Source organism: Dendrobates tinctorius, unplaced genomic scaffold (assembly GCF_039654945.1).
Source record: "Dendrobates tinctorius isolate UK_male_01 unplaced genomic scaffold, ASM3965494v1 ptg000171l, whole genome shotgun sequence".
In the NCBI taxonomy this organism is placed as follows: Eukaryota; Metazoa; Chordata; class Amphibia; order Anura; family Dendrobatidae; genus Dendrobates; species Dendrobates tinctorius.
In genome coordinates, this window is record NW_027361838.1 from 3,076,858 (window position 1) to 3,221,036 (window position 144,179).

At 43.3% G+C, this 144,179-nt stretch overlaps 3 protein-coding genes across 3 annotated transcripts; all 3 read left to right on the forward strand.

The window, feature by feature from the left end:
* The first annotated feature begins 5,900 nt into the window (after positions 1-5,900).
* On the forward strand, positions 5,901-32,795 carry LOC141053757 (histamine H3 receptor-like). The gene is made up of 6 exons (XM_073550804.1): positions 5,901-6,009; positions 6,387-6,484; positions 11,755-11,792; positions 12,053-12,297; positions 25,106-25,272; positions 32,079-32,795. Exons 1-6 carry the CDS (start codon positions 5,901-5,903, stop codon positions 32,793-32,795), a joined length of 1,374 nt encoding a protein of 457 aa, XP_073406905.1.
* Positions 32,796-47,820: 15,025 nt separating this feature from the next.
* On the forward strand, positions 47,821-72,825 carry LOC141053759 (histamine H3 receptor-like). The gene is made up of 3 exons (XM_073550805.1): positions 47,821-48,061; positions 68,805-68,971; positions 72,073-72,825. Exons 1-3 carry the CDS (start codon positions 47,821-47,823, stop codon positions 72,823-72,825), a joined length of 1,161 nt encoding a protein of 386 aa, XP_073406906.1.
* Positions 72,826-96,205: 23,380 nt separating this feature from the next.
* Positions 96,206-109,222, forward strand: LOC141053760 (histamine H3 receptor-like). The gene is made up of 3 exons (XM_073550806.1): positions 96,206-96,446; positions 98,563-98,729; positions 108,464-109,222. The coding sequence occupies exons 1-3, from the start codon at positions 96,206-96,208 to the stop codon at positions 109,220-109,222; spliced, it is 1,167 nt and encodes a 388-aa protein (XP_073406907.1).
* Positions 109,223-144,179: the final 34,957 nt, after the last annotated feature.

Sequence of the window (144,179 nt, forward strand, 5' to 3'; positions counted from 1 at the left end):
GGAGATTAGTTCAGAGATATATGGAGGAGACAGGTTATAGATGGCCTTGTAGGTCAGTATTAGTAATTTGAATTGGATACGCTGAGAGAATGGGAGCCAGTGAGGAGATTTGCAGAGGGGAGAAGCGGAGGAGTAGGGAGGAGAGAGATGAATTAGTTGGGCGGCAGAGTTAAGGATGGACTGGAGATGTGCGAGGGTGTTAGCAGAGAGGCCACAGAAAAGGATGTTGCAATAGTCAAGGCGGGAGATGATGAGGACATGTACAAGCATTTTAGTAGAATTAGGGTTGAGGAAGGGACGCATTCTGGAAATATTTTTGAGCTGTAGGCAACAGGAGGTGGAGAGAGCTTGGATGTGCTGTTTGAAGGACAGGGCTGAGTCAAGGGTTACTCCAAGGCAGAGGACCTCTGGTACGGGGGAAAGCATGATGCCGTTAATTGTTATAGATAGGTCGGGTAAGGAAGATCTGTGAGATCTGGAAAAGATGATCAGTTCAGATTTGTCCACATTGAGTTTGAGGAAGCGAGAGGAGAAGAAAGAGGATATGGCTGATAGACATTCCGGGACTCTGGACAGCAGAGAAGTGACGTCTGGGCCAGAGAGGTAGATCTGAGTGTCATCAGCATAAAGGTGGTACTGGAATCCATGGGACTTATGAGTTGCCCCAGGCCAAGTGTATAGATTGAGAAGAGTAGGGGTCCTAGAACAGAGCCTTGGGGGACTCCAACAGAGAGAGGGTGGGATGAGGAGGTAGTTTGGGAGTGGGAGACGCTGAATATGTGGTTGTGATATCAATTTAGGTGGTCTGCCATGTTTTGGTAGGGTTGCAGTTGTGCCACACTCCTTCCATTTTTGAATGATGGACTGATCAGATCTCCTTGAGATCTTCAGAGCTTGGGCTATTCTTTATAAACTATTTTTTACACAACTTTATCCCTGACCTGTCTGGCGTGTCCCTTTGTTTTCATGATGCTGTTTAATTCCCAATATGCTCAAACAAACCTTCACAGAACAGCTGTAGTTATACTAAGAATAAATTACCCACAGGTAGACTCGATTTACTTCTGATGTGACATCTGGAGGCAATTGGTCTTTCATGATTTTATTTAGAGGTATCAGACTACAGGTGGCTGAATACAAATGCATGTCACAATTTTTCAGATTTATGTTTTTAAAATAATTTAAAAAAGTATATAATTTCCTTTACATTTCACAAATACTTGCTACTTTGTGTTGGTACAGCACATAAAATCCCAATAGCATACAATTAAGTTTGTGAGTTTAAGAAGAAAAAATGTGGAAAAGTTCACAGGATATGAAAACGTTTTCAAGACACTACAAAATATTTATTATTGTATGCTCATAATTCTAATATAGAGTTCAGCAGCTCACTCACTAATGGGTTGGTGGGGGCCTTTTCCGACATCGGGCATAATAGTACGCCGATGTCGGACTACCTCCCTTTGATGTGGGCTCCGGCGGTGAGCCCACATCTTTCCCAGGACATGTCAGCTGTATTGAACAGCTGATATGTGCCTGTAATAGCCTCGAGTGTAATTGTGATCCACGCACAGCTATTAACCAGTTAAATGCCAATGTCAAACTCTGACAGCAGCATTTAACAAGCAATTCTGGCATTCACGTCGGAAATACACACACAGGTGACCCACGTCACGTGATCATGGGTCACTGGTGTGTTGGCATGACAACCGGAGGTCTCCCTAATGTGTCCCTGACCAATTACCTAGAGCCCTCGACTATTTAGGCCTGCCCTATCCACTGGAACATTGCCTGTGCAATGTCTCAACTCAGCTTCTTGCTGCTGAGGAAGCCAGGCCTTGTCCTATGTCTCAACTTCTCTGAGAGGCTTTACTCCTAGCTTTGTCTAGAATTCTCTGGCTGCCTGCCAGGAGGCAAATATCCTGGTCTCTGTTTTGTCCTAGCTTTGTCTCTGTACTTTGCCTAGTACTTCTCTGCCCACCCTCCAGGAGGCAGAATATCCTGGTTACTGTATCCTTTGGTCCCTGTACATTGTCTCATACTGTTTCCCTGTCTGAACTCTGTCCTACCTCTGTTTGTCAGTCTCCTTGTCTGTGCTTCCTTTCCCTGTTGTGTATTTCCCTGTGTCCTCCCTGTCTGTACTTCGCACTTTTGCAAGCTCTGCCTACTTTGCACTCTTGCAAGGTCTGCCTACTTTGCACTCTTGCAAGCTCCGCCTTCTTAGCACTCTTGCAAGCTCCGCCTGCTCTGCCTACTCCTGCAGCTCCGCCTACTCTGCACTCCTGCAGCTCTGTCTTCTCCACACTCCTGCGGCTCCGCCTACTCCGCACTCCTGCGGCTCAGTTCCTAACCTGTTCCAGATACTTCACTCATTCCTGCCTACTCCGGTACCTGCACCTGCTGTGTGAACAGGTCCCTACCTGTTCCTTCTCATACCATGCCAGCCTGCCCTGTGTCTCAAGCCATGCCCGCCTGTCCTGTGTCTCAAGCCGGGCTCGCCTGTCATTTGTCTCAAGCCGTGCCCACCTGTCCTGTGTCTCCAAGCCATGCCCACCTGTACTGTGTCTCCAAGCCGTGCTCACCTGTCCTGTGTCTCCAAGCCGTGCCCACCTGTCCTGTGTCTCCAAGCCGTGCCTGCTTGCCCTGTGTCTCCAAGCCGTGCCCGCTTGCCCTGTGTCTCCAAGCCGTGCCCTCTTGCCCTGTGTGTCCAAGCCGTGCCCGCTTGCCCTGTGTCTCCAAGCCATGCCCGCTTGCCCTGTGTCTCCAAGCCGTGCCCGCTTGCCCTGTGTCTCCAAGCCATGCCCGCTTGCCCTGTGTCTCTAAGCCTTGCCTGCTGGCCCTGTGTCTCAGCCTGCCTGTCAATCGCACCTGACCAGGTGTCCTGTCCCCAAATGTCACAGCCAGACACCACCCTGGAGTGGCACCTGGCAGCTGCCTGCAGCACAACCTGACCTCACCATTGGAAGCTCCAGAGAAGACCAAGGTAGCTGTCTTAGTCACGCCCCTTCCAGGGTAGTCTGGTCTGTGGGGCCACAACCCCCCGGCTTGAGCCAATTAGGCAAGGCGTGAGCGTGACACAATTTTTAAAATGAACTTTCATTCGTAGGAAAACCCCTTTAATGTGACCAGCTTCCTCTGCCTGTAGACACATCGTGCATCTGCCGCTGGGATCAGCCAAATGATTCACTGCACCTGCATGGAATTTGCGCGGGCACAGTGCGACGGTGTTTCGCTGGTGGTACAACCGAAGAAGCTGTGTGAGTGTGTGTGTGAGTGTGTGTGTCAGAGTGTGAGTGTTAGCGTGTGAGTCTGAGTGTATGGTGTGTGTGTGGTGTGACGGTGTTTCGCTGGTGGTACTGGGCAATAGGTTGGTACCAGCAGCAGTTTCCATATTGAGACACCTATTACTTGGGTGTCCCAATATTTCGGTCGGTGAACTTCCTCCGCTTGGAATTCTGGGATACGGTGACATCTGGACAGAACAGGAAATGAAAACATTACAAGGCAATCTATTCTATTATTTCTAAACACTCTTTTTCTGTGATTACTTTGTATCGTCGTTCATACTCCACCCACACACACAAATGATACACCATTTGAAAGGTAAACGTGCCCCCTTCAGCAAGAAAATAGCCAAACAAACCACACATCCACGATTTGATCACAAAATACAGTTTAAACATTAATTTTCATAAACCCGCAGTAAGGAAAAATGATCTGCAGGTGGCACCACAGTACCCCAAAGCACACTACCACAATGCTTCTTACAGACATCACAAACAAATCCAAACATTTGCCTTGGGGGCTTTCCAGCTTGCCGAACTGCTTGCCTAGCCTATTTTAGCCAAATTGGAGGATTGCACACTTCACTGCAGGTGAGGCACATATGCAAACACATTTGTGAACATGCACTGCCTATTGAATTGCACATTTGCTCCGTTCATACTCCACCCACACAAACAAATGATGCACCATTTGAAAGGTCAAAATACCTGCAGGTGGCAGCACACTACCCCAAAGCACAATACAACAAAGCTGCTTACAGACATCACAAACAAATCCAAACATTTGCCTTGGGGTATTTTCAGCTTGCTCAAGTGCTTGCCCAGCCTATTTCAGGCACATTGGTGGATTGCACACTTCACTGCAGGTGAGTCACATATGGAAACACATTTGTAAACATGCACTGCTTTTTCGCTGATTACTTCGCCCCACACACACAAATGATACACCATTTGAAAGGTAAACTTGCCCCCTTCAGCAAGAAAAGAGACAAACAAACCACACATTCACAATTTTATCACTAAATACAGTTTAAACATTATTTTTCATAAACCTGCAGAAAGACACAATGACCTGCAGGTGGCACCTCAACCAGAAGACATTTTTTGGCCTCTACTTATCAAACCAATTTATTGTATTACCAATCTACATATATAAATACCTGTCTGTATTCATCATCTCATGATATACATTTACATTTGATTAGCTTGCTTTTTCTGAAATTGCCTGCGCCTCCGAAGACCAATGTGCAAAAATTTTGCACGGGCCAACTAGTTATACAAATAGATATTACAGCACTTTGGGTTTTTTTGTATTTTTTGGGGGTCAGCAATATTTTTTCTGTGTCAGAATGCAGCATACTCTATGTATGCCATTTTTGTCTATGTACTTCTTCTGTACAGGACTTTAAAAAAATCCATTGCACAAAATAAAACCTTAAATGCTATTAAAAACACTGGAATTGCATGGTGGTTTCCATGACTTTATTTTTAATAAAGTAATTGTGGATGAAGTTGCCCTTACCTTGTCTACAAAAAACATAAAAATAATAAAAATATGTTATTAAAGCATGCATAGTAATTATGCATACATTGAAAATAATAATTTATCATTTAATAGCAAAAAACAACAGCTGTTGAAAAGCACTGTATTCCCAAATGTTGAACTTCATAAGTGAAATTATGACAAATTGTTTTGGGATTGACTTGTTCAGCTTCCAGTGACCCGGGAGAGGTGTTTTCATATAGTCTCTGTAGTATTAGATTCATATGTGCATTCGAGACATGAGACATGTTGTGCTGTGATGAATTGGTTGTATAAAAGTATCATAAAATATCGAATACACTCAGATTAGTGTGCATTCTTTTAACATCACATTTTTTTTTTAAAGTTTTCATTAAAGGGGATGTCTACTATTAGGACAACCCCTTCTTGAACTTAATGCTTGGACCCGATAAAATAAAAAAACTATACTCACCTCCCATGCCCGCGCCGTTCCAGCGGTGTGAGCACACGTGGTCCCGGAGTTCTGGTGTGGTTGTATGACACGTGGTATCCGACGCCTGATCAGCACTGGTGTCACTGTCTTCGCCTTTGTATGGATTGAACATGAAGAGGAAGTCAGGGATCAACACAAATCAAAGGCAATAGCACAACAGGCTGAACTTGCTGGATAGCACATGGAACAGTGAGCACCAGGACAGCAAGCAGACAAGAGGAGCAGGAAACACCCGTATCAGGAGTGACACATTCTCTGCATTCTGATGATCTGCATTACATTAACACACATACAAAAATTAAATTACTGCAGCTTTAATGGGATTTATCAAGTCTCCAGTAATTTTCTGAATAAATAAAGTATTAAAAAGATTAAAATTTGGATCTTCCTAGTAATCCTTCTAGCTTCATCTCTTCTCTTCCTAGTGCAAGGTGATGACTAACCCCATTGCCCAAAGAAGATATGCCATAAGGAATGAAGAACAGCCGTCTGCATCCGTGACCATCCAAACCGGGGACAAAAGGAAAAGAGAAGAAAGACACAAGGCACTAAAAGAACTGTGCAACTACCTGGATGAAGAGGAAGACGAGGAAGAAAAAGAGGGGAAAGCAAGAAGATAATGCTGGATTTAATGGAAAGGGAAGAAAGACACAAGACACTAAGAGAACTGTGCAACTACCTGGATGAAGAGGAAGACGAGAAGGCAGCAAATAAGATCAAATTATACTGTAGGATCCAACAAGAAAAAAATCTAAAACATGCTGCATCAAACCAACCCTGAAATGCTTATAAAAATAGAAAAGAAAAGAAATTGATTGATTTTTTTATTCAAATATCCATGTTGATAAATCCCTTCACCCCAAAGCATGTTTTCACCTTCCTGACAAGGCCAATTTTTGCACTTTCTTGATTAGACCTAACTTTTTATAGCCTTAAAAGGGAGGCGCCATCCACAGCGCACCAGCAGGGCATGGCAGTGGGCATCATACAGTCTGGTGAGAATCTTAAACTAAGAACCTCATGTTCAGTTTTGTAAATTTTTGCCTAGTGGCATTAGATCAGCGTATGATTTTTGAATGTGCAGTCCATGTCTTTTTTTCTACAGTTCAACATATAATTCAGAAGTTTATGGCCTCTAGGATCCTAGCCAACTTCCCTGGACGTATCCACAAGAGAAAAGCAGATGATAAATTGATACGAATAGTAACCAAGAGCCCAGAACAATTGCCAAAATGATTAGAGTTGAACTGCAAGAACAAGATACAGGAGTGTCAGATTGCACCATCCGTCAAAATATTGGCCAAAGTGGACTTCATGGGGATACGATTGAGTGGCAAACAACTATTGAAAGCAAATCATAAAAATAGACTGGAATTTGCCAAAATGTATTTTGACAAGACACATAGCTTCTCGGAGAATGCCCTTTGGACATATGAGACAAAACTGGAGTTGTTTTGCAAGTCATATCTCTATGGTGTCAGCTGCAAAAATGAAGTATACACCATGTGCAGAATTATTAGGCAAGTTGTATTTGAGAGGATTATTTTTATTAGTGAATAACAACTATGTTCTCAATCAACCGAAAAGATTCAAAGATATCAAAGCTTAATATTTTTTGAAGTTGGAGTGTTTTTTTTTAGATTTGGCTATCTTAGGAGGATATCTGTTTGTGCAGGTAACTATTACAGTGCATAATTATTAGGCAACTTAATAAAAACCAAATATATACCCATCTCACTTGTTTATTTTCACCAGATAAACCAATAGAGCAACACAAAATTTAGAAATAAACATTTCTGACATTCAAAAACAAAACAAAAAAAATCATTGGCCAATATAGCCACCTTTCTTTACGATGACACTCTAAAGCCTTCCATCCATAGATTCTGTCAGTTGCTTCATCTTTTTACGATCAACATTGCATGCCACAGCCACCACAGCCTCCCAGACACTGTTCGGAGAGGTGTAATGTTTTCACTCCTTGTAGATCTCACATTTTATGAGGGACCACAGGTTCTCTATGGGGTTCAGATCAGGTGAACAAGGGGGCCATGTCATTATTTTTTCTTCTTTTAGACCTTTTCTGGCCAGCCACGCTGTGGAGTATTTGGATGCATGTGATGGAGCATTGTCCTGCATGAAAATCATGTTTTTCTTGAATGATACCGACTTCTTCCTGTACCACTGCTTGAAGAAGGTGTTTCCAGAAACTGCCAGTTTCTGGGAGTTGAGCTTCACTCCATCCTCAACCCGAAAAGGTCCCGCAAGTTCATCTTTGATGATACCAGCCCATACCAGTACCCCACCTCCACCTTGCTGGCGTCTGAGTAGGAGTGGAGCTCTCTGCCCTTTACTGATCCAGCCTTGGGCCAATCCATCTGGCCAATCAAGAGTCGCTCTCATTTCATCAGTCCATAAAACCTTAGAAAAATCAGTCTTAAGATATTTCTTGGCCCAGTCTTGACATATATCTTATGTTTCTTGTTGAAAGGTGGTCGTTTTTCAGCCTTCCTTACCTTGGCCATGTCCCTGAGTATAGCACACCTTGAGCTTTTTGATACTCCAATAATGTTGCAGCTCTGAAATATGGCAAAACTGGTGACAAATGGCATCTTGGCAGCTTCACACTTGATTTTCCTCAATTCATGGGCAGTTATTTTGCGCCTTTTTTTTATCAACACGCTTCTTGCGACCCTGTTGCCTATTTGCCATGAAACGCTTGATTGTTCGGTGATCACGCTTCAAAAGTTTGGCAATTTTAAGACTACTGCATCCCTCTGCAAGACATCTCACAATTTTTGACTTTTCAGAGTCCGTCAAAACTTTCTTCGGACCCATTTTGCCAAAGGAAAGGAAGTTGCCTAATAATTAAGCACATCTTATATAGGGTGTTGATGTCATTAGACCACACCCCTCCTCATTACAGAGATGCAAATCACTTGATTTACATAATTGGCAGTTGGCTTTCAAGCCTATACAGCTTGGAGTAGGACAACATGTATACAAAGGATGATGTGATCAAAATACTCATTTGCCTAATAACTGTCGCGATCCAGGTTGGATCTGACAGATTAAATGCACAAAGTAACCTTTTTTTTTCCCTTGGCTGTGTGCCAAAGTGTAGTTTTGCCCCCGGTGGCCATTAGGGTAATTGCACTTTGGTTACCTTAGTTTGTGCACTTAATTATGTAACAGGTGTGATAGCTTTATAAGAGAGTATCAGGTGTGTTGATCACTGTTGGTGATAAAGTATTCATTTGTAAGCAAGCCTGGGTGAAGGATGGAGCTAAAGGAGAGTCACGGGCAGCTCAGTGAGATTCCTGGAGTGTCAGCTATGGTGTCTGCAAGGAATGCTGGCATGGTGTGGTGGAGTCGCAGCTATGGTGTTAGCAAGGAGTTCATGCATGGATTGGTGGAGTGGTAGCTATGGTGTAGAGCTGCACTCAAAATGCTGGACTTGGTTGCTGAGAGCTGGACTCAAGCATGCTGGACTTTTTGGCAGAAAAGCTGGATTCATTTGCGGGACTCTGTTTCTGGACAGCTGCATGCAGGTGTGGACTCTGTTTGCTCCAAGGCTACACTATGATGCTGAGAAGGTCCGTTTCTGGACAGTGCACCCAGATGTCGGACACGGTTGAGGAAAAGATGCACGCAGGTGGTGGGCTCTGTTGCTGGGAGCGTAAGCAGCAGAGCAAAGCTAAGTGGTGTTCCCGTTTTGTCATTTTTCCTTATGTGTGTTTAGTGCAGTGGTGGGATTAGTTTCCGCACCGACCAATTCCCTAGTGAGGGTTTAGGTGCAGGGCGAGCTAGGGATATCAGGTATCCAGATCGGCGCCCTGTGCGGAACAGGCCTAGGGAACGTTAGGAGTGTAGAGACACTGACTCAGGGGAGTGCAGGAGGTCTCCACTTCCCTGTTCCCTATCACAGGGCCACCATTGTTATTGTTACCCAGGTTTTCCCTATTCCCTTTGTCTTATTGTATTAGCTACCAGCCTGCGGGCCACGTCACATAGGACAGTTATATGTGCCGCGTCCTGTTGCATCAGTTACCAGCCTGCTGGCCGTGTCACTCAGGACGGGGCACGTGACAATAATTCTGCACCCAGTGCACAAAGAATATTGTACATAGTGTGAAACATGGAGGAGGCTCGATTATGTTTTGGGGCTGCTTTACAGCATCTGGCACAGAGTGTCTTGAATTTGTGCATGATACAATGAAATCTCAAGACTATCAAAGCATATGGAGAGAAATGTTCTGCCCAGAGTCGGAAAGCTTTGACTAAGTCACAGTTCATGGGTCCAACAGTATAATGACCCAAAACATACCTAAAACATACAAGAATGGTTAAGAGCTAAGCATTGTCTATGCTGAAGTGGCCTCCTATAAGCCCTGATCTAAATCCTATTGAACAACTGTGGAGGAAGCTGAAACATGTAGTCTGGAGAAGGCATCCTTCACACCTGACACACATGGAGCAGTTAGCTCACAAGGAGTGGGCCAAAATACCTCTGGACAGGTCCAGAAGTCTAATTGAGTGTTACAGAAATCATTTGATTGCAGTGATTGCCTCAAATGGTTGTGCAACAAAATGTTGAGAAGGGTACCATCATTTTTGTCCAGTCCATTTTCATTAGTTTGTTTTTTTAATGTTTCTTTTGAACCACAATTCAAGAACAACGACTGATTTTCATTAGTTGATGTTTAGTAAATTTAAATTGAAAATTACATTTGTCAGTTTCAAATTATTTCAGTAAGCATTGTAGGATGACTTACTTTAATAGAAGTGTACTAACAATTTTGCCCCCATTTGTATGTCTTTTAAGTTTACGCTATCTTTGGTGGCTAGTGGTTTAACAATTAATGTCTCAGTTGTCTAGCGGGTCAATAATGCTTCTGACATCCATAGAATAAGTAGAATCATAGAATCATAGAATCGTAGAGTTGGAAGGGACCTCCTGGGCCATCTGGTCCAACCCCCTGCTCAAAGCAGGATTCGCTAAATCATCCCAGTCAGATGTCTGTCCAGCCTCTGTTTGAAGACTTCCATTGAAGGAGAACTCACCACTTCTCGTGGCAGCCTGTTCCACTCATTGATCACTCTAACTGTCAAAAAGTTTTTTCTAATATCTAATCTGTGTCTCCTCCCATTCAGTTTCATCCCATTGCTTCTAGTCTTTCCTTGTGCAAATGAGAATAAAGTTGATCCTTCTACAATGTGACAGCCCTTTAGATATTTGTAGACAGCTATTAAGTCTCTCAGTCTTCTCTTTTGCAAACTAAACATTCCTAAATCCTGCAACCTTTCCTCATAAGACAGGGTTTGCAGACCGGTCACCATTCTGGTCGCTCTTTTCTGAACTTGCTCCAGTTTGTTGATGTCTTTTTTAAAATGTGGTGCCCAAAACTGGACACAATATTCCAGATGAGGTCTGACCAAAGAGAAGTAGAGGGAAATAATGACTTCACGTGATCTAGACTGTATGCTTCTGTTAATACATCCGAGAATTGCATTTGCCTTTTTTGCTGCTGCATCACACTGTTGACTCATATTCAGTCTGTGATCTATTAGTATACCCAAGTCTTTTTCACATGTGCTGTCACTTAGCCCTATTCCTGCCATTCTATATATGCTTTTTTCATTTTTATTGCCCAGATGTAGTACTTTGCATTTCTCCCTGTTAAAAACCATTCTGTTAGTTGCTGCCCACTTCTCCAGTTTATTTAAATCTTTTTGAATCCTCTCTCTCTCTTCTCTAGTATTAGCTATCCCTCCTAGCTTTGTGTCATCAGCAAATTTAATCAGTTTACCCTCAATTCCTTCATCTAAATCGTTGATAAAGATGTTGAACAATACAGGGCCCAGGACAGAGCCCTGTGGTACCCCACTTGAGACATTCTTCCAACTGGATGTGCAGCCATTTATGACCACTCTTTGGGTCCGATCACTAAGTCAGTTATGAATCCACCTAACAGTTGCCTTGTCCATTCCATACTTAGTCATTTTTTCAATAAGGATTGTATGAGAGACTTTGTCAAATGCTTTGCTGAAGTCAAGATATACTATATCTACAGCATTTCCTTGATCCATCCAATCAGTGATACCGTCATAGAAGGAAATTAAGTTAGTCTGACATGACTTATTAGACATGTCAGTAAATAATAGCCCTCTTGTCTTGGGATCAAAAACAGCCCTAATGGGTTAGTAATAATATCCCATGGGTGATATGTCAGAAGAACCTTGTTGACTGTATCCGGGGATTTGTCAGCCTTGATTGAAGACAAGTTCATGACAAGAAGTAATTTCACACAAAGGACAGTGAAAAATGATTTCTGTTTCTTTAATTATATAATTATATTAATGACGATAGAACGCACCAGGGAAATATATGGATATTCTTTGCGATGAATGTTAACATGCTCTGTTTATTTCATATTATAGTTATTTTTTTTACTGCCTCTTCATTCATATAGCACAGATATATCAACACTTTGAATATTAGAAGATACAGGTATTTATGTATTTTTACTTTTTCATTATTAAAATCATAATAATTATTCAGAATATAATGGCAATATGTGTATAGGGCCGCACCTCTAGTCTCCACCCATAATTATAGCCCTATATAAATGAACAATCTCTTATTTTCACAAGTGCTTATAATGCAGTCTCATTCTGGTATGGTTTGGAGCTTTCCTATCAGGATCCAGCTTCAGAGGAAACGCCGGCGGCTAATGTCAGTTAAACATTCAGTATGATCATTCATTTTAGAATGGAAGTTGTCTATTTGTCCATCGTTGCTAATAATATTAGTGCTAATGGTTCTTTGGAAACCGATAAGGAATCTGATTTCTCTGGAGGCACACTGGTCTTCTTATACATTTTCATACCTCTGATTACTTCCATGACAGTACTTGGTAATACTTTAGTCATTTTAGCCTTTATTATTGACAAAAGACTTAGAAACCAGAGTAACTTTTTCCTTCTCAATCTCGCTATCTGTGACTTTTTCATCGGTAAGTCTTTAGGCAAAATGTATTAGCATTAAAATCCTGCTTAGATTAGAGAATATCTTTTTTTGTTACATTTTTTCTTTTAACTGCAACTTGTTAAAAATAGAAAATGATTAATGACGACTTTGTTTACAAAGTTGTATTCATTAGCATAGCATTATTATGATAATATATTATCATAACGTAATATTATGTTCTGCTGCAGTATTATTGAATCTGTCTTTTCTCTGATTATGCTGTAATGTCCAATCCTTGCTCTATCATAGAGTTCCTGAGCGCCGATCTCTGGGAATATTTCTGCAATGGGGACTTTATACTCACAAAAGCCTGTCTATATACACAATATGTGCATTTATAAGGATCGTTAAAGTACATTAGTTGTCCAGAAATGTTATCAAACAGGATGCTAAATATTCAATTTTGACAAAGTTTGAGCATTATCACCTTTATTCTTTTGTCTTTCTATTACATTGGCAGATTTTCTGCCAAATTCATCAGAATAGGAGCTCAATATTTATTGAATTGCCAGAAATTCAAACATGCTTATTGTTTCGCTCTTTTGGTTTTTATTTTTTAAAACTTTTTTTTTAAGTAAATAGTTGCATGATCCTTTTAATAAGCTTAAAATGTAGCACATTAATGTTCAACTGTCTAAAGAAAATCTGGACAGATTTTGTAGTTCCCTAGGGTGGTGGATTCAAAAATATTGTGACATTTTGAAAAGTGTCTTATGATCAATTAGGTTAAAAGTTCTGGATAACCAAAAACAGGCACATAATGCCAAAACAAAAAAATCAGATAAAGCCAGGTAAAATTAACTTGAAAAATGCAAATTAAATAATGAATAAGGCACAAATAAAAAAGTAATTATTAGAATCATTTTACTCCAGAAAAAGGCACAAAAGCAAAGCTGAATAGTCCCCTGAATTTATTTAATTACATGAGATCCTGCAATTATATAAGCAAAAATTAAGTACTATTTGTGAGGGATATCTTTCATGTACAGTGCATGTTGTGACCAGTTATATGGAGCAGGCTGAGGAACTGAGTCCCTATTATACAAGCAGATAACGACTGTGTTACACCTCTGGCATCTGCTTGTAACAGCAGTGATCAGTCCTAAAACTCCGATCACTAGTGTTAACCTCTTAATGGGAAATTGTCAGTAGGTTTTAGGCCCTTGATTAGAGATGAGAGAACCTGAACTGCAAAGTTTGAGGTTTCGGGTCCAGAACTGAACTCCAAACGCGGACTTCTCCTGGAAGTCTGTTTTACAGTTTGGGGAAGAGAGAGGTTTTCCAGCGCCAATGTTTGAGTCCACAATGATTTCAATAGGTTCAAGTTCGGGTACAGTTCTGGTACCCAAACCGAACTTTGGACTAAAGTCCGGTCGGACCCGAAGACACCAAACTTCTATGGGTTCACTAATCTCTACCCATGATGATTACTTCCATACCTTTATATTACAAATCCTTGTCTCATGTCTTGCAAATTGCCTCTTCAGAGAGAGAAAGAGGACTTGAACTCTATAGCGCCACCTGTTGGAAGTAGCAATCCTACAAGTCACAATGGACCCTTTAAGGAGTCTTGCAATATGACTTAGGATTAAAGCCAAATCAGAATCTCAATTTGCAGACACGGTGTTTGTGGTTATTGGCCCTCGTCAGTGCAAAGTCTGAGAACTGATTTGGCTAGGTGAGAGGCTCTGGACTGGGGTCTAAGGGGTAAGGTTTCTCCTTATGGAGAGTGACATAGCAGCTCTGGCTTGTCAAAGTAAGGAGGCTTATTCACCGTGCAATGCTCCTCTGGGAAATTTTATATGCAAATTGCCTTTACAGTCTCATGGCACAAGTAATTTCTAATATCCGGGTATTCGTACCGAATAACGGATTCAATGCAAGTCAGTGGGAAAGCCTAATATTTTTCTGCTGGACTCAACAAACAGGTCTGGGGGCTTGAGAAAAAAGCTGAAATGGATGGGAAAGTGCTAAAACTAAATGGGAACAGCATGGAGAAGATGACTGCATTCCTTTCTGACTCAGAGGAAAATAAAGGAAAAGCCAGCAATTCATCTGCCACATACAGTAAAATCACAGAAGGAACCGACAGGATAGAATAGACAAATTACGTACAGTATATACACATAGCATAAAAATATAAATGTCGGTGACACACACATATCTATATATAGTTGTGCTCAGAAGTTTACATACCTCGGCAGAATTTTTGCTTTCTTGGCCTTTTTTCAGAGAATATGAATGATAACACCAAAATGTTTTCTCCACTCATGGTTAGTGGTTGGGTGAAGCCGTTTATTGTCAAACTACTGTGTTTTCTCATTTTAAATCATAATGACAACCCAAAACATCGAAATGACCCTGATCAAAAGTTTCCATACCGTGGTGATTTTGATCTGATAGCATGCACAGAAGTTGACACCACTGGGTTTGACTGGCTACTAAGGTAACATCCTCACCTGTGACCTCTTTGCTTGTAATCAGTGTGTGTGCATAAAATCTGAGTGAGTTTCTGGGATCCAGACAGACTCTTGCATCTTTCATCCAGCCACTGATGTTTCTGGATTGTGAGTCATGTGGAAGGCAAAAGAATTGTCAATGGATCTACGGGAAAAGGTAGTTCAACTGTATAAATCAGGAAAGGGATACAAAAAGATAGCCAAGGAATTGATAATGCTAGTAAGCAGCGTTCAAACTGTGATTAACAAATGGAAAATTGGGCTCTGTAAAATCACAACCACAGGCAGGTAGACCAACAAAAGTTTTGAGCACAACAGCCAGGAAAATTGTTTGGGATGCAAAGAAAAACCCACAAATAACATCAGCTGAAATACTGGACTCTATGAAAACTAGCGGAGTGGCTGTTTCAAGATGCACAATAAGGAGGCACTTGAAGAAAAATGGGCTGTATGGCCGAGTCGCCAGAGGAAAGCCATTACTGCGCAAATGCCACAAAGTATCTTGCCTTTGTAAGGCAGTGATCGGTGTCACAGGTAGGGAGTGCTGTGCGTTCCCCCAGGATGCACACAGAGGTATATTGAGGTCATGAGAGTGCATTGCAGTCACAGGCATAGCTGTGGTTGCAATGAAGCGCAGTTGGCGTGAAACGGCCGTTGTCCATAGTTCACACATCTCTCCCGAGCCTATGCTTTTTATCTGAAAATAAATTCACTTCTTCAGAACGGTGAATGCCATCCCTTTTGTTCTCTTTCATACAACATAAAGTGAGTATAGGTCTTGAACATGCTGGTTGTCCAAGGCAGATTTAGGGAAAACCTAACCTAACTCTCAGAGAGATATGCAGCCGTAATGAATGAATCCTGCTTACAGGATTCCTCATAAGAGGCCACAAAGAGGGCTGCGGTAGTCTTGACTCACTATGGGTAAGCAGATTCATTCATTACGGATGTACACTCACTGGCCACTTTATTAGGTACACCATGCTAGTAAGGGGTTGGACCCCCTTTTGCCTTCAGAACTGCCTCAATTCTTCGTGGCAGAGATTCAACAAGGTGCTGGAAGCATTCCTCAGAGATTTTGGACCATATTGACATGATGGCATCACACAGTTGGTGCAGATTTGTCGGCTGCACATCCCTGATGCGAATCTCCCGTTCCACCACATCCCAAAGATGCTCTATTGGATTGAGATCTGGTGACTGAGGAGGCCATTTGAGTACAGTAAACTCATTGTCATGTTCAAGAAACCAATCTGAGATGATTCGAGCTTTATGACATGGCGCATTATCCTGCTGAAAGTAGCCATCAGATGTTGGGTACATTGTGGTCATAAAGGGATGGACATGGTCAGCAACAATACTCAGGTAGGCTGTGGCGTTGCAACGATGCTCAATTGGTACCAAGGGGCCCAAAGAGTGCCCAGAAAAAATTCCCCACACCATGACACCACCACCACCAGCCTGAACCGTTGATACAAGGCAGGATGGATCCATGCTTTCATGTTGTTTACGCCAAATTCTGACCCTACCATCCGAATGTCGCAGCAGAAATCGAGACTCATCAGACCAGGCAACGTTTTTCCAATCTTTTACTGTCCAATTTCGATGAGCTTGTGCAAATTTTAGCCTCAGTTTCCTGTTCTTAGCTGAGAGGAGTGGTACCCAGTGTGGTCTTCTGCTGCTGTAGCCCATCTGCCTCAAAGTTCGACGCACTGTGCGTTCAGAGATGCTCTTCTGCCTACCTTGGTTGTAACGGGTGGCAATTTGAGTCACTGTTGCCTTTCTATCAGCTCGAACCAGTCTGCCCATTCTCCTCTGACCTCTGGCATCAACATGGCATTTCCGGCCACAGAACTGCCGCTCACTGGATTTTTTTTCTTTTTCGGACCATTCTCTGTAAACCCTAGAGATGGTTGTGCGTGAAAATCCCAGTAGATCAGCAGTTTCTGAAATTCTCAGACCAGCCCTTCTGGCACCAACAATCATGCCACGTTCAAAGGCACTCAAATCACCTTTCTTCCCCATACTGATGCTCGGTTTGAACTGCAGGAGATTGTCTTGACCATGTCTACATGCCTAAATGCACTGAGTTGCCGCCATGTGATTGGCTGATTAGAAATTAAGTCTTAACACACAGTTGGACAGGTGTACCTAATAAAGTGGCCAGTGAGTGTATATCTCTCTGGGAGTTAGGTTATATATTCCACCTTAACCCCTTTACCCCCAAGGGTGGTTTGCATGTTAATGGCGAGGCCAATTTTTACAATTCTGACCACTGTCCCTTTATGAGGTAATAACTCTGGAACACTTCCATGGATCCCGGTGATTCTGACATTGTTTTCTCGTGACATATTGTACTTCATGATAGTGGTAACATTTCTTTGATATTACTTGCGCTTATTTGTGAAAAAAATGGAAATTTGGTGAAAATTTTGAAAATTACGCAATTTTCCAACTTTGAATTTTCATGTCCTTAAAACAGAGAAATATGTCACACAAAATAGTAAATAAATAACATTTCCCATATGTCTACTTTACATCAGCACAATTTTGGAAACAATTTTTTTGTTAGGAAGTTATAAGGGCTAAAAGTTGACCAGCTAGTTCTCATTTTTACAAACCATTTTTTTTAGGGACCACATCACATTTGAAGTCACTTTAAGGGGTCTATATGATAGAAAATACTCAAAAGTGACACCATTCTAGAAACTACACCCCTCAAGGTGCTCAAAACCACATTCAATAAGTTTATTAACCCTACAGGTGCTTCACATGAATTTTTGGAATGTTTAAAAAAATGAACATTTAACTTTTTTCACAAAAAAAGGACTTCAGATCCAATTTGTTTTTTTTACCAAGGTTAACAGGAGAAATTGGACCCCAAAAGTTCTTGTAAAATTTGTCCTGAGTTTGCTGATACCCCATATATGCAGGTAAGGCACTTTCTGGGAACATGGCAGAGCTCGGAAGCGAATGAGCGCCGTTTGACTTTTCAATGCACAATTGGCTGGAATTGAGATCGGACGCCATGTCGTGTTTCGAGAGCCCCTGATGTGCCTAAACAGTGGAAACCCTCCACAATTGACACCGTTTTGGAATGTAGACCACCTAAGGAATTGATATAGATGTGTTGTGAGCACTTTGAACCTCCAAGTGCGCCACAGAAGTTTATAATGTAGAGCTGTAAAAATAAAAAAATCATATTTTTTTCACAAAAATGATCTTTTTGCCCCCAATTTTTTATTTTCCCAAGGGTAACAGGAGAAATGGGACCTGAAAAGTTGTTGTGTAATTTGTTCTGAGTATGCTGGGGGTAAACCACTGTTTGGACACATGGCAGAGCTCGGAAGGGAAGGAGCGCCATTTGACTTGGCTGGAATTGAGATCAGATGTCATATCGCGTTTGGAGAGCCCATGATGTGCCTAACAGTGGAAACCCCCCAATTCTAACTCCAACCCTAAACCCAACACACCCCTAACCCTAATCCCAACCCAAACCATAACCCTAACCAGAAACCTAACCCTAATCCCAACCCTAACACTAATCTCAACCCTAACCCTAATCCCAACCATAACCCTAATCCCAACCGTAACCTTAACTCTAACTTTAGCCCCAACCCTAACCCTAACTTTATCCCCAACCCTATCCCTAACTTTAGCCCCAACCCTAACTGTTGTGATGAGTCCCCGAAGGAGGAAAAAAATCAAAATACTAGCTAAGTCCAGAAAAAAACAGAGAGGTTGGCAGCTATCGGATTGCAGACCCCTGAACCTATCCACAACAACTAGCAGTAGCCGTGGGGGGTTTCTACGGTGCCCTCGACCCCTCGATCACAGCCGGAGAACTACATAGCCTAAAGACAGAAAGGGGAAAAACTAAACTGCCCCAGAGAAGACCCCAAAGCAATAGGCAGCCCCCAACATATAATGACGGTGAAGCAAGATGAAAACACTAACATAGATAGAAAGATAGGTTGAGCAAATGATGGGGCCCAAGCTAACTAAATAGGACAGGATAGGAAAGCTGCTGTCTGCCATCCGCAAAAACCCTATCCAAAATGTGCCAACCGACTGATAGGAAAAACAGGCCCTGAAGTCGCTAGGCTTCAAAAGACTATATCAGCACTCAGGTATATTCTGAAGACAGAGCAAAAGATCCAGAGACAATAATGGAATTCAGCTCACCCCCGGCCAGGGATGGCAGAACTCCCAAAAAACAAGGCAAAACAAAAACAAAACTGAAGTGTACAAAGCAGAGCAGAAAAACTTAGCTTTGAGATGCAGGAATCAGACTGGTCTCCAAGAATCCAGCAGGATCACCAGCAAGGCAGAAGGGCGTCGGCTGCCTTATATCCAGTCCTCAATTCCAGCCACCCAGTCATCATCTAGCTGCCCAGGTGTTTGGTAATCAGCCTCACTACCTTCCTTCACCAGAGGAGGGAGTTCATCAGCCCTCAATGGTGAAGGGAAAAATGAACTCACAACACCTAACCTAACGTTAGCCCTAGCCCCAACCCTAACCCTAATGGGAAAATGGAAATAAATACATTTTTTTAATTTCATTATTTTTCCCTAACTAAGGGGATGATAAAGGGGGGTTTGATTTACTATTTATAGCAGGGTTTTATGTTTGGCAGCTGTCACACCAAAAGACACTTTTTATTGCAAAAAAATAGTTCTTGCATCACCACATTTTGAGAGCTATAATTTTTCCATATTTTGGCCCACAGAGTCATGTGAGGTCTTGTTTTTTGCAGGACGAGTTGACATTTTTATTGGTACCATTTTCAAGCACATGACTTTTTTTTATTCTGATTTTTGTGAGGCAGAATGAACAAAAACCAGCAATTAATGAATTTCTTTTGGGGGGTGGCATTTACACCGTTCCGCGTGTGGTAAAATTGATAAAGCAGTTTTATTATTCGGGTCAGTATGATTACATCGATACCTCATTTTTATCTTTTTTTATGTTTTGCCGCTTTTATACAATAAAATCTATTTTATAGAAAAAAGTAATTATTTTTGCATCGCTTTATTCTGAGAGCTATAACTTTTTAATTTTTTTGCTGATAATGCTGTATGGCAGCTTTTTTTTTGCGGGACAACATGACATTTTCAGCGGTACCACATTTATATATATCCATCTTTTTGATCGCTTGTTATTCCACTTTTTGTTCGGCGGTATGATGATAAAGCATTGTTTTTTTGCCTTTTTTAAAATGGTTGTTCACTAAAGGAGTTAACTGATGGGACAGTTTTATAGGTCGGGTTGTTTTGGACGCGGCAATACTAAATATGTGTACTTTTATTGTTTAGCTTTTTTTATTCAAATATTTATTTATTGATGGAATAAATATTTATTTTTTATTATTATTTATTTTTTAAAATATTTTTACAATTATTTAATTTTTTTTCATTTTATTCTTATTGTTACACCTTGTCCCACTATGGGACACTCATTTTGTTCAGGCTGATCGCTTCTATAGCATGCAGATCTGCATGCTATAGAAGCTGTCAGCGCTGCAGCTTCTATGTACTAACCTCAGAGAATTCCTTACATGCACTGCGCATGACAGGAAGTCTCTCTGCTCTGGTAACCTGGATGTCATCATGACGACATCGGGTTACCATGGGAGCGATCAGGACCCCGCGTCATGCCGTGGGGTCTCCGATCTAAAGGCAGAGGGGCTGTCAGAGCTGACAGCTACTCTACCTGCTCCCGGAACGCTGCGATCATGTTTGATTGCAGTGTGCCGGGGTTAAAGTGCTGGGAGCTGTCCGTGACTGCTCCTGGCACTTAGTGCCAGGTGTCAGCTGTGAGAATCAGCTGACACACAGCCGCGATCAGCTGTGCTCCCCCCGTGAGCGCGGCTGATCGCGATGATGTACTATCCCGTACATGGGCATATGAGCCCAGGGCACATGGACATGATAGTACAACAGATGTCAGAATGGGGTTAATAGCGTTCACCAGTTTGTTGCTGCCTTTTCTCATATATTAGTGATTCCTTCTTTCCTGCCCCCTTCAGTCATACCTTGACTCCCCTCCCCTCCTTTGCCTACCTTCATGTCTTTTCCATAGTCTTCTTTATGTTTGCTATTTATTGCTTGTTTGTTACAGTTTTTATATGAAGATCAATAAAATTTAACCAATTTGTGTCATATTTTGGTGGACTTTAATTTACTCCGTTTTCTTCTAGCTTGCTACATTATTGGGAATGTTCCACTTAATCATTATATTTCTACTGCACTTTGGGAGAGTGGGACTTTGATTTGCTCTCGGCCTCATTACAATTACCGTATATACTTGAGTATAAGCCGACCCGAGTATAAGCCGACCCCCCTAATTTTGCCACAAAAAACTGGGAGAACTTATTGACTCGAGTATAAGCCTAGGGTGGGAAATGCTCCATAGATTATTCCCCCATATGGTGTCCCCATAAGAAGCTCCATAGATTGTTCCCCCATATGCTGCCCCCCATAAGAAGCTCCATAGATTGTTCCCCCATATGCTGCCCCCCATAAGAAGCTCCATAGATTGTTCCCCCATATGCTGACCCCAGAAGAAGCTCCAGATTATTCCCCCATATGCTGCCCCCATAAGAAGCTCCATAGATTGTTCCCCCATATGCTGCCCCCATAAGAAGCTCCAGATTATTCCCCCATATGCTGCCCACATAAGAAGCTCCATAGATTGTTCCCCCATATGCTGCCCCCATGCTGCTGCTGCTGCATGTAAAAATAAAAAAAAGACATACTCACCTCTCCGTCGCTGGGTGTCAGATATCAGGTGCCGGTGTCACTGCTGGCACCTGAGATACTCACGTGTCCTGCGTCCATGGCTGCTCACCGCTATCTGCCATGTCATCAGTCAGTGACATTCAGACTGCAGGGGGCACGGCGCGCACTAACCACGTCACCGCGCCCTCTGCTGTCTGAAGTCACTGAACGATGACAGACAGCAGCAAGCAGCCATGGACGCAGGACAGGTGAGTATTGCTATACTTACCCGACCTGACGCTGTGTCTTGAGCCCCCAGCTTCTCCGCGCTGTCTCTTCCTGCCTTCAGCGGTCATGTGGTACCGCTCATTAAAACTCATGAATATGCGCATATTCATGAATTTAAATGAGCGGCACCACGTGACCGCTGAAGGCAGGAAGAGAGAGCACAGGGACAAGCTGGGGGCTCAAGACACAGCGTCAGGATGGGTAAGTATGACCTGACACCCCCGCCCCCCCTCCCCCTCTGACCCCCTTTGTATATGACTCAAATATAAGACGAGAGGGGGACTTTCAGCCCAATTTTTTGGGCTGAAAATCTTGGCTTATATTCGAGTATATACGGTACATATATCGTGTTTTTTATTATTGTTTCAGTATATATATATATTTAGACTGATAGAACAAAAGCTGGCAATTCAGCAGCCACGTACTGTAAAATCACAGCAGGAGCCGACAGCATAGAATAGATGGATTACATACAGTATATACACATAGAATAGATAGATATATAAATGTCAGTGACATATACAATTAGTGCAGTGTGTGTTTGCAGCTTACTGTACATGTGTTTAATTATTAAAAGATTATTTTTCTGAAAAAAAATTGTGTGGGCTCCTGCGTAATTTTCTTAACTAGCAGAGGAAAGCCAACAGCTGGGGGAAAATGTTTATAGCTAGGGATGAGTGAGTAATGAAATTCTCGGACTCGCTGTACTCGTTACGAGTACCTCCTAATACTTGGGTACTCGAAACGAGTAGCGAGTCCAATGTAAGTCTATGGGAAATGCGAGTAATGGGCTGTGTGTGTGTGCTGGGCTGGGCGGGGACTGTGTGAAGACTGTGCTGGCCTGTGCTGGGCTGTGCAGATACTGTGTTGGGACTGTGCCGGGCTGTGCGGGACTGTACTGGGCTGTGCCGGGACTGTGCAGGGCTGTGCGGGACTGTGCTGGGCTGTGCAGGACTGTGCTGGGCTGTGTGGGGACTGTGCTGGGCTGTGTGGGGACTGTACAGGGACTGTTCTGGGCTGTGCGGGACTGTGCTGGCTGTGCGGGACTGTGCTGGCTGTGTGGGACTGTGACAAGCTGTGCAGGACTATGCCGGCTGTACGGGATTGTGCTGGCTATGTGGGGACTGTGCAGGGACTGTGCTGGGCTGTGCGGGATTGTGCTGGCTGTGCAGGACTGTGCTGGGCTGTGCGGGACTGTGCTGGGCTGTGCAGGGACTGTGCTGGGCTGTGCGGGGACTGTGTGGGCTGTGCCGAATATTGCGAGGCGTGTAGTGAAATACTCGCCAGGATTTGAGTACCACGAGTACCGCATTACTCGCCGAGTACCGAATCCTAACGAGCATACTCGCTCATCCCTATTTATAACCTGGGAAGGGGGTAATACCCATGGAACTTCCCAGGCTATTAACATCAGCTCACAGTTGTATACTTAGCATTAACTGGCTATTAAAATTGGAGATCCCACAAAAAAATGATGTATGGTCCCCTATAATTAATAACTAGCAAAGGCTAGGTAGACAGCTGCGGGGTGATCTAAATAGCCTGGGAAGGGGCCATGGATACTGGCCACCCCCCTGGCTAAAAACATCAGCTCTCAGTCACTCCAGAAAAGGTGCATCTATAAGATGTGCCAATTCCGGCACTTAGCCTTGCTCTTCCTATTCGCCCTGTATCGTTGGCAAGTGGAGTGATAGTTTGGGGGGTTGATGTCACCTTTGTATTGTCAGGTGACATCAAATCCAGAGGTTAGTAATGGAGAGGCATCAATAAGACACCCCCATTACTAAGTACCCCATATTCATATTGTATAAAAACACAGACACTCAGAAAAAAGTCCTTTAATTGAAAGAATGACGCAGACTCCTTTAATAAATCTTAGTTAAACCATACTTACAACATCGCCCATTCCACAGATGCCATTATCTCCTGCAAAAGAGTTAAAGTAACAAACAACAATATTCCTCACCGTTCCGCCTTTCCACTTTTGCTGCGCTGTCATGGACATGACAGAGCGACAGACACCTGGTGTTCGGGCAGCCAATCACAGTAATGCCACACCAAAGATGGCCAGCCCAGCATGTTCATTGGCTGCAAACAAAGCGTCAAACATGCTGAGCGGATCACTCAAATATGCCGAGCCGAATATCAAATTACTCGCCGAGTAATGAATATCCCGAATACCGTACTATTTGTGCAAGTAAGGCCGGTTTCACACTAGCGCATTTTCAGCGCTCGCACGGCCGGGGGTAGCTCCGCCCCCGATCCGGCTCTCTGCCCGGCGTGCCCGCCCCTTCCTTGTAGCGCCGCCTCCTAGCGGACAGCGGCGCCTGCGATCGGCGCACCCTATCTTTAGCATAGGGTGCGCCGATCGTGCGCAGGCCGTGCGCTAGTTGCGCTTTGACCTGCGCTGCGCACTTTTGACGGTGCGCCGTGCGCGCCAAAATCAAACTTTTCGGATTTTGGCGCGCACGGCGCACCGTCAAAAGTGCGCAGCGCAGGTCAAAGCGCAACTAGCGCACGGCCTGCGCACGATCGGCGCACCCTATGCTAAAGATAGGGTGCGCCGATCGCAGGCGCCGCTGTCCGCTAGGAGGCGGCGCTACAAGGAAGGGGCGGGCACGCCGGGCAGAGAGCCGGATCGGGGGCGGAGCTACCCCCGGCCGTGCGCGCGCTGAAAATGCGCTAGTGTGAAACCGGCCTAACAAATAGTGCCGAATATATTCACTCATCACTACTTATAATACATTGGTGATTTGTTATGCCAATGAGCTGACAAATGCAGGTGCTTTGTTTGTACTTACACATTCCTGATTGACAGGTCAATATTCATTATGTCTTGCTTCCATGGCCAATATCTTGCACAGGCTTTGTGCAGTAATATCCTGATGACATTGTAAGAGCTGGAATTATCCATCTGAGCATGGGCTTCCTCTGGAAATGATGATGTCAGGTGGGGAGGCAGGTTGCAGAAATTGACATCTTGTCCAGTCGGCGACATCCCTGGGGGCTGCGCATGCACAGATGGATATTCCAGCTCTCTTATCATAATTAGGACATTTACTGCACATGCGTAAAACTTTAAGGAACACATAGAAATTTACAATACTATTTTTTTTGCAATAGTTTGTTTCACGGTTAGAAATCAGTAATAATAATTCTGGTCTTGAAAAATGGTAAATGTGTACACAGAAATTATTAAAAGACAAAATGCAGTTTGGTAATTTTTTATTATTTCATATAGCATATAACAGTCATTGTAACATATTTGTTATTTGGAACAGATGTAATAATACTTAATATTGATCTTGTTTTTTTTTTGCTCACAAGGTGCTTTCTGTATTCCAGTGAGTGCTTCATACTTCCTGACTGATAAATGGACGCTTGGGAACGTTCTCTGCAAAGTCTGGTTGGTAGTTGACAACTTTATGTGCACGGCTTCAGTTTTCAATATTGTTCTCATCAGTTATGACCGATTCCTCTCCATCACTATGGCAGTATGTGTTCCCCATTATATTAGTATCACATTATACTACATTCCTTATTTTTTTTGTTTTTTATAGAATATGTTAGAACTCCATATCCGAAAGATTGTCTCACTTACTGCATATTAAATGGTTTCTGCCAACTTTACCCATTTGAATAACATATATCACAATACTGAAATGTTTGTTTTAGCTCATTTTGAGGCCAACTACGTGCTGCAGCACATACAGGACGTAAAAGGTTATTGTTAAAAAAAAAGTTTTTAAGTAAAACTGTATTGTAAACTTTTTTTTTTTTAAATAACAGTTTTATTGAACATTTTCAAGCATTTGACCATTATATTGAAAAGAAACCTAAAACATCGAGAGAAGGGAAGCATACAAAAAAGAGTTTGGTTCTTCTGTTTTTGCAAAATAAATTTTTAGTGAAAACTAATTCACCCTATGATGTCCATATCATTTAAGGGGGCTTGTATTAGGAACATTCTTTACTGATCTGATAATACAAGCTGCTATGCCACACTATAGGGGAATAAATGTTATATTTTATCAGCTAAACTGCAACATAAGAATATTGTACAGTATAGTATAATGTGTAAAATGTGTGCCAACCTAAAGTAAGTAATGCATATCGCACATGTGGGAATGTCCGAGCAATACCCCTAACTTTAGAGCACTGCCGGATATCTACTGTGATGGAAACTACAACACAGCTCCGATAACTAGAATAGAGCAGTATTATATTTCCTGTAACACTTGCGGAAAATATAAAAGAAAAGAGAAAGCACATCATGTGTATATCAACCAAGACCATGATGAGCGGATAAGACAGGGGCTCACCTTCGTTGGTTGTGCAACTAGGCACATCCCTGTAGCTTGCATATAAATCTATGGGGCTGCTGCTCCACCCGCTGAACTCCCACAGTGTCCGAAAATGTGTAGGAGAAAGGATTTCTTGTTGGGGTGATCTTGTCAGCACAGTCTGCCTGACATTGGACATCTGTGAGCAGCACTGACAAGATCACACCCAAAAAGAAATCCTTTCTCCTACGAGAGAAAAATGCCACATGGTCACTGGCTCTTTGTCCTCCAGACTGCTTGAGTTCCCAAAAGTTGGACCTTTACTGATTACCCCTAGCAATATGCCGTAACTTTGAAAGGAATCTGTCATCAGGTTTTTGTCACATAATCTGGGAGCTACATAATGTAGAGACAGAAGCTATAATTCCAGTGATGTGTCACTAACTGAGCTGCTTGCTGTAGTTTTGATAAAATCACTGTTGCTTATCACTAGAGGTCTAGTAAACTTGTTGCGTGTTGTCCTCATTATTCATGAGCTCTGTATAACCCCATACCCACCGCTGACTGATAGCTTCCTGCCTATGAAGAACTCCGCATTTAGAGAACTGTTAGATTTGCAGCAAATAAAACAGGGATTTTATCAAACCTTCAGGAAGCAGCCCAGTGTGTGATACATCACTGGAATCAGGGTCTCTGCCCCTCAATCTGGAGATTGATTCACTTGAAATTATGGAAATATCCCTTTTTGATTCTATAGTTATACATGTAATATTCAACAAACAAAAAGATCTTTGCAGCCTCATGTTGCTATTGCACACTTGCAGACTTTTTTGTGCAGCGCATCAATCATTCAACAAAATAATTGTTCAATCCGAAATATTTCTTGCACTTCTTTACATACAAATTACAGTAAATGCAATTAGTTTATCTTGGTGTGTATTCACCCAAGTGAGCTGTGATTGGTTGTTATGAGCAACAGTTTTCCCACTCCACAACACCTCAGCAGACACTGACCGGGTGGGAGAAATCTAGCATCCCCGGGAACATAAGCTCCCAGCCATTGTCTGTCCCCCAGAAAGGAGCAGAGAGCACATGACAGAAATGAATCACCCCCTCCTCTATAACTGCCACGCTCTATCATTACCGGCGTACAAAATTGCATCATCAGCGGCCGCACACAAAGCCACCCTGCCAGGTTACATAACAGCACATCTCCAGGAACTCCCTTCTCAGCGCCATCAGCTCGGGACTATGGGATGGAGGATGTGTGATGGGTTTATGGGTATGAGATTATGGAATGGAAGATGTGTGATGGGTATATGGGCACATGACTATGGGATGTAGGATATGTATGATGGTATATAGGCACTGGACTATGGGATGGAGGATATGTATGATGGGTATATGGGCATGGGACTATGGGATGGAGGATGTGTGATGGGTATATGGGCACGACACTATGGGATGGAGGATGTGTGATGGGTATATGGACACGGGACTATGGGATGGAGGGTATGTATGATGGGTATATGGGCACTGGACTATGAGATGAAGGATATGTATGATGGGTATATGGGCATGGGACTATGGGATGGAGGAAATGTATGATGGCATATGGGCACGGGACTATGGGATGGAGGATATGTGTGATGGGTATATGGGCACAGAACTATGAGATGGAGGATGTATGATGCGTATATGGGCATTGGACTATGGGATGGAGGAAATGTATGATGGGTATATGGGCATAGGACTATGGGATGGAGGATATGTATAATGGGTATATGGGCATGGGACTATGAGATGGTGGAAATGTATGATGGGTATATGGGCATTGGACTATGAGATAGAGGATGTCGGTATATGGGCGCTGGAGTATGGGATGGAGGATAATCATTATAATTTGTTATAAATAACCACAGTTAGTTACCGTGCCCAGGCAACGCCGGGCTCTTCAGCTAGTAAATAAATATTTAAATTAAAAAAATCTAAACTATAAAAGTACACATATTTAGTATTGCCGTGCCTGTAACGACCCGACCTATAAAACTGTCCCACTAGTTAACCCTTATAGAGAGCACCATTAAAAAATAAACAAGGCAAAAAAACAATGCTTTATCATCATACCGCCGAACAAAAAGTGGAATAACACGCAATCAAAAAGACAGCTATAAATAAATATGGTACCGCTGAAAATGTAATTTTGTTCCACAAAAAACAAGCCGCCATATAGCTTCATCACCGGAAAAATAAAAAAGTTATAGCTCTTAGAATAAAGCGATGCAAAAATAATAATTTTTTCTATAAAATAGTTTTTATTACATAAACGCGGCAAAACTTAAAAAAAATAAATGAGGTATCGCTGTCATCATACTGACCCAAAGAATATAGATGCTTTATCAATGTTAACACACGTGGAACAGTATAAACGTCCCCCACCAAAAGAAATTCACAAATTGCTGTTTTTTGTTCATTCTGCCTCCCAAAAATCGGACTAAAAAGCGCTAAAAAAGTAATGTGCCCGAAAATGGTACCAATAAAAACGTCAACTCGTCCCAGAAAAAACAAGATCTCACATGACTCTGTGGGCCAAAATATGAAAAAAGTATAGCTCTCAAAATGTGGTAATGCAAAAACTATTTTTTGCAATAAAAAGCGTCTTTTAGTGTGTGACAGCTGCCAAACATAAAAACACGCTACAAAAACCCACTGTAAATAGTAAATTAAACCCCCTTTATCAGCCCCATAGTTAGGGAAAAATAATAAAATAAAAAAATGTATTTATTTCCATTTTCCCATTAGGGTTAGGGTTGGGGCTAGGGTTAGGGTTGGGTCTAAAGTTAGGTTACGGTTGAGGCTAAAGTTAGGGATAGGGTTGGGGCTAAAGTTAGGATTATGGTTACGGTTGGAATTAGGGTTAGGGTTGGGATTAGTGTTAGGGGTGTGTTAGGGTTAGGTTTGTGGTTAGGGTTAGGGTTAGGGATGTGTTGGGGTTAGGGTTGGAGTTAGAATTGGGGGTTTCAACTGTTTAGGCACATCAAGGGCTCTCCAAATGCGACATGGTATCTGATCTCATTTCCAGCCAATTTTGCATTGAAAAGTCAAACTGCGCTCCTTCCATTTCGAGCTCTGCCATGCGCCCAAACAGTGGTTTATCCTCACATATAGGGTATCAGCATACTCAGGACAAATTGCACAACTTTTTGGGTCCAATTTCTCCTGTTACCCTTGGGAAAATAAAAAATTGGGGCAAAAAGATCATTTTTGTGAAAAAAATATGATTTTTTTATTTTTACGGCTCTACATTATAAACTTCTGTGAAGCACTTGGGGGTTCAAAGTGCTCACAGCACATCTAGATAAGTTCCTTAGCGGGTCTACTTTCCAAAATGGTGTCACTTGTGGGGGGTTTTCACTGTTTAGGCATATCAGGGGCTCTCCAAACGCGACATGGCGTCCTAGCTCAATTCCAGCCAATTTTGCATTGAAAAGTCAAACGGCGCTCCTCCCCTTCCGAGCTCTGCCATGCGCCCAGACAGTATTTTACCTGCATGTATGGGTTATCACTGTACTCAGGACAAATTGTACAACTTTTGAGGTCCAATTTCTCCTGCTACCCTTGGTAAAATAAAACAAATTGGATCTGAAGTTATTTTTGTGTGAAAAAAAAGTTAAATGTTCATTTTTTTAAACATTCAAAAAAATTCCCATGAAGCACCTGAAGGGTTAACAAACTTCTTGAATGAGGTTTTGAGCACCTTGAGGGGTGCAGTTTTTAGATTAGTGTCACTTTTGGGTATTTTCTATCATATAGACCCCTCAAAGTGACTTCAAATGTGATGTGGTCTCTAAAAAAATGGTTTTGTAAATTTTGCTGTAAAAATGAGAAATCGCTGGTCAGCTTTTAACCTTTATAACTTACTAACAAAAAAAATTTGGTTCCAAAATTGTGCTGATGTAAAGTAGACATGTGGGTAATGTTACTTATTAAGTATTTTGTGTGACATATATTTGTGATTTAAAGGCATGAAAATTCAAAGTCGGAAAATTGTGAAATTTTCGCCAAATTTCCTTTTATTTCACAAATAATTGCAAGTCATATCAAAGAAATTTTACCACTATCATGAAGTACAACATGTCATGAGAAAGCAATGTCAGAATCACCAGGATCCATTGAAGCATTCCAGAGTTATTACCTCATAAAGGGACAGTGGTCAGAATTGTAAAAATTGATCTGGTCATTAACATGTAAACCACCCTTGGGGGTAAAGGGGTTAAAGAGTTGTCCACCCCCTTAAATCAGTGCTCCATCCTGAATTAAAGAAGAAAATACTTTTTTTTTTCAACGCTAGAAAATGTTTTGTTTATAGGTGTGAAAAATTGCATCTTCAAACCAGATCTGGGACCATTAAACATACCTATTTTCCTATTTTAAGAGTATTGGTTATTGGTTGCATCCATTGATGTAACATGAGGCATGCAGATGCAGTATTCGCAGGTATGCAGGATGCAGTAACGAGACGGAGGCGGAGTAAGCTTAAACGTAACTTTTATATAGGGGCTATTTGAGTAACTAGCAAGCTGACAACAGTTATCCTCGCAGGGATTCAAACAATAATACACAGATAACACGATATTAACTACCTGGTCGGAACAGGTAACTATAAGGCCGCGGTATGGCCGACTATAAGTCCAAGAACTATGATTAATCAACTATGACGTGTCACTTATCTTTCTCTGACGTCCGGCAGAGTGGTTGTAGGTGTCTATTCGGTGTCTCTGCCTCTGGGCTCAGCCGATGAGGAGTTGATGTAAGCTTCTTGCGTTCCCTCGCCCAGGTGGAGCGAGGGCACAGCAGGCCTCTGAAGAGTTCCTCAGCATTGGGCCTCCCAACTGAGGCGGGATGGCTGCGGCCGGGGGCCTGGACATATAGGCCATAGTCGCAGGCTGGAGTCGTGCCGCGGCAGCCGCGGATGGCAGCGGGCAGGCCGCAGCCAAGGGCCGGAGTCGGGCAGCGGCGGATAGCAGCGCTGAGGCCGATTCCAGCCGCGAGCTGGAGTCAGGCAGCGGCAGAAGCAGGTGGCAGCGGGCAGGCCGCAGCCGCGGACTGGAGTCGGGCAGTGGCGGCCGCAGGTGGCAGTGGGCAGGCCGCAGCCACGGGCTGGAGTCGGGCAATGGTGGCTGCAGGTGACAGTGGGAAGGCCGCAGCCATGGGCTGAAGTCGGGCCGCGGCGGACGCAGATGACAGTTGGCAGGCTGCAAACGCGGGTCTAAGTGTCGGGAGTGGGAGCACGGTCGTCCGGTCGGCGTCCCTCTGCTGGGCTGCTTGGTGCCGTCTGCTCGCTGAGGATGGTGAGTCACCCTCCAATCTCTCTGGTCGACGCTCACTCCCTCTGGCTCTCTGGTGCCACCTAGGCTTCCTGTTCCTTCTCTGCCATTCTGTAGTCTGCCCCCTGCTGGCATTCTGAGTTCCTTTTATACTTGCTCCGCCCCCACTTCTTCTAGAACTGTCTCCGGTCCGTCCTCTAATTATGTCCCCCGGAAACAGTTCCCCTAGGAAATCCCATCTCCACTATTCGTGCACCGACACCCACAGATCACCCGTAGAGACAGACATGTGGCATATATTTCTAGACCGCAGCATGTCAATTTATCTTCCAGAGACGCAAGACTCTGCAAGATAAATTTCACCAGTCCAATTTACAGGACGCGGTGATTCCGCACGGTTCAATGAACACATGCGGAATCACTTGCGTTCAAAAGCCAGAAGTTCTTTGGACGGAGCGGACATGTGCTGCATTCAAAGCGCTGCCAATTACTGACCGTGGGGACATAGCCTTATAGTGTTGGTCTTTTAATGTGGGCCAAATGGATCACAGCTCCAGGGGTCCAGGTGTGACTGTAACCCCAGCACCATCTATAGTTACATTCCATGTTTGCATCTCTTGATTTAATATCTACACTGTATCTTTACATGTATAAAGTGATTGTAATCACATTTTCCCTCCTTTTGTTTAGGTTGTATATCGCTCCCAACAGAGGAGCCATAGTCAGACTGCAGTTAAGATGGCTGCCGTTTGGGTACTCTCCTTTCTTCTATACAGTCCTGCTATTATTTTATGGGAATATGTAAATGGTGACCCTCTAATCCCAGATGGCATGTGTGTTGCTGGTTATTATTACAGCTGGCACTTTCTTCTTGGAGCATCCACCTTTGATTTCTTTCTTCCATTGATATGCATTACATTCTTTAATCTCAGTATATATTGGAACATTAAAAAGAGGAACAAGAAAATCCACCAAGTGGTTAAACCATCAAATACTCATCCACCAGATCAGAGTGGGACGTGTTCAGGGTTAAATATTATATCTAGTGGCAGAGAAGTAAAGGAAAGAAGACAAGAATATAGAAATGCATCTCAGCCATCCCTAAGTATTGACATCTCTGTCACAGAAAGCCGCACCCAAGCTATGAAGCTCTCCAGAGATAAGAAGGTTGCTCAGTCTCTTACAGTTTTAGTTTGTGTATTCGGGATATGTTGGGCGCCATATACTCTTCTCCAGACTATTCGTGCAGCTTGTCATGATGACTGTGTTGAATCTTACTGGAACCAAGTTACAAGCTGGATGTTATGGATTAATTCATCAGTGAATCCTATCATATATCCTTTGTGCCATAAAATCTTTTGCGATGCTTTAGTAAAAATGTTGCAGAAATGTAAAGTTTCATTGTGATAAAGGAATAATTGTATTTTTTGACCCTGTGCAGTAATACAACAGCATGTCATGAAACATGAAGTATTTCTTCTGTGTGATGACCCATTATTCTACAAATTATAATCTTAAAAAGGAGAAAACGGAGTAACGGATACAAAATATATGCAAAAGTATAAATTTTATTAGTACTCACATCAAGTGCTGACAAGTATACAAGTTGACTAAAATAGGGGGGATAAGCCCCAATGATACAACAATCAGGACAGACAAGGACAGGGTAAATAAAATGATACCAGTGCTCGAAATCTACATGGCACAACGTTCAGTCAGCCCATGGGCATTGCACATAACAGACATGTGTCTAATGGTAAAAGATAGTCAAATATGGCATACTCAATTAAATGTGTATTGTACATAGTTGTACATGTCTAGAGCGCCAAAAAAAAAAAAAAAAAAAAAAAAAAAACATCCAGAGGGGTCAATGTGCAAGTCCAATGGACACTGAACATAAATGAATCAATGACATGTGGAAGGATTCTTACATAGTAAATAACATATGTATCAGCATATCAAAACTGCGCAATTGTGCCAGAGAGAACCCGGGAGACGACCCGCCCAGCGGTCCAAATGACCGAAGTGTGGAAACAAGTAAAGGCAGGCTGCTTACCGGGGAGCAGAGGAGGTGAAGGCCCATGCAACGACACCCATATATGTTCAAATATCGGCATCTGTCAGTCATGACATCACTTCCTTTCTCAGTGACAACAAAATCTCATCTTCTAACACATTAAGCTGTAGTGGTCACAGATAAATCACATAGGGGCCTGGGAGAGGATGAGATGCATGAGTCAGATGATGAAAAATGTCTTCTAAAATTAGACTTCATTCACAATAGTTATTTTTCCTTGACAAAAGTGTTTGTTCCTCTGTTACAATTAGAATTGGTTGCTGCCATTTGTTAATTAAAGAGATTGTTTGTGATTTCCAAAAGTTGGCCAAGAGCACAAATTGTTTAAAATAATAAAATAGTTGCTACTCACCTATTAAGTGCTATATTAAATGATTGTGAAGTATTATGAGGATAACAATTTTCATGGGAGTGCTTCCTTAATTTCATGTTTGTTGTACTTGTTTCATACTTAAACTCTTTAAAACTCTTTGTCTACTACATCTCAGAATAACTAAGGCGCACTTTAAATTAAAAATTAATTATAAATAATATTCTTTGTGTCTGTGTATATTTTAATGAAGTTTTTTTTATTTATAACCCATTCACTATTTCTCTGAACATAATTCTCCATCAATCTCCACCGCACCCAAAAACACTACAAATAGTGGCTGGTGACTACCACATGCAGTTTGTCTATCCCCCAGTCCCTCAAAATGACTGGACCACCATTGTAAATAAGCATCTGTACTTTGTATTCCCCTCACCTCATTGTAGATTGTAAGTTCTTACAGGTAGGGTCGTCTTATTTTTGTTTTAATTACTGTATTATCTTTAACTACCGTATATAGTATAAACCGACCCGAGTATAAACCGACCCCCCTAATTTTGCCACAAAAAAACTGGAAAAACTTATGTCTCGAGTATAAACCTAGGGTGGAAAATGCAGCAGCTACTGGTAAATTTCAAAAATAAAAATAGATATCAGTAAAAGTAAAATTAAATGAGACACCAGTAGGTTAAATGTTTTTGAATATCCATATTGAATCAGGAGCCCCATATAATGCTCCATACAGTTCATGATGGTCCCATAAGATGCTCGATACAAAATACACCCCATATAATGCTGCATAAAAGGTTAATAATAGCCCCATAAGATGCTACATAGAATAATAAGCCCCATATGCTGCTCCATAAAGGTTATTTTAATTATTTATTTTATTTTTTATATAGCGCTAATATATTCCGCAGCACTTTACATATATTATCATTGCTGTCCCCGATCGGGCTCACAATCTAAATTCCCTATCAGTATGTCTTTGGAATAGGTTGGAAAGGTTATGGCCCCATAAGATGCTCCACAGATTATGCCCCATATGCTGCCCCATAAGATGCTCCACAGATTATGCCCCATATGCTGCCCCATAAGATGCTCCATAGATTATGCCCCATATGATGCCCCATAAGATGCTGTATAGATTATGCCCCTTATGATGCTCCATATATTATGCCCCATATGCTGCTCCATATGATGCTCCATATGTTTTGCCCCATATGATGCTCCATATATTATGCCCAATATGCTGCTGCTAATAAAAAGAAAGACATGCTCACTTCTCATCGCTAGGGACCAGGTGCCGGTGTCCTGAGCAGGATTTTTTTTTTTAATTACGATGAGCTCTGTATGAAATGTTATGTTAAGTGGTGTCATAAACTCAGGTTGGGTTATCTTTGTGGCCAGTTAATGGTTCTAATTATTGCTAGACACCTTCCTCACATACAGCAGTGCTTTAACATTTGTGAACCCTTTAGAATGTTCCATATTTCTTCATAAATTTGTCCTAAAACTACATCAGATTTTCACAGAAGTTCTAAAAGTAGACACAGAGAACCAAGTCAAACGAGTCAAAATATTAGACTTTTTTAATAAGGAAAATGATCCAGTATCATATGTCTGTAAATGGTCAGAATATGTGACCCTTTGCTGTCACTATCTAGTGTGATCCCCTTGAGCAGCAATAACTATAGCTAAACATTTTCAGTAATTGCTGATTAGTCCTGCACATTGGCATAGAGAAACGTTAGCAGTCTACTGCAGTACTGCAGTCTAAGGCTAGTTTCACACTTGCGTTTAAGGCCGCAGCGTCGGCCTGCGCACGGCCGCTGCTAAGCCCCGCCCCTGCCGTGCCTCCGCCAGTAGCTCCGCCTACGGACGCATGACGCTGCATACGTCCTGCGTCCCCTATCTTTAGCACTGGGGACGCAGGCCGTGCGCAGGTATGCGTTTGGCAGCGCATGCATCCTTTTGACGCTGCGCCAACCAGCGCCAAACGCAACAGGTTGCAATTTGTTGCGCTCGGCGCAGCGTCAAAAGGACGCATGCGCCACCAAACGCTTACCTGCAAACGGCCTGCATCCCCAGTGCTAAAGATAGGGGACACAGGACGCATGCAGCGTCATGCGTCCATAGGCGGAGCTACTGGCGGAGGCATGGCAGGGGGGCGGGGCTTTGCAGCGGCCGTGCGCAGGCCGATGCTGCGGCCTTAAACGCAAATGTGTAACTAGCCTAAGTACATTCTGCAGTTATCTTTTCTGATGAAGCCTCTTCAGACTGGTTGAGACCTCTAGAAGAATGATTGTCCAGGAAGCAAAGTGAGCATTTAGTTGGCTCCCTTCCACTGGACAGGTCATCACACTGTGATAGGTTTTATTCACACAATTATTTTATAAATTGTACAATTTTCATTCTGAAAACTGATGTTTTTCACCTGTATGAAAATTTATTTTAGGTCCTTATGTCTCCACATCTGAGAAAAACTATCCTATTTCTCTGACCATACTTTTGATCAGAGTTTGATCAGAGTGACAGAAGTATTTCCTGGGCGTCAGGGAAGAAAAAAAAAGTTTCTCTACCTTCTCCATTCTGTCAGTCTGTGAAAATCGAAATGCACTCGGATGTAATTCGAGTGCGGTTGGATATTTTTCATGGACCTATAGACTAGCATTGCCGATTTTGATTGGAAACTCGGATCACAATTGGACGTGTCTCCAATCTTTTCCGCAGACCACTCTGTCCGAGGAAAAAAACGGCAATGTGCAAAGCCCCATAGAATGTCATAGATACGAATGCTATCCATGAAACCCAGATATAGCACTTGTACAAAAAAATCGGTCTTGTGCACGAGCCCTTAGATGCATATTAAATTTATTTCTGTCATTTGCTATATACAGTGCTTTGAAAAAGTATTCATAACCAATGAACTTTTCCACATTTTTTTTTATATTACACCCAAACTTTAATGTATTTTATGTCATATACCATCCAAATTCGCTAGTATTTGTGAAATGTATAGGAAACGATACATGGCTTTCTAAATATTTTAAAAGTATAAATCTGAAAAACGTGATGTACATTTGTATTCAGCCTCCCTGAGTCAATGGTTTGTAGGACCACCTTTCACTGCAATTACTGCTGCAAGTCTTTTGGGGTAAATTTCCACCAGCTTTGCACATATAGAGGCTGATATTGGTCTATTGTACTTATCAAACTATCTCTAACACAGTGAGATTGGATGGAGAGTGTCTGGGAAGAGCAGTTTTCAAGTCTTGCCACAGATTCTCAGTGGGATTTAAGTCTGGATTTTGACTGGGCCATTCAGACATATGAATATGCTTTGATTTAAGCCATTCCATTGTAGCTCTGGTAGTATGTTTAGGGTCGTTGTACTGCTAGAAGGTGAAATTACATCCTAGTCTCAATACTTTTGCAGCTACTAACAACTTTTCTTCCTGGATTGCCCTGTATTATTCTCCATCTATATTCCTATTAACTCTGACCAGATTCTCTGTCCATGCTGAAAAAAATTATCCCCACAGCGTGATGCTTCCCCCACCGTGTTTGACTGTTGATGGTGTTTTCAGGGAGATATGTAGTGTTAGTTTTTTGCCATATATAGCTGTGGAGACACAGGACGACAGCGGGTGCTCTGGTCCGCTAGCCAAAACCGCATGGACCAGGGATCATCCCACCGAACGCCCACTCTCTTTTTACTGTGGGCCTAATACTGCTCAGACAACACAAGGTGAGAGTAAAATAGTGTGTAAATACTTTATTGAACCACAAAACGGAAATAACACATAGAAAAGTTCCAGACATTTACTCAAGATGGTACAAATTTACAGAGTCTTACCCTTCCACTGACTTGCAGAGATAAGAGCAGCTGTGACTTCAGAGCTTCCAGGGCCAACTACTCCCACCTGTGGCATGCACAGAGAGGAGGTAACAAAAAGGTAAGGAAACTGACAGACCATTGCATTACAAGGCCCTTTTGACGTACGGTCACAACCTGTCTTCTCCAAATATCTCCATGGAGCCAGGTGACCAGTGGGTCCCAATCCTGGCTTTCCCAAATGTATCCATGGGGCTCAGGTGACTGATGTGTCCAACTCTATACTCTAGGTTTCCCAATGTATGTATTTAGGTGTAGATTTAATGCTGGGATTCTGCACTCTAAGCATCACTTTGTGTTTTTTTTGAGGGAGGCTGCCCTGGAGTGGTGCTTCTAACCTAAGGTCCCTGCCCTGCTCCTATACTCCCTGTTGCCGTCTTCACCTTTTATCTGCGCCATCTTGTGACTGCAACTTCTGTCTGTGGGAAGTCAGTAGTAACAGAAACGCTATCAGGCCACGTTCACACGTTCAGTATTTTACCTCAGTAGTTGTAAGGCAAAATCAGGAGTGGAATAATCAGAGGAAAATTATAATAGAAGCACGTCACCACTTCAGGATTTCTCACCAATCCTGAGTTGGCCTTACAAATACTGATGTAAAATACTGACCAAATACTGAATGTGTGAATGTGGCTTTAGGCTTGTTTCACACGTCTTGATATTTCCAGTACCGGAAAACCGGTACTGGAGATATCCATGTCCGTGTGTGTAATACGTGTGGCAACTGTGTGCCACCCATGAGCCGCATCAGTACCACACGAGCCCTACTATACTCTAACCTATTAAACATTTGTTAAAATATCCAATACAATTTAGGTATATTTTTAGCTATTTTTCAATTTTTAAAATAATCAATAATATCACATACAGGGGACAAATACCACTGCACCATGACCAAACCATATAATACCACCACATAATGACCTATAATACCACATACAATGGAACAAATACCACCACAAAATGTCCAGACAACATATTACCACCACATAGAGACCGATAATACCACATACAGGGAACTAATACAGGGAAAAAATACCGCCACACCATGACCAGACCACATTTTACCACCACAGTGACCGAATAATACCACATATAAGTAACAAATACCATCACACCATGTCCAGACACCATATTACCACCATAGTGACTGAATAATACAACATACAAGGAACAAATATCACCACACCATGACCAGACCACCTATTACCACCACATGATGACCGAATAAAACCACATACAAGGGACATCTACCACCACACCATGATCAGACCACATATTACCACCACATGGTGACCAAATAATACCACACACAAGGAACAACTACCACCACACCATGACCAGAACACATATTACCACCACATAGTGACCAACTAATACCACACCATGACCATGCACCATATTACCACCAGAGTGACCGAATAATACTACATACAAGGAACAAATACCACCACACCATGTCCAGACATCATATTACCACCACAGTGACCGAATAATACCACATACAAGGAAGAAATACCACCACACCATGACCAGACCACATGTTACCACCACATGGTGACCAAATAATAGCACATACAAGGAAAAAATATCACCACACCATGGCCAGACAACATATTACCACCACATAGTGACTGAATGCTACAACACTGATCATTAACAAAAAAACACAATACCTATATCACCTTAAGCACCATTATACACAGGAAATCTGTACATAGTATGCAGTGTCTGTGTACAGGTAATATAGTGATCACCGGTGAAATTATACAAAAGAGCTCTGTCTATAATTTCAGTGTAAAGGTAATATAGTGATCACCAGTGACATTATACACAGGAGCTCTGTATAGAGTGTCAGTGTACAGGTAATATAGTGATCACCGGTGACATTATGCACAGGAACTCTGTATATAGTGTATAGCGTACAGGTAATACAGTGATCACTGGTGACATACACAGGAGCTTTGTATATAGTGTCAGTGTACAGGTAATATAGTGATCACCGGTGACATTATACACAGGAGCTCTGTGGATAGTGTCAGTGTACAGGTAATACAGTGATCACCGGTGACATTATACACCAGACCGCTGTGTATAGTGTCAGTGTACAGGTAACACACTAACTCACCAGTGACATCTCTAGGTGAAGACCTTCATCTTTGCTTTTCATCTTTCATCCAGCACAGACCGCTGTCACTTCTTCCAGCTAAGGCTCATATCTGCAGGAAATAACAGTTATCTAGAGCACCGCTTGCAGAACACATTACTGAATTTTAACCCAAATTCTAAACTACACCAGATGAAGAAAAAAAGCAACAGTGTCGCTCTGCACAATAACAGGGTCACCTCCCCCATTTAAAACAGTATCCTCAAAAAATAAAATAAATACATCACTGCAGTAATAATATCCCTTAATTAGCATATAACGCAGGAATAGAACAATCCACAAAATAGATTATCTGTGTAGCAAGGTGGATATTAAAACTTAACCTTTATTAGGTAAAATTGTAAAAACCAAATTAGTCAAACAGCAAAAACAAAGGGGTACTACAGTGAAGGACGTGCCCTATAACCAGCGAACAAAAAAAAAGAAGGGAGGTTTTGTTAAAAAGGTACTACTGGCCTATCAGAGCCTCAATATTAATCTGACCTGATAGCAAAATGACTATAGTTGCCCACAGGATATGTCATCCACTTGCCCAAGTAAGTCACAATAACATGTATGGGTATAACATCCTTTTTTTACAAGCACATTTGTACCATATAAATGAGATCATGTATATACTATTCATCCTATGGGCAACTATAGTCATTTTGCTGTCAGGTCAGATTAATATTGAGGATCTGCGAGGCCAGTAGTACCTTTTTAACAACCCCCCCTTCTCTGTTCATTGGTTATAGGGCACTTCCTTCACTGTGGTACCCCTTTGTTTTGTTGTTTGATTAATTTGGCTTTTTACAATTTTACCTAATAAAGGATAAGTTTTAATATTCACCTTGCTACACAGATAATCCCTTAATTAGCCCCTGTGGTATATCCTGGCCCCCGTGTGTCAAATTCCTGGCTCCAGCCATATGTTCTCATGAGTATCCATTCTGCCCCCATGTGATGTCCCATGATCCTGCCCTATCTTTCTCCATCGTATCCATCCTGCCCCATCTGTCTCCAATCCTGCCCCCATCTGTCTCCATCCTACTCCAGGATCCTGCCCCCTGCTCTGTTCTGCTCGCCCATGCTCCATTCTGCCACCTGTGCTCCATTCTGCCCCCCTGTGCTCCATTCTGCCCTCCCCTGTGCTCCATTCTGCCCTCCCCATGCTCCATTCTGGCCCCCGTGCTCCATTCTGCCCCGTGGCAAATTTTAGGCCACACACCTGACCACACCCATTCCACAACTAGTCACACCCATATCCACACCCCAATCACACTCATTTAGCACTGCTGATCACACTGACTAGTACTGAGGGCACAGTGGCTGGTACTATGGACACACTGACTGGTACTGAGGAAAAGAAAGAACGGAGAGAGAGAAAAAAGAAAGAACAGAGAGAGAGAAAGAAACAGAAAGAAAAAACTGAGAGAGAGAAAGAGGGGAAAGAAAGAACAGAGAGAGAAAGTGTCATGGTCACGCGTGTCTGGACGCAGATGTTACCGCAAGGCGTACCCATATGACACACGTGACCCTGGATACACCGCCTCCAGTGGGGCGAATTTAAATAATAAACACGTGCAGCTGGATACACCGCCTCCAACTGGCAAATTTAGGTATTACACGTTAATATAAATTCTGGAAACCCCGCCTCCAGAACGGCGAATTTAAATAATAAGGGGGACCTGGGAAACATTAACAATGCTGGGCCCTGCGATAGGGAATGGGGACGAGGAGACCTCCTAAGCTCCCCTGAGCCAGCATCCCTGCACTCCTTACGTTCCCTATACAGGCTCCGCACCTGTCGCCGCACGCGAACCTTAAACCCTTGCTCGCCCTGACCCTAAACCCTCACTAGGGAATTGGTCGGTGCGGAGACTAATCCCACCACTGCACTAACAACACACATGAGGGAAAGAGACAATACAGGGGGACACCACTTAGCTTTATGCTCTGTGCTTATGCTCCTGCAACAGAGCCCTCCACCTGCGTGCGTCTTCTCCTCCACCTGGATCCATCACCATAACAGGATCCTTCACCATAGTGCAGCCTTGGAGCAGAGTCCACCACCAGTTGCTGCTGCTTAGTAACATAGTCCCAAAAGTGAGTTCAGCTTCTGCCACGAAGGCAAGCATGCTTGAGTCCAGCTCAGCAGCCAAGTCCCACATGGTGAGTGCCACTCTCCATAGTCATCACTCCACCAGTCCATGCAGACACTTCCTGCCGACACCATCACTGCGACCCCACCACGCCATGCCAGCCCTTCGTCCAGACACCATAGCTGACACATGTCCCCCCTGGCTAAGCTGCGCAGGCCTCCTCCTCAGCTCCATCCTTCCACCAGGCTCTCACCAACTCAGAATCAATGAAAGAATGAATATCACCAGCAGTGATTGCACACCCTGAGACTCATTTATAGAGCCCCACACCTGAATCATAATTACAGAGAACTTTAAACTGAAAACCTAAGGTGCGATACCACTAACCACCACCGGGGACAGTCAAGTCACCTTGGCAACTTGCCAAAAGGAAAAAAAGTTCACTCTGTGCTTTTAAAACTGTCAGATCACTTCAGATCATGACAGTACCCCCTCCTTAATGAGGGGCCTCTGGACCCTCAAGACCACTCCTCATTAGGGAAACACCTACAGCGGGGATGCCCAGATCCTGAGTTCACCCCACCACTACCTGAATTCAGGTTTATGACAAACACACCGTTGGTATTGGCAATATAGTTCATTTTGGAGGCACCACTCATCTCCACAGCGCCGACCTGGGGAACGAGTTTACGTATGTGTATGTTTGTTTGTTATGAGCTGATCAGGCTCCATAACACACTTCCACAAGATGTTTTTTGGTGGCACCCATACACGCTCGTTCACACACAGGTCCGGACCTGAACGTTTATTGCACACATTCATTTGTCATATGTTTGGTGAACTCCTTCTGGACACGACAACAGAGGCATCTCCCTGCTGTCACCACACTCACTCTCCCGCTATTCACCAAGGGACACCACCCTCCAACCCTTTCATCACGAGGTTTGCGCCTCCCCGGGTTGGTCAATGGCGAGAGTTGAGATTTGTCCCTACTCCCCCGCAGCACACCTGCCGTTCACACCTGTAGAAGAAGGGGACAGGGATATGGAGGAAATATACACTCGCTGGTCGCCTTCCTCCAAACGACCAGGAGGGGCTGCTTCTTCGGTGGTATTGAAGATTTGGCGTAAGCCACGCGGACTCTACACCAGTCTGCTCATCACTGGAACGCACCCCTTCACCTCGGGGAACACCAAGCAGCTCCGTGGGGCACCATTCCTCCCACCTGCCTGGGTACGCCCACGTGCATGAGCAAGTCCCGCTCCCCAGCAGCGACTCCAGGGGCTTTTAGCCAGACCCGCAATTTGCCAAAGCCGCCATTTTGATTTCCTGGTTACCTGAGCAGAGGCCCCAGACCGTGATAACTGCTGCTGCAGCGGTTCTAAACACCTTGCCGCTCCCCACTCACCTCAGTGAGGCCCGGCAGCAATTACTCAGCGGTCTCCACATGGCCAAAGCTCACCAGAGAAAAAAAAACTGTTTGGCTGGTGATAATGTCATGGTCACGCGTGTCTGGACGCACATGTTACCGCAAGGCGTACCCATATGACACACGTGACCCTGGATACACCGCCTCCAGTGGGGCGAATTTAAATAATAAACACGTGCAGCTGGATACACCGCCTCCAACTGGCGAATTTAGGTATTACACGTTAATATAAATTCTGGAAACCCCGTCTCCAGAACGGCGAATTTAAATAATAAGGGGGACCTGGAAAACATTAACAATGCTGGGCCCTGCGATAGGGAATGGGGACGAGGAGACCTCCTAAGCTCCCCTGAGCCAGCGTCCCTGCACTCCTTACGTTCCCTATACAGGCTCCGCACCTGTCGCCGCACGTGAACCTTAAACCCTTGCTCGCCCTGACCCTAAACCCTCACTAGGGAATTGGTCGGTGCGGAGACTAATCCCACCACTGCACTAACAACACACATGAGGGAAAGAGACAATACAGGGGGACACCACTTAGCTTTATGCTCTGTGCTTATGCTCCTGCAACAGAGCCCTCCACCTGCGTGCGTCTTCTCCTCCACCTGGATCCATCACCATAACAGGATCCTTCACCATAGTGCAGCCTTGGAGCAGAGTCCACCACCAGTTGCTGCTGCTTAGTAACAGAGTCCCAAAAGTGAGTTCAGCTTCTGCCACGAAGGCAAGCATGCTTGAGTCCAGCTCAGCAGCCAAGTCCCACATGGTGAGTGCCACTCTCCATAGTCGCCACTCCACCAGTCCATGCAGACACTTCCTGCCGACACCATCACTGCGACCCCACCACGCCATGCCAGCCCTTCGTCCAGACACCATAGCTGACACATGTCCCCCCTGGCTAAGCTGCGCAGGACTCCTCCTCAGCTCCATCCTTCCACCAGGCTCTCACCAACTCAGAATCAATGAAAGAATGAATATCACCAGCAGTGATTGCACACCCTGAGACTCATTTATAGAGCCCCACACCTGAATCATAATTACAGAGAACTTTAAACTGAAAACCTAAGGTGCGATACCACTAACCACCACCGGGGACAGTCAAGTCACCTTGGCAACTTGCCAAAAGGAAAAAAAGTTCACTCTGTGCTTTTAAAACTGTCAGATCACTTCAGATCATGACAGAAAGAAAGAACAGATAGAGAAAGAAAGAACAGAGGGAGAAAGAAAGAACAGAGAGAGAGAAAGGAAGAACACAGAGAAAGAAAGAACAGAGAGAGAAAGGAAAAACAGAGAGAATGAGGGGAAAGAAAAAGAACAGAGAGCGAAAGAAAGAACAGAGAGAGAGAAAAAAGAGGGGAAAGAAAGAACAGAGAGAGAAAGAAAGAGGGGAAGAAAGAAAGTAAGAAAGAAAGAACAGAGAGAGAAAGAGGGGTAAGAAATAAAGAACAGAGAGAGAAAGAAAGAACAGAGAGAAAAAAGAAAGGCGAGAGAAAGAAAGAACAGAGCGAGAAAGAAACAAAGAAAGAGGGGAAAGAAAGAAAGAACAGAGAGAGAAAGAAACAGAGAGAGAAAGAAAGATTCTATAAAGATACTATAGCAGCCCGGCTTCCATTGTAGTGCCCAACTCAGCCTCCCGGTGCAGGACATATTATGATCTGCTCACATGGCTGGCATCCCCAAATCCAAGGTGATCTCGCTGTCCATGCTGTCGGAGGACACGGTGATGGCTCTAAAGCATTCCCTGAAGTGCCTCCATGGTTCCGTCACAATCTCCTCCCGAAATTACCTATTTTCCGGTCAGCTTCCAGCACGTAACTTCCGGTGGAACATCACGTGCAAGTTTTAAAGTGCTCCTCGGGGCTCCGCAATGTACTCCTGTGTCTGCGGGAAAAGTAAGCTCCCGGCCGGGACAGCGGAACAGACTCTCAAAATCGGGACTATCGCGCTGGATCCGGGACGGTTGGGAGGTATGAATGCTCCCCACCATACACCTTGCGCACACACGGTTCTGCTTTGTATGCCTCATACACATGCGGCTCTGCTCCATACACCTTGTACACACATAGCCATGCTACATACACCTCGTACACACATGGCTCCACTCCGTAAACCTTATATACATGTGGCTCTGCTCCATACACCTTGTACTCATGCGGCTACACTCCGTACACACACGGCTCAACTCTGTACACTTCATACACACAGGGCTCCATTTCGTACATCCCGTACACACGTGGCTCTGCTCCATACACCCTGTACACACTCGGCTCTGCTCCGCTCCGTACACCTCGTACACACATGGCTCTGCTCCGTACACCTCGTACACACACGGCTCTGCTCCGCACACCCCGTACACATGCAGCTCCACTCTTTACACCTCATACACACACGGTTCTGCTCCGTACACCTTGAACAAACACGGCTCCACTCCGTACACCTTGTATACACATAGCTCTGCAACATCCACCCTGTAAACCCCTCCTGACCCCACACATAAACTTCCCCTCATCCAGCACCATGACAACCAGCACAGCAAAGTCCTGCATACACTGAGGCCCCTGATCATGTGACTTCTGATTCCTCCCCTCCTGTGACCTCATCACAGGTGTCCCATGCGCACAGAACAGCCATTTATGAGCAACCCAAGCAGATGCAGGAGAGGAGAATCTGCCGCCCCCTTTCTTCTGGGACGCACCGCTGCCTGAGGAAAAGTGCTCAACTTGTCTCATAGTAGGTGCGCCCCTGGTTATACATGCTCTCGGCCAGAACCTGTCCAGTGGGCGTGGCCTCATTCTATACACTTGTATGGAGCGAGTCCGCCCCTCTAATTGGCCATGCCCACCAGATCTACATCCTTCTAAATAACCTAATAACTGTAAGATACAATATTGTTACGCTGTAGGAAGACATCCAGGCCTCTCTTGAACCCCTCGACTGAGTTCGCCATCACCACCTCCTCAGGCAGGGAATTCCAGATACTCACTGCCCTAACAGTAAAGAATCCTCTTCTATGTTGGTGGAAAAACTTTCTATCCTCCAGATGCAGAGAATACCCTCTTGTGACCATCACATTCCTTGGTATAAACAGATCCTCGGAGAGATATTTGTATTGTCCCTTTATATACTTATACCTGGCTATTAGATCACCCCTCAGTAGTCTTTTTTCTAGACTAAATAATCCTAACTTTGCTAATCTCTCTGATGTTAGTTCATATAGGGAGGACTTATGTTGAAGGTCAAATTTCAAAAGGGGGGACAGTGAGGAGGTCATATTGTATAATTGGAATAATGTGGTCACCAAATGTCATAAATGGAGAAAGCATAGGGCTCTTAATTTATAATGGGGGAAAGTGAGGGCCATATTCCTGATGTTGTATTATAAATTGATGATGGTGTTGCTGCTGTTTTCATACACTGATGTTTTAGTTGAAAATTGTTCATACGGAGTGTTAGGTGTCAGATCCCACCAATTTCAAATTGATGACCTATTTTAAATATAGGCAATCAATATCTTCTGACCAGACATCTCCTGAATGAATGAATATGCATTTATCATATTATCGTAATTCAATTCTAGTAAAACCTCTTTGCATCATAAGTACATTTTTATTACATAAAGCATTAATAGGTTCTGTTTAAATTTGCATTGGAGTCTCCTTCAGTTTCCTTCACATTGACGAAAAACATAATATGTAGCTATTTATGGTAAAATGATGGACACTATAACAAAAATAACAGATCCTATTATTAGTCAAAAGGGTTCATTGGGCTCCATTGGTGCCTATCATGTGTCAAATCCATCACACGATAAATTCCATTCTTTGCTCTTATAACAGAAAAATGCTAATTATTTTATCTGTATTTTTTATGTATAGTGATTCTGGAATACATGAATAAATCCATCAGGTAACTATAAAAGTTTTAGCCCCCAAAACATTATTTCATATTATCAGATATTGAATACCATTCTCTGTCACTGATATAAAAATTGTATAATATTAAGAAGATTTTGTTTAATTGTTGGTTGGATAAACTACACAGCCTTAGTACAATTACTAGAGTTTCGTATAAAATATAATTGAAAAAACGAATAAACTTTTAATTATAAAAAGTGGGAATTTGCCCTGGAGATCAAAATTCTTTAATGAGTTTATTCTTCTGGGAGTACAGACCCACTAAGGATTTTTCCATTTTTATATCATTAGTGTAATGAACGTGCACCTAAGGCTAACATCAAAAATATTCTACAAACTTATTTTGAATACTTAGATAATTTTATACCTACTGTATGTAGAGGGCTTGTAAGCACCTGCCAGATGCCCCAGGGTCCTGACAATAGAGACTCCCCCATAGGAATATCCCACTGTATATATATTGCTGCTTGTTGAAGTATTGGAAATTGATCATTGAGGCACACCTCTGTCCTTCATGCCTCCATGCATCACTATGTACGTATACCCTCAGTTCAAGATGAAATCGATTTTAATCATTTCAGGAAATCTTACTGGTATCAGTTTTACAAACTCATCTGTTGAGATTGATGAAATGGCACGAGGTGTAACTATTCTAATAATTATGTTGATCTCTTTTTTAATTTTCATCACTGTTGCCGGCAACAGTCTTGTCATTATATGTTTTATAGAAGACAAGCGGCTTCGGAGCAGCAGTAACTTCTTCCTTTTAAATTTAGCTATTTGTGATTTTTTAATAGGTGAGTTACTGTATATATATCTTTGTTATATTATATCATGGCTGGAACCAGCGTTGTAGCAGAGCTATAGAAGTAGCAGAACTATGGCGGTAGCAGAGCTGTAGCTGTAACAGCCGCTATACTGCCCATGGAGTAAGGGACTCTGCTCAAGTGAGAACATTGTTCCTTTCTGTAGGGTGAATTTCTGCCATTTAACACTACCATGTTCATTCTGTGATAAGCGGTACTGTGATGCACAGATTTAATTATTGCTCTTAGTGCCGGTTTTAGGTCCTTTGTCACTAGCACTGGGACCATCAATCTGTGTTCTGTGTCCTACTTTACCTACTTTATACAAATTAGTATGGGTGTTGGAAATGTACATTTAAGGAAAGGTTCTCCAAACAAAAACTTGTTTGCTGATCAGAAAATTCTGACATTGTAGAGTGAAGCAACACTTATACATAAATAATGCACCTCTCGCACTGAACTAAATTTGGCACTTTCCTCTTTGGATTCGGTGACTACCTCTTGAAGCTCCTCAAGAGAATGCCAAGAGTGTGCAAAGCAGTAATCAAAGCAAAAGGTGGCTACTTTGAAGAACCTAGAATATAAGACATATTTTCAGTTGTTTCACACTTTTTTGTTAATTATATAATTCCACATGTGTTAATTCATAGTTTTGATGCCTTCAGAGTGAATCTACAATTTTCATAGTCATGAAAATAAAGAAAACTCTTTGAATGAGGTGTGTCCTAACTTTTGGTCTGTACTGTATATCTGTATTAAAAATCGTAAAACAGAAATCTTGCAATTTTCACATTAGCCACAGGAACTTTTTTAGTCTGTAACATTCTGTTGTTTCAGTAAACATGAACATACAGTTGTGGCCAAAAGTATTGACACCCCTGCAATTTTGTCAGATAATCCTCACTCCTCTTGGTATTTGTTATAATCTACTGTATGTGATTATTGTTATGCTGTAATGTCTATTGTCTGTACAAATCCCCTCTGAAATGTAAAGTGCTGCGGAATATGTCGGCGCTATAAAAATAAAATTTATTATTATTATTATTAGATAATACTCAGTTTCTTCCTGAAAATGATTGCAAACACAAATTCTTTGGTATTATTATCTTCATTTAATTTGTCTTAAATGAAAAAACACAAAAGAGAATGAAGCAAAAAGCAAAACATTGATCATTTCACACAAAACTCCAAAAATGGGCCAGACAAAAGTATTGGCATCCTCAGCCTAATACTTGGTTGCACAACCTTTAGCCAAAATAACTGCGACCAACCACTTCCGGTAACCATCAATGAGATTCTTACAATGCTCTGCTGGAATTTTAGACCATTCTTCTTTGGCAAACTGCTCCAGGTCCCCGATATTAGAAGGGTGCCTTTTCCAAACTGCCATTTTTAGATCTCTTCACAGGTGTTCTATGGGATTCAGGTCTGGACTCATTGCTGGCCACCTTAGAAGTCTCCAGTGCTTTCCCTCAAACCATTTTCTAGTGCTTTTTGAAGCATGTTTTGGGTCATTGTCCTGCTGGAAGACCCATGACCTCTGAGGGAGACCCAGCTTTCTCACACTGGGCCCTACATTATGCTGCAAAATTTGTTGGTAGTCTTCAGACTTCATAATGCCATGCACACGGTCAAGCAGTCCAGTGCCAGAGGCAGCAAAGCAACCCCAAAACATCAGGGAACCTCCGCCATGTTTGACTGTAGGGACCGTGTTTTTTTCTTTGAATGCCTCTTTTTTTCTCCTGTAAATTCTATGTTGATGTCTTTGCCCAAAAAGCTCTACTTTTGTCTCATCTGACCAGAGAACATTCTTTCAAAACGTTTTAGGCTTTTTCAGGTAAGTTTTGGCAAACTCCAGCCTGGCTTTTTTATGTCTCGGGGTAAGAAGTGGGGTCTTCCTGGGTCTCCTACCATACAGTCCCTTTTCATTCAGATGCCGACGGATAGTACGGGTTGACACTGTTGTACCCTCGGACTGCAGGGCAGCTTGAACTTGTTTGGATGTTAGTCGAGGTTCTTTATCCAACATCTGCACAATCTTGCGTTGAAATCTCTTGTCAAATTTTCTTTTCCGTCCACATCTAGGGAGGTTAGCCACAGTGCCATGGGCTTTAAACTTCTTGATGACACTGCGCACGGTAGACACAGGAACATTCATGTCTTTGGAGATGGACTTGTAGCCTTGAGATTTCTCATGCTTCCTCACAATTTGGTTTCTCAAGTCCTCAGTGTCATGATCCAGGACGGGATTTCGCTTTGACCCGTCCTGGTTAGACTATGGGTTAATTGTGCTGCCTCTCTCTGGCAGCAGGAGGCTATTTAGTGCTCACTGGACCTGGGTCCGGTGTCAGTTATACTCCTGCCCTCGGCTGAGTTAAGTGACCTCTTGTATACGTGTGCCTTGTGCCTGATATCTTGCTTGCTTGTTCGGATGTGATCTGGTTCTGTCCCTGTTACGAGTTCTGCCTGACCCTCTTGTACTGCGCTACCTCTCGTGTATGACTCTCTGCTTGTGACCCGACTTCTCTCTGCTCGTCCCCTTGGTACCACGTCGCCCTCTTGTGTATGACCTTTGGCTCTGTCTGACTACCCATCTGTTTGTCCCTCCTGTACCTCATTTGCCCGTACTGCTGTGACCTCTGTTTTGCCTGACTCTGAGTTGTTGTATGGTGTCCTGTCCTATCTGATACAGGACGCTAAGCCCCGCCCCCTTGCAGTCACATGACCATAGGTCCCGTGCACATTATTCAGTTTCAGTGTCCGCAGGTCCTTTGCCTCTTTACCTTCCAGCGCTGACTGGACCCTGACACTATTAGCCTGAAGCACGCATGGTCACCTCTGCTGCCCACTCCACAGGTATCTTTTAGCACTGCTTCTGTTCTCAGGACACACGCACTGGCTCTATGAGCAAGTGCAGTGCGGTGTCTCTGACATTATAACTGACCCATACCATTTTTTTTTTTTCTCTGCTCCCATTCACCTGTGAGTGTGATGGATCCTGTGCACACTCTTTCTGAGCAGGTTAAGCATCTGACGCAGATGTCTCAGAAACTCTTTGGAGAACAAAGAGTCCTGGCTCAGTCTCAGCAGCTGATCGCTGACACTGTGCAGGGGGTTCTTTCATTGGGGGATTGGGATGTTACATTAATTTCCCCTGAGTCTCCAGTGAAGTTACCAGATACCTTTTCTGGAGATAAAAATGACTTCAGAGTTTTCAAGGAGGGCTGTAGGCTTTTTTTTTCCTTAAGACCACACTCTTCTGGGGATGAAAGTCAGAGAGTGGGGGTCATTATGTCTCTGTTAAGGGGAGCCCCCCAAGCTTGGGCTTTCTCCCTTCCTACCACGGCCCCTGAGCGTATGACTGTGGATGCATTTTTTGAGGCCCTGGGGCATATTTATGATGAGCCTGATCGGGTGCGTATGGCTGAGGACAGGCTGATGAATGTTTGCCAGGGGAAACACTCAGCCGAGTGGTTTTGCTCAGAGTTCAGACGCTGGGCTGCTGAGGTCTGCTGGAACGACGCTGCTCTCCGGGGGTTGTTCCGTAGAGGCCTGTCTGAGCATCTGAAAGACGCCTTGGCTCTCCAGCCCCCACCTGATGCCCTGGAGGAAGCTATGACACAGGCCGTCCGAATGGATCGCAGGTTACGGGCAAGGGGAGTGATACAAACCGAGACATCATTATTCTCCCAAGGAAGGGGAGCCAGTTCTTCACTGAAAATCACGGCGATGGGAACCATCAACCTTAAGGAGGAAGAAAGGAGACAACGGCACGTGAGAAAATGCTGTGTTCACAGTGGCGAGTCTGGACATGGGAAAAAGGATTGCCCCTCCCGGCCACTAACCGACTAGCGACTGAGCACGGGTGATTATCGTGGAGGTCACCCAGGCTCTCAGGTACCCTTTTCTGCATTTTCTAAAATGTCATTTCAAGTGGAACTTTGTTGTTGGGGTGTCTCCACATCCACAACTGCCTTCGTGGATTGCGGTTCATCATTGAACTTTATTGACTCTGACTTGGTGGCCAGGTGTAAGTTAGGGACAGTTAGATTGGAGACTCCGATTCACCTTGTTGCTATTGACAAAACACCACTGGTTAAGAATGACATTGTGTTTTGTACTGAAGAGTTTCTCCTCAAAGTGAGTTCCTTACACCAGGAACGTATTTCATGTTTTGTAATGAACAACCTGCCTGCGGGACTGGTGTTGGGGTTCCCCTGGTTACAGCTGCATAATCCTGTGATTAATTGGGAATCTCGGGATATTGTTAAATGGGGTCCCTATTGCTCTGAGAAATGTCTTGTTTCTGTGTCTGTGTCATCCGTGGGTCTAGAAGGCATTCCGGAGTGCCTGATAGATTATACTGACGTTTTCTCCGAAAAAGAGGCTGAGGTTTTACCACCACACCGCCCATTTGATTGTGCTAAATTGCCCAAAGCCCGCCTGTATAACCTCTCGGGTCCGGAACGGGCTGCGATGAAGGAATATATTTCTGAGAGCCTCCGTAAGGGACATATTCGTCCTTCTGTTTCTCCTGTGGCGGCAGGGTTCTTTTTTGTAAAAAAAAAAGACGGTGGTTTGCGCCCATGCCTCGATTTTCGTGAGTTAAATAAAATAACTGTGAGGAATACTTATCCCCTTCCACTTATTCCTGATTTATACAATCAGTTGTCCGGAGCGAAGTGGTTTTCGAAATTAGACCTACGGGGAGCGTATAACCTTATCCGAGTCCGGGACGGAGATGAATGGAAGACCGCCTTTCTCACTACTGAAGGGTTGTTTGAAAATTTGGTCATGCCCTTCGGCCTGACCAACGCTCCAGCGGTCTTCCAAAATTTCATAAATCATGTGTTCTCCGATTTGATTGGACATTTTATGGTGGTGTATTTGGATGACATTTTAATCTACTCGCCTGATAAACAGACTCACATTGGTCATGTTCGGGCAGTTCTCCAAAGGCTCAGGGAGAACTGTCTGTTTGCTAAACTTGAAAAATGTTTATTTTTTGTTCAGGAACTGTCCTTTCTGGGGTTCATCGTGTCTGCTGAAGGGTATCGCATGGATCCTAATAAGGTGCAGGCCATTCTCGAGTGGGTTCAACCGTGTGATTTGAAGGGTCTGCAACGTTTCCTAGGATTCGCTAATTATTATCGGAAATTTATAAGGGGGTTCTCACAGGTGGTTAAACCCCTCACAGACATGACTCAAAAGGGGGCTGATATCAAGAATTGGTCAACCGCAGCGGTAGCGGCATTTCAGTTTTTGAAAAAATGTTTCATGTCGGCCCCGGTTCTTACCCAACCGGACCCCTCTGAACCATTTATTGTTGAGGTAGACGCCTCAGAGGTGGGGGTGGGGGCGGTATTGTCCCAGGGACCCGCCACTTTGACCAATTTAAGACCTTGCGCCTTTTTCTCAAAGAAGTTCTCTCCGGCGGAGAGAAACTATGATGTGGGGAATCGGGAACTTCTGGCCGTAAAATTGGCTTTTGCAGAATGGAGGCATTTTTTGGCGGGGGCTGTTCATCCTATAACGGTAATCACGGACCACAAAAACCTAGCTTACATTGAGTCAGCTAAAAGGTTGACTCCCAGACAGGCTAGATGGTCACTTTTTTTTTCCCGATTCAACTTCTCGATCACTTTTCGACCAGGATCCAAGAATATCAGAGCGGATGCGTTGTCACGCAGTCTTGATCCGATATCCCCCCCGGAACCTCCATCCTCCATTCTTCAGCCTGGGGTGGTGGTGGCAGAGGTTTCTAATGTGTTGGAATGGGAGACTCGAGAAGCCCAGGCTCTTGCACCTCCAGCTAAGCCGGTGGATAAACTTTTTGTGCCAGCTCAGTTTCGTCTCAAGGTCCTCCAGGAGTTCCATGACTCAGTTCTGGGTGGACATCCAGGGATCTCAGCGACCCGGAAGGCCATTGCTAGAATATTCTGGTGGTCTTCTTTAGCCTCTGATGTTGGGGAGTATGTGTCTGCGTGTGAGGTTTGTGCCCGTGCGAAAACTCCCCATAACCGGCCGGCCGGGGAATTGGTACCACTGCCAATTCCTGAGAGACCATGGACTCATCTGTCCATGGATTTCATCACCAACCTTCCCCCTTCCAAGGGTAATACCGTGGTCTGGGTCGTAGTGGACAGGTTTAGTAAGCAGGCACATTTTGTACCTTTGGCAGCTCTACCTAATGCGGAAACATTGTTCAGATTGTTTGTGGAGCATGTGGTGCGGTTGCATGGGGTACCCCTGAATGTGGTGTCTGATAGGGGAGTGCAATTTGTGTCCAGATTTTGGAGAGCTTTTTGTAGGAGGTTGGGTATTGGTCTGTCCTTTTCATCCGCATACCATCCAGAGACTAATGGGCAGACTGAGCGGACCAATCAGTCTCTGGAGCAAATTCTGCGTTGTTTGACCTCAGCCCGACAGGACGATTGGTGTTCTGTGTTACCATTGGCTGAGTTTGCTTTTAACAACCGCACTAACCAGTCTATGGGTACATCTCCTTTTTTTTTGCAATTATGGGTTTCATCCTCATTTTGGAGAATTTTCCCGCTTGAATTCTGGGTGTCCTGGGGCGGACGAGACGATCCAGCGGTTGGGGGAGGTATGGCGGGAGGTCCAGAATAACATTACGAAGGCCCAGGACAAATTTAAATTTTTTGCGGACAAAAAACGATCCGTGGGTCCAGTGTTTCAGGTCGGAGATAAGGTATGGTTATCCACCAAAAATATAAGGCTCAAGGTTCCCTCGGCGAAGCTTGGACCCAAGTTTATAGGTCCCTATGTAATTACCGAAGCAGTTAACCCGGTGGCTTTTCGGTTGAGTCTTCCACCATCTCTAAGGATCCCTAATGTTTTCCATAAGGCCCTTTTGAAACCTGTGAGGTCCAGTGGGGAGGGATCATCATCTTCCCCGACACCGGTTCTGGTAGATGGGCAGGCTGAGTACGAGGTGGAACGAATTGTCGACTCCAGGTTGGTCCGTCGCGCCCTTCAGTATCTGATACATTGGAAGGGCTACGGTCCTGAGGAACGCTCGTGGGTTCCTGCTCGATCAGTTCATGCGGATCGGTTGATCCGAGCCTTTCACGCCAAGTACCCTGAGAGACCTGGGGGTCCGGTGGCCCCCCACTGAGAGGAGGGTACTGTCATGATCCAGGATGGGATTTCGCTTTGACCCGTCCTGGTTAGACTATGGGTTAATTGTGCTGCCTCTCTCTGGCAGCAGGAGGCTATTTAGTGCTCACTGGACCTGGGTCCGGTGTCAGTTATACTCCTGCCCTCGGCTGAGTTAAGTGACCTCTTGTATACGTGTGCCTTGTGCCTGATATCTTGCTTGCTTGTTCGGTTGTGATCTGGTTCTGTCCCTGTTACGAGTTCTGCCTGACCCTCTTGTACTGCGCTACCTCTCGTGTATGACTCTCTGCTTGTGACCCGACTTCTCTCTGCTCGTCCCCTTGGTACAACGTCGCCCTCTTGTGTATGACCTTTGGCTCTGTCTGACTACCCGTCTGTTTGTCCCTCCTGTACCTCATTTGCCCGTACTGCTGTGACCTCTGTTTTGCCTGACTCTGAGTTGTTGTATGGTGTCCTGTCCTATCTGAATACAGGACGCTAAGCCCCGCCCCCTTGCAGTCACATGACCATAGGTCCCGTGCACATTATTCAGTTTCAGTGTCCGCAGGTCCTTTGCCTCTTTACCTTCCAGCGCTGACTGGACCCTGACACTATTAGCCTGAAGCACGCATGGTCACCTCTGCTGCCCACTCCACAGGTATCTTTTAGCACTGCTTCTGTTCTCAGGACACACGCACTGGCTCTATGAGCAAGTGCAGTGCGGTGTCTCTGACACTCAGACAGTTCTTTGGTCTTCTTTCTTTTCTCCATGCTCAATGTGGTACACACAAGGACACAGGACAGAGGTTGAGTCAACTTTAACCCCTTCCTGCAATCCGACGTACTATCCCGTCCACGGTACCCGGGCCCGTATGACCGGGGACGGGATAGTACGTCGGCGCGATCAGCGGCGCCCACGTGGTGAGCGCCGCTGATCGCGGCCGGGTGTCAGCTGATTATCACAGCTGACACCCGGCACAATGTGTCAGGGGCGGTCACGGACCGCCCTGACACGTTAACCCCTTGCACACCGCGACCAAACACGATCGCGGTGTACCGGGGGTTAAAGGGAAGCATCGGCAGGGAGGGGGCTCCCTCCGTGCTTCCCTGAGCCCCCCACGGCAGCGCAATGTGCAGCGCTGCTGCGGGGGACTCCCTTCCTCCAGGCCCCCGAATCCAAGATGGCGACGGGGGCCTTCGGGGGCCTGCGGAAGCTGGCTTCCTCAGTGCCTGCAAAGCGCAGGCATGAGGAAGCCTTCTGCAGTGCCTGTGTCAGATCGCTGATCTGTCACAGTGATCTGTGATGTGACAGATCAGCGATCTGTCACAGGACAGTGATGTCCCACCTGGGACTATTTAATAAAGTAAATAAAAAAATAAAAAAAAGTGTAAAAATAATAAAAAAAAATCGCCAAATAAATTAGAAAAAAAAAAAAAATATTCCCCCAATAAATCCATTTTTTGGAAATAATAAAAAAAACAAACAATAAAAGTACACATATTAGGTATCGCCGCGTCCGTAACGACCCGCCCTATAAAACTGTCCCATTAGTTAACCCCTTTAGCGAACCCCTTAAAAAATAAAAATAAAAAACGAAGCAAAAAATAATGATTTATTATCATACCGCCAAACAAAAAGTGTAATAACGCGCGATCAAAAAGACGCATATAAATATCCATGGTACCGCTGAAAACGTCATCTTGTCCCGCAAAAAACGAGCCACCACACAGCATCATCAGCGAAAAAATAAAAAAGTTATAGCTCGCTGAATAAAGCGAGCAAAAATAATTATTTTTTATATAAAATAGTTTTCATTGCATAAAACCGACAAAAACATAAAAAACGACCTAAATGAGGTATCGCTGTAACCGTACTGACCCAAAGAATAAAACCGCTTTATCAATTTTACCGCACGCGAAACGGTGTAAACGCACCCCCCCAAAAGAAATTCATGAAACGCTGGTTTTTGTTCATTCTGCTTCCCAAAAATCGGAATAAAAAGCGATCAAAAAATTTCACGTGCCCGAAAATGGTACCAATAAAAACGTCAACTTGTCCCGCAAAAAATAAGACCCCACATGACTTGGTGGGTCAAAATACAGAAAAATTATAGCTCTCAATATGTGGTGATGCAAAAACTATTTTTACAATAAAAAGCGTCTTTTAGCGTGCGACAGCCGCCAAACATAAAAACCGCCATAAATAGTAAATCAAACCCCCCGTTATCACCCCCTTAGTTAGGGAAAAATAATAAAATTTAAAAAATGTATTTATTTCCATTTTTCCATTAGGGTTAGGGCTAGGGTTAGGGCTAGGGGTGTGTTGGGGTAGGGTTAGGGTTAGGGTTAGGGTAGGGTTAGGGTTAGGGCTAGGGCTAGGGTTAGGGTTAGGGCTAGGGTTAGGGTTAGGGCTAGGGTTAGGGCTAAGGTTAGGGTTAGGGGCGTGTTGGGGTTCGGGTTGGAGTTAGAATTGGGGGTTTCCACTGTTTGGGCACATCAGGGGCTCTCCAAATGCAACATGGCGTCTGATCTCAATTCCAGCCAATTCTGAGTTGAAAAAGTCAAATGGTGCCCCTTCCCTTTCAAGCTCTGCTATGCGCCCAAACAGTGTTTTACCCCCACATGTAGGGTATCAGCCTACTCAGGACAAATTGCAAAACAATTTTTGGGGTCCAATTTCTCCTGTTACCCTTAGGAAAATAAAAAATTGGGGGCAAAAATATTATTTTTGTGGAAAAAAATGATTTTCTTATTTTCACGTCCGAGTGTTATAAACTTCTGTGAAGCACTTGGGGGTTCAAAGTGCTCACCACACATCTAGATAAGTTCCGTGGGGGGTCTAGTGTCCAAAATGGGGTCACTTGTGGGGAGTTTCAATAGTTTAGGTACATCAGGGGCTCTCCAAACGCACATGACACCCGCAGACCATTCCATCAAAGTCTGCATTCCAAAATGTCACTGCTTCCCTTCCGAGCCCCGACGTGTGTCCATACAGTAGTTTTCTCCCACATATGGGGTGTCAGCGTACTCAGGACAAATTGGACAACAACTTTTGGGGTCCAATTTCTCCTGTTACCCTTGGGAAAATGAAAAAATTGGGGACTAATTGATCATGTTTGTGGAAAAAATACGATTTTTTTATTTTCATGCCCTGGCATTATAAACTTCTGTGAAGCCCTTGGGGGTTCAAAGTGCTCACCTCACATCTAGATATGTTCCTTAGTGGGTCTAGTTTTCAAAATGGGGTCATTTGTGGGGGGTTTCCACTGTTTAGGTACATTAGGGGCTCTCCAAAGGCAACATGACACCCGCAGACCATTCCATCAAAGTCTGCATTCCAAAACGTCACTACTTCCCTTCCGAGCCCCGACGTGTGCCCATACAGTAGTTTTTTCCCACATATGGGGTATCAGCATACTCAGGACAAATTGGACAACAACTTTTGGGGTCCAATTTCTCCTGGTACCCTTGGGAAAATAAAAAAATGGTGACTAAAAGATTATGTTTGTGGAAAAAATACAAATTTTTTTATTTTCACGCCCGGGCGTTGTAAACTTCTGTGAAGCACTGGGGGGTTCAAAGTGCTCACCACACATCTAGATAAGTTCCTTGGGGGGGTCTAGTATACAAAATGGTGTCATTTGTGGGGGGTTTCCACTGTTTAGGTACATTAGGGGCTCTCCAAAGGCAACATGACACCCGCAGACCATTCCATCAAAGTCTGCATTCCAAAACGTCACTACTTCCCTTCCGAGCCCCAACGTGTGCCCATACAGTAGTTTTCTCCCACATATGGGGTATCAGCATACTCAGGACAAATTGGACAACAACTTTTGGGGTCCAATTTCTCCTGGTACCCTTGGGAAAATAAAAAAATGGTGATTAAAAGATCATGTTTGTGGAAAAAATACGAATTTTTTATTTTCACGCCCGGGTGTTATAAACTTCTGTGAAGCACTGGGGGGGTCAAAGTGTTCACCACACATCTAGATAAGTTCCTTAGGGGGTCTAGTTTCCAAAATGGTGTCATTTGTGGGGGGGTTCCACTGTTTGGTACATCAGGAGTTTTCCAAACGCGACATGGTGTCCGATCTCAATTCCAGCCCAAAACGTCAAATGGCGCTGCTTCCCTTCCGAGCTCTGCCATGCGCCCAAATAGTGGTTTACCCCCACATGTGGGGTATCAGCGTACTCAGGACAAATTGCACAATAACTTTTAGGGTCCTGTTACCCTTGGAAAAATAAGAATTGAGGGTGAAAAGATCATTTTTGTGGAAAAAATATGATTTTTTAATTGTATGGCTTTATGTTATAAACTTCTGTGAAGCCCATGGGGGTTCAAAGTTCTCACCACACATCTAGATAAGTTCCTTAGGGGGTCTAGTTTCCAAAATGGTGTCATTTGTGGGGGGTTTCCACTGTTTTGGTACATCAGGGGTTTTCCAAACGCGACATCGTGTCCGATCTCAATTCCAGCCCAAAACGTCAAATGGCGCTGCTTCCCTTCCGAGCTCTGCCATGCGCCCAAATAGTGGTTTACCCCCACATGTGGGGTATCAGCGTACTCAGGACAAATAGCACAATAACTTTTAGGGTCCTGTTACCCTTGAAAAAATAAGAATTGAGGGTGAAAAGATCATTTTTGTGGAAAAAATATGATTTTTTAATTGTATGGCTTTATGTTATAAACTTCTGTGAAGCCCATGGGGGTTCAAAGTTCTCACCACACATCTAGATAAGTTCCTTAGGGGGTCTAGTTTCCAAAATGGTGTCATTTGTGGGGGGTTTCCACTGTTTTGGTACATCAGGGGTTTTCCAAACGCGACATCGTGTCCGATCTCAATTCCAGCCAAAAACGTCAAATGGCGCTGCTTCCCTTCCGAGCTCTGCCATGCGCCCAAATAGTGGTTTACCCCCACATGTGGGGTATCAGCATACTCAGGACAAATTGCACAATAACTTTTAGGGTCCTGTTACCCTTGGGAAAATAAAAATTGGGGTGAAAAGATCATTTTTGTGGAAAAAATATGATTTTTTAATTGTACCGCTGTACGTTATAAACTTCTGTACAGCCCTTGTGGGTTCAAAGTTCTCACCACATATCTAGATAAGTTCCTTGGGGGGTCTAGTTTCCAAAATGGGGTCACTTGTAGGGGGTTTCCACTGTTTAGGTACATCAGGGACTCTCCAAACGTGACATGGCGTCCAATCTGAATTCCAGCCAATTTTGCATTGAAAAAGTCAAACGGCGCTCCTTCCATTCTGAGCTCTGCCATGCGCCGAAACAGTCGTTCCCCCCCACATATCAGGTATCTGCGTACTCAGGACAAATTGCACAATAACTTTTGCAGTTCAATTTCTCCTGTTACCCTTGGTAAAATAAAAAAAATTGAACCTGAAGTATTTTTTTTATGAAAAAAAGTTAGATGTTCATTTTTTTTTAAATATTCAAAAAAATTCCTGTGACGCACCTAAAGGGTTAATAAACTTCTTGAATGTGGTTTTGAGCACCTTAAGGGGTGCAGTTTTTAGAATGGTGTCACTTTTGGGTATTTTCTATCATATAGACCCCTCAAAGTGGCTTCAAATGTGATGTGGTCCTAAAAATAAAATGGTGTTGTAAAAATGAGAAATCGCTGGTCAACTTTTAACCCTTATAACTTCCTAACAAAAAAAATTCTGGTTCCAAAATTGTGCTGATGTAAAGTAAACATGTGGGAAATGTTAGTTATCAAGTTTTTTGTGTGCCGTATCTCTGTGATTTAAGGGCATAAAAATTCAAAGTTGGAAAATCGCGAAATTTTCAAAATTTTTGCCAAATTTCCGTTTTTCTCACAAATAAGCGCAAGTTATTTGAATGAAATTTTACCACTAACATGAAGTACAATATGTCACGAGAAAACAACGTCAGAATCACCGGGATCCATGGAAGCGTTCCAGAGTTATGACCTCATAAAGGTACAGTGGTCAGAATTGTAAAAATTGGCCCGGTCATGAACGTGCAAACCACCCTTGGGGGTGAAGGGGTTAATCCATGTCAACTGGCTGCAAGTGTGATTTAGTTATTGCCAACACCTGTTAGGTGCCACAGGTAAGGCTGGTTTCACATTAGCGCATTTTCAGCGCGCGCACGGCCGGGGGTAGCTCCGCCCCCGAGCCGGCTCTCTGCCCGGCGTGCCCGCCCCTTCCTTGTAGCGCCGCCTCCTAGCGGACAGCGGCGCCTGCGATCGGCGCTCCCTATCTTTAGCATAGGGTGCGCCGATCGTGCGCAGGCCGTGCGCTAGTTGCGCTTTGACCTGCGCTGCGCACTTTTGACGGTGCGCCGTGCGCGCCAAAATCAAACTTTTCGGATTTTGGCGCGCACGGCGCACCGTCAAAAGTGCGCAGCGCAGGTCAAAGCGCAACTAGCGCACGGCCTGCGCACGATCTGCGCACCCTATGCTAAAGATAGGGTGCGCCGATCGCAGGCGCCGCTGTCCGCTAGGAGGCGGCGCTACAAGGAAGGGGCGGGCACGCCGGGCAGAGAGCCGGCTCGGGGGCGGAGCTACCCCCGGCCGTGCGCGCGCTGAAAATGCGCTAATGTGAAACCAGCCTAAGTTACAGGTGCTGTTAATTACACAAATTAGAGAAGCATCACATGATTTTTCGAACAGGGCCAATACTTTTGTCCACCCTCTTTTTTATGTTTGGTGTGGAATTATATCCAATTTGGCTTTAGGACAATTCTTTTTGTATTTTTTCATTTAAGACAAATTAAATGAAGATAATAATACCAAAGAATTTGTGATTGCAATCATTTTTAGGAAGAAACTGAGTATTATCTGACAAAATTGCAGGGGTGTCAATACTTTTGGCCACAACTGTAGCCACAGAGCTTAGACTCCTTTGTAATAAAGAGTCTACTTAGTTTGTGCAAAGATCATTTTGAAGGCAGAGGGAGCAGGGTCAGCTGTGACATTGCCTATTGTGAATGGTGGATTCTTTAGGCTGTGTTTAGGCTGTGTTCTTTAGCGGTATTTTTAGCTGTTTTTCCAATAAAACCGCTAAAAATAAGCTGCCCATTCATTTCTATGCATTTTGCACTTTATGTGCATACTGATGCGTTTTTTACCGCAAAAAAACTGCATCGCTGTAAAAAACCGCAGCATGCTCATTAATTTCGCAGATTTTTCCGCGTTTCTGGCTATTTCTATGCATTTTGAAAACACACGGGAAAAAACACATAAAAACCGCACGCAAAAACCGCGCAGAAAACGTGCGGAAAATGTGCAGAAAAAACGCGCGGTTTCAGGGAAGGCAGTCAGGTTTTTCAGCAGAAATTTTCTGCTACATGTGCACTTAGCCTTATTATCAGATGTGTATAGATGTCTTCCTGTCTCTCATAAAATGGAGCCTTGCTGAAAATTATTCCTGAAAGGACAGGAAGTATGATTTAAAAAAAAGCCCCATTGGCATCTGTGAAAATTACAAGATTACTAGTTTCTATTGTTTTGCCTTTTTTTTTTAACTAAGATCATGATATGAAATATTTTTTTGCCAAAATGAAAAAAGAAACATGTAAAATAAAAACCTGGTATAAACAATAGGTCATTTTCTGATGATAGTATTGCTTTAAAGTTCATTTCTTTGCATCTCCACGTTATTGTGATGGAAATATATATATTTCATATAGATCTCACTTGCATATATCCTTATATACTGATATACACATGTATACATATATATAATCACAGCTAACATCTCTAATATATGACCTATAATCAACTGTTCAGAATGGCCTAACTAACTCATGACCCAGACTAGTGCAAGCCAGATTAGCTCTGTGGTGTTTTCCCGGATATTGAGAAGAAGAGGTAACAACAGATGTTTGAAACTGATGTCTGTTTTTTGCTGAGTTTGCAAGACAATGGACAGCAGGCCCGGATTGGTAATATGCCCAACTGGGCATTTTCCAGCTGGGCCGCGGGCGGCAGTGCCCGCTCATCTGGCCGCTTGCCAGCTGATGCGGCCACTGGCCTGGCTGTTTTCCTGTCGCCGGCCCTCTCTGTGGGCACGACGGTTATAGTTTCCAACCCTCCTGGGATTTTTCTATCCCTCACTGCAGGGAGATAAGCCGCCACGCCCCCCCAATGCACCCCATCCTCGCCCTAGCATGAGACCTCCCCCCCGCAGCCACTCACAGCGTCGCTTGCATGCTCTCTTCTCTGCTGTACACCGGACCTGTGATGAGCTCACAGGAGGGGAGGAGTCAGGGGTCACATGATCAGGAGTCTTTGTCCAGACCCCTGACCGCCCCTTCTGTGACCTCATCACAGGTCCTGTGCGCACAGCCCTGCCTCTTGGTGTCTGCAGGACTCTGCTGTGCTGGTTGTCATGGTGCTGGATGAGGGAAGTATGTGTGGGGTCAGGAGGGGTTTACAGGGTAGATGTAGCAGAGCTGTGTGTGTATGAGGTGTACGGAGCGGAGCCATGTGTGTACGAGGTGTACGGAGCGAAGCGCATGTGTACAAGGTGTACAGAGCAGAGCCGCGTGTGTACAAGGTGCACGGAGCGGAGCCGTGTGTACGAGGTGTACAGAGTGGTGCCGCGCATGTACGAGGTGTACGGAGTGGAGCCGTGTGTGTGCGAGGTGTACGGAGAGGAGCCGGATGTGTACGAGGTGTACGGAGAGGAGCCGGATGTGTACGAGGTGTAAGGAGAGGAGCCATGCATGTATGAGGTGTATGGAGCGGAGCTGCGTGTATGAGGTGTACAGAGCGGAGAGGTGTACAGAGCGAAGCCATGTGTGTACGAGGTGTACGGAGCGGAGCCGGATGTGTACGAGGTGTATGGAACGGAGCCACGTGTACGAGGTGTACGGAGCGGAACCGTATGTGTACGAGGTGTAGGGAGAGGAGCCGTGTGTGTTCGAGGTGTACGGAGCGGAGCCGTGTGTACGAAGTGTACGGAGTGGAGCCGCGCATGTACGAGGTGTACCAAGAGGAGCCGTGTGTGTACGGAGTGGAGCCATATGTGTACGGGATGTATGGAGCGGAGCCAAGTGTGTACGAAGCATACAAAGCGGGCTTTTCCCACGGACACAGGAGTACATGGCGGAGCCCCGATGAGCATTTTAAAACTCACACATGACGTTCCACCAGAAGTGATGTGCTGGAAGCTGACCGGAAATGAGATAATTTCAAGAGGAAATTGTGACGGAACTAGGAATGCTTCAGATCCATCACCATGTCCTCCTCCGATAGCGCGGACAGCAGGATCGCCTTGGAATCGGGGATGCCGGCCATGTGAGCGGATCATGATATGTCCTGCATCGGGAGGCTCAGGTGGGCACTACAATGGGAGCCGGGCTGCTATAGTATCTTTATAGAATCTTTCTTTCTTTCTCACTCTCTGTTCTGTCTTTCCCTCATTTTCTTTCTCTCTCTCTGTTCTTTCTTTCCCCTCTTTTTCTTTCCTCTGTTTCTTTCTCTGTTCTTTCTTTTCTTTACTTCTTTCTTTCTCTCTCTGTTCTTTCTTCTTTCTCTCTCTGTTCTTTCTTTCTCTCTCGCTCTCCTTTCTTTCTTTCTCTCTCTCTCTGTTTTCTTTTTTCTCTCTCTGTTTTCTCTCTTCCTTAGTACCAGTCAGTGTGCCTACAGTACCAGCAAATGTGCCCATAATGCCAGCCACTGTGCCCTCAGTACCAGTCAGTGTGATCATCAGTGCTAAATGGGTGCGGTTGGGCGTGGACATGGGTGTGACTAGTTGCGAAATGGATGTGGCCGGGGCGTGGCCTAAAATTTGCAGTTTTTGTCCCTTTTTCCCTTCCTCAAAACTTGGGAGGTATGATAGGGGCAGGTATGACCAGGGGGTCTGGTTGCCAATGGATAGCAGTTCTGCCAGGAATGCTGTCACCGTGCATACAAAAGGGGACAGAGCTTTGGGAGGAGTACACTGCAACTAAAAGCAATAAATAGGACTGAGCTGAAATACTGGGCACAGCTGTGACTAAATGTTATATAGTCATGTTAATCTCCTCTCACTTCTTGTAACCTACAAGTGTATAAAGATATTATATAGTCACCATGAGACTAGTGGGCCTGTGTAACTTCAAATGCCAGGGCTGAATTTTAGTCCCAGTCCGGCCCTGATGGACAGTAAATCATATGATGTTAAGTCACCCTCATGCCGGACACTGCCATATATGTTCATGTATTCAAACCAGCCAATTAGATAAGAAGTTCAGCCTTATGTTAATTGAGTAACCACTCCTTTCTGTATGAAATGATAAAACCATGTATGTGAAATAAAAGCTTCCAGAGTTTTGCTGTAATGGTTTGCTGCTAACAAGGTGGTTAGCGTCTTTCCTTCCTTGAGCGCTCAATAAGACTCTGTCTAATTAGGACAGGCCGCAGCACACACAGATATATATATATATATATATATATACAGTATATATATTTAGCAAGAACTCAGCAAACCAGGATTGGAGTAAAATGATGCTTTTCTTTATTTCTTCAACATCCTATTGAAGGATCTACTCCTAATCCAGTCCGTGCAGGTACTTGATTACCAGATGGAAAGACCCATGAGTCTCATTGCTGCAGCTGGACACTGATACACATACTCATATATATATATTTATATATCAATCAAATTTCCACAACATTATAAAGTTAGCTATGGGACTTGTTTGTTATATAAGCTTGTGTAACTTAATAAAATTTGGTGAACCCCTTATAGTAACACTTGAATCCTGTGTGAGTGATGTTCTCTCCAGTTGCATCCATTCCCTATGTAAAAGGAAAAGGCTGCCGTAATACAATGATGGGTACTCTGACAGTTTTTAGACGTCCCAACGAGATCCCTATTTGACTGGCTCTCACGTAACCAAGGCAGAGGCTCCACAGGACAGGGGAAACAAAAACCACATAACGAATACATTATTTTAAGTACTCTTTATTCCCTCTCCTTTGTAGCACCTGTGGCATGGGTGAGTTTCAGTGTTCGGAGACCTAGCTCATTGTATTTCATTTGTTTTATGTGTCTTTAATTGTATGATTGCTGGGTGATTGAGAACATATTCCACCGAACTGTGTGGCCATCCAAGTGAATCCGAACGCTGCGTAATGAACCTGGGTCATCAGGGTCTGAGGGCATTATTATATGGTTGCCACTAATGGAAGAGATTAAAGTAACTGGTAGCCAATCTCACCTGTGTTTTTGGTTAGAGACCTCTGCAGTTCTCTGGGATGTGTAAAAACTAACCAGAGTCAGGGCATTGTTCTTTGTCATCTGTTTAAAGAGGCACTCCCACAAAACTTTTTTACTGTCTTTACCTGTGTAAACCTACACACGTGGTCAAAATTGTTGGTACCCCTCGTTTAATGACAGAAAAACCCAAAATGGTCACAGAAATAACTTGAATGTTACAAAAGTAATAATAAATAAAAAATCTATGAAAATGAACAAATGAAAGCCAGACATTTCTTTTCAACCATGCTTTCACAGAATTAAAAAAAAAAAATAAAACTCACGAAATAGGCCTGAACCGAAATGATGCTACCCTTAACTTAATATTTTGTTGCACAACCTTTTGAGGCAATCACTGCAATCAAACGATTCCTGTAACTGTCAATGAGGCTTCTGCATTTCTCGACAGGTATTTTGGACCACTCCTCAAGAGCAAACTGCTCCAGTTGTCTCGTGTTTGAAGGTTGCCTTTTCCAGACGGCATGTTTCAGCTCTTTCCAAAGATGCTCAATAGGATTTAGGTCAGGGCTCATAGAAGGCCACTTGAGAATAGTCCAATGTTTTCCTCTTAGCCATTCTTGGGTGTTTTTAGCTGTGTGTTTTGGGTCATTTATCCTGTTGCAAGACCCATGACCTGCAACTAAGACCAAGCTTTCTGACACTGGGCAGCACTTTTCTCTCTAGAATCCCTTGATAGTCTTGAGATTTCATTGTACCCTGCACTCATTCTAGACTCCCTGTGCCAGATGCAGCAAAGCAGCCCCAGAACATAACAGAGCCTCCTCCATGTTTCACAGTAGGGACAGTGTTTTTTTCTTGATATGCTTCATTTTTCCGTCTGTGAACATAAAGCTGACGTGCCATGCCATAAAGATCTATTTTTGTCTCATCTGTCCATAGGACATTCTCCCAGAAACTTTGTGGCTTGTCATCATGTAGTTTGTCAAACTCCAGTCTGGCTTTTTTTAAAAAACTTTTTCAACAAAGGTGTCCTCCTTGGTCGTCTCCCATAAAGTCCACTTCGGCCCATACAACGACGGATGGTCTGACACTGATGTTCCTTGAGCTTGAAGTTCACCTTTAATCTGTTTAGTTTAAAACAACAGAGTAGTAAAAATATACCAAATGATACTAATAGCCCTTATGTCAATAAAGTGGTATATAACTGCCTAAAATTTGAATGGCAAACCATTCGGTGATCATTAGTGAAAAAAGTGCTAAATCCATGAGAATAAAAATACAAAGTGGGACATTAAAAATATTTCTAATGGTAAAATACCTTTATTAATAAATGGGTAGCTAACAGCACAGTACACACAAAGTAACCACACCAAAGTATAATAAAAAGATAGTAGTAAATAGAAAATATTAAAATTGACCCAGAGTAACAGGAATTTGTAATATATATATCACACATATGTACCCCAATCAATATACAATACACAAACACGGTATCACCCATTATACAACTCCAAGGTCAGCAGGGTTCTAAATCTCAACAAAGTGTCAAAGTGAAAAAATCATAAAATATCAAATTGACATAAACAACAGTGGTAAATAGATCAGGGTGTATATAAAATATACCACGGAAAAATATATGTGTGTTACCAAAGTGTAACCCTGTTTTTCTTACTTATTATTATATGCACTTTTCTAGTACTTAATTGATTCTGATTATTTATGTACTTTTCACTTTTATCTTTATATTATTATTTTTTTATTCACTAGTGATGTGATGAGAATGATGTGATTTCACATCAAATGTATTTATTATATACTCTTTTCTAGTACTGTAACTGTAACCGTGTTCAAGTGCAGTACAAGTGGCTCATAGTAGAACCTGTGAATGAGTTAGTTGATATTGGTACAAAGAATGACAGATTTTGGATCACTGGTCATTAGAAACTTTGCAAACTTACAAATGTACATTGGATGGGATAGTGGTTTTGTGACATTAAGTATATAATGCAATAGTGCATCATAGAAGATCCAGATATCAGGGATTAGTCAAGTTAAGTAGATTCCTCTTCTCATTCCCATTCTGCAAAATGTGCTTGTGGATGTACCCAGGAGGAGTCTGAGACTCTAGAACTGATTATGGGATTTCCAGACAAGGACCTGATATATCAATAAATATTGTCAAAGCCTATGAAGGTCAGCGGAACTAAAAGAACTTTGGGTCTTCTGTTTTCCGATACAGTGGCCCAAATGCAAAAACATGTGTATCATGTGATATATATTTTTATATTGTGCTCAAGTACATTGTATGGCTATAGCCTGGAAGTCTTCCCTTGGAGTATATCTCTGTGTTATGGCACTGATAAGATAACAGAGCCTTTTCCTCACACCATCACTAGTAAGTATTAATATACGAGTCTTTTCACAGGAGCATTTTGCATTCCATTGTATGTGCCTTATATGCTCAATGGTGAGTGGAAGCTGGGAAAATTCCTCTGCAAGCTATGGCTGATCGCCGACTATATGATGTGCACAGCCTCAGCCTTTAATGTCGTTCTTATTAGTTATGATCGATTTCTGGCTGTCACTATGGCTGTAAGTATTCTCCTATTCTTTATTGTAGTATAGCTGCATTATGTTAATAGCTGATGTAACACAAACAAAATGTGCGCTGTAACTATGTAAAGTGTTTTCCCTGATATAAAAGTTTAACATAATCTTTTTTTCACCATTTTATAAATATTTTTCCCCCATTACATATATATGTGTCATGTAATATATATGTACCGTATATCTATGTATGTATATACAGTGCTCAATATTAATGAGTACATCCCCTTTGAAACTTAATATTTGAATCAATATGTCACTGAACACAAAAACAATTTGAAAACTAAAATTGAGAAGACTAAGTGTTAATGAACTTTTTTTAACCCATAAGATGAAAATAAGAGTAACTACAAAATATAAAATTATACTAAATTTAGTTGATGCCAAAAAATTACACATTAAAAACAACATCTAGAATTTTATATGTCCTCCATGACTTTTAAGGACAGCACCAAGGCTTCTAGACAATGTAATGAACAAGGTGTTAGGTGTTAAAGGAAACCTGTCACGTTTTTTCAAGCATCTAAACTGTCCCAAGGGTTTGTTAGTGATACATTGTGCATCACGAACACTTTTTTTCATTAATGTAATGATGTACAAAAGCACTTTATATAGTTATATGGTACCTGCTCATTTAGTCATAAGGGTGTGCTTCATTTTCTGCTCAGTCATGGGTGTCGCCACCCAGTCAATTTGATTGATTTCCCTGGTTGCGTCACTGGAATCCCACGCTTGCGCAGTGTGGTGCTTGGAGCCGTGCTTGCGCAGTGTCGAGCAAGCAGCCTCGCTTGCGGAGTGTGCAACGTGGAGCTGGCTGCACTTGCGCAGTGTTGAGCAGGGAGCCGCACATGTGCCGTGACATGCGGCTCTCCACTTGACACTACGCAACCTAACAACGCACTGGGGACAGTTTAGATGAAATGACGTGACAGGTTCTCTTTAACGTCTGTGATCGGCCAGGGTGTCTTTGTGCGATGGTTGCAGTTCCAACTTTGTTAAATTTTTGCATCTCTTAAGCTTCAATATTCTTACTAATAAGTAAAGCTTTATGATCATCCTGTAGTTTTCACCTTTCTTGTGTTAAGAAATTATTTTCTTTATCAAGTCAAGTAACATTTCTCTTCCATGTGGTGCCATTGCTAACATGAAATTGGAAGGTGTTTTCTTTGTTCAGTAGTGCCCTTTTACAGTCAACTGCTTGACACATTCTTAATGAATAATTACCCTTACCTGTGGTTCAATTCTTGTTAATTAGCATTTTGTAGGCCAAACTATGCAGTTTATGTACTATGCACTATGCTAAACATTGCAGGACCTTAGGTATCTATGGTTACGACCACTAGCTAACTAACTGTCACTGTATCAGTGATCGTAACCATGGATACCTAAGGTCTTGCAATGCCTTGCACATGAGCATAGAAACATAGTCAATCAGAAGAACTATACTACATTTCTAATTTGAGGTATTTGTTAATATTATTATTATTACACCTACTACACATTGGGATAGGATCTTGGAGATGGGAATACCCCATTATTGACACTGGGGGTATGTTTAGGGTGGTTGTCCTGCTACATAATAAATTTGAAGTTAGTCACCTCACTGATGGTATTTCATAATCGATAAGCATTTGCCTGGATTTCTCAGTCTTAGGGACAACCAAGAATTGGACATTTTTCAGGACCACAGATGCAGTGGTTGACCAATGAAATCTAGTGCAACATTGGAATTGGAAAAGAACTGGCAGCAACCATTAGAATCCAGTTAGGCCAATTTATTGTCCAAAGAAGATTGGCCAGAAGAGGAATTGCAGCAAAAACCCACCTTCACCATGGAAACAAGTCAAATAGACTCAACTATGCAGAAAAACATAGGATGCAGATAAAATGGCAGCAGGTTCTCAGGACTTATGAGTCAAAATTTGAAATATTTGGCTGTTACAGATGGCAGTTTGTCACAGAAGGGTTGGTGAGTGGTACAATAATGAGTGTCTGCATGCAACAGTGAAGCATGATGTAGGTTGCTTGCAAGTTTGGGGCTATATTTCACTAAAATCATTCATCAAAACGAATGATGCCTTAAATGCTGAGAAACATAGGAAATACTTATCCATACAGTCAATATCATTAAGAACTATCTACAGCATGACGAAGTACAAAGAATAATTAAGATGATGATACGGCCCCACAGAGCACTGAGCTCAACATCATCAAGCTCTCTGTGATTACATGAATAGACAGAAGGATTTATGCAAATCTACATCCCCAGAAGATCTGTGATTAGTTCTGCAAGATGTTTGGAACGACCTCCCTGCTGAGTTCCTTCTAAAACTGCGCGAAAGTGAACATAGAAGAATGATGCTTTGATGCTTTTTTAAAGGCCTTAACAACTATTAATTTGATTTACTTTGCATTTTGTGACTTGATAATAATAAACTATTCTCATCTCTATTTGTTAAAGCATTCTAACATTACAACTTTTTTTTCACACCTTCCTACAAATATTGCATAGTACTGTTTATATAGTGTGTGTGTGTGTGTGTGTGTATTCACTTCCTCTGATGGCTTGGAACAGCCTCCGAGGAGACAGTGCATCCAGCTGCTGGATTCCAGCAGATCTTCTTACTTCTGTCTGAACGTTGCTCACAACAGCTAACACATCGGTCCACCCCAGTCTGCCTGTAGCCACTTATCACCCCCTGTACTGAAGGGGCTTTATTGGGGTATATATACACTGCACTGTACCACTTCTCCAGTCCTGTGTATACTGGGTGTAATTCTCAATATCTTATTCTCTATATACATAGTACTTTAACCACTTCTCCTGTATATTGGGTGTAATTCTCAGTATTTGCACCTTATTCTGCACGTCTTAGTGGGTCTAGTCATTATTTTGGGTGTGGCCTTTTCCAGTGGGTGTGGTCTTAAGGGGCATGGGAAATTTCTGTAAGAAAATTAGTCTGTCCGTGAATTTTGAGTCAGTTGTCCAGAAAAAAATGAATAGTAGGTTGGCAACCCTGCCACATTTTAAAACACACATAATACTTCTTATGTATGTATACATTTTCTTGTCTTCTATTGTTTAGGTTGCATATCACACCCAGCAACAACAACATTACAAGACAGTACTTAAGATGGCTGCAGTCTGGATACTGTCATCTCTCTTATACAGCCCAGCTATTCTTCTCTGGGACTACTTTGATAGTGACCACTCCATTCCCGAGGAACTCTGTCTAGCTTCATACTACAACAGCTGGCACTTTCTACTGGGAGCTTCCACTTTTGACTTTTTCCTTCCTCTTTTAAGTATTTCATTTTTTAACCTAAGCATCTATTGGAACATCAAAATAAGAAGCAAAAAGAAAAGAGAAGCTTCAGTTTTCACAGTTTGCACAAGTGAAGAAGAAATCTTAAAGATACCGGTATCAGGGCGGTTGATCCACAAAGGTCAAAATGGTTTAGGATTATCAAAAATTAAAATGGCGCCTAGATCGTTCCCTTACTTCTCTTCCAAAAAGACAAAACCTAATAGATTACAAAGTGTGGGAACACAACAGAGTAATATTCACATTATTAAATTATCCCATGACCAAAAAGTTGCCAAATCTTTGTTTATCCTTGTTTGTGTGTTTTGTTTTTGTTGGGCTCCTTACTCGTTTCTTATGGCCATTCGGGCTGCCTGCCAAGAGTACTGTATTGCATCATATTGGTATGAAATTACATTTTGGTTGCTGTGGATTAACTCCTCAATTAATCCCATTCTTTACCCTTTGTGCCACTCGAGTTTTAGGAGCGCTTTTATCAAAGTCATTTCCAAGTATGTAAAAAATGTCAAATAATTCTCGACCAATATGTACAAGACCTTCCATCTGGAGCCCACACTGGTATTAGCTAACAACCAACAAAAAAATCGTGTAGGTTTTTGTGTCTTTAAGACATAATTGTTCTGTTTCGGAGAAAATGGACCATTATGTACTCGAGCAAAGAAATTTGTAATTAAACATGGCAGCTATAAATAGTTCATAAAAATATATAATGGATGCAAAATTCAAAGATTTATACATTTACTACGTTTCACCATGTTATGTTATGGATCAAACAGGAATTTTGTTTTTACAATTGAAATACGTATGATCAAACACCAGGTGGTTTTATTGTTCTATGTTCTGCCTTTCATTACAGGTACCTTTGGTATTGAACTATATTGATCTTATGTCTTTCATTTGTATTATTTATTTTTAAAGCACCAATTATTCCATATGTACAAGCTTCATTTATTAGCACTTTTGCCATCTGTGCATCTTCCTTGGCATTGTTATTGTATATGTCATATTGTATCCTCTGTTTTGCTGTCTTTCAATTAATTTTTGAAAACACTTCATACAGCATTCCAATTACTGACTATCACATTTTTGTCCCTGTTTAATTTATACTTGTGACTAGAGTTGAGCGACTTTTGGTTTTTTAGGGTCGCGTTTCGTTTCGTGAAACCCGACTTTTCCAAAAGTCGGGTCGAGCAAGATCGTCCGATTATAGGGAAAAGTCGGGGTCGTCCCGAAACACGAAACCCAATGTAAGTCAATGGGGAATAAAAGTCGGCAGTGAGAGGAGGACAGGAAACACACCTACAGTGCCCATTTGAATGCCAAAAGCATCAATTCTTCTTACTTAAGCTTGTCAACCTTAATTAACTTCATAATACAAGTTACGCACTGAAAAATGGGGGTTATTTGGCTAAAGTTGTGGGGGGGGAGGGCTGGCTGCAGGTTTGCATGTGCCCTGGGCGAAAGAGCGCCCCTTTAACACATACCACAACTCATCATGCTCCGATACGGCAGATAAATAGCGGTATAGTACAATGAAAAATACCTCACTTTTTACATCTCATGACGAGGCCCATCTATTTCTCCATACAGAATCATTGGTCCCATATAATGTTTGAAACAGTATATGATGAGCTCCACATAATGCTACAGTATATGTTGGTCCCCATGGATGAAGCTCCACTGTCTTATGGGCCCAAATAATGCTCCAAACATAATGGGCCCCATTTCTAATGCTCTAGTGTATAATGGGCCCTGTAAATGCTGCTCCAGTGTCTGATGTCCACCTTTGGAATGTTCCAGTGTATGGTGGGCCCCATCTATCATTCTCCAGAGTATAGTGCTCCCCAAAAATTGCTGTCCCAACATTGAAAACAATCAAATAAGTCTCCTCGCTAGGGAATCCCTGTACTTGTCTGGACAGGTGCTGTAGCTTGCTTAACAGCTCGCCAGCCGTTCTCACGCCCAGTATGGATGGCACGTGATTGCACAAAGGTTAGAAAGGGTACCGTATCCCTGGATAACATGTATGGATAGCGTACACATTCAAAATATATGTCTCAGGAGGCAGGCTCAGACGGTCTCAGGCCCAGTGTGGATTGCACGTGATTGCACAAAGGTTAGAAAGGGTACCATATCCCTGGATAACATGTATGGATAGCGTACACATTCAAAATATATGTCTCAGGAGGCAGGCTCAGACGGTGTCAGGCCCAGTATGGATTGCACGTGATTGCACAAAGGTTAGAAAGGGTACCGTATCCCCGGATAACATGTATGGATAGCGTACACATTCAAAATATATGTCTCAGGAGGCAGGCTCAGACGGTGTTAGGCCCAGTATGGATTGCACGTGATTGCACAAAGGTTAGAAAGGGTACCGTATCCCCGGATAACATGTATGGATAGCGTACACATTCAAAATATATGTCTCAGGAGGCAGGCTCAGACGGTGTTAGGCCCAGTATGGATTGCACGTGATTGCACAAAGGTTAGAAAGGGTACCGTATCCCCGGATAACATGTATGGATAGCGTACACATTCAAAATATATGTCTCAGGAGGCAGGATCAGACGGTGTTAGGCCCAATATGGATTGCACGTGATTGCACAAAGGTTAGAAAGGGTACCGTATCCCTGGATAACATGTATGGATAGCGTACACATTCAAAATATATGTCTCAGGAGGCAGGCTCAGACGGTGTCAGGCACAGTATGGATTGCACGTGATTGCACAAAGGTTAGAAAGGGTACCGTATCCCCGGATAACATGTATGTATAGCGTACACATTCAAAATATATGTCTCAGGAGGCAGGCTCAGACGGTGTCAGGCACAGTATGGATTTGACGGCCCAGATTACACAGCGGAGGAGCAGGGAGAGGTAAAGATTGCAAATGCTGGGGCCCTGCCCAAGCAAGGGGGGCCCACTCGTGGGCGTCGGTACTGGCACTGGGCCCCTCATAGTACAGCGGTGTGTCTGACGGCGGGTGTGCACCACCACCGTCAGAGACACTTGATTGCACTATGAGGGACCCTGTGCCAGTGCCAGCGCCCAAGAGTCGGCCTACCCACCTGTCCAGGGCAACGGCACTCGCACGGTGTCGTGCGGTAGGTGGTGACCCCGGCCATGGGGGGGGAGGCAGCACAGTTAGGGAGTTTTAGAAAGTGGCATATGTTGATGTTGGACATTCAGCTGATGCAAAAGGCGAAATAGGTGAAGTACCAGGAAGAGGTGGACCAAAGCAAGCCATTTTTCTGTCACCCTATGTGTCATCAGGGGAAGGTGGGACAAAATCCTTGGAAACCCATGCGTGGTTCATTTTAATGAAGGTTAGATCATCCACATTTTGGGTTGACAGACGGGTCCTTTTTTCTGTCAGGATTGATCCAGCTGCACTGAAGACTCTTTCCGATAGCACACTTGCAGCTGGGCAAGCGAGCTCCTGTAAGGCATATTGGGCCAATTCAGGCCAGGTGTCCAGTTTAGCGGCCCAATAGTCAAAGGGGAATGACCTGTGTGGGAGAACATCGATATGGGAGGAAAAGTAGTTTGTAACCATAGTTGACAACTGCTGTCTCCTGTCACTTTCCATCGATGCAGTATTACCAGTTGTGTGAGCGGTATTTGAAAAATCAGTCCACAACATTGTCATGAAACCCCTGTCTCCAATGCCACTTCTGCTGTGTGCACCACGAACACCTCTGCCAAGCTGCCCCCGGCCCGTACGGCTCGTGTGAGAACCATCACCGCTGCTGTGTGCTGGGAATGCCTCAAGCAACCGATTTACCAGAGTTGCTTGTTTATTAGCCAATATTAGGTCAAGGTTCTCCTGTGGCATGATGTTTTGTAATTTGCCTTTATAGCATGGATCCAGGATGCTGGCCAACCAGTAGTCGTCATCGTTCATCATTTTGACAATGCGGGGGTCCCTTTTTAGGATCCGCAAGGCATAATCTGACATGTGGGCCAATGTTCCCGGTGTCAATGATGCACTGCGAGTGCTGGGTGGAGGAGCACTTTTTGGCAAATCCACATCCCTCCAGTCACGCACAAACCCTGTACCAGACCTTGCCACGCCAACATTTTCACTTGCCCCACGAGATGCATCCTCCTCCCCTAAGTAATCATCCCCATCATCCTCCTCCTCCTCCTCTTCTTACTCCACCTCGTCCAGGAGAGGTCCCTGAGCAGACAATGGCTGAATGTCATCAAGGATTCCCTCCTCCTCTTCCTCCTCATCAACATTGGCTGCAGACGCCTGCTCCTTAAGGTGCGTCAAAGTTTACATGAGCAGACGCATAAGTGGGATGCTCATGCTTAGGATGGCGTCGTCTGCGCTTACCAGCCGTGTGCATTCCTCAAAACACTGAAGGACTTTACAAAGGTCTTTCAGCTTCGACCACTGCACGCCTGTCAACTCCATGTCTGCTCTCAAAGTGCCTGGCCGTGTATCCTCCCACAAATGCATTATGGCCTGCCTCTGCTCGCACAGCCGCTCCACCATGTGCAGGGTGGAGTTCCACCTTGTTGCAATGTCGATAATGAGGCGGTGGTTGGGAAGGTGGAGCAATCGCTGCAGCTTCTGCATACGAACGGAGTGTACAGGCGACCGGCGGATGTGCGCGCACAGTCTTCGCACCTTCTGGAGCAGGGCTGTTAACTTTGGATAATTTTTGAGGACGCACTGCACCACCAGGTTCAAGGTGTGAGCCAAGCAAGGTATGTGGCTGAGTTTTGAAAGGGCTATGGCTGCCACAAAATTACGGCCGTTATCACTAACTACCTTGCCTGCCTCAAGATGTACACTGCCCAGCCATGACTCAGTTTGTCGCTTCAAGTACTCGGCCAGCACCTCGGCGGTGTGTCTGTCGCCCAAACACATCATCTGCAACACAGCCTGCTGACGCTTTCCACTAGCTGCTCGATAGGGGGACACATCGTGTGCAACAGTGGCAGCTGCAGATGGAGTGCTCGTACGACTGCGCTCTGTGGACGAGCTTTCGCTTCTGGAGGAGGAGGAGGAGGAGGAGGAGGGTCGAACGCCTACAGCCAACTGTTTCCTATACCGTGGGCTAGGCAGCACTGTCCCACCACCGCTGTCCCCTGTGGACCCTGCATCCACCACATTAACCCAGTGCGCAGTGATGGACACGTAACGGCCCTGGCCATGCCGACTGGACCATGCATCAGTTGTGAGGTGCACCTTTCCGCTCACTGACTGCTTGAGTGCATGGACAATGCGGTCTTTCACATGATGGTGGAGGGCTGGGATGGCTTTGCGAGAGAAGAAGTGGCGACTGGGTAGGTCATAGCGTGGTACTGCATAGGCCATGAGTTCGCGGAAAGCTGTGCTTTCCACCAACCGAAAGGGCATCATCTCAAACGAGATTAGTTTGGCAATGTGGGCGTTCAAACCCAGTGTACGCGGATGAGAGACTGAGTACTTTCTTGACCTACTCATAGTGTCTGGGAGGGTGAGCTGGACTTGAGAGCTGCATATGGTGGAAGTAGCGGTGGACAGGGCTGACTGAGAGAGGGTTGATGATGGTGATGGAGTTGGTGTTCTTTCTGATGGCCTAGAATCAGTCTTTCATTGATATAACAGTGGGATTCCCTGACTGCTGTGGCCTTGCAACGACACCTCAACATTTGCTGCTGTGCTAACCGGTGGGCTTACAGTGGGGAAACAATGTAGCGTTGCTGACTACCTTCGTTTTGATCAGTTGCACATGTGGCACTTGAGGTTTGGTGTTGTGTCCACACTTGCAAGTGCATGCTGGTTAAATGTCTAAGCATGCAACTGGTATTCAAATTTTTCAGATTTTTCCCTCGGCTAAAGGTCTTTGCGCACTTCTTACAGATAACCTTGGCCTGATCATGAGGATTTTGTTCAAAAAAGTGCCACACTGCACTCTTCCTACTTTGGCAGACATTTTGCGGCCTAGCACGCTGTGATCTTTTGACCCTCTGGACAAGCTGTCCAGCAACTCTTTTGATGTTTGGAACCTGTCTTTGGAGTGCTCCGGGCCTGCCAGATAACAGCTGTTGCGATGTCGATGTCTGCTGTGGATGCTCCTCATCTGAGCTATTGGAAGCAGCACCCTCTTCCCCCAATGGATGCCAATCTGGGTCAACAACTGGGTCATCCATCACCTCCTCTTCTATGTCATGTGCACCTTTCTCTGTGTCACCGTGTATGGTGGTATAGTGTGCGGGAAGGGGCACCTGAGTCTCATCAGGGTCAAAATCTGGCTCTGTACACTGCGAGGACAATGTAGTGCTCTGAGTGAATGTACCAGCAGAATCATCCATCAGCGGCTGTGCATCAGTGCACTCCATGTCAGATTCATCTTGGCCTGGGTAATTCACCATTTCACTTGATAATCCAGGCATGGTATGTGAAAACAGCTCCATGGAGTAATCAGTAATATGGCCTGCGTCATCCTTCAATCTTGGTTGGGGTGAAGGACACAAGGAAAGGTGTGGTTCATGAACATGAGCCTCCAATGACGACTCAGAGCTTTTACTTTTTACAACTGAAGAAGAGGAGGCGATAGAGCTGGAGGCTGAGTCAGCAATGTAAGACAAAACTTTTTCCTGATGCTCTGCCTTTAAAAGCGGTTTGCCAACTCCTAGAAAACTAAGTGTTCGAGGCCTTATGTAGCCAGACGATGACGCAGGGTCAGCACCTCCTGCATTCGGTCCTATTTTGCTCTTGTCACTACCATCAGATCCACCACCAACACCATCATTACCAGCTGCCAACCCCCGCCCAATTCCACGGCCTCTTCCACCAGCCTTCCTCATTTTTGGTAGAAATGTAGACAAAATCCAACAAACTATATAGTAATGTAAAACAAGGTACAAGGTGTCTATAGGACAGGGGAGATTTAGAATTTCTGCACACACTTGTGGACAGTGGACACTTTTGGATTGTGTGAGGCCCACTGATATCTGAGCGCTATGTGACAGGCTCGATGGCACAGCTGCCTGTTACCAAAGTGACGAGAGGATAATGGAGATTTTGAATCTCTGCGCACACTTTTGGACACTGGACACTTGTGGATTGTGTGAGGCCCACTGATATCTGAGCGCTATGTGACACGCTCGATGGCACAGCTGCCTGTGACTAAAGTGACGAGAGGATAATGGAGATTTTGAATCTCTGCGCACACTTTTGGACACTGGACACTTGTGGATTGTGTGAGGCCCACTGATATCTGAGTGCTATGTGACACGCTCGATGGCACAGCTGCCTGTGACCAAAGTGACGAGAGGATAATGAAGATTTTGAATCTCTGCGCACACTTTTGGACACTGGACACTTGTGGATTGTGTGAGGCCCACTGATATCTGAGCGCTATGTGACAAGCTCGATGGCACAGCTGTGACCAAAGTGACGAGAGGATAATGGAGATTTTGAATCTCTGCGCACACTTTTGGACACTGGACACTTGTGGATTGTGTGAGGCCCACTGATATCTGAGCGCTATGTGACAGGCTCGATGGCACAGCTGCCTGTGACCAAAGTGACGAGAGGATAATGGAGATTTTGAATCTCTGCGCACACTTTTGGACACTGGACACTTGTGGATTGCGTGAGGCCCACTGATATCTGAGCGCTATGTGACACGCTCGATGGCACAGCTGCCTGTGACCAAAGTGACGAGAGGATAATGGAGATTTTGAATCTCTGCGCACACTTTTGGACACTGGACACTTGTGGATTGTGTGAGGCCCACTGATATCTGAGCGCTATGTGACAGGCTCGATGGCACAGCTGTGACCAAAGTGACGAGAGGATAATGGAGATTTTGAATCTCTGCGCACACTTTTGGACACTGGACACTTGTGGATTGTGTGAGGCCCACTGATATCTGAGCGCTATGTGACACGCTCGATGGCACAGCTGCCTGTGACCAAAGTGACGAGAGGATAATGGAGATTTTGAATCTCTGCGCACACTTTTGGACACTGGACACTTGTGGATTGTGTGAGGCCCACTGATATCTGAGCGCTATGTGACAGGCTCGATGGCACAGCTGTGACAAAAGTGACTAGAGGATAAGGGAGATTGGATTGCTTTTAAAAAAGCAGTTTGCGGAGCAGTGGGTAAACAGCAATGCCAGCGTGTCAGGAAGCCTTAAAAGGCAGCCCAACAACCAACACCACTGATACACCACAATATAGCCTCCCCTTGCACTGCACACACAGTGACTTGTGTGTTGTGCAGGCCAAATCGCTAGCAGCAGAAGCAGTTTTTTTGTCTTCTTCCCTGCCTAACGCTCTCCCTACAGAATCAGCAGCAACCTCTCCCTATACTAAGATCGGCAGAAGTAAGATGGCGGTCGGCGTGCACGCCCTTTTATACCCCCTGTGACGCCCACCAAAGCAAGCCAATCACTTGCATGCCCTTCTGAAAGATGGTGGTGACCCGTGCCTAGGTCATCACATTGCCCACAGTGTCCGTGGATCCTGATTGGCTGAAAAAGAGCGCAAAACAAACTTTTGAAACGCGACTTTGGCGCGTAAGTCGCCGACCTCATGGCCGACCTCATCCTAGGGTCGGGTTTCGTTTCATGAAACCCGACTTTGCCAAAAGTCGGTGACTTTTGAATTTTTTCGACCCGTTTCGCTCAACTCTACTTGTGACCTATTGATTTGTGCTTGGGGTATTGTGCTCTTTTAAAATCACCTCTATGTGATATATGTGACGTAAACAAGTATGTCCACCTCTTATCCTGCTTAAAGCCACATACACTAATGAGAAAAAGGGTAACAATGTTTTGAATTTTTGACTTTCAGTCTCCATATCTCACCAAGAATCTGTATAACTTATCATTTGCTAAAAACCTGAAAGTCAAATTTATTATTTATATATATTACATATATATTATTACATATTACATATATTACATATATATTATTGCTATGCATGCGATAGCCAAGATGATTGACTATAAAATGATGGTAATATATGTAGTAAACAGGGTGCACCAAAATATACAGAATTAAATAATAAACTAATCTGAAGACAAGGGTGCTACTTCATGTATGGAAACAATACAAGAACAAGAGAAAAAGACCAATATATGAGTGAAGTCCACACCTAATTATATAATTATTAGACACCATAAGACACACAGAATGTACATAATAAAAACATCTAAAAACACATGTGAGAACACAATGATTAAGCACCTCTGATTCTGAAATAGGCAAGGTAACTGTACAATTCGTGATCTATTGTTTTTGATATATTGAGAAAGCGCATTACTTTTTTCCATCCCTACGATCCCTCTTAAAGTGTAAAGTGCTAAAAACAAATGTATATCTCCATGAAGAAACCAGGGAATGCAAAGACCTGGTGGGTATAGCCTGAGCGAACTGGGTAAGTAAGCACAAGGTCTATGAGATCATGGTTTAACCCAAAATAAAATATTAACGAATCATGAAGAAAAAACAGAAAGAGGGTGCATGGTATACATACAAAGAGAGTAGGTAGGGAGAGCTCATGCGCAGGTTCCGTAAAGATATACGGAATTCCAAATAATGAACTGCCAGATGGCTATGAAGCTGACACTAACTCACATATGCTTATAGGAAAGAGAAAGCAAAAAGCCTACAGTTCCTGTAAATTTCTGGCCTGTCTAGCATGAACTGCATGCTTGAGATCTCCCCAGAGTGGCTCAATGATATTGAGGTCAGGAGACTGAGATGGCCACTCCAGAACCTTCACTTCGCTCTGCTGTAGCCAATGGCAGGTCAACTTGGCCTTGTGTTTTGGATCATTGTCATGTTGGAACATACAAGTACGTACCATGCGCAGCTTCAGGGCTAGTGATTGCAAATTTGCCTCCAGTATTTGCTGATAACGTGCTGCATTCAACTTTCCTTCAACTTTGACCAAGTTTCCTGTGCCTTTGTAGTTTACACATCCCAAAAACATCAGCGATCCACCTCTGTGCTTTACAGAAAGAATGGTATTCCTTTCCTCATAAGCCTTGTTGACCTCTCTCCAAATGTAACATGTATGGTTGTGGCCAAAAAGTTAAATTTTGGTCTTATCACTCCAAATTACCTTGTTTCCTAAGTCTTGTCTCTGTGCTGTTTTGCATATTGTAGGTGAGATACTTTGGGGCATTTGCGCAGTAATGGTTTTCTTCTGACGACTCGACGATGCAGCCAATTTTTCTTCAAGTGCCTCCTTATTGTGCATCTTTAAACATCCACACTGCTAGTTTTCAGAGAGTCCAGTATTTCAGCTGATGTTATTTGTGGGTTTTTCTTTGCATCCTGAGCAATTTTCCTAGCAGTTGTGGATGACATGTTTGTTGGTCTACCTGACCGTGGTTTTGTTTTTACAGAGCCCCTGATTTTCCATTTGTCAATCACAGTTTGAATGCTGTTGACTGGCATTATCAATTCCTTGGATATCTTTTTGCATACCTTTCCTGTTTTATATAGTTCAACTACCTTTTCCCATAGTTACATTGACAATTCTTTTGCTTTCCCCATGACTCACAATCCAGAAATGTCAGTGGCTGGATAAAAGGTGCAAGAGTCTGTCTGGATCCCAGAAACTCACTCAGCTTTTATGCACACACACACTGATCACAAGCAAACAGGTCACAGGTGAGGATGTTACCTTTAGAAACCATTTAAATCCATTTGTGACAACTTCTGTGCATGTTATCAGGCCAAAGTCACCAGGGTATGTGAATTTTTGATCAGGGTCATTTGGATGTTTTGGCTTGTCAATATGATTTAAAAAGAGAAAACACAGTAGTTTGACAATAAAATGTCTTCACTCAACCACTAGTTTTGGTGATATCATTCATATTCTCCAAAAAAAGGCAAAGGAAGCAAAAATTCTACCTGGGTATGTAAACTTTTGAGCTCAACTGTATATATCTATCTATATATACACTGCTTAAAAAAATAAAGGGAACACTTAAACAACAGAATATTACTCCAAGTGAATCAAACTTCTGTGAAATCAAACTGTCCACTTAGGAAGCAACACTGATTGACAATCAATTTCACATGCTGTTGCGTAAATGGAATAATTGGGCTGTGAACACAACCCTCATCTGTGGACGTCTGGTACTCAGACCATCCTTGTGGAGTCAGTTTCTAACCGTTTGTGCAAGCACATGCACATTTGTGGCCTGCTGGAGGTCATTTTGCAGGGCTCTTGCAGTGCTCCTCCTGTTCCTTCTTGCACAAAGACTGAGGTAGCGATCCTGCTGCTGGGTTGTTGCCCTCCTACAGCCCCCTCCTCATCTCCTGTACTGGCCTGTCTCCTGGCAGCACCTCCAGCCTCTGGACATTACGCTGACAGATACAGCAAACCTTCTTGCCACAGCTCGCATTGATGTGCCATCCTGGATGAGCTGCGCTACCTGAGCCACTTGTGTTGGTTGTAGAGTCCGTCTCATGCTACCACGAGTGTGAAAGCACAACCAACATTCAAAAGTGACCAAAACATCAGCCAGAAAGCATTGCTACTGAGATGTGATCTGTGGTCCCCACCTGCAGAACCACTCCTTTTAAGTGTTCCCTTATTTTTTGAGCAGTGTATTATACTGTAAACAAGCAACTGCAGGATCCTGAACAGTAAGTGCTAAGAGGGTTGATAGGACCAATATGTGGGCCCAGGTTTGTTAGAAAGGAATAGATGAGATGGGCGGAACTAATTATTCCCAACATCCAAACCAGGAGGTGCAGTTTGGTTTAAAAGGACAGCTGAACTTGTCTGGGGGTAGAAGTGCAAACATATCTGGTATTTAGGTCTGGGCATGCAAGGTGGAGGGCTTTTGTAAGTTGCTTAAACTGTGCAAGAGACTGAGTATTGGACTTGGAATATTGAGCAACTGAACCACTCTTTTCTAACATACTGCTATATAGACTCTTTGTTTTGTTATTACTTTCTTCTGGAAGTTTATGATGTTAATAAATTTTAACAAAACTTCCTGTTTGGAGAAGAAACTGCATGCCTGTGTGAATGCTACCAATTACCAACCAGCTAAATTCCTGCTGTATAGATACTGTGTATGTATATATATATATATATATATACACAGAAAAAACTTCCTTCTCACCCTCAATGGGGTGGTCTTTGTTGTCCTTTTTCATTCTTGGGTCCTGTACCAGAGTCCTGGGAGTTTGAGGGTTCTGTGCAGGGCCTTAGTTCTTCCCAGCGTTTCGCGTTTCTGGATAGAGAGCTCAGATGTTGATCCTGGGATCTGTTATAGCCATTATTCCAACTTAGGGGTCACTGTTCCAAGTGCTTCTATCACCACTGGAATCACTGTTGCCTTCATCTTCCACATCTTCTCCAGTTCTCCTTTGAGGCCCTAGTATTTCTCCAGCTTCTCATATTCCTTCTTTCTGATGTTGCTGTCACTTGGCATTGCCACATCTATTATCATTGCTGTCTTCTGATCCTTGTCTACTATGACAATGTCTGGTTGGTTAGCCAACACCTGCTTATCAGTCTGGATCTTGAAGTCCCACAGGATTTTAGCCCTTTCATTCTGTAAAATAATGCATATCCTGTAAAATACTCAGGACTAGTTACCAGATAAAAATATAGTGGTTTATTTGGTTTCTTCCATCAAAGAAAGGTTATTACAGAAAAACAGGTGAATAAAAATAAGTGAAAGAGATATTGTCCATTAGATCATGCTCTGAGATCCCACATGGCAAAAGCAACATGTATTCTTCTTCTCTCCGAGATCCTGAATAGCAAATGGCTGCTGTGTCTCAGTTCGGCTTCTCACATCGCCGTCAAGTAATATACCAGCTGTTATGTCATGTCATCTTGCGTCTGTCTCTCATGATGGTGAGGGAAGAAGAGGAGCGACCTCTACAGTTAGCCATGAATTATATACGTCTCCTAAAGCACGTGGTCTCTACATATATGGAGCTGTCTTTCTACCATGAGCCAAGCTTAAAAATAGCCTATGTCATGTAAGCTAAAGCATTCTACAGAACTGAGTCTTATAAGAAATTAACGGATTATTAATATTTAACAATTCCCCCTTTTGAGGGAGACAGACATTAATTGGAACCCTCAAATATAACGATCTTTTTTCTTCTTTTCTTCTTCTTTGACAAAATAATTTAATATCAATAATAATAATAATAATAATAATAATAATATTAGATTACCGTTATAAGTACTCAATGACATAATTGATGTGAATTCATGTTATGGTAAGCCGTGAACAATATTCATATAAAATATGTATAATTATACTTCCCTAAGTCTAAATTGAAGCATCTCAGGTCCAGTCATCATCATCTGATGTCATCTGGTCTTCATTTTGATGTCTTCTGTCTTCTTCTTGGTTCTTTTAAAAATACAGTTTTCTTATAGCATATAGATGTTGTAGGAATTGTGTGGTGTATCAAATCAAAGTCCATAAATTCAAATGTTGATAAGAAACAAAGTCTATAGATGAAATGCAGCTTTAATATCTGTGCAGTGTCATCTTTAAAAACCTGGGCTTACATTGGCTCGCCTTGGATATTCTGGAATCCTCCATCGGTACTGGTCTTTGAACAGGTGTGACGTCTTTGGTCAGCAAAGCAAGGGTTAAAATGACTCTTCCTTGCTAAACATAGCACCATAACCAGTCCTTGTCCTAATGCACAGGACATATGTCAGGGTTGTAGCTTCCTGATAATTACCTTCATTGTTCACCAGCTTTCATCGAAGCTTTTCAGGTGATTGAAAACCTCTGGAACTTGATAAGAACGTGATAACACCGTTCATCTCAGCATCATAGGATCATCGTCCTCTGGTTGTCAGGTTAGACACTTTAATTGTGACTGTCGGTGGTGGATACTGCACTTGTGACTGTCAGTGGTGGATACTGCACTTGTGACTGTCAGTGGTGGATACTGCATTTGTAATTAACACAGTCTATTACTCAGTAATCATAGCTTTGTTACCTTCTGGGATTTCTGGATCGCGGCATTCTTCTTCTTGCAACTGATAAAAATCAATGAAGTTTAGAAATGTGAAAAGTCTTTATTAACATAATTTCAGTATCTTGCTTGAAGTCTTCATTCCCTATTCTATACCAAATCTGGTAATTTCCCTATCCCATAATATCACAGCGTACCATAGCAATCAGTAATATCCATATAATTATTATCAGAATTTGTACTGTATATGGATTTCAATATTTGAAATAATAAACCAATAATAAGTGATAATACATTATTATCCATTTTTTCCATGTGATAGAACATTTTTATGTCTTAGGTGTAATTACCTTTTTCAACCCATAGGTGTCACTGTGTTTTATGTAACCAGTGTTTTCATCTTTATTAATAAGGAATATATTTATTATACTAATAATATGTAGGAATGTAAAGCCATGAACCAAAATAAGAATATATGAGTGAGCGAATGAATGAATAAAAGAATTGTTGCATATAACTCAGAAGTGAAACATTTTCTTAGTAATAGAACCATATAATTGCTATATTTAATGAAGCAATATTCTCAGTAGATATTACTTTACTAAATATTGGTGAAAGAATTAAAAATAATGAAAAATAAGAATAAAAATAAAAATAAGAATAAGGCCTTTATGTTGATGCAGAGTAGTTATGTCTTCAGTAACATATACCCTTAATATTTCCATGATCTGGATTATTTCATAATTGTCATAAACTTGTGTTACCAAAATATTCAAATTATGCAACTTTGCATGTAATTCCTCTTAGTGTAAAGAAATGACTCTTTATAATACTTGTTATTATACCCAATACTTATACCATTGTACCTTATTAATATTTTTTCCTATTAAAATGTGTGAAGAAGAGGTATTAATCAAATGTGATTATGTAGTCAGGATAAAAAACATATTTCCCCCTTAATACCAAAAAATATTGTTTCATGAAATAATTCATTTATCAAAACCAAAATTAAAAATAATTAATGTATAAATTATGTGAATTTATACTTGCTTATACCATTATTTGTCTGAAGATGTGTAACCATCAAAATTAATTTGAATATCATAAAATTATCCTTTGGAAAAATTAATTTAAATGTAGTTTAAGATTAACACACTTGGACAGAGAAGGAAGGTCCACTATTCCCAGATGCAGCTGGTGAATACCAGGCTCTGTGCTGGTGCCTGTTTAAAAGAGCTAAAGCTGATAAGGAAAGAATAGATTTTCTTCCTAAACTATTTTCTATTTTGTTGTGCGATTGCACTTATCCACAATTAACTAAATCAAGAAATAATAATTACTATAGAAATATAGAAATATATGTTTGTATAGATAATATTTCATTATGTATCTTAATATTCTAATAATTTCCTAAAGATAAAAGCTTTGGGGGTTTTTTTTTTTTCTTTCTCTCATGCATTCAGGATCCTGAGGTCTCACAAACGTATCACATTACTCGCTCAGCAGCTGCTCATACACTCAGTCACTGTCACTCACACTGTGTCACATATTAACTTTAAACCAAATACCTCACATATGAAGGTGTGATGAATACACGTATTTTAACCCAAATTATCCTAATTATCAATGCATTGTAAACTATTTCAATTTAGTCTCTTAATATTTCTTTGAATATTCCCCAAATACACATGACATAAATATATGTATAGCTATACTTGACATTTAGGCCTGGAAAAAAAATTCCATTGCTTTGCAAAAGTTGAGACCCCCTTTAAAATTCTTTCCCTAAGGAACAGGGACATAGTATACTGGTCTGGTATACTTGTATTATTAGAACAAGGTTCAAATTCCCCTGCTGTGGTTGTCATTCAAACCATGCAGTAAAGCACACACCCAGAACATTTTAAAAAGCAATTAGTTATTTCCTTTTAAGGGTTAGATATATAAAATCATGCAATATTGCAACTTCCTGTGTAAATAAAGGCATAAATCCTTGGAAGAGAATTTTTCTCGATTAAGTCCTGCTTTGAAATGAAAATTCTAAGGAAACATAAAAAAATAAGGTTAATATCATATTCATATTCTAAATATTATTACTGATGTAGATTTTAATTTTCATTAAAAAATACAGTTCTACTATTTCTACTTCTACAAACACTCTATATATATACTGTATGACTATGTATATATCCACAAACCATAAAACTACAGGATTATACTCTATAACTCACTAATTGTATAACACTGTTACACAATATATATTACTTTTTTCCTAGCCAATTCCTACACCCATACTTATTTCTCTGCAAAAAATATCCTGAAAGGTTCTTGCCATTTTAAAGCTGATAGATTCTTGGAGCAGAGTATTCAGTTTACAGGCCATGATGTCACTCACCACCTGTTTCTGTCTGTTAAATTCGGCCATCTTTGTTACAGAAAGAAAATCAGAACTCATCATTTTTCTTAATTCAATTTGTGTCTTTTCGGTGTTCTTTTGCATCATTCCATATGGTTTATAACAAACATGTGATTTTCTTTTTCTTTCTTCGTAGATTTGATTTTGGGGAAAACTCATTTTAGAAGGTTTTGCTAATACCGGCTTCTGATAAGATTTTACTCTGCCTGTCTTTACAAAATTAGCACAATTTACTTTCCTCTCACGATTCTCGTGTTTTCTGGCAAAATCAAGGGATTGCGCACATTCAAACAATGAATCTTTTTGTGACGCAATAACACGAGATGCAGGATTTAGAAACCAAAATTTGCTTACAAAACTCCTTATGAGGGACGGTGTTTTGACATTCTCACTCAGCATTTTGTACAAACGTTCATATATGGACATGAACGTAAAAATACATTCCTTCCGACCAATCCTTAATTTTTGAAGAATATCAATATCTGGATGATTTTCATTTGATGAACAAAAAATGAGAATTTTTAATCTGTCTTTATCAGTTAAATTCTCATGTGTTTCACCAGATAACTTTAAAGACAATCTCCTAGCAAAATTTACAGGGATCCACATTTTGAACAACTGATTCTTCTCCTCGTTAGATAAATCAAATTTATTAGTACAACTTTCATAAATCTCAGAGTTTCTACAAACATCTATTTTGTTGTCATAAGCAGGAATTATTTGGCATATTTTTATCAAATTCTTCCTCACGCTACTTCGGATTTGGGCCTGTGAGTCTTCTATTTTTAGTGGTACGTCTTTCCCTTGTACGTCCTCTACGTCAGTTCTGAAGTCTCCTCCTACTTCTCCATCTTGTTCCACGTCTGCAAGGTCACCTTCAATAGCTGCTACTACTTGTAACTGTTTCTCCACATTACAGTGAATCTCGGGAATATCACTATCCTCTACACAATCATTTTTAGATTTCTCTGACACAGATCTATGAAATATATCTACCATCTGTAGAATATTTTTTAATCTCTCTCTTTCTCTATTGAAAAACTTAGAATCTAACCTCTGATTCTCGAGTTCACACTCGGCATATAAACTTAACCATAAAACTTCTGAATTAGAATTGTCTACAGACTTAAATTTCAATTTACTCTGCTTAGCAAGACAATTAATGACATCCATTTCTCTTACCTTGAAATGTCTCAGCTTGTTCCCTTTGATGGACAACGCTGGGTTCCTGTCTTTACACGTCTGGCTTACGTCTGGTACTTTTGGCACTTGTAGTACTTCTCAATCTATCTGGTACTTCTTACTTCTAGGTTCTATGTGATTCTTGTAAGTAGTGGAATTCCCGATAACTTGCACATATGATTTGACGTTAGCAAAGTCCAATCCCCCGTGTGGGCAAGTTGAGGGAAATCCGCAAAAAAGTACAAAAATTCAGATCTGGCTGGCTCTCCAATGTAAAATAATGCATATCCTGTAAAATACTCAGGACTAGTTACCAGATAAAAATATAGTGGTTTATTTGGTTTCTTCCATCAAAGAAAGGTTATTACAGAAAAACAGGTGAATAAAAATAAGTGAAAGAGATATTGTCCATTAGATCATGCTCTGAGATCCCACATGGCAAAAGCAACATGTATTCTTCTTCTCTCCGAGATCCTGAATAGCAAATGGCTGCTGTGTCTCAGTTCGGCTTCTCACATCGCCGTCAAGTAATATACCAGCTGTTATGTCATGTCATCTTGCGTCTGTCTCTCATGATGGTGAGGGAAGAAGAGGAGCGACCTCTACAGTTAGCCATGAATTATATACGTCTCCTAAAGCACGTGGTCTCTACATATATGGAGCTGTCTTTCTACCATGAGCCAAGCTTAAAAATAGCCTATGTCATGTAAGCTAAAGCATTCTACAGAACTGAGTCTTATAAGAAATTAACGGATTATTAATATTTAACACATTCTCCACCACTTTTTCTGGGGTCTCCCACCTGGACTTAGGGGGACTTAGCCCATATGCTGTGCAGATGTTCCTTTATACATTTCCCGCTACTTGGTTCTCGTGTTTAGTATACACTGTTCCTGCTTGCATTTTGCATCCTGCCACTATGTGTCGGACAGTTTCTGAGGTTTCTTTGCATAGTCTACACCTTGGGTCTTGTCTTGTGTGGTAGATTCCTGCTTCTATGGATCTGGTACTTAGTGCTTGCTCTTGTGCCGCTATTATTAGTGTCTCTGTGCTGTCTCGGCGTTCCAGTTGAAACTAGAAGTTTGCATACACTATGTATAAAGACACATATGCATGTTTTCCTCAATATCTGACATGAAATCAGAATAAACATTTTGAGTATTAGGTGAATTAAGATTACTATAATTATTAATATTTGCCAAATGCCTGAATAATGAGAGAGATAGAATGTTTTAAAGCATTACTTACTGAAAAGTCAAAAGTTTACACACATTAAGATTACTATGCATTTAAACAATTCTGGAATGTCCATATGATGATGTCATGTGTTTGGAAGCTTCTGTTTTTTTGGGAGCATCTGAGTTAATTAGAGACACACCATAGCAATATGGAAGAGAAGAAAATCCACATGGTCACCTGCAACACATGCTACATGTTTACGGATCTTCCGGCCCAAAAACTCAACTTTACCTGTCAGAAGTGCAAACTTGTTGCCCTCTTAGAGGAAAAGGTGCAGGGACTGGAAAAAAGAAAAAGTTTTTTTGGGAGCATCTGAGTTAATTAGAGACACACCATAGCAATATGGAAGAAAAGAAAATCCACATGGTCACCTGCAACACATGCTACATGTTTACGGATCTTCCGGCCCAAAAACTCAACTTTACCTGTCAGAAGTGCAAACTTGTTGCCCTCTTAGAGGAAAAGGTGCAGGGACTGGAAAAAAGAATAGCAACATTGAAGGTAATTAAAGAACATGAGGACTTCTTGGATGAAGCAAAAGCAACCATCCAGGAAACGGAAAGTGAGAAAAGCTTCAGAACACATACAGAGGCTGAAAAGTGGAGCCATGTGACGAAAATAAGCAAACGGATCAAGTGGTCATCACCTCCCACACAGCTTAGCAACCAATATGAAGCCCTCATGCTGGAGAATGAAAATGGCACAGCTCAGGATGATACCGTATCTACAAGAGAAGACACACTATCAACAAAAGAAGTTACTCCGTCAACAAAAGCTGAAACAAATGACACTCAAAAACACTTACGAGCAACAAGCAGTGCGTCCGGAAAGAAAAGAAGAGTGCTAGTTATTGGCGTCTCACTACTAAGAGGCACGGAGGCAACTATCTGCAGGCCAGACATAACCGCACAAGAAGTATGCTGCTCCCAGGAGCAAAAATCAAGGATGTGGCCAACAGGATACCAACTATCCTCAAATCCAAGGACGACTACCCTTTCCTACTGATACATGTAGGCACAAACGACACGGCAAGAAATGACCTACCAACTATCTGCGAAGACTTTGAAATTCTGGGGAAGAAAATAAAGGAACGGAATGTACAGGTTGTTTTCTCATCAATCCTCCCAGTCGATGGTCATGGCATCAGAAGATGGAATAGGATACTAGAGGTGAACAACTGGCTACGACGGTGGTGTAGGCAGCAAGGATTTGGATTCTTGGACCATGGGTTGAATTACCTCTACGATGGACTTCTCTCAAGAGATGGGATACACCTCACAAAACCTGGGAAACACACATTCGCCAGAAGACTTGCCACACTCATCAAGAGGGCTTTAAACTAGAAGAAGAGGAGATGGGAGGAAAAACAGCAGACAAGAACATGCAGCAGAAGGACAAACTATTCAAGGATACTAGATGTGGTAAAGAGGACCCAAGACAGGGTACTCAGAAGGAAGCTAAGAAAAAGGAAGCAAAACTTCTTTCCTGCATGCTGACCAACGCAAGAAGCCTGACCAATAAGATTGAAAATCTGGAGTTGGTAATGTATGAGGAAAAATACGACATAGTAGGAATAACTGAGACATGGTTAGATGACAGCTATGACTGGGCGGCTAACTTGCAAGGATATGATTTATTTAGGATGGATCGTAAAAAAAGGAAAGGGGGTGGAGTCTGTCTATATATAAAGTCCACTTTGAAGCCCACACTAAGAGAAGATATACAAGAGGGAAATGAAGAGGTGGAGTCTCTATGGGTGGAGATACAAGGAGGGAAAAGTAATAAAATCCTCATATGGGTTTGTTATAAGCCACCAAATGTAACAGAAGCCACTGAAATTGTATTATTGAAACAAATAGACAAAGCAGCAAATCACAGTGAGGTGATTATTATGCGGGACTTCAACTACCCCAACATAGACTGGGAAACTGAAACCTGCGTATCTCTGAAAGGAAACCAATTTCTGTCAGTGACCAAGGATAATTATCTGTCACAACTTGTGCAGGGCCCAACTAGATGGACAGCCCTTCTGGACTTAATTTTAAGCAACAGGCCAGATAGAATAAAAGAAGTACGAGTCGATGGGCACCTAGGGAACAGTGACCACAATATAATACAATTCCACTTGTCCTTCAGTATGGTGCCCTGGAAGGGGGTTAGAAAAACTCTGAATTTCAGGAAAGCAAAGTTTGATCAGCTTAGAGAGGACCTTCGCCAAATTGATTGGGACAAGGTCCTCAAAAATGGGAGCACAGAAAATAAATGGGAAATATTTAAATCAGTTTTACACACCCACTGCGAGCTAGCCATACCGTACAGAAATAAAAGGGCTAGGAACAGGAGAACACCAATGTGGCTAAATAAGGATGTAAAAAGGGCAATAAATAACAAGAACAAGGCATTTAAGAAGCTAAAACAAGAAGGCAATGAAGAAGCATTAAAAAGTTATAGAGAAAAAAATAAAATGTGTAAAAAACAAATACATTTAGCAAAAGTGGAAACTGAGAGACTCATTGCTAAGGAAAGTAAAACAAACCCCAAACTATTCTTTAATTATATAAACAGTAAAATGATTAAAATTGATGGTGTCGGCCCTTTAAAGAACAATGATGGTGAAATCATAGAGAGCGATGTGGGAAAAGCAAATGTTTTAAATACTTTTTTCTCAACAGTGTTCACACAGGAAAAGGATTTGCCAGGGGAAATGCAGAGTGATAATGTAAACTCCCCATTAAGTATTACCCGCCTAACCCAGGAAGAAGTGCAGAACCGCCTTAGTAAGATAAAAGTTGACAAATCACCAGGCCCTGGTGGCATTCACCCTCGGGTATTAAGGGAGTTAAGTAATGTGATAGACAGGCCTCTATTCCTTATATTTAAAGACTCTATAGAAACAGGGTATGTTCCTTTTGATTGGCGGCAAGCAAATGTGGTACCAATATTCAAAAGGGGTGTAAAAGGGAACCTGGAAGCTATAGGCCGGTAAGCTTAACATCTGTTGTGGGTAAAATTTTTGAAGGGTTTCTAAGGGATACCATTATGGAATATCTCAATGTTAATAAATGTTTAACTCCATATCAACATGGATTTATGAAGGATCGCTCCTGTCAAACTAACCTGATCAGCTTCTATGAGGATGTAAGCTCTCAAATGGACCAAGGAGAATCATTGGATGTCATTTATCTTGACTTCTCTAAAGCATTTGACACTGTCCCACATAAAAGATTGGTAAGTAAGATGAGAAAGCTTGGGCTAGGGGAAAATGTGTGTAGATGGGTAGGTAGCTGGCTTAGTGATAGAAAACAAAGAGTGGTTATTAATGGTGCATACTCAGATTGGGCCAGGGTTACTAGTGGGGTACCACAGGGTTCTGTATTGGGCCCCCTACTATTTAATATATTTATTAATGATCTAGTGGATGGCTTACACAGTGAAATATCAGTATTTGCAGATGATACAAAACTATGTAAGGCAGTTAACACAAAGGAGGACAGTTTGCAACTACAGACAGATTTGAGTAAATTGGAGAATTGGGCTGAAAAATGGCAAATGAGGTTTAACACAGACAAGTGTAAGGTTATGCACATGGGAAGGAGAAACAGATGCTATAATTACTTACTAAATGGGAAACTGCTGGGGAAATCAGACATGGAAAAAGACTTAGGCATCTTAGTCAATAAGAAGCTAAATTGGAGTGCCCAGTGTCAGGCAGCTGCCACCAAAGCAAATAGGGTCATGGGATGCATTAGAAGAGGTCTGGGGACACGAGATGAAAACATAATTCTCCCTCTGTAGAAATCACTCGTCAGACCACACTTGGAGTATTGTGTGCAATTTTGGACGCCGGTGCTCAAGAAAGACATTACTGAACTTGAAAGAGTTCAAAGGCGGGCTACTAAAATGATAAATGGAGGGTTACGAATAACAGAATATTATAGGTAGATGGTTGACCCCGCTTAGGGGAAGGAACTTTTTTCCCTGTGGAGAAAATTGGCTGCTACTCTGCTGGTTTTTTGCCTTCCCCAGGATCAACAATGCAGAACAGCTGCACTAAAAATAGGCTGAACTAGATGGACATACAGTTGTGGCCAAAAGTATTGACACCCCTGCAATTTTGTCAGATAATACTCAGTTTCTTCCTGAAACTGTTCTCTCGTGACATATTGTTCTTCATGATAATGGTAAAATTTATTTGCTATGACTTGCGCTTATTTGTGAAAAATTGTGAGAAATTACCCAAAAGTGACACCATTCTAAAAATTGCACCCCTCAAGGTACTCAAAGCCACATTCAAGAAGTTTATTAACCCTTGAGGTGCTTCACAGGAATTTTTGGAATGCTTAAAAAAAATGAACATTTAACTTTTTTCACAAAAAATGTATTTCAGATTCCATATGATTCCATAATTTTTTCCCTCAGAATTGACTGATTCCATAATTTTTCCCATATGCTTGGCTTAAAAAAGTAACCATTCCTGACTACCACATTTTTTGTTCTTGATTTATTTTAGAGTTTCTTAAAGCCAGAAAGTTGCCATTTGAATTGACTTTAGTTTTGTGCCATGTCTGTGATCTGCTTTTTTTCTACAAAATTAAACAACTAAATGAACATCCTCCAAGGCCGGTGATTCCATCATTTTTTCCAGGGGTTGTATATATAATAAAATTGAAAAACGAAATAATAAATATTTAATTCTAAAAAGTGGAAAATTGTTTTGAAAATCAAAATACTTTTGGGAATGTAAATTTTCCAAGTGTTTCACATTGAAGGTAATGAGTTTGCTCTCCAGGTAGTACAGATTGTCTGGGGAATTCATTTAATTTTCTTTATTTTGTTTCTTATAATATATATAGTGTATCTAATAACTGTGAACATAAAGATAAAGTAAAAAGAAAATCTAAAAACTTATTTTAAACAGTTAGATAATGTTATACCTATGTAAGGGAGCTTGAAATCAGCTACCATACACTACAGGATCCTGAAAATAGAGACTCCCCCATAGGAATATTCTACTGTATATATATTGCTGCTTGCCGTAGTATAGGTAATTGATAATTTAGGCACACATCTGTCCTTCACGCCTCCATGCATCACTATGTACATATATTCTCATTACAAGATGACATCAATGTTAATTTTTTCAGGAAATCTTACTGGTATCAGATCTACAAATTCATCTTTTGAGATTGATGAAATGGCACGAGGTGTAACTATTCTAATAATTATGTTGATCTCTTTTTTCATTTTCATCACTGTTGCAGGCAACAGTCTTGTCATTTTATGCTTTATAGAAGACAAGCGGCTTCGGAGCAGCAGTAACTTATTCCTTTTAAATTTAGCTATTTGTGACTTTTTCATAGGTGAGTTATATATATATATATATATTTGTTTTTGCTTTATTATGTCATGTCTGGACGTATAGCTGTAGCACAACTATGGTGGCAGGAGAACTATAGCTGTAGCAGAACTATGATGGCAGGAGAACTATAGCTGTAGCAGAACTATGGTGGCAGGAGAACTATAGCTGTAGCAGAACTATGGTGCCAGGGGAACTATAACTGTAGCAGAACTATGGTGGCAGGAGAACTATAGCTGTAGCAGAACTATGGTGCCAGGGGAACTATAGCTGTAGCAGAACTATGGTGGCAGGAGAACTAAAGCTGTAGCAGAACTATGGTGCCAGGGGAACTATAGATATGGCAGAACTATGGTGCCAGGGGAACTATAACTGTAGCAGAACTATGGTGACAGGAGAACTATAGCTGTAGCAGAACTATGATGGCAGGAGAACTATAGCTGTAGCAGAACTATGGTGCCAGGGGAACTATAGCTGTAGCAGAACTATGGTGGCAGGAGAACTATAGCTGTAGCAGAACTATGGTGCCAGGGGAACTATAGCTGTGGCAGAACTATGGTGCCAGGGGAACTATAGCTGTGGCAGAACTATTGTGCCAGGGGAACTATGACTGTAGCAGAACTATGGTGGCAGGAGAACTATAGCTGTAGCAGAACTATGATGGCAGAAGAACTATAGCTGTGGCAGAACTATGGTGCCAGGGGAACTACAACTGTAGCAGAACTATGGTGACAGGAGAACTATAGCTGTAGCAGAACTATGGTAACATAAATATAGCTGTAACAGAACTATGGTGGCAGGAGAACTATAGCTGTAGCAGAACTAACGGGCGGCACGGCAGACACCGGAGGAATAGAAGTTGTCACCACTTTATTCCCACACAAGACTTGAGGGCACAACAGCAACGTGAGTGAGCCGGGACTAGGTAGTAAGGAGTCCCCGAAGCAGGCTACAGCTGTCTGCCATACAAGTAGAGTTCATAGGAACATCTGACAGGAGGAACTCCAGTGTAACTCAGTACTGGTAGTACTTCACCATAGGCGCGAGAAGGGAGAAAAAAAAGAAAAGGCACATGTTGGCAGAGTGTTGGAACGGAGTGCTTCATCTTGCCTGGAAGTTGCCTGAGCGCCTGCCCTGGAGGACACAGCACGGATGCAGGCACCTGTACCATCACAGACTGTGAGTAAAGCTTTGGAACTACATGCCCTGGTGTCCTCCGCTTATTCCTGCGCCAACACACTCAGCACTGCTACATCTCTGTGCCTAACACTGCCAATCCACGTCTCCCCCTCACCGTCACTTCACCTACTCTGCCCTGGGACTACAGCCCTACCTGTGGTGGGCGACACCATCATTGCTGCACTATACCATCTGTCCCAGAGGATCAGCTTGCAGCGTCGGCTTAACATCTCCCTTGCCGAACACCACAGGTGGCATCACGACTCATTTATTCACAAACTTTAATCATCACCCACAAGCTCAACATTGCCACTGTGACAACTCCCATTGAAACCAACGGGCCCGGCTCCGAGTACCCCACCAGCCCTGGGAGGGCGATCCATGTACGTCTCTGTGTATGTATTTTCATAGATAAATATTACCTGTTCTTCTAGATGCCAAATTATGGAGATAATCTCAGTAGATTCATTTCTTGTATTTAATGCTGTATGAAGTCCCCAAATGGTGGATCATAGAGTGCCTATTTCTTAGCTGTAGTGCACAAATTTTTTTAACTTTATAGCAAAAAATAAAGTTCTGTATGTGTTTAGTCTTAAAGTGAGTCATTGGCTCTGTCTACATCTTGTTATGTACAGACATTTGGTATATGCACTAACTAGAAGAGCCATCATTAACAGGCCTACGTTGGCATACACATTTTTAACTACGCTATATGCAATTTTTCTTATGTCCTATGTAGTGGCCAACAGCAAAAACTGGTATATCATGTGATATATATCTTTCTACATTGTGCGCACACGTTCATACACTGTATGGCTATAGCGTGGCATACCTGGAAGCCTTCCCTGGGAGTGGAGCTATGTTTTATGGCTCTGATAAGATAGCAGAGCCTTTTCCTCGCTCCATCTATAGTAAGTATTAATATGCGAGTCTTTTCACAGGAGCATTTTGCATTCCATTGTATGTGCCTTACATCTTCACTGGTGAGTGGAAGCTAGGAAAATTCCTCTGCAAGCTATGGCTGGTCATCGACAATCTGATGTGCACAGCTTCAGCCTTTAATGTTGTCCTTATTAGCTATGATCGATTTCTGGCTGTCACTATGGCTGTAAGTATTCTCCTATTCTTTATTCTAGTATAGCATTGTTTTATGTTAATAGTTGATATAACACATAAACAATGGCCGTGTAAGGGTTGCACAGGCCGAGGAGAGTCTAAACACAAGAATAAAGGTGTGTGTGACTGTGTTCTCTCCAGCCACTTCCCTCCAGGGCAGAACACATTTTTAACGGCACATGGTCTCCCGCATTGACAAATTACCGCGGGAGCCCACACATTTTTTTACAACGAATTAACCCCTTAAATTAACACCTCCACCTCCCAAATTTTACACATCAACCCTCATCTAATTACTAATGAAAGACATACAAAACAAAACATGAAATGAAATGGTTTACTGTATGTAAACCATGTGTCATTTCATGTCGGGTTGGGGAATGATTTCACAAAAGCCGGCAATTGAATTAGCGGCTATTCTGCTATGAAGAACTCTGTGAAATATAAATATATATATATATATATATGTATATGTGTCTCAATGACATGTGTATATATATATATATATATATATATATATATATACACTCACTGGCCACTTTATTAGGTACACCTGTCCAACTGTGTGTTAAGACTTAATTTCTAATCAGCCAATCACATGGCGGCAACTCAGTGCATTTAGGCATGTAGACATGGTCAAGACAATCTCCTGCAGTTCAAACCGAGCATCAGTATGGGGAAGAAAGGTGATTTGAGTGCCTTTGAACGTGGCATGATTGTTGGTGCCAGAAGGGCTGGTCTGAGTATTTCAGAAACTGCTGATCTACTGGGATTTTCACGCACAACCATCTCTAGGGTTTACAGAGAATGGTCCGAAAAAGAAAAAAAATCCAGTGAGCGGCAGTTCTGTGGCCGGAAATGCCTTGTTGATGCCAGAGGTCAGAGGAGAATGGGCAGACTGGTTCGAGCTGATAGAAAGGCAACAGTGACTCAAATTGCCACCCGTTACAACCAAGGTAGGCAGAAGAGCATCTCTGAACGCACAGTGCGTCGAACTTTGAGGCAGATGGGCTACAGCAGCAGAAGACCACACTGGGTACCACTCCTCTCAGCTAAGAACAGGAAACTGAGGCTACAATTTGCACAAGCTCATCGAAATTGGACAGTAGAAGATTGGAAAAACATTGCCTGGTCTGATGAGTCTCGATTTCTGCTGCGACATTCGGATGGTAGGGTCAGAATTTGGCGTAAACAACATGAAAGCATGGATCCATCCTGCCTTGTATCAACGGTTCAGGCTGGTGGTGGTGGTGTCATGGTGTGGGGAATTTTTTCTTGGCACTCTTTGGGCCCCTTGGTACCAATTGAGCATCGTAGCAACGCCACAGCCTACCTGAGTATTGTTGCTGACCATGTCCATCCCTTTATGACCACAATGTACCCAACATCTGATGGCTACTTTCAGCAGGATAATGCGCCATGTCATAAAGCTCGAATCATCTCAGATTGGTTTCTTGAACATGACAATGAGTTCACTGTACTCAAATGGCCTCCTCAGTCACCAGATCTCAATCCAATAGAGCATCTTTGGGATGTGGTGGAACGGGAGATTCGCATCAGGGATGTGCAGCCGACAAATCTGCGCCAACTGTGTGATGCCATCATGTCAATATGGTCCAAAATCTCTGAGGAATGCTTCCAGCACCTTGTTGAATCTCTGCCACGAAGAATTGAGGCAGTTCTGAAGGCAAAAGGGGGTCCAACCCCTTACTAGCATAGTGTACCTAATAAAGTGGCCAGTGAGTGTATATATATGTATTCTATGTGTCTATATCTATTCTTTCTTTTGTGTTATAAAACCTGTCATAGGGCTCCATTATATGTCCATTTTGCAAGCCGGCGAGAAAATTTCAGCATACGGATGGCATACGGATTACATACGGATGCTTACATGCTCAAAATACGCGACCACACCTTGCTTACGGATGACATACGAAGCACTATTTAGGGGTCATTCATCCGTATTACGCCTGTAAACTACGGACCGTATTTTGCGTCAGTTAGTGTGACCCCGGCCTAATAGTAATTTACAGCGGTTCTAGGAATCGCAACAAAGACTAATTTTCACAGTAAGTGTACTGGCAACAGGGGTGTGATAACGCAGCAGTACCTGAGTAGCCTGCTGGGTGTGGTGACTAAACATATAGTGTTTCTCTCCTTTTGTACCAGCATGTAGAGTGATACAGAGTTGTGTTGGTTAAACAGTACGTTTATAAACTGCAGTATGCAGGAGCATGCTCTTAGTCATCCAGTTCTTTCCCTATGTGGAACAGGGATATATGTCTGATATCTTGATAAGGTTTCTACTTGCAGCTGGTTCTAAGGATGTAGTCCCATAGAAGTTACACACAGCGGTAGTGCCCCAGCCGGTGGTGCACGTGTGGAGAAAGAAAGCTTTCTGGCAAGTGGTAGGTGATTCAATTTCACTAATCAATAGGACTAAATCTACAGATGCAGCTGCAAGTACAGTGGGGAAAAAAGTATTTAGTCAGCCACCAATTGAGCAAGTTCTCCCACTTAAAAAGATGAGAGACGCCTGTAATTGACATCATAGGTAGACCACAACTATGAGAGTCAAAATGAGAAAACAAATCCAGAAAATCACCTTGTCTGATTTGGTAAGATTTATTTTTCAAATTATGGTGGAAAATAAGTGTTTGGTCATTAACAAAATTTCATCTCAATATTTTGTTATATATCCTTTGTTGGCAATGACAGAGGTCAAACGTTTTCTGTAAGTCTTCACAAGGTTGGCACACACTGTTGGTGGTATGTTGGCCCATTCCTCCATGCAGATCTCCTCTAGAGCAGTGATGTTTTGGGCCTGTCGCTGGGCAACACGGATTTTCAAGTCCCTCCAAAGGTTTTCTATGGGGTTGAGATTTGGAGACTGGCTAGGCCACTCCAGGACCTTCATATGCTTCTAACGAAGCCACTCCATCATTGCCCTGGTGGTGTGATTGGGCTCATTATCATGCTGAAAGACCCATCCACGTTCATCTTCAGAGAAACAGCCCTGATGTATGATGTTCCCATCCCCATGCTTCACAGTAGATATGGTGTTCTTTTGATGCAACTCAGCATTCTGTCTCCTCCAAAAACGACAAGTTTTGTTTCTACCAAACAGTTCTACTTTGGTTTCATCAGACCATATGACATTCTCCCAATACTCTTCTGGATAGTCCAAATGCTCTCTAGCAAACTTCAGATGGGTCCAGACATGTACTGGCTTAAGGGGGACATGTCTGGCACTGCAGCATCTGAGTCCCTGGTGGCATAGTGTGTTATTGATGGTAGCCTTTGTTACGGTGGTCTCAGCTCTATGCAGGCCATTCACTAGGTTCACCCGTGTAGTTCTGGGATTTTTTCTCATCGTTCTTGAGATCATTTTGACCCTATGGGGTGAGATCTTGCGTGGAGCCTCAGATCGAGTGAGATTATCAGTGGTCTTGTATGTCTTCCATTTTTTTATTATTGCTCCCACAGTTGATTTCATCACACCAAGCTGCTTGCCTATTGCAGATTCAGTCTTCCCAGCCTGGTGAAGGGCTATAATTTTGTTTCTGGTACCCTTCAACAGCTCTTTGGTCTTCACCATAGTGGAGTTTGGAGTGTGACTGTTTGAGGTTGTGGACAGGTGTCTTTTGTACTGATAACAATTTCAAAAAGGTGCCATTACTACAGGTAATGAGTGGAGGACAGAGCAGCCTCTTAAAGAATTTACAGGTCTGTGAGAGCCAGAAATCTTGCATGTTTTTAGGTGACCAAATACTTATTTTCCACCATAATTTGAAAAATAAATCTTGCCAAATCAGACAAGGTGATTTTCTGGGTTTGTTTTTTCACTAAATACTTTTTTCCCCCAATCCTCCACAATACATCTATCCCTCGGGCTGTTCCAGTCCAACCTAAACAGCCGAGGGGCTGAAAACAGTGAACTATGTGCCGCACTAAATCCTATGCTGCCCAGCTTCGTGGTGTCATGGCTATCCTCATGATGCATATAGCGGTGAATACATTGGTGGAGAAGGGGCTACCGGCTTCTTCTTCCACCAGTCAGCGTCTGAGACAGCAGGCGCGATGATGTCAATACATCACGCTACAGCTAGTGTATTTTTTTTCTTTATTTCACATGTATATGGAATGTCTACATTTATATGGGAGGCTATGTGGGGTCTCATACTGAATATAGGGGCTATGTGGGAGCTCAGCTGTATATAGGAGGTAATATGGGGCTCATGCTGTTTACAGGAGGAAATGTATATAGGGAGGCTGCATCGGAGCTCACGATGTATAGAAAGAGACATGACTACAGCCATGCTTGCTGTGCATGAGCAAATACCCCCCCTGATTCCCCTAGATACGCACCTGCTGTGTATTATGATTAACCAGTTAGTTACCAGTTAGTAGTAATGTAGTGTAGTCATGGTATTATAAAACCCCCTTCAGTACATGGCTAGCTCAGCAGGGGGGTCAAGACTCAAGGGCTATGAGTGACAGATCTCACACCTTGAGTCAGGTCAGAACAAAACAAAAGGCTTGCTGGCCATGTGGATACCATGTGGTTGAAATTGCTTTGTTGAGTCAGCTATGATTCCATAAAGAGTTATGGAGATACTATTCGTTCTATCCATACATCACGTATATATTTCCGAGATCCACAGAACATGGCGAGTGCCTGGCTGGGTCTCGAACTGTTCTAACTTCCAAGGTATGGCGATGCATACAACAGCTGGTAGAAAGCAGATAGCAAAGCTGTGTTTGTTCTTAACACGTGGCAGGGGCCCAGCTGGATCTGATGGTGCCAGAACCACTGCCCTAGGACCGTTCAGAAAGGCATTATGATCTTTCATAGGTTTTGAAGTTTACAGCTGCAGAGGCAAGGGGAGGGGATTTAGGTTCAGCTCGAAGACAGGAGGTGAGTGACCCAAAGGGGATGAAGGCTAATGTACTGCCATGTGGTTCCTCTCTCTATTATGCATGTGGTCCACTTCAGAAGTGGGGCCGTGTCAAATAATGTGCTGAGAAGGGACCAAGTAGACAGCTGTCAGCCCATGCCACCTGTGGCTTAGCGTACCAATGACCTAACATCACCCAGTAATCGATATATATATTCTGCTTATATCTTTTGTCATGCTACTATCTGTAACTCTGCTTCACTGGTGCTGGTGAAAAGGTCCTCTAAGCCTGTCAGGGTTGTGAGCAAGTGTGGTGCCGCGTCAGTGACTGCATGGGTCACATCCTCTCATTCCCCGTGCCTCCCTGGACCCATGTGAACAGGGTGTGTGTGTAAAACTGCACCAAGCTAAGCTTACCCGTCCTCAGGGACTGCAGAACATTACTTTGGTGCAAGAGAGGAGACCATACCACATGATATTGCTGACATAATAGTGGTATCAGGTGGGGTGGAAAGGTGTGGATTTGTCACGTTGTGCCAGCGGAGGGATTCTGCGTGATTTCTTCAGTGTCATCCTTCACAAACTCATTCTTGCTTGAGTAGCTGCATATTGTCACTGGGCTTGTGCACACCCTTTGTTTTATGTTCTGCGTTTATTTCAAGGGTAAAAAAATATCCCTGCATTTTGCACTACCAGCAAAGTGAATGAGATTTCTGAAATCTCATGCACAGGCTGCTTATTTTTATGTATGAAAAACAGGCGAACAACAGGAGCTTTTGTTAATTATAAAATTGCAAAAATGTTATTACATGTCAAAAAGACCACAGTAAACACACACAAAGATAAAAAACACACATGTGCTCAGTTAGACACCATCAAGGGACAATGGACCTCCATATGAAATAATTTGTATACATGTCATCCTGATACATATATCTCCTGGTATCACATTCCCCCACATCAATTATGCAAGTTACCACAACCTATAACAAATCCCAAAAGGCACCACAACTATAACGGGGCCACTCATTCAGTAACGGGGGATAAGTTAACCCTCCTTTTATGTCCAAAAATGCACAACCCATACAGTGCCAAAATACAATTTGCTTGGACCTAATACCAAAAAAGGGAAGAGGGGGAACAAAAGGAGAATTCCTTCTTACCAAGATAGTATCAGCGCCCAGTCCCTGACGCACCCTGACGCGCATTTCGCTTAGGTTTTTTACCGCTTTCTCAAGGGGAGGTGTGTGGGGAATTGAGCAGCAGGACCTTAAGTATCCATGGTGATTGTGTCAGGTGGGAGAGGTTGGTTTTTGGGGACGCGGGTGCAGGGGCCGCTGACCATGTGCTGTCGTGGTTGCGGTATATTGGCGATATTTTGTTATTTTGGCGGGGGACGGTGCAGCAGTTGGCGGATTTCATGGCTATGTTGAATACAAACAGCTTTAATATACGGTTGACATACAGATGTGACTCTGTTAAAATGGATTTTCTGGACATCAGTTAGGCGGTGGATTCTACATTCACTGTCCAGACTGATGTTTTCCGGAAAACAACATCTGTCAATGCTCTTTTACATGCAGAGTCAGCACATAGCCAAGCCACTATTAGGTCGTCCCAGTCGGACAGTTCTTGAGGATAAGGCGGATGTGTGTTGTGAGTTCATTTTCCCCTTCACCATTGAGGTCTGATGAACTCCCTCTTCTGGTGAAGGAAGGTAGTGAGGCTGATTACCAAGCACCTGGGTATGATGATGATGATGACTGGGTGACGGGAATTGCTGACTGGATATAAGGCAGCCGACACCCTTCTGCCTTGCTGGGGATCTCTCTGAGGGATTCTAGGAGACCAGTCTGATTCCTGCTCCTCAAAAGCTAAGTTTTCTGCACTGCTTTTTGCATTTGTGTTTTGTTTTGTTTTGCCTTGTTTTTCTGAATTTCTGCCATTCCCTGCTGGGGTGAGTGGAATTCCTTTTTGCTCTGCCTTCAGAAAATCCCTGAGTGCTGATATAGTCTTTTTGAAGCCTAGCGTCTTCAGAGCCTTTTTCCCTATCAGCCTGTTGGCCCTTGTTTTGATAGGGTTTTTGGCGGATTGCAGACAGCAGCTTTCCTATCCTGTCCTATTTAGTTAGCTTGGGCCCCATCATTTGCTCAGCCTATCTTTCCATCTGTGTGAGTGTTTTTTCATCTTGCTTCACCGTCATTATATGTTGGGGGCTGCCTATTGCTTTGGGGTCTGCTCTGGGGCAGTTTAGATTTCCCTTTCTGTCTTTAGGCTATGTAGTTCTCTGGCTGTGATCGAGGAGTCTAGGGCACCGTAGGAACCCCCCACGGCTACTGCTAGTTGTTGATAGGTTCAGGGGTCTGCAATCCGATAGCTGCCAACTTCTCTGGTTTTCTGGACTTAGCTAGTATTTCTGTTTTTGCCTCCTACGGTGACTCATTCATAACAGATGTGCTCAACAGACCAGCATTTTGAGGCACAGGCCTCTGACCTGAGGGAGAGGTTCAAACAGCGTGACTATAGTGGGAGATGTATTAGGAAGGGATACAATCGTGCAAAGTCGACAACACGTGATCAGTTATTATATTCGAAGAAAAAAACAAGGGATGATGAGAATAGTGATACTACTCATTATATCTCAGAATATAACCATGAATGGGACAATATGCGGGAAATTTTCCAAAAATATTGGCCGATTTTACGCAGTGAACCCTCCCTTGGATCTTTTCTATCAGATCGACCCCTCGTGACTCCCCGCAGATCAAAGAATTTAAAGGATTTTCTAATTAAAAGTCATTATGTGGCACCCAAAGAGAATTTGTTTGGACATACCAGGCAAATCAAGGGGTGCTTTAAGTGTGGACATTGTATGGCTTGCACCAATATCCTACGCATTGGGTCCTTCTCCTCAGCTGACAACGCGAAAGAATATCGAATTAATGAATACATTTCATGCAATAGCATGAATGTAATTTACTATGCTACTTGTAGCTGTAATTTAATTTATATCGGGTTAACATCTAGGGAATTAAGTATACGAGTGAGGGAACACGTGCGGGATATTATGGCGGCAAGAACTGCACAAGATGTTTCAGAATTAAAAACAATTCCCTGGCACTTTAGAGTAATTCATAATTGTGATCCAACAAAATTTATGGTGAGGGGGATTGAAATTGTCCACACTGGGATACGTGGGGGTAATGTTAAAAAACTTTTGGCCCAACGTGAATTGAAATGCATTATTACATTGGGTACCATGAAGCCATCTGGTCTCAATGACTCCTTGAATTTTGGCCCCTTCTTGTAATAAGCTTGTTTGCTAATAAATCCCTCTACATTTTGTATATTTTTATGTGTGTGGCTTTATATTTTAATTGTTGTTTTGTTGTTTTTATCATTTAGTGAAAATTGCTATACTGGTGCATGTACCTTTAAATTGAATCCATGTGATGCCCTATATAAAGAAACTATAAGCTTATTATATGAGGAATGGAAATCGGTGCAATATTAAGGACTAAAGTGAATATTCGTCTGAGGCATGGATTTGTTTGAAGTTTCGAAAATAAAGCACGAGCATAAAGAATCTATGTGAATATTTATGAAGATCTACGTGGATCGTTGACTTAAGATATGAACTTAGTAACATGTCCTTATTGTTGCAACTATGATGAACACATCTTCTGTTCTGCATGGAATTAGGGGTTAATATGTTGGTGATTCAGTGGCACTGTGGTGCGCGTGCATCCTTCATCTGACTGCTCCCGTCCCACGGGATCCTGCACAGTTATCGCAGGCTTTGTGATCGGGGATTTCCTCCTCTCTCTCGGGCAGGCGGGGCAACGCCGGGTGACGTGGGTATGGGAGGGTTGGGGATCGGTGCATGCGCCGCTATTACACAGCGGTATCTGTATGTGTCAGGTGATGGTCACCTGACACAATCACCATGGATACTTAAAATCCTGCTGCTCAATTCCCCACATACCTCCCCTTGAGAAAGCGGTAAAAAACCCTAAGCAAAATGCGCGTCGGGGTGCGTCAGGGACTGGGCGCTGATACTATCTTGGTAAGAAGGAATTCTCCGTTTGTTCCCCCTCTTCCCTTTTTTGGTATTAGGTCCGAGCAAATTGTATTTTAGCACTGTATGGGTTGTGCATTTTTGGACATAAAAGGAGGGTTAACTTATCCCCCGTTATTGAGTGAGTGGCCCCATTATAGTTGTGGTGCCTTTTGGGATTTGTTATAGGTTGTGGTAACTTGCATAATTGATGTGGGGGAATGTGATACCAGGAGATATATGTATCAGGATGACATGTATACAAATTATTTCATATGGAGGTCCATTGTCCCTTGATGGTGTCTAACTGAGCACGTGTGTTTTTTTTATCTTTGTGTGTGTTTACTGTGGTCTTTTTGACATGTAATAAAATTTTTGTAACTTTATAAATAGCAAAAACTCCTGTGGTTCGCCTGTTTTTCATATGTTAATTGTAGTGGAGTTATTATTTTTGTCAGGGCACAGCACATTTGTGCATGGCATACAATGAGTCTGGATTTTTGTATAATAATAATAATGCTTATTTTTATGTGCAGATTTGAACCATCAAAGTGATTTTTTAAAATCTGCAGCGTGTCAATTCTTTCAGAGTTTGTGCCGCTTTATTTTACCCAGTCAAATTAATTGTAGAATCAAATAAAAAATGCAGATAAAACAGGCAAAAATGCAGTTTTTATGCAGCATATTTCCTGCCATCCCTTTGGATTTGCTGCAGAAAATAATGCTTATTCTGTACAGTATGTGTAAATTTTCTTGTCTTCTGTTGTTTAGGTTGTATATCACACTCAGCGGCAACAACATTGCAAGACTGTACTTAAGATGGCTGCAGTCTGGATACTGTCATCTCTCTTATACAGCCCAGCTATTCTTCTCTGGGACCATTTCAATAGTGATGACTCCTTTCCTGTGGCACTCTGTCTCCCTTCATACTACAACAGCTGGCATTTTCTGCTGGTGGCTTCCTCTTTTGACTTTTTACTTCCTCTGCTAAGTATTTCTTTTTTTAACCTGAGCATCTATTGGAACATTAAGATACGAAGCAAAAAGAAAAGAGACGCTTCCATTTTCACAGTTTGCTCAACTAAAGAAGAAATCTTACAGATACCGTGTATTGCACCAGATGGGTTCATTCACCCTGATCAAAACGGTTTAAGATTACCAAAAATGAAAATAGCTGCTAAACCATTTCCTCACTTATCTTCAAAGAAGACAAAACCTAATAGATCACAAAGTGTCAGCACACCACAGAGTAATATTCACATTATTAAATTATCCCATGACAAAAAAATTGCCAAGTCATTGTTTATTTTGGTTTGTGTCTTCTGTATTTGTTGGGCGCCTTACTCACTTCTTATGACCATTCGGGCAGCCTGCCATGATTACTGTATTGCATCTTATTGGTATGAAATTACATTTTGGTTGCTGTGGATTAACTCATCAATTAATCCCATTCTTTACCCTTTGTGCCATTCAAGTTTTAGGAGTGCTTTTATCAAAGTAATTTCCAAATATGCACAAAATATCAAATAATTCTTTCTCAAATTGTACAATACCTTAAATCCAAAGATTTATTTTTACTACATTTCACTAAGTTATGTTACAGGTCAAACAATAATTTTGTTTTGACATTTGGGATATGTATAATCCTAATCGACCTGTTATCGTCTTGATATTTGCACCTCCCCTATTTCCTCTTACTACTGTTACTACAGGTACATTTTGGTATTGTGTTATGTTATTCTCATTTCTTCCACATGTACACGCTTTATTTTTAAACTGTTTCAATCTGTGCAACTACCTTGACATTCTTTGTGTATATGTGATATTATATCCTCTTTATCACTGTAGCTTTTCATTCAATAAATACTTTATGAAACAATTTAAAAGCACTACAAGTACACACCTTTTTATACCTGTTTGTTTAATTTCATCTGGTGACCTAGTGACTAAAGATTGTGTTATTTGACCTGCTGTATACCATATATGTCATGTCTATTATTCCATATGGTACAAGTCCACTATAATCATGCATACTCCTGCATTTCTCATTATATATACATATATATATATATACACAGTTGTGCTCAAAAGTTTACATACCCCGGCAGAATTTTTGCTTTCTTGGCCTTTTTTCAGAAAATATGAATGAGAACTCCATAGCCATCTCAGCACTCTGGGGAGAACTCAAGCGCGCAGTTCCTGCTAGGCAGCCCAGGAATTTACAGGAACTGGAGGCTTTTTGCCAAGAAGAATGAGCAGCTTTACCATCTGAGAAAATAAAGAACCTCATCCACAACTATCACAAAAGACTTCAAGCTGTCATTGATGTTAGAGGAGGAAATACTCGGTATTAAGAAAGGGGTATGTGAACTTTTGAGCACAACTGTGTGTGTGTGTGTATATACACTACCGTTCAAAAGTTTAGGGTCACCCAGACAATTTTGTGTTTTCCATGAAAACTCAGACTTTTATTAATAAAATGAATTGCCAAATGAATTTAAAATCTAGTCCAGACATTGACAAAGTTTGAAAAAAAGATATTTATTTGAAATTATAATTTACTCCTTCAAACTTTGCTTTCGTCAAAGAATGCTCCCTTTGCAGCAATTACAGCATTGCAGACCTTTGGTATTCTTGCAGTCAATTTCCTGAGGTAATCTGTAGAAATTTCACCCCATGCTTCCAGAAGCCCATCCCACAAGTTGGTTTGGCTTGATGGGCACTTTTTGCGTACCATACGGTCAAGCTGCTCCCACAACAGCTCAATGGGGTTGAGATCTGGTGACTGCGCTGGCTACTCCTTTACAGATAGAATACCAGCTGCCTGTTTCTTCCCTAAATAGTTCTTGCATAATTTGGAGGTGTGCTTTGGGTCATTGTCCTGTTGTAGGATGAAATTGGCTCCAATCAAGCACTGTCCACAGGGTATGGTGTGGGGTTGCAAAATGGAGTGATAGCCTTCCTTATTCAAAATCCCTTTTACCTTGTACAAATCTCCCACTTTACCAGCACCAAAGCAACCCCAGACCATCACATTACCTCCACCATGCTTGACAAATGGCGTCAGGCACTCTTCCAGCATCTTTTCAGTTGTTCAGTGTCTCACAAATGTTCTTCTGTGCAATCCATATACCTCAAACTTGGATTCGTCTGTTCATAACACTCCAATCTTCCTCTGTCCAATGTCTCTGTTCTTTTGCCCATATTAATCTTTTTCTTTTATTAGCAAGTCTCAGATATGGCTTTTTCTTTGCCACTCTGCCCTGAAGGCCAGCATCCCGGAGTCGCCTGTTCACTGTACACGTTGACACTGGCGTTTTGTGTGTACTATTTAATGAAGCTGCCAGTTGAGGACCTGTTAGGCGTCGATTTCTCAAACTACAGACTCTAATGTACTTGTCTTGTTGCTCAGTTGTGCAGCGGGGCCTGCCACTTCTCTTTCTACTCTGGTTAGAGTCTGTTTGTGCTCGCCTCTTAAGGGAGTAGTACACACTGTTGTAGGAAATCTTCAGTTTCTTGGCAATTTCTCGCATGGAATAGCCTTCATTTCTAAGAACAAGAACAAACTGTTGAGTTTCACATGAAAGTTCTATTTTTCTGGCCATTTTGAGAGTTTAATGGAACCAACAAATGTAATGCTCCAGATTCTCAACTAGCTCAAAGGAAGGTCAGGTTTATAGCTTCTCTAATCAGCCAAACTGTTTTCAGCTGTGCTAACGTACTTGCACAAGGGTTTTCAAGAGTATTCTAACCATTCATTAGCCTTCTTACACAGTTAGCAAACACAAAGTACCATAAGAACACTAGAGTGATCATTGTTGGAAATGGGCCTCTATACAGCTATAAAGATATTGTATTACAAACCAGACGTTTGCAGCTAGAATAATCATTTGCCACATTAACAATGTATAGAGTGTATTTCTGAATCATTTAATGTTAGCTTCATTGGAAAAAACTGTGCTTTTCTTTCAAAAATAAGGAAATTTCTAAGTGACCCTAAACTTTTGAATGGTAGTATATATATACACTGCTTAAAAAAATAAAGGGAACACTTAAACAACAGACGATAACTTCAGGTAAATCAAACTTCTGTGAAATCAAACTGTACACTTAGGAAGCAACACTTATTGACAATCCATTTCACATGCTGTTGTTCAAATGGAATAGACAACAGATGGAAATTATTGGCAATTATCAAGACACCCTCAATAAAGGAGTGGTTCTGCAGGTGGGGACCACAGACCACATCTCAGTACCAATGCTTTCTGGCTGATGTTTTGGTCACTTTTGAATGTTGGCTGTGCTTTCACACTCGTGGTAGCATGAGATGTACTCTACAACCCACACAAGTGGCTCAGGTACTGCAGCTCATCCAGGATGGCACATCAATGTGTTTTAGTTTTTTATGTGCTTTATTGATTCCAGAATATTTAGAATTGAGAGTTCTCAGTGGATGATACCTTTTAATGGCTAACTGAAAAGATGGTAACAAATTGCAAGCTTTAGAGACTGCGCAGGTCTCTTCATCAGGCTAGACTAATACAAAATCTGAAGAATCACATATTTATACACAAGACAGCACAAAAATAACCCAATAGCTAAGACAAATGATGTGAAGCGGAATAGTCATTATGGGAGAGGGATAAGCATAAATATTGTAACAGTTCATAGATAAGCAGTGTGAAGGTTTTATTGCCCTCTAATTGTGGTCTGATTCTGTGTTGTGATAACCCCAGAAGGTCTGAAGGGCAAATTCCTTAATTGATGTAAGAATATTTAGAATTGAGAGTCCTCAGTGGTTGACACCCTCCAATGGCCAACTGAAAAGACGGCAACAAACCGCAAGCCCCCGAGACCACTCAGGTCCCTTCATCAGGCTAGACATGAGACCCGAGCAGTCTCGAAAGCCCTCAATCTGCCACTACCTCCTCAGTCAGCCACCAAAAGACTGACTTATTGATTCCATTAATTTATAGGCAACCATACAATCATGCAGTGGACAAATCTGGGTTAACATTATATTATTAAAATCATCCAAACATCAATATTATTGATAAACAATATTTCAAATCATTATACTGTCATCATTCCTGTTATGTCAATCTTGCGAACCTCCTTTGTCAGGATGGACCTTCACGTTAATTGATTTGTACTTCAAAATGTACTTAAAATATATAGTATGTTAAAGCTTTTTTTGTGCATTTCTGCCAATGGCAAAAGTGATAAGAATGAAACAACATTCAGTGTGTGCACTTTTTTATTCATGATTGTTTAAAATATAGCTTATAGCTACAACATATTCCACAATGCTGTACTGAGATTTGTATATTTATCTACATTGAACCTCAATTGCCATTTATCAATCTAATCCTCCAGATTCCCCAAAAACCAGAGTAGTATAAAACTATCCTCCTCTGTTGGAGAGATTAGTATCATCTGCAAGCATTAAAATTCTGTTCTGTGCGCCATGCACAAGGTGATTGATAAATATATTAAAAAGAAGGCGGCCCATTACTGACCCTTTTGTTTCCCTCTGTTAGTTGTGACCCAATCAGATTGTACTCCGTTAATTATCACTCTCTATTTCCTATCACTGAACCAGTTATTAACCAACTGACACATATTTTTCCCTACACTCATTTTATTCTTTGTATAATCTTTAAAGCAAACCTAGCTGCAGGATTTTGCTAAGTAAACTACAGGCATTGTCAGGTTGGCAGTGTTAAACTGATTAAAATGATATCTGGCGTGAAGAAATCCGTCATATGGTTCTTGTGTAATCAGTGTTAGAAGTTTTCAGTAAATGATATGCCCGTTGTCACAACTCTATTGTCGGGTGTCCCAGGACCAGAGGCTCCTTCCCTGTCCCTAACTATATGATGCCCTAGCTCGCCCTGCTCCCCAGATTACTTCTGATGGTGAAGATGCTGCTTGCCTAAGCTCTTGAATTCACCCTCAGCCTGTACCACTCCCCCACCCAGGGAAGAAGGGAGTAGTAGTGTACCGTAATGCATCAACCAGACTAATATGAACAGGGATAAAGGAAAATACCAATCATGCAAATATACATTAGTCAACCCAAATGGCATCATAAGGTTCTCATAGTGTCCCTCAGGCGTATTGAAAGCTGTCTTCCCCCTCTTGAATACGAATGAGATTATACGCCCCCCTGAGATCCAGTTTGGAAAACCATTTTGCTCTTACAATACGATTAAAGAGGTCTGGGATGAGAGGGAGCGGATACAGATCCTGGACCGTGATCTGATTGAGTTCATGGAAATTTAGGCAGGGGTGTAACCCCCGTCTTTCTTCTTTACAAAGAAAAACCCTGCAGCAATGGGGGATGAGGATAGTCTGATATGACCCTTTACCAAACTTTCCGCGATATAATCCTTCATGGTCTGCTTCTCTGGGTCAAAGATATTATATAGACTGCTCTTTAGCAGCTTGGCCTCAGGGATAACATTAACGGTGCAGTCATAAGGTCGATGGGGAGGAAGTTTTTGGCACTTCTACTCCAAAAACACATCCCTAAAGTCAGACAGGTATTTAGGCACAGACTGGGTATCCACCCTTGCATGCCGGGTGACCAAGCAGTATCCTTGACTATACTCACTCCAATTAACAATCTCCCGAGTCTGCGAATCTTAGGGTTGTGCAGAGTGAGCCAAGGTAGTCCAAGAACTACAGGAGAGGACAGACTATCTAGCAAATAACAGTCAATACCTTCTGAATGCATGGCCCCTACATGTGAATGTAACCCTCGGAAGACTTGAGTAAAATACCCGTCTCAAGGGTGCAGATTCAATGGAGATTATGGATATAGTTCTGAACAGTGTATGTTGTTTAAGGCCCTGGACCTGAACGAACCTATCGTCAATTTAAGTTAAACCCAGCCCCACTGTCCAGAAAGACAGAAACAACCACCTTATTTTTGCCCAGATGGATTTCAGCAAGCAGAAAAATTTGTGTACTACCCACGTAGGAGATATGTACACCTGGGTTGCTAACCTCCCCACAACCCGGGCTTCTTAGTTTTCTAGTGGTGGTTTACAGTTAGATAGGAAAGGACACGTGCCCATGAAATGGCTCTTTCTACCACAGCGCGGATACATTGAAAAACCCGGCTTTTTTTTTCTCTGTGACATCGGCATCTACGGGAGTCTGCAGCGACCACTGGTTCCTTTCACATTCTGCAAGGGGTTGTGACTGCACTAACCGTGTATTGTCACCTAAAATATTACTTTTATCGCCTTATGGGCGCTCTCTTTCCTTAATACCACAGTAAAAAACATACTCATTATTTGCTCCAAAGAACAGAATTCTTTCCAGAACAAGTTGCCCCACCCAACTGCATAGGATCCTCAGATGATTAAGACCAGATTTCCCTTGGCCCCGGACCTCCTGCACATTGGGGTGCCTCTTTATGTCTCTGGCGAAGGCAGCGATCCACTCAGATAGCCGGAGACATGGGCATCTCAAGGGAATCTGGAGTCTCATACAGGGCTAAGGAATCCTTCACGCTTACTGATAGTCCTTCACAGAACTGGCTAAGGAGCTCGGAATCATTCCACTTAGTGTCAGTGGACCACGTGCGAAACATGGAGCAATACTCCACCGCCGGCCGGTCTCCCTGCTGAAGATGACGTAGTGTGGGAGATGCGGTCAGGGTCGTCGTATAGATGACCCAGTGCCATAAAAAATTCCTCGACCATCTGGAATGACAGGGAGTCACAAGGAAGAGGGAATGTCCATGCTTGGAGGTCACCCTGAAGGAGAGAGATTAGTATCACCACCCATTGCTTCACGGTTCCTGAGGAACAAGGACGTAACCTGAAGTATAGGTTACAGGCCTCACTGAACACAACAAACTTGTCATGCTCTCCAGGGTACCTGTCAGGCAAAGCGATCTTGCGCTCCACTAAGAGTTGCTTGGGAGTCAAGGTCCCCATACTTGACGTGTTAGAGTGCTGTAAAACGACAGTGTGTAAAGGGCCTTTTACACATAGCGATATCGCTAGCGATATCGCTAAAGCGCCACTGATTTTGTCGCACAGCAGCAATATCACTAGCGATATCGCTACATGTGACACTCACCTCCGACCGGCTCCCCCGCTGGTTATCGGTGATCGCGCGAGATGGTACCTGGTCCATTTCTCATCGTCGGCTTCCTACTAGTGCCAACGAGCGAGCCATGGACACGGGCGGAAGAAGTCATCATCGCTGCGTCTGACAGGTAAGTATCGACCGCTGCTGCATCGCTCGTGAGATCTGCCTGTTTGGCAGCTCACTAGTGACCATTTAGTGATGCACCAGCGATCCTGACCGGGTCATATCGTGGTCGAGATCGCTGGTGCATCGTTAAATGTAACGGGGCCTTAAATCTGCCACTTCCAGGCTGAGCTGCTGCAGTTGCCCTGTCAGAGTAGTGATAGAATCAATAGTGGGTAAAAAATAACAGTTTCAGTCATAGGTACAACTCTATTGTTGGGTGTCCCAGGACCAAAGGCTTCTTCCCTGTTCTCAATGATAGGGGTGCCCTAGCTTGCCCTGTTCCCTGTATTACTTCTGAAGGTGAATACGCCAGAGCCATGTACCTTGCATTAACTTCTGAATCTGTCGTCAGTCTGTACCCTTCCCCGACCCAGAGAAGAGGGGAGTAGTTGTGTACCGTAATACACCAACCAGACTAACAAGGTAATGTGAACAGGGATAAAGGAAATACCAATTATATACATATACAAACATAAACAACAGAGGTAAACACCAGAGAGTGGAAGATGGGGTTAAACCAAAGTAGAAGAAGAAAGGGAATTATCACACATTTAAAAACTAGCAACAGTCACAGATACATCCATCAATTGCCTTCTCCAATAGGAACCACACCAACAACAACCTCCAGTCATGTAGCATAAGCTAGCTCTGACAATGTTTGGTAGCCAGTGAACAGATTATATAGGAGATGGGAGAGGCTAACAGTCCACAACTGAGAGCTTAAATGCAGGAAAGCTTCCAGGAGCTTGCAACTGAGCATATTAACCACTGCACTGCTGTCATGACTCAGCTGTCCCTAACACTAGAGGGCACTCTAGCTTGCCCTATTCCCCGGGATACTTCTGAAGGTGAAGATGCCAGGGCTACCACCTTTGCCTTGTCTCCTGAATCAGCCCTCCATCTGTTCCCTTCCCCCACCCAAGGAAGAGGGGAGCTTCCATGCACTGTAGTACACCAACCCGACGAACAAATGATAACTGAAAATACCAAGCATACAAATATTCACTCATATAAAAGAGGAATGCACCAAGGAGTGGAGGATGGGAAAATAACAAAGTAGAGGAGGGAATGGAATTACCACACTTACAAATCCACGCAACAGTCACAGGTAACTCCTCCAAACTCCTCATAATAAGCACTAAAATACCTCTCATCCAAGCCATGCAGCATAAGCTAGCTCTGCTTATGTGTTTGAATCAGGACCTAGATTATATAGGGGATAGGAGTGGCTAACAGAGCTCAGCTGAGAGTTCAGACTCCCAGAGCTACCAACATGGCCGAAACATGTTCGCCTAATGGTTCAATGAACGTACCCAAACACAATTAGATTCAATGGGAGGCCAAACCAAACATATACATAACACCTTAAGGGGTGACAAAAAGCTACCCAAACAGCTAATATTAGGGGCAGACACAATGAAAAGTGACATCAATTGATCCACAGTAGAAATTTGTAAATGGCACAACAGCAGTCAGCCATGGGCCATGCATGCATTCAAAGTGTGCTCCAGCATGAAGATGACCATAATAGTGATGCTGATAATGGCATCATCAGCACTAACATATTAGTAGCCATTTCAAAACTGTGCAGAAGGGTGCAGAGGTCCTTCATCTATGCCCACTCGGCAAGCATAAATTTGCATCACGTCAGTACGGCGTTGGCCCAGGCTATTCAATAGGACATACTGCACCAGGCCTCATTGCTGCTGCCACAGAAGCTGCAACATGTGCACAGTGGAATTCCATCATGTTGGAACATCGCAAATCAAACAGTTAACCGGTAGGCAGAGACACCTCTGTAGTGATGCAAGTCAATGACCTGCGGGGTGCAATCATCAGAAGTGCGCATACAGCGACTGTGCTTTCTGCAGCAGCACATCCAGGCATTGATAGTGGCTGAGAAATTGCTGTACCACCAGGTTGAGGACGTGAGCCATGCAAGGCACGTGTGTGAGGTTGCCCCGGCGTAGGGCCGCCCCCATGTTTGCACCGTTAATGCACACGGTCTTCCCTGGCTCCAGGTTCAGTCGAGACATCCATTGCTCTAATTCGACCTGGATAACTGACCACAACTCTTGAGCTGTGTGACTGTGAACCCCAAGGCATATTAATTTGAGAACTGCCTGATTGCGGTGAGCCATGGCTGCACAGTACAGAGGTGGGGGAATTCTATCTGCACTGTTGGAACACGTGATGGATTAAGGGAGAGGTTGAGGGCACAGGTGGAGACCCTAGAGTAGCCAGAAGCAGTGGGGACGCATTAGATACAGAGGTTTGTCATGCAAGCTTTGGAGATTCAAAGACTTGTGCATCAGCCCCTTGACCGCCTGCTCCCACAGTCATCCAGTGCCCATTCAGTGAGATGTAACACCCCTGCCCATGTTTGCTTGTCCAGGTGGCAGGTGAACTGCATCATGGCAGACATAGATTTTTCAGGGAACAGGTGATGGCGTCAGTGACATGCTGGTGTAGTGCAGGCACAGCTTTCTTAGAGAAATAATGGCGACTGGGCAGCTGGTACTGGGGGACTATGATGGCAATCAACTTTCTAAAACTGTCTTTATCCACCAAGCAGAAAGGCAACAGTTCCGTGGCCAATAGATTGGAGATGGTGGAGTTCAAGCTCTTAGGTTTGACATGTGTAGGAGGAAACATTCTTATTTCTGGACCACAACTGCAGGACTGAAGCCTGACTGATGTGCAGAGAGAGGAAAACTGCTGGACTGTGGGTGAGGTGAAGAGATGTTATGGTGGATGGAGAAAGATGTGTTGTGCTAGGTGACACAAAAGCAGCAGTCATGTCCACTTTTGCAACAGCTGACTGGCTCTCACTCACCCTGACTGTAGGGGTACACAAGTGAAGCTTCTGCTGCCGGAGACCTGTGTGAGAAGACTTGGCATGGTAATGAAGGAGGAAGAAGCAGCAGATGGGGTTCATGGGACAGCCGGTGGTTGACGAGGCCACATTTGAGCGCCGTGAGATTCCCACACTAAGGCATGTTGATTGTGCATGTGCCGGTTCATGCATGTAGTTGTCAAATTATTGCAATTTTTGCCTCTAATGAGTTTTTTTTGCAAAATTGACAGATAATGTATGTTGGGTCATCCTTTGTGGTCTCAAAAAGGCCCAGGCTAGGCAACCTTTGCCTCCCCTATGAACTGCACACTCGTGACTGGTGCTGGCCAAAGCCAGAGTTAGGACTGTGGATGCAGTACTTGTCATGGTTGCATCACTTCATGTCTGTGTGGGAAGCCGCAATGTAACCTCCTTGTTTTCCTTCTCCTCCACCTCCTCTGCTGAGCTACTCAGCTGCGTACATCTGAGTTCAAAGCAAGTGTAATCTACATCCTCATCATCGTCCTCTCTGTTCTCACACTCCTCACCCTGAGAGTCACCCTCCTCCTCTTCCTGTCCTGATACCACAGTACAGTCTACGTGTGCCTTTGGTATCTGAGTTTCATCAGGATCACCTCCACCCTTGGTGGTTAATGTCTGGTGATAAGGGTCTGGGTTCTGCTCAGACCATACTTTGTCCAGCCCCAGATCCAACATGAAAAAATTTTGGGCATCAGTGCAGATGCTTTCTTCCTCTGGATTCTGTGATTCTTCAGAGTAGGCCTCTGATGCAAATAGAATAGAATGTGAGAATAGCTCTGCAGAATGGTCCATCTGTGGTTCCCCACAGTCAGTTGGGCGTTTGGAAATTTTTGACACGAGAGGAAAAAAGGGTGATTGGGGTGCCACCTCTGAGGATTGTACTGTGTTTGATGTTAAGGTGGAGGAAGAGGAGGAGAGGCCACTTGATGAAGCACTTGCCATCCACTGCAGCACATTCTCTTTCTGAGCCTCATCTACAAGGCGTGCCGCTGTGCGGCTGCCAAAGATAGGGAGTCAAGTAGCCCATCCAGTAACATACTGTATGTTGTCAGTGGTCTTTGGAAAGGATAAGATGGTGTTTGTTCAGTTGAACTTTCATTAACATTAACACCTAACCCACATACATGTCAAACACCAAGCCTATTCCCCCTTCCACCACGACCTCGCTTTTTCCCACTCATGTTGTAAGTAGCCTTCCGTTAGGGCCACAGCTGTCAGTCACCTGTCAGTAAATGAACAATCACTATTTATTTTATTTTCTAGTGTTGCTGAACAACACTGTTATACCTAACAATTTTAAAGTGGAAATCTGACCTTCTGATTTGCCACTGAAACACAGTTTTATCACAAACGATTTGGAGTTAATTGACCCTCCAGTCTGCACCCCAATATTAGGCCTAACGATATTTGAGTGGAAATGTGGCCTTCTGATTTGCCACTGAAACACAGTTTTATCACAAACTATTTGGAGCAGCTAATTGGGCCTTGTGGCTGCATCCCAATATTAGGCCTAACAATTTTTAAGTGGAAATCTGACCTTCTGATTTGCCACTAAAACATAGTTTTATCACAAACGACTTGGAGTAGTTAATTGGCCCTCCAGACTGCACCCCAATATTAGGCCTAACGATTTTTAAGTGGATATCTGTCCTCTTGATTTGCCACTGAAAAACAGTTGTATCACAAATGATTTGGAGTAACTAATTGGGCCTTGTGGCTGCACCCCAATATTAAGCCTAATGATTTTTAAGTGGAAATGTGGCCTTCTGATTTGCCACTGAAACACAGTTTTACCACAAACGACTTGAAGTAGCTAATTGGCCGGAGACTGCCACACAGTTTTTGCGTGATGTGGTTCGATGCTGGAAGATCAATTTCACACAGGACAGAATCCTATCTAGTTCACTTTCAGCACCAGAACTAGTGCTGGAGCGACCTCTCTGCACTGTGACATTGAGACAGTGGTGCAAGCAAAACAAGATGTCCGCTTTTCATATTGCCAGGGACATGTGACTTCGGCAGCCAATCACAGAAGACCTTGTGTCATGACATTGTGGATGGATTCTGCGCCCTGATTGGCTGCCGGAATCAACACGCATAAAGTTAAGGTAAAGAAAAAAAAGAGCATGCCTTTCCTCTAACCTCTCCACCCCCCCTCCCCTCATCAAACACATCCCCTGTCCCCTCATCATACAACACCACTATCCTAGCCAAATGAGTAAAAATGCTCATGAAAGCTAACACGAATCCGAACGTGCTACATTTGTGCCAAAGTTGAGATTGGCAAACGTTTTCTGAATAAGTTCGCTCATCTCTAAAAGTAAGCAGTCACATCCGCAAAATAAAGTAAACTGCAGATTTTGGGGTAATTGGCAGGTTTCCATACTTAACAATACTGTATGTCCGCTGTCCTGAAAGGAGATAGCTTCATGCTTTTGTTCGGCCAGGTGTGACATCACAACTTCCTTCACACATGGTGGATGGAAGCATACCACGCCACTTTCATTGGCAGCCAGATCTGTAGGCATAAGAGTGTAAGAAGAAGGATCGGGTCGTGCGTACCTGCTCTGTGCCAGGTTCAGAATGGGGGGCGAAGTTACAGGAGCTCTAGAGGGGAATTCCCAGGGTGGGGAATAAATAGCCAGAGAGAGTTCCAGAAGCAAGTCAGTCCAGGGAGAGGAGCTCAAGAGAAAAGAAGACAGGAGGAAGAGACGGACAGAGAAGAAGCTCCAGTAAGGACTGAGGAGTGAGACGGTCAGGGGGGTGGCCCTGACAGGAGAGCCGTAGGACAGAGAAAGCCCGGGGGTACCAGACAGACAGACTCGGACAGGGGAAGCGCTGTAGCTGTGGGCCTAATAGCAGCGAGTGAAAGAACCGCGAGGGACATCACTGTAGAAGAAAAGGAAAAGTGATAGGTACCCGAGCCTGTGCGTAGAAGTGGTCGAGCAGCTGCTGTGTGGTGCTGCGGTCGTCGAGAGGATGGCCAATAAAGAGGACCTGGTGAACACACATCGGTTTCTGCCTCCAGTCTGTTTGCGGCGAAAATGGACCACCCCCAGTCGGCACATGTACCTACACCCTCTCCGCCACATCAGCATATGGACTAGGGGCTCAGCGGAAGCTACCGGAGACCAACCGCTGCCACCAGAAAACAGATCTTGTTACCTCCAGGACCTTCTCAGACCAACCCTGTGCCAGTCGTTGTTGGCGCCATAGCTTGAAAACGACTGACATGATAAGTTGATCCAACAAGAACTGCTACTACTATAGCTGTTGTTCTTTTACCCAGTATATTCTTTATATTTAAACTGCTTATTTTTTCCCCCATTTAACTGTTTACCTTCCTGCGTGGAGTATCTCGGTTTTAATTAAAATTGTTAACCCTTGCTCTGTCTCCTGTCCGACACTGCAACCAACAACCTGCTCACAAGTGCAAAGCCTGATTGCAAACCTATAGGGTCTGCTTCTAGACACCACAACTGTCACACTCAATTTATTCTCCACAGTATGGATTTAAGTTACTTACCTCCCAGGAGCCTGGTGGCCACTACAGTGGGCCAGCCATTTTAGGAAACCTCACCTACATTCTATAACAGGGATTGTTATTTGGATGATTAGTCAACTGTTGTGTACCTCTGGCTTCTGGTGAGGGTGGTGGAGCTGGCTGTGTTGACAGAGGAGTCGTGAGTTCTCCATCCGGGCTCCCTCTAGTGGTGACAGTAGGTAATGAAGCTGATCTAAATGGCAGATACCTGCCACCTGAGGAGGAGGACTGTGAGAGGACTTTTGGAGTCTCTGACTGGATTTAAGTCAGCCGACTCCCTAATTTTGTGCTGGTGATTTTCCTGCCCTGTGGTTCTGGTTTCCAGTTCTGTTCTTGCCTTTTCAAGCTAAGTGTGCTCTGCTATTTTCTCACATGAGATTTGGTCTGGTTTACTCAGTTTTTGTGGTCAGCCAGCCCCTGCTGGGGCTGTGCTGAACTTCCATTCTTATGTCTCTGGTTATGCCAGTTTGCTTTTTGTCCCTGATCAGATTGGTCTCTTTTTGCTCTGTCTTCAGAATATACCAGGGTGCTGATATAGGGAATTGAAGTCTAGCGACTTCAGGGTTTTTGTTATCAGAAAGTGTTGGACATTTTTTGGCAGGGTTTTGTGCGTGATTGCAGACAGCATCTTTCCTTTCCTGTCCTTTCTAGTTAGTATGGGCCCCATCGTTTGCTCAGCCTATTTTTCTATCTGTGTTTTTTTTGTTTTCTTCTTGTCTCACCGACAATACATGATTGCGGGCTGTCTATTACTTTGGTGTCTGCTCTGGGGCAGTTTAGATTTCCCCTTTTCTTGCTTTAGGCTTATTTAGCTCTCCGGCTGTGACGAGGCGACTAGGATCATCGTAGGTACGCTCCACGGCTACTGCTAGTTGTGTGGATAGGATCAGGGGTCTGCAATCCGCTTAGTTACCAACCTCTCTGGTTTTCTGTGGCTTAGCTTGTTTTTATTTTTCCTCCTCGGTTACTCATTCATAACAGTCAACTTGAAAGGTTACCACTCATGTTCCCAATCGCTCGCATACAAAGGTACATAATTAGATGTAACTGCATACAGAATAAAACAGGTCTAATAGAATTATAAATATTGGCCATGCTAACTTCTGTGTATCACTAGGGCAAAATATGTATGTAGTTGGTCGATGCATGTTATGCACTTGACATCCTTACACAGGGCCGACATCAGGGCATTACTGCCCTGACTGGCGTATGAGGCCTGATGAGTAGAGGGTTCCGCATCAGGCCCCGTCTCTTCTTTTCATCAGCCCCCAGCGGCAGGATTCTGCCGGTGAAGAAACTGAACCTGAGACGTCCTGCATGTCAACAGTAAAAAGTCGACAGCCAATCGGAGGCTGGCAGCTGACATCATTGACATTCGCCGGCGAGTCCGCGCTAGTCATGCCTGGAGTTAGCAGGTAAGGAGAAAGTTTTTGTTTTTATTTTTATTGAAAGCGGCAAGCCACAATATATTTCCATGTGTCTCCATCCTGCCCGGGGCAGAATGAAGACACGGGGCAGAATGGAGACAAGGGGCAGAATGGAGACAAGGGGCAGAATGGACATACAAGGGGCAGAATGGAGATACAAGGGGCAGGATGGAGACAAAGAGGGCAGGATGGAGACACAGGGGGCAGAATGGAGACACAGGGCAGGATGGAGACACAGGGGGCAGAAATATGTGGCAGGATGGAGACAGATGGGGCAGGATCATGGGACAGGATGGAGACTCATGCGGCACGATGTAGACGTATGGCAGGATGGAGACACATGGTGCAGGATCATGGGGAAGGATGGATACAATGCAGACAGATGGGGCATGATCATGGGAAAGATTGGGCAGGGTCATGGGACAGATTTGGCAGGATGGGGAGATCATATGGGGCAGGATGGGACATCACATGAGGGCAGAATGGATACTCATGAGGGCAGGATGGGAGAACTTATGCCTAGAGCCAGGAATGAGACACACGCAGGCCAGGATGGGGGATATAATTACGATAAGGGCCAATTAAGGGATATTATTACTGCAGTGATGTATTTATTTTATTTTTTGAGGAACCTGTTAAATGGGAGAGGCTGTCCTGTTACTGTGCAGAGTGACACTATGTTGCCTTAATTCCTTCTTCTGGTGTAGTTTAGAAGTTGGGAAAAAATTAAGTAATGTGTCCTGCAAGTGGAGCTCTAGATAACGGTGTTATTTCCTGCAGAAACGTGCCCTGTCTGGAAGAAGTGATGGCAGTCTGTGCTGGATGAAGATGAAAAGCGAAGATTAACGACTTCACCTAGAGGCATCACTGGTGAGTCAGTGTGTTAATTGTACAATGACACTATACACTGTATACTATATACAGTGGTCCTGTGTACAATGTGACCAGTGATCACTGTGTTACCTTTACACTGGCTCTATATACACAACTCCTGTGTATAATGTCATTGATCAATGTATAACCTGTACAATATATACAGCACTTGTGTGTATAATGTCACTTGTAAGGTTCGGCCAGGACTGTAGTCATGGCCGAGGACACCTGGGCATTAGTGTCTTGGCCTCCCCTCACAGAAACACATTCATCATTTGTCAGCATACATGTGCCTTCAGGTCCTGCTTCTTCTGATTCCCTTCTTTTGCTGTGAGAGATCCTCTCCAGATAGGTCAGGAGAAACTGAGACACAGTCCAATTCAACTTCAACAATAACATCTTTACTGGTTTCGTTACACAGCAGACCCAAGGACTTCACATTCTTTACAACAGGTTTCACAAAACAATGTTCCATTTCTTTCCTTGTGTTACCCTCGTGTTCACAAAGTGCGGGCCACGGTCGGACTGTCCCTGACTCAGCATTTCCTCTGTGCAATTCTGCTACAGCTATGCCTCCCTCAGTCTGTTTCGCCCCAGACTCAAGATCATTATTTAACGAAGAAGAAAACCACTGAAGGAGAGTACTGCCCCTCTGTTCTGTCTTTTTCATCTGCACCGTGTCTTTACTGTCCATGCTCACTGCTTCTGTGGGGTCCTTTGACCATTTTGCCCCGGTACTAAGGATTTCTGCCCAAACAATGAGTCGCCAAATTCTTGTCCTTCAAACTGCACTGACCCGTTGCTTATCTGTTCTGATGCTGTGGATGGCTGAGGTTCTCTTCACTTCAAGTTGCGTGACTGCTGTGGCGTCCTGGGCCTATAGCCTGTGTGGACGGTTTGGGCGTCACTAGCCCTCTCATCCTAACTCTTCCTGTGTCTAGCCTTACCACACAGCAGCCCCTCCTATCTTAACTATTTCCTATCCCTATAACCTATACTACACACTATCACTAGCTGAGAGCCTAGAACACTATAATGCCCCCCATCTAGTGGCCATTATTAGAAACTACACTTACCCGATTGTAAAAAATACAATAACACATCATTGTACATTATACACAGTTCACATCATGGTAATACACATTCAAGTGTAGCAATACTAATAAAGCATAATAGTAATACACATTTAAGTGTAGCAGTACCAATCTATAAAATCATGAACTTCACAATAGAAAGAATAACATATTACACAGTATACTTTACACATGCATAGCACACCCTTACACACTGATACTGTATGCAGAGCTTCTGTGTATAATGTCACTGGTAATCACTGTATTACCTGTACACAGGCACTGCATTACCTGTACACAGGCACTGCATACTAAGTACAGATTAGAGATGAGTGACTTTGCCTTTTTTCTTGTCGAGTCGGGTTTCATGAAACCCGACTTCCGCAAAAGTCGGGTCAAACGAAATCGGCCGACTATAGGGTATAGTCGGAGGCCGACTGAAACACAAAACCCAATGCAAGTCAATGGGGAAGCAAAGTCGGCAGGGAGTGGAGGACAGTAAACACACCTACAGTGCCCATTTCAATGCCAAAAACATCAATTCTTATAACTGAAGCTTGTCAACCTTAATTTACTTCCTAATAATAGTTACGCATTGAAAACTAGGGGTTATTTGGCTAAAGTTGTGGGGGGGTTGGGCTGGCTCCAGGTTTTCGAGTGCCCTGGGCCAAAGTTTGTCAGTGCGCCCCTTTAACACATAGCACAACTCATGATACTCCGATACGCCACAGAAATATAGGTATAGTACAATGACACATACTTCACTGCTTACATGACATGACTGATCTATTTTAAATTGTACAATAGCTCAAAAAAGAACAGTATATTACTCCATACAGTATTATGGCCACCACATTGTGCGCCATACAGAATAATGAGCCCCATATATTTCTCCATACCAAATAATTAGTCACATATAATGTTCCATACAGTATATGATGAGCTCCACATAATGCTCCATATATAATGGGCCCCATTTGTAATGCTCCAGTGTATAATGGGCCCCTTAGATGCTACTCCAGTGTCTGATCTGCCCCATTTACCTTGCTCCAGTACATGATGGGCCTCATGGATTCATGGATGATGCTCCAGTGTATGATGGGCTCCAATAATGCTCCATATATAATGTGCCCCATTTGTAATGCTCCAGTGTATAATGTGCCCCTTAGATGCTGCTCCAGTGTCTGATCTGCCCCATTTACATTGCTCCAGTACATCATGGGCCTCATGTATGATGCTCCAGTGTATCATGGGCTCTAATAATGCTCCATATATAATGTGCCACATTTGTAATGCTCCAGTGTATAATGTGCCCCTTAGATGCTGCTCTAGTGTGTGATCTGCCCCATTTACATTGCTCCAGTACATGATGGGCCCTATTTTTAATTAACCCAGGCACGGTATGTGAAAAGAGCTCCATGGAGTAATCTGAGGTGTGTGCTTCCACATCCTTCACTTTTGGTGTGGGTGAAGGACACAAGGAAAGGGGTTGCTCCTGACCAGAAGCCTGCTGTTACAACTCAGTGCTTGCATTTTTTACAACTTCAGAACTTCAGAATAGGTGGCGATAGAGCTGGAGGCTGTTTGAGCAATGTAAGCCACAAACAGTTCCTGATACTCCGGCTTTAAAAGCAGTCTACCTACTCCCAGAAAATGGAGCCCTCCAGGCCTTCCAGAGCTACACCATGACGCTGGCTGGCTGGCTGGAGTCTCTCCTTGAGAAAGCGGTGCGGTGTGCACGCGAAACGTGCGTTGGGGTTCTTTACCCGGTCCTGGGGTCTTGTCTACTGCCCTTTACATCACTGGTGAGTCTCTTCTTTTTCCGGTCTCCTGTTTTGGCATAGTCCTTTATGAGACGTTTTCAGCGCAGATAGCTCATTATAGCTTTTACTTGCACATGCATATTGCTACCAGCCTACGGCTCATATGCAAACTGCCACATACATTTAAATCATTCACCGTTCTGAGTTCTCCCCTTGCATTTATACCTTCTTGTAATGTTGTATACTGGCTATTAACCCCTTATTTGGTTTTTGGTATTAATGCATTTTTGGGCATCGACATCCTCCCAGTGACGCACCTGGATTATCCTGCTATGGTCTCATTATTTTTATACATGCAATTATTGTAAGTCCTGATTGTTCACCTAATAAAATGATAATTTTTAGACTTTTTTGCCTACTAGCTCTTTTTTTTCTCCTTATACACATGTCTTGTTTAAGCGGGTATTTTGTTTCCCTAGCTGGGGATTTTTGGCATTTTGCCAATTGGCGTCTCTTTTGCCACCAAGGTGTTTTGCATTCATTCACTATGGATGATGTAGGGAAGGTGGACTGATAGACAAACCAGCCTGTAGTGAGAAGCAGAGGTGTAGCGCAGTGTAGGTGTGAAACCGCTAAGATAAAGAGAAAGGGTACAGTGTTTTAGCTTGCCCATTGGAGGGCAGTGGAGAGTGTAGGAGTGGGACTGAATAACTGCCATTGGTCAGAGAAACTGTTAGGTGATGGTGGGCGGAGTTACCAGAACTGGAAGTATAAAAGGCTGAGGGAAGGTTCTGGAAGAATCAGTCAGCGAAGGGAGCACAGTAAAGAGGAAGTTCTGCTGAGGAAATAGAGACAGTGGAAAGGCTCCAGAGAGGACTGACAGTTGAGGCGGTCACGGGGGGGTGGGCCAAAGGATGGTAGCCGCAGAAGAAGACGGCCTGGGGCTATCATACGGATGGTGTGCTCAGACTGGTGCAGGGCTGTGGTGGTTGGGCCTAGGCCAGCCACAGTGGAAGAGACACAGAGGACGCCACGATTATAGTTACAAAGGAAGTGAAGGTACCGGGGCCTGTGTACAGAGAAATGTGAAATGGCTGTGGTGAATTGCTGTTGTTGACAGAAGGATGGGCACTAAAAACGGACCTGTTCAATACAAACTGTGTCTCAGTCTCGTGGTTGTCTGCGGCAAGAAGAGGGCCCCCCCACAGTTGGTTATCCTACAGATGATACCTTAATACAGATTTTTGAAACAAGGTACTGTATCAGCACATGCCAGGTGTGTCCAGTCTAGGGTTACATTTCTGTCTATACTTCCGGAGTCAGACACAGACACTCACAGGCTCACTATGTATTACACCAGAATTAAAAAAGTAGAAAAAGCGAAAGGTATTCATAGCGTACACCAGTATACAGTGTTGTGGTACTTTTAAATCTTCGTATACATTTCAATCTTAGTAAGCCAGTCAAGAATCTCCGCTACTGGAAACTACATGGATACAAGTATAGACGCAAAGTCGAGTGTTAGCAGAAATTTTGGAATTACTCATCATGGGGAAACCTCCCGGTATATGTTGCAGAGGCGATGCAGACCCTCAATTACTGTGTCTGTGGAGAAAGCGAAAAAGGTTCTTTGTGAAGAAAGGATTGCTTTATCGCAGTAGCGTGGATCACTTCACTGTTACTCGTCTCCATCAAATTGTGATCACAGGGAGAGATGTACCCATGGTTCTCACTGCCTATCATGATGTGTCTGGTCATTTTGGAGTGCAAAAGACAGAAGCCACAGGCCGTAAGCGATTCTATTGGATTGGCATGAGAGGAGACATTGAAAAATGGTGGCAGGAATGTCACACGTCTGTGACTATCACAACTGTGAAAGGTGATCATAAACCACCACTGCATCCGTTTGTAAGTTGACGTCTATTTCAAATGGTAGCCATTGACCATCTGAAGGTAGAGGCCAGCAGGACAGGCCATAGCTACATCTTAACCATCATTGATCAATACACCAAATTTCAAGTGGCTGTCCCAGTGAAGGATTTAACTGCCCAGACTACACAGCGGTGGAGCAGGGAGAGGTAAGTATTGCAACTTGCAAGTGCTGTGGCCATGACCAAGCAGGGGGGGCACAATCGTGGTCGACGGTGCTGGCGCAGGGCCCCTCATAGTACGCTGGTGTGTCTGACGGCGAGTGGGCCCTCCCACCGTCTGAGACACTGTATTGTACTATGAGGGGCCCTGTGCCATTGCCGGCGGCCCTCAGTGGGCCCATCCACCTGTTCAGAGCAACAGAACTTGCCGGGGTCCACCAGGTCTTGACCCCAGCCCTTGGGGGAGGGGTGGGCAGCCCAGTTAGGGAGGTTTAAAAATTGGCATATGTAGATGTGTTGGCTGGACATTCAGCTGCTGCAAAGGGCGTAATTGGGCAAGTCCGAGGAAGAGGAAGACGAAGAGAAAGAGGAGGTGTGCTTAATGGTGGTGGAGGTCTTACAGTGGGGGTAGCGATGGAGCATTGCTGGCTACCTTCAGTCGGAGCAGGTGCACATGTGCTACCTGAGGTTTTGTAGTGCGTCCACGCTTGCAAGTGCATGTTGATTAAATGTCTAAGCATGCAACTGGTATTCAAATTTCTGAGTTGTTTACCTCGGCTAAAGGTCCTTCCGTGCTTCTTACAGGTAACCTTTGCCTCATCAGTAGGATTTTGGACAAAGAAGTGCCACACTGCACTCTTCCTACTATGGTAAACTTTTTCTGGCCTTGCACGCTGTGCTAAGTTGACCGTCTGGTCAAGCTGTCCTGCAACTCTTTTAGTTTTTGTTCCACGTTTTAGGACAGCTACGGGCCTGCTAGATAACCGCTGCTGCGATGTCAATGCCAGCTGCGGATCCTTCTCCTTATCTGAACTATTGTCATCGCCACCCTCCTCCCCCAATGGATGCCAATCCGGGTCCAGAAATGGGTCATCCATCACCTCCTCTTCAAAGTCATCTGCACCTTCCTGTTTACCTTCCTCTGTGTTACCGTGTAAGGTGGTATGGTACGTGGGAAGGGGCACCTGGGTTTTATCAGGGTCAGATTCTGGCTCAATAGACTGCGAGGGCAATGTAGTGCTGTTGGTCAATGTACCAGCAGAAACATCTAGCAGTGGCTGTGCATCAGTGAATTCCATGTCAGATTAATCTTGGACTGGGGAATTCAGGATTTGACTGGATAACCCAGGCATGGTATGTGAAAAGAACTCCATAGAGTAATCTGCAGTGTGGGCTGCCGCATCCTTAACTTTTGGTGGGGGTGAAGGACACAAGGAAAGGGTTTTTTTATGACCAGAAACCTGCACTGACGACTCCGTGCTTGCAGGTTTCGACCGTTCAGAAGAGGAGGCAATAGAGTTGGTGGCTGTTTCGGCAATGTACGCCAAAACCTGTTCCTGATGCTCCGGCTTTAAAAGCGGTTTTCCTACTCCAAGAAAAGGCAACCTTACAGGCCTTCTTGGACCAGGGGCTGACGCAGGCTCAACACCTCCGGCCTTAGCTGCTATTGTGCTTTTGCCAGAACCAGCCGATGCACCGCCACCATCAGTACCAGCCGCACCCCCAATGCCCACGTCTGCGGCCTGTTCCACCATACTTCCTCATGTTTGGGAAAATGTAACCAAAATACCAGCAGAGAGATGGTACTGTATTAGGAGCGTCCAGCTGTGTAAGGTGTATTAAACAAATTAAATCAACGTATATATTATGTTAGTCACAGACGCTCTCACAGTATGTATTGGACCATAATCCAACAAGCAGATATACGGAACTGTTTGAAAAACGGACATGTGTAGGTCTGGAAAAACGGACAAACTCCTCGTTTTTTTTCCAGAGTCACACACAGGTAGCTTCTATTTGTCCATTGTCCATACTAGAAGGCGGTACACGGTAGTGTGCGAGGAGTGTATGCCACTGTACGGTGTGTGTATGTAAAATTGTCAAGCTCCGTGTATTTGTATACGGACTGACACACGCTGTTGCTGTCTATTTTTGACTGTAATCAAACAGCAGATATACGAAACTGTTTGAAAAATGGACACAACTCTAAGGTGTAGGTGTGGAAAAACGGACAAACGCCTCAGTTTTTTTTTTCCAGAGTCACACACATGTAGCTTCTATTTGTCCGTGCTAGAAGGTGGTACACGGTAGTGTGTGAGGAGCGTACACCGCTGTACAGTGTGTATGTAAAATTGTCAAGCTCCGTGTATTTGTATACAGACTGACACACTGTCTCTGTCTAGTTTTTACCGTAATCAAACAGCAGATATACAAAACTGTTTGAAAAACGGATACAACTCTAAGGTGTAGGTCTGGAAAAGCGGACAAACTCCTTGGCTTTTTCTTCCAGAGTCACACCCAGATAGCTTCTATTTGTCCGTGATACCAGCCGGAATACACGGTAGTGTGTGAGGAGCGTACACCGCTAGATGATGTGTGAAAAAATAAACGCTCAGTAACTCACCAGGACAAAATAATAAAATTTGGAGTGCTTTGAAAAAAGCAGTTTGAACAGCAGTGTGCACACAGCAATGCAGCTAGCAGGTAGCCTTAAAAGGCAGCCTAATCACCACCAGCGCTGCTGCACACAACAAAATCCTCCCCTTTCACTGCACACTAACTGTACAGTGAAAAGTGCTATCAGCAGAACCAGTTTTTTTTTCTTCTTCCCTGCCTAACGCTCTCCCTGTTCTGAATCAGCAGCAGCACCTCTCTCTATTGTAAGATCGGCAGAAGTAAGATGGCGGTCGGCGTTCACAGGCTTTTATACCCCCTGTGACGCCACACAAAGCCAGCCAATCACTTCAATGCCCTTCCCTAAGATGGTGCAGGCCGCTGCCTATGTCATCGCGTTGCCCACAGTGTGCGTCCTCCATCATTGGCTGAAAAAAGGCGCTGGAAGCATCATTTGAAACGCGACTTTGGCGTTCGGGTCGCCGACATCATGGCCGCCCTCATGCTATGGTCCGGTTTTGTTTCATGAAACCCGATTTTCGCGAAAGTCGGCGATTTTTTAAATTGACCGAACTGTTTCGCTCAACTCTAGTGCAGATCTCCTGTGTATAATGGCACTTATGGTGATATTAGTATTGTGGTTATTTTTTAATTAACCCCGTTACTCACAAGGGTGGTTTGCATGGTAATGCCCGGGCCAATTTTTACAATTCTGACCACTGTACATTTATGAGATAATATCTCTGGAACGCTTCCATGGATCCTAGTGATTCTGACATTGTTTTCTTGTGACATATTGTACTTCATGTTAGTGGTAAAATTTCATTCATATAACTTGCGTTTATTTGTGAAAAAACGGAAATTTGGTGAAAATTTTGAAAATTTTGCAAATTTCCTGCTTTGAATTTTTATGCCCTTAAATGACAGAGATATGGCACGCAAAAAACTTAATAAGTAACATTTCCCACATGTTTAGTTTACATCAGCACAATTTTGGAACCAAAATTTTTTTTTGTTAGGAAGTTATAAGGGTTAAAAGTTAACCAACGATTTCTCATTTTTACAACACCATTTTATTTTTAGGGACCACATCACATTTAAAGTCACTTTGAGGGGTCTATATGATGGAGAATACCCAAAAGTGACACCATTCTAAAAACTGCACCCCTAAAGGTGCTCAAAACAACATTCAAGAAGTTTATTAACCCTTCAGGTGCTTCACAGGAATTTTTAAAAATGTTTAAAAAAATGAACATTTAACTTTTTTTCACAAAAAAAAATTACTTCAGGTACAATTTTGTTTATTTTACCAAGGGTAACAGGAGAAATTGGACTGCAAAAGTTATTGTGCAATTTGTACTGATTACGCTGATACCTGATATGTGAGGGGAACCACTATTTCGGCACATGGCAGAGCTCGGAAGGGAACGAGCGCTGTTTGACTTTTTCAACGCAAAATTGGCGGGAATTGAGATCGGGCGCCATGTCACATTTGGAGAGCCCCTGATGTGCCTAAACAGTGGAAACTCCCCACAAGTGACCCCATTTTGGAAACTAGACCCCCAAGAAACTTATCTAGATGTGTGGTGAGAACTTTGAACCCCCATGGGCTTCACATAAGTTTATAAAGTACAGCCGTAAAATTAAAAAATCATATTTTTTCTAAAAAAAAATCTTTTCACCCCCAATTTTTATTTTCCTAAGGGAAACAGGACCCCAAAAGTTATTGTGCAATTTGCCCTGAGTACTCCGATACCACATATGTGGGGGTAAACCACTATTTGGGCACAAGGCAGAGCTCAGAAGGGAAGCAGCGCCATTTGACTTTTTTGGCTGGAATTGAGATCGAATGCCATGTTGCATTTGGAGAGCCTCTTTTGTGCCTAAACAGTGAAAACCCCCCACAAATGAAACCATTTTGGAAACTAGACCCCCAAAGGAACTTATCTAGATGTGTGGTGAGTACTTTGAACCGCCAAGTGCTTCACAGAAGTTTATAACGCCCAGGCGTGAAAATAAAAAAATCATATTTTTTCCACAAACATGACCTTTTAGTCCCCATTTTTTAATTTTCCCAAGGGTAACAGTACGCTGATACCCCATATGTGGGGGTAAACCACTGTTTGCGAACACGTCGGGGCTTGGAAGGGAAGTAGTGACGTTTTGGAATGTAGACTTTGATGGAATGGTCTGCGGGTATCATGTCGCATTTGGAGAGTCCCTGATGTGCCTAAACAGTGGAAATCCCCCACAAGTGACCCCATTTTGGAAACTAGACCCCCCCAAGGAACTTATCTAGATGTGTGGTGAGCACTTTGAACCCTCCAGTGCTTCACAGAACTTTATAACGTAGAGCCATACAAATAAAAAAATATATATTTTTTTCCACAAAAATGATATTTTTGCCGCTAATTTTTTTATTTTCCCAAGGGTAACAGGAGAAATTGGACCCCACAAAATGTTGTCCAATTTGTCCTGAGTACGCTGGTGCCCCATATGTAGGGTAAACCACTGTTTGAGCGCATGTCAGAGCTTGGAAGGGAAGGAGCACTGTTTGACTTTTTCAGCGCAGAATTGGCTAGAATTGAGATCAGACCCCTTTGTTGTGTTTGGAGAGCCCCTGATGTGCCCAAACAGTGGAAACCCCCCAATTCTAACTCTAACCCCAACACACCCCTAACCCTAATCTCAGCCCTAGCCCTAACCCTAATGGGAAAATGAAAATAAGTACTTTTTTATTACTTTTATTATTTTTCCATAACTAAGGGGTGATAAAGGGGGATTTGATTTACTATATATGGCGGGTTTTTATGTTTGGCAGCTGTCATACGCTAAAAGATGCTTTTTATTGTAAAAATAGTTTTTGCACAACCACATTTTGAGAGCTATAATTTTTCCATATTTTGACCCACAGAGTCATGTGAGATCTTATTTTTTGCGGGACGAGTTGACATTTTTATTGGTACCATTTTCAGACATGTGACTTTTTTGATCGCTTTTTATTCCGATTTTTGGGACGCAGAATGAACAAAAACCAGCATTTCATGAATTTCTTTGGGGGGGTGCGTTTACACCATTCAGCGTGTGGTAAAATTGATAAAGCAGTTTTATTCTTCGGGTCAGTACGATTACAGCGATACCTCATTTATGTCTTTTTTATGTTTTGGCGCTTTTATAGAATAAAAACAATTTTATATAAAAAATAATTATTTTTGCATCGCTTTATTTTGCGAGCTATAACGTTTTTTTTTAAAAATTTTTTGTTGATGATGCTGTGTGGTTGCTCATTTTTTGCGGGACAAGATGATGTTTTCAGCGGTACCATGGTTATTTATATCCGTCTTTTTGATCGCGCGTTATTGCACATTTTGTTCAGCGGTGTGATCATAAAGCATTGTTTTTTGCTTTGTTTTTTTTTTTGCAGGAGTTTAATAAAGGGGTTAACTAGTGGGACAGTTTTATAGGGCGGGTCGTTATGGACGCGGCGATACTAAATATGTGTACTTTTATTGTTTTTTTTATTTCCAAAAAATTAATTTATTATGGAATATTTTTTTTACATTTATTTAGTGATTTTTTATAAATTATTTTTACACTTTTTTAATTTTTTTATTTTGCTCTATTACATTGTCCCGGGGGGGGACATCACTGTCATGTGTCAGATCGCTGATCTGACAGGTTGCAAAGCACTCTGTCAGATCAGCGATCTGACAGGCACTGCTGCAGGCTTCCTCCATGCCTGCACTCTGCAGGCACAGAGGGAGCCATCTCCCTGCAGGACCCCGAAGGCCCCCGCGGCCATATTGGATGCGGGGGCCTGCAGAGAGGAGGACCCTCGGAGCGACGCAGCACATTGTGTCGCTCCGGGGGTCTCAGGGAAGCACGGAGGGAGCCCCCTCCCTACGCGTTTCTCTCCTATGCCCCCGATACACTGCGATCATGTTTGATCACAGTGTGCCTGGGGCTAATGTGCCGGGGGCTGTCCGTGACCGGCCCTGACACATAGTGACGGGCGTCAGCTGTGATAATCAGCTGACACCTGGCCTCGAACAGCGGCGCTTCACCCGTGAACACCGCTGATCGCGTTAGACGTACTTGGGACTTAGGTCCCAGGTCACATGGATGGAATAGTATGTCTAATGTAGGAAAGGGATTAATGATCAGTATTGTAGTACTCAGTCATTATGTGGTGGTAATATGTTGTCCGACCATGGTGTGGTGGTATTTGTTCCTTGTATGTGCTATTACTTGGTCACTAAGTGGTGGTTATATGTGGTCTGGTTATGGTGGTGGTATTTGTTCCATGTATGTGGTATTATTGGTCATCATGTGGTAGTAATATGTGGTCTGGACATGGTGCGGTGGTATTTGTCCCTTATATGTGGTACTATTCGGTCACTGTGGTGGTAATATGTGGTCTGGTCATGGTGTGGTGTTATTTGTTCCTTGTATGTGATGTTATAGGTCACTATATAATGGTAATATGGTGTATGGTCATGGTGTGGTGGTATTTGCCCCTTGTATGTGATATTATTGGTCATTTTAAAAACTGAAAAATAAATAAAAATATACCTAAATTGTATTGGATATTTTAACAAATGTTTAATAGGTTAGAGTAGAGTAGGGCCTAGCCAAAAGAGTCTACCTTGTGATGGTGGCGGCTTAAAAAATCTTTTGGCCAAAACAAAAGCTGCTGGTTATATGTGTGTTCTGGTGATAGGAACTGTTAATGTGTGATTGGTGAGAAGTGGAGTTTTTCCAAGAGAGAACAGTGGGACTGTGGACAGTTCGAGGGGTGGAGGCGGGGCTGGGGTGGAGCCTGGGCGGAGTCTCAAGGGGCCCAGAAAATTTTGCCAATATGGGGCCCCAAATTTCTAGTGGCAGCCCTGTCCTTACATGCATAGTGATTCCTCATGTGGAGTAAACACAAGTGCACTGTACCATGAGGCAAAAGTGTATTTGAGAAACTAACAAGCCAACAAAATGGACGTATGTTGGGACCAATCATTAAAATTTTATTCGCAAACACTTTTTAGAAAAAAACAAACAACAATAAGTTTGATAAACATTGTAATGAGGTATTGGTTGTTTTTGGAGAACAACAAGAGCTTGCAAAAAAGCCTTCTTTCGTTTTCCAAAAACAAGTTAAAGGGACTCTGTCGGCACAGGATAACTGTTCACACTAGCGGTGGATTCCGCGCACTCTCCAGGTCACACGGCACCACCACCCACCAACGAAACGACTATTCATTTAGTTACATGTACATGAACAAGGCCATCCATATATTCATACTTGTTCCTGAGGCCGCTTAGCTACACCTGAGTCCATTCCATCCCCATACTAAACGTGGACCTCATAGAACAGGGGTCCCCAACCGCCGGTCCGCGGCCCAGCACCGGGCTGCTGCAGTGCCCTTGCCGGTCCGCGGACACAAGGGGAGCCAGGGGCGGTCAGTGCCGTAGCGGGGGCTGGGGCGGCGCGCAGCAATTCTTAAACTGCCCTCATGTGTAGCGGCAGCCAGGGAGCGATCCAAGCAGCTCCGCTGCCTGCAATAGGGAATAGCAGGAGTGGAGCTGCAAGGACCCATCCAGCTTCCTGCCCGCCGCCCGCGCTTCCTGTCTCTGACTGACACAGAGAGGAGCGCGCCGCTGCTGTGTCAGAGCGAGGAAGCGCGGGCGATGCTGCGACAGGTGAGAGGAGAGAGGTGGTGTGTGTATGTATGTCTGTCTGTGTGTGTACATGTATGTCTGTGTGTGTGTGTGTTTGTCTGTGTTTGTGTAGGTGGAGCCTGGCCCTGGAGGAGATGGGGACATGAGGAGAAGACCGTGATGGGGAGAGAAGGCCATGATGCCTGGGGTGATGGGAGAAGGCCATGAGGGGGTAATGGGAGAAGGCCATGATGGGGGTGATGGAGAGAAGGCATTGATGGGAGTGATGGAGAGACATCAGTGATGGGGTGAAGGCAATGATGGAGAGACGGCAGTGATGGGGTGAAGGCAATGATGGAGAGATAGCAGTGATGGGAAGAAGGGAGTGATGGGGTGATGGAGCAGGCAAGAATGGGGTGATGGAGCAGGCAAGGATGGGGGTGATGGAGCACTCATTCAAAACCTATGGTGAGTTGAGTCACATTATAAATGTTATTTAATTATAAGTATGCACTGCTACACTACAACCGCGTCCATAGCCCAGCCCCCTTATGACCAAAGCCCCGCCCCTGCCACACCTCCATCCCCGCCCTGCCGGGCCATGGAAGAATGGTCTTGCTTGAAACCGGTCCCTGGTGCAAAAAAGGTTGGGGACCACTGTCATAGAAGATTGATTCCACTATTTCCCATTTGCTGTGGACACTGATCTAGCGTCCCCTCTCTCTCAGGTCTCTAGGCCTCGTAATCCAGTGTGGATGGCACTTTACTTACTCATCACTCCCATTATTACATCTGGCTCCCTATCTTAACGTTCAGCAGTTTAGTGAACAAGAGCAGTCTTGTGTACTGATGAAGGCTTACTGTTACAGCCGAAATGTTTATATGTGACTGCAAATAAAACTCTTCACTTACGACAAAAAGTTGAGTGCAAAAAATTTTTTTCTGGTAACTGTTCAAACAAAGTCCTGCCGCTGACAATCTAAGTATACCTTCCCATCTGCTTGCTTTCCCTCAGTCTCCACCTCTGCACTTTGCAGCTCTGGCTTCTTAGGGCTAGAGAAGGGAGAAGAAAGATGGTAACCAAGCAGGTGGGAAGGTATATATGAATGATTGGCCTCGCCCTGAAGCACCAAGCGGCTGTACTTGATTTCATCAGTCTTTTTGTGTATACAGAATGACTCACAACCCATGTCAAGAGTCTGCCATGTATTGCGAAAGCCAAACTACGTGAAAAAAAGAATTGAAAAAATTGGCCAATTGTTACTGTTTCCAGCTAAACTACACAAAAATTATCTACTCCTCTCCATTTGCCATGGTACGCAACCCTCTGGGGAAAGAAAAATAGTTAGCAAGAATATCCCTGACTCTAAGACCAGAGGGACCTGCTTGAGTGCCATGCTGTGTATGTTGTGTTAACGGCACCTTAGATGCTCTCATATCTTCCACATAATCCAAGGATGCATTAAGAATTTGTAATGTAGCTGAGAGCAGTAGTCATGACCAAGCTTCTGTCCTGTTACACTCTGGCACTTTACAGAAAAACAGTGTCCCAGTGAGCTGTCAGGTATGAGGTGCATCACACTCAATTATAGGCTGCAAGTCTCCGCTGTCTCCATGCTATCATTCTCAGGAGCTGCCGGACACAGCTCAGGGGACACCAAGTTTATTTTAACAAGCAAATGTTTACTGGACAGTTCAAGTTCATCAGATGCTATCATATCGGATAGAGCACAACACATCTTCAGCCCTACCATTTGTTCCTCCTGGATTATCCCTGGATTATCTTTATTTCCTGTCCAGTTTCGCAGTGCACCTGGGATTCTCTACATTTCCTTCACACAGTTCCGTGTTCATCTTCTTGAGCTCCTGATGTTACCAGAATGTTTGCACAGGATTCTAGTACGGCCTCCCACTGCCTTGAACGACAGGTACATGTTGGCACCAGCAGTCCACTGCAGTTGAACTTGTCCTTGTTACTGTACTTGCCTATCTGAGTAACTACCAGAAAGTGCCTGTTTTTCACCAGCATTGGCTCCTTCCCACTGTGGGCTAACACCAAGCATTAACTGTGTCTTATCCTACACCTCCTAACACTACAGTTACTATCCTATAACAGTATATACTAAGCCTATTTTCATATATCATATCATATTTTCTATATCATGTCCTACCCTTATACTGTATACTATTACATGTCCTGTATCCATATGCCATGTACTATGCATACTATACTTCAAATTACTATAGCACTTGGTGCCATTTGAAATGTGAAATATATATATATATATATATATATATATATATATATAAAACACATGACATTATCTATATTACGCAATTGTTGTCTTCAGGTACAAGAACAGGGCATAACAGTGCACACCCTTAGAAATCCTACAGAAATTATGCAGGATGAGGGAAGCATTTCTGGCTGCCTGGACAATGGCCTGATGCACTTGCATTGTACTCTGGAAAATGCACTATTTGGAGATCAAAGCAACACTCAACAAATCAGCAGGTATTCATCAGTTGATTGTTAAGAATGCACCACTGGGTGTCCAAAGCTCAACACGGAAGTGGCCTAAAAACATGTCTTGAAAGCCCAAAACCCTCATCAGCAACCATAATTAGGGGTGCAGATGGCCCAGAGGCTCCTGTAAGCGCACAGGGCTGTGGAAGGGCAAGATCCATCTCAGCAAGCCACCAAGCTAATTTGGAAAAGCGAAACATGTGAACATCAGATGCACTCCCATAAGCCCCAAAATTAACGATTACAAAACAGTAGTCAACATAGGAGCCGAAAATAAAGCTTCTTCTTTTTCTCCAAACATGTGCAGGGCGCCTCTGAAGCCAGCAAGTATGCAACCGGCTTCAGAGGCGTAGAGATGCGTATGAAAAAATTTGTGCTCATGCAGAGAGCTGGCAATGACGCCGGATCTTCTAAATTACGTAATCACACCAACAAGGCTGTGATAATGTGGCGCCCCTGAGGCTCAGTCGCCACAGAGGTACTGCACCTCCTCCTGAAGTGTAGTATCCCACCACCCAGGTAAGGTGGAGACTCCTGACCACACTCCAACACCTGCACCCCACACCACAAAGTTGTGTGGCAAAGCACCTTCGGCGGCTCCCTGCTTGGAGTATAGCAAAGCACCCATTAGTGGCTCCCTGCTTGGAACACGAAACGTGCTGGGAGGTGGGTAGAGTTAGTTTACATTACAAGGAGTGGGAAGAGTTTAGGATTAGAGGTCAGTTGGTTAGAGAGATGGAGAGGAGAAGATCCCCAGAGAGAGGGATGGATGGATGGAGGTGCTACAGCGGATCCCAGTGACCTGGGTCCGCTGGCACGGGAAAGGAAGAGAAAGAGCAACGTAGCCTGAAAGCCTGATTCTCCATAGAAGGAAAGATTAGTATGGAACGTGAGGAGTAAGAGAGAACAGAGGACGTGGGTTAGAAGAGCACCCTTCCTAGAAGTTCTGAGCGCAAGGCTGGGGCCCGGTCCCTAAGGTTGTAAGGATACTAATGGTCCTGCAGCAGACACAGGAGGAATAGAAGTAGTGACCACTTTATTCCCACACAAGAGTTGGGGGCACAACAGCAACTGAATAGTGAGCCGGGACTTAGTAGCAAGGAGTCCCCGAAGCAGGCTACAGCTGTCTGCCGTACAAGTAGAGTTCATAGGAACATCGGACAGGAGGAACTCCAGTGTAACTCAGTACTAGGAGTACTTCACTTAAAGGCGCTATAAGAGGAGACCTTCAGAAAGACACATGTTGGCGGAGTGTTGGAAAGGAGTATTCCATCTGGCCTGGAGGTTGACTGAGTCCCTGACCCGGAGGACACGGCACGGAGGCAGGCACCTGTTTGTACAACAGACTGTGAGTAAAGCTTTGGAACTACATGCTCTGGTGTCCTCCATTCATTCCTGCGCCAACCTGTCCAGCACTGCTGCACCCTCTGCTCCTGACTACACCATCTGCGTGTCACCTCACCTACACTGCCCTGGGACTCCAGCCCTGCCTGTGGAGGGCTATAACATCATTGCTGCACCACACTATCTGTCCCAGAGGATCTGTCTGCAGCGTCGGCTTACATCTTCATTGCCGAACACCACAGGTGGCGTCACAAATCACTGATAAACTTTCACTACCACAAGCACACTGAAACAACCCCACTTTTATAATGGTCGCCCAGGGCCACGGGCCGGGCCACAGCTGCCGTGACATCTCCCATTGAGGCTCATCGGGCCCGGTACCGAGTACCCCACAGCCCTGGGAGGGCGACCCAATAGCATGCTAAGTGGAACGACTGAGTGGAACAGCTAGTCTGGGTAAACAAACGTCCCATCGACTGCTCAAAATTTTAATTTGCATATTAATAACAAACTTTAGAAATACTTTTTGTAAAGATCTGTTAATGTATCAAAGCGTATAAAGGGACAGTTAGGCCTCTCTATCACCAGCAATCGTATAGCCTTTCATATTCATCCTGACTATCAGGTTCCTTTTAAGTTGCTAGATATTTCTAAAGCTATGGTCAGGAAGAAGATCAGCTATTTGTTTGGCAATAAATGCAGATGTTGTTATTATGTGGGAGTTTTCTTTTAAGCAAAACTGATTAATACAATGACTATTTGCTGAAGATAACTTTAGACACTGGAAACACACACTGCACTGGGACCATGTGATCCACGTCTTCTCTTCTGAGAGCTTTATAAAATAGAATGAGTGGGCACCATCAGACTATAATGGAGAAGATAAGACCACGGGGATCACCACATGCAAGTAAGCTAAGCCAGAAAACAGTAGAAGTGAAGACTATGCATATATGTGGGATCACCACGCATGTAAACTCTAGTTTAGAAAATCCTTCGATTTTTATTAATTGCACAAGAGCATCAGAAAATACCACACATTAAAAACATTTAAAACAATCAATGGACAAAAACAGAGTCACCAAGGAGTCACAAGAAGGAAGGGGGAATGATAAATAACATGTAAGCCGCTGGCTGCAAAGAGGTATATGTGGCACAAAAATATATCTATCTATATCTATAAAATGATCTGGACTAAAGTGCTGCAACCACTGGTGATTAGGTACAGTACTACAGTCTGCAAAAGCTGGGGGGGGGGAAGGAAAACAATCCCAAATAAACCAAGGTACAATAGATACCAAATTGATACTAGTGTACTAACTCTATTAGTGGTTATCGACCCTCACAGATTAATCCTATCCAGGGCTGAATCATCTAAGGCTCCATCAAGGGAGACTAATAGTATAACATGTATGTAGCGCACCCCAATGTGGGATCCAATACTTCACCATAAAGTAAACAGTCTCAAGTCCAGTCAGAGGTCGCCCCGTCATCTGAGAATGGTGCCTGCAGCCAGAGCGGAGTACAGAGACCCACGCATTCCGACACCCAAAGTGTCTTTTTCATGGTGAGTATTGCTGGTGCTCAGCAGTGCAGCTTATTTAAACCAAATAATCATAGATAAATCAGTACCAGGTGGCAGCTTGCGGTGTGCAGGATCATCGAGGCTCGGCAAAGACGCAAAGGGATTAAAGACCTGGAAACACAACCTGTATCAAAGCACATGCTTAGTGCGCAGGCGCCAACATAATAGACACTATGTTGGAGAGTAAGATTGAACGGCGCTTGTTACAAAGGCAGGGTCTCTTGAGATTACCAGATACCGTGCATGCGCACTTTAGCAAAAACGGGTAACCATGGTGATGGGCAAAGAGCGTCCCTCACGAGCAACCGCTCCTAAACAATGTCAGGTTAGCGGTGCCTAAACTAATTAGATATTACACATGTGGACACCCGCCCCCACTCATGATCACGCATATAGTACACCTAGCCAGGGTAAATGGTAACGGCGCATACTAAGTGCACAGGCGTTGTCACAATGAGCGCAATGTTAGAAAATGAAAGGGTAAACGGCGCCAATTACAAAGACAAGGTCTCATGAGGTTAATGAATGCCATGCATACGCAGTAAGTCGTAGGTATTCCTCCCAGGCAGCCGCTCCTGTAGAATATCAGGTTAGCGGTACTTAACCTGGTATGGTGAAACAGAAATGGATACCCAACCCCACTTAATACAAATGAACACCCACAGCACATGTTGAGGCCTTAATATTGTATGGCAGCATAACATGCCCTAAATACATCAAAAAGGTAGATGAAAAGGACATACAAGCAGTGGATCCTATTTAAATTAATTAGATTTAATATGTATAGCAGGATATAAGTATCCAAAAAATATGAGAGTATCAGACAATTATCAAATTAATATGCAATATATTACATGGACGTTTTTAGGGGGCCAATAGGCCAGAAAATGGAGCTCAAAAATTGCTCCCAAATGATTATAACCAATGAACAGGGGGAGGACCAACCATAAGATAGCAGCCCCATTGCTAACAGGGCCACAAGGCAAGACAATCAAAACCTCACATGAAAGGACAGCCCCGGATGGCTAGCACATGCATGGAAAGACTAGATTTTGGCCATTCAGAA

Excerpts from the sequence above, each read along its gene's own strand:
- LOC141053760 (XM_073550806.1), top strand. The coding sequence starts at position 96,206 with ATGACATCAATGTTAATTTTTTCAGGAAATCTTACTGGTATCAGATCT. Across the intron at positions 96,447-98,562 it reads TATTTGTGACTTTTTCATAG|GAGCATTTTGCATTCCATTG; the intron begins GTGAGTTATATA and ends GTCTTTTCACAG. Across the intron at positions 98,730-108,463 it reads TTCTGGCTGTCACTATGGCT|GTTGTATATCACACTCAGCG; the intron begins GTAAGTATTCTC and ends TCTGTTGTTTAG.
- LOC141053759 (XM_073550805.1), top strand. The coding sequence starts at position 47,821 with ATGAAATCGATTTTAATCATTTCAGGAAATCTTACTGGTATCAGTTTT. Across the intron at positions 48,062-68,804 it reads TATTTGTGATTTTTTAATAG|GAGCATTTTGCATTCCATTG; the intron begins GTGAGTTACTGT and ends GTCTTTTCACAG. Across the intron at positions 68,972-72,072 it reads TTCTGGCTGTCACTATGGCT|GTTGCATATCACACCCAGCA; the intron begins GTAAGTATTCTC and ends TCTATTGTTTAG.
- LOC141053757 (XM_073550804.1), top strand. The coding sequence starts at position 5,901 with ATGCTGGATTTAATGGAAAGGGAAGAAAGACACAAGACACTAAGAGAA. Across the intron at positions 6,485-11,754 it reads ATGATAAATTGATACGAATA|CACAGATATATCAACACTTT; the intron begins GTAACCAAGAGC and ends TCATTCATATAG. Across the intron at positions 11,793-12,052 it reads TTGAATATTAGAAGATACAG|AATGGAAGTTGTCTATTTGT; the intron begins GTATTTATGTAT and ends CATTCATTTTAG.